Genomic DNA, 144,179 nt, shown 5'->3' with positions numbered 1-144,179 from the left:
ACCACTTACCTTGTTAAAAGCAGGCCTTGCGACTGCTTTTTACAAGCGTAGCTGCTGGAGACTTACCCTCCCGGAGAAACCTGTAAAAAAAACGGAAGTTCCAGGCGCACGTGCTGCCTCTCCGGCGCACGCATTCGACCTCCGAACCCCTTCTTTCAAGGGAATGGAAGTTCCGGTTTCCCGCACCTGCGCAGTGCATGCACGAAACTGGCACTTTCGTTGGGCCTACGCGTGAGTACCCAACGCGTACTCACCCGTGGGGACCCGAAGTTCTGGCCTGGAATCTTCGATCAAATCACTCCTCAACCTTCTAAATTCCAGGGAATACAACCCTAGTTGTGTAATCTCTCCTCGTAACTTAACCCTTGGAGTCTAGGTATCATTCTGGTAAACCTACGCTGCACTCCCTCTAAGGCCAATATATCCTTCCTAGGATGTGGTGCCCAGAACTGCTCACAGTGCTCCAGGTGTGGTCTAACCAGGGTTTTGTACAGCTGCAGCATAACTTCTACCCCCTTGTATTCTAGTCCTCTGGATATAACCCGTCTCCGCTGCCTCTCTGTGACAGCAGAGCTAGAAGGACAAATTCGCCAGAGAGGATCTTCTCGAGATGGGAGCGTGAGTTGGAGTTAGGGGCTAACACACTATGGGAGGGGCGGGGGGGGGGAGAGGGGTGAAATTGCCACAAAACGGGGGACTAGCGAATTGGCATCCAAGCCAATGGAAAGGTGAATCGGGCCGCCGAGTAATAGCGGCTGCCGATTTGCTATCGGTTCGGTTTTTTTTTGCGCGATTGCCCGAGACCGTTTTCTGTCCTAATCCAATTTGCCGCCCTCGGCTCGCCAGTTCTGTTGCAGCGAGAGGCCCGGGACTCAAAATGGCTCTGTCCCCCTCGCCGTTGGAAAGGGCGGTTGGGCAGTCTCCCCCTGCCATGCCCACAGCCCCGCCTACTGTGTCCCCTCCCCCCAATAACAGGCCCATCTAACCCCCACCCCGAACAGAAAGGAGTTTTCTTTGTGACGCGCAGTGAAACCCGTAGCCACGGTACATCTTCTAATTAAAGTGGACCCGACTACACCGTTGCTCTGTAATTGAGGGATGGGATTGGGAAAATCTGCAGTGTGTCTGTTGCCACTTCTATTTAAGGTGCAGTTGGTTGGTGCTCACACTCAACCTCCTTCCTCCTCTGGTTCACAACAACACGTTTCGAGTAAGCTTTCAAGTAAACAACTACAATGGGGAAAAATTCAGTATTGCCCCGTTTGGGGGGCCATTATCGGCTGTGCGCAAAGTTTAGCGCCTGGCGCTAACTATCGCCTCCGACAGCAAACTTGGCTTTTATCGCCCCTGGAGGTGATTGGAGCGCTAAATCAGGCGCTACACACCTCTCTTAAGGTGCAAAGGCCGTGGAGCGAGGCGCTACCTCAGAGCGCTGGCGAAGCAAGGAAGGGCAAATCAAAATGAACCTGCAAAGTGCTGCTCAGTACCCAAAACTCCTTCACACAGCGTTGAATCTCTCCAGAAGTCTCTCGCTCTCTCTCTCTCTCAGAATGCGTGGTGCAAAAACGTCACCGACAAAAAAAGGCAGGAAGCGGTCGCCTTTAAATAGCGCTCCCCCAGTCCCTTCCTGACAGCAAAACACTCCCCTCAACCTGTCGTTGCTAGCGGCAGGCGGTAAGGCAGGGGGCGCCACTCAATATCCGGTCCGGGGCGCTAACGGGGCATTGCGCACTCGACTGATGTCACGATCTGCCAGCGCAGGAGATCGTGGCGGTAGTGTTTAGCGCCGCCGCAATATGTCTAGTTAATTTCGCGAGCGGCGCAAACATCGCCGCACCCGGGCGCTAGTTGCTTTGCGCCCCATTAGCGCCCTCTTAAGGCGCTAACGGGAGGCGCAAACAACTGAACTTTTCCCCCCAAGTGTTAAAATGAATAGCCTGTCTCAAAGGATTTGAGAATAGATACGTCATGTAGTCTTATCTATGGAGTATACGGAACAGACTTTACACAGTAAAAGGTGATCAGTCTAACTGTGTAAAAAGAGTGGCTTTACGGTTTCCATATCTTTCGCGCCCTCCGAATTACTATAGAATCATAGAAATTTACGCCACAGAAGGCGGCCCATTGTGTCTGAGCCGGCCGATAGAGAACTTGACTAGGATAGAGAACTGGTTGGCGGACAGAAAGCAAAGAGTTGGAACAAACGGGTCATTTTCCGAGTGGCAGGCAGTGACTAGTGGGGTACCGCAAGGATCGGTCCTAGGACCCCAGCTGTTCACAATATATATTAATGATCTGGACGAGGGAATTGGATGTAATATCTCCAAATTTGCAGACGACACAAAGCTGGGTGGGAGGGTATGCTGTGAGGAGGATGTCGGGAAACTCCAGTACGATTTGGACAGGTTAGGTGATTGGGCAGAAACATGGCAAATGCACTATAATGTGGATAAATGTGAGATTATCCACTTTGGTGGCAAAAACAGGAAGGCAGATTATTATTTGAATGGCAATAGATTGGGAGAAGGGGAAGTGCAAATAGACCTGGGTGTTCTTGTGCACCAGTTGCTGAAGGTAAGCATGCAGGTGCAGCAGGCGGTTAAGAAGGCAAATGGAATGTTGGCCTTCGTAGCAAGAGGGTTCGAGTACAGGAACAAGGATGTCTTGCTGCAGTTGTACAGGGCCTTGGTGAGACCGCACCTTGAGTATTGTGTGCAGTTTTGGTCGCCTTATCTGAGGAAGGACGTTCTTGCCATGGAAGGAGTGCAGCGAAGATTCACCAGGCTGATACCTGGGATGGCAGGAATGACGTATGAGGAGAGATTGTGTCGATTGGACTTGTACTCACTGGAGTTTAGAAGATTGAGAGGGGATCTCATCGAAGCCTATAAAATTCTGTCAGGCCTGGACAGACTAGATGCTGGAAGGATGTTCCCGATGGTCGGGGAGTCCAGAACCAGGGGTCATAGTCTAAGGATAAGGGGTAGGCCATTTAGGACTGAAATGAGGAGGAATTTCTTCACCCAGAGAGTGGTGAACCTGTGGAATTTTCTGCCACAGAGGGCGGTGGAGGCCAGTTCATTAAATATATTCAAGAAAGAGTTGGATATATTTCTTAAGGCTAAAGGGATCAAGGGATATGGGGAGAAGGCAGGGACAGGGTACTGAATTTGGATGATCAGCCATGATCTCATTAAATGGCGGAGCGGGCTCGAGGGGCCGAATGGCCTACTCCTGCTCCTATCTTCTATGTTTCTATGTTTCTATGAAAAAGTGCTATCCAGCCTAATCCCACTTTCCAGCTCTTGGTCTGTAGCCCTGCAGGTTACGGCACTTCAAGTGCATATCCAAGTTCTTTTAAAATGCGGAGCGGGTTTCTGCCTCGACCACCCTTTCAGGTAGTGAGTTCCAGACCCCCACCACCCTCTGGGTGAAAAAAGTTCTCCTCAACTCCCCTCTAATCCTTCTACCAATTACTTTAAATCTCTGCCCCTTGGTTATTGACCCCTCTGCTAAGGGAAATAGGTCCTTCCGATCCTGTTGAAAACCACGCTCCTTTAGACACCATATTTTGACTACATCAAAGGAAAATATAGATAAGACTGCATGACGTATCAATTCCCAAATCCTTTGAGACAGACAATTCATGTAAACACTTGCAGTTGTTTACTTCAAAGCTACTTCCCCTAAGCAAGACTTGCTGATTGAACAGTTGGTGACACCTTTGAAGAAAAAGCTTAACCAACCGTCGGCTTTCTATACTGCAGCTAATGGATTCTCTACCCAGGTTGCATTACCCGAGAGCTACACTTTATTACTAACACTTATCTCCTTACACAAGCACTTTACATATCAGAAGACAAGCAATGCTTTCTCCTCATGACACTTCAAAGTTATCCAGTTTATATTGGAGAGCCTGTTGCTCCAAGATACAAAGAAGTTTGACTGTTAACCCTTAACTCCACAAGATGTCCAACATACATCTCACCAGGATGTCCAACAATTGGTCAACCCTGTGTAGCAATATATATATATTATATATGGCTGCATATAGTGACTCCACCGGTCCTGGCACAGAATGGAAATGATTGGGTAATTCCCCCACCAGTCACACCTGGAGACCGCACTGCTGCAAGTGACTGGGATTGATTTTATGCACATCATTCTGTAACTATCCACCACTCACTGCTGGAGAAATAATCCTGCTTTTATACAAGAGTTTCGGTCGTGAGTTCTGTTTGCTTTAGGTTGTAGCGACTCTGTTTAAATAGATTCTGTTTGTTGTAAAATAGACTCTGTTTGCTGTTTGATTAGTAAATAGACTCTGTTAGCTGTGACTTCCTGCCGTAAGTACCCCATCCACCACCTTAAACATTCACTCCCTCCACCACTGGCGTACCGTGACTGCAGTGTGTACCATCTACAAGATGCACTGCAGCAACTTGCCAAGGCCTCTTCGACAGCACCTCCCAAATCCGTGACCTCTTCCACCTAGAAGGACAAGGACAGCAGGCGCATGGGAACACCATCACTGCCAAGTTCTCCTCCAAGTCACACACCATCCTGACTTGGAAATATATCGCCGATCCTTCATCGTCGCTGGGTCAAAATCCTGGAACGAACTCCCTAACAGCACTGTGGGAGTACCTTCACCACACGGACTGCAGCAGTTCAAGAAGTCAGCTCACCACCACCTTCTCAAGGGGCAACTAGGGATGGGCAATAAATGCTGGCCTTGCCAGCAACGCCCACATCCCAGGAACGTCCCACCAACTCATTGGCTAACACATTGGTGTCAATACACACTCAGTATTGTTTTTGTATTTACTTAAGAAACTTGGATGAAGGGTGACAGCCATGGCACAAGACAGCACCAGAAGGAGTGGTAAACCACAGAGAGAGGGATGGGAATTGGAGGAGTACATTGAAGAGAAAAATATTGGGAAAAGAAAATATGGGAATATGTTCTGATGATAGCAACACGCAACGTGTTTATACTAAATTCATCCGTTCGTTTTTTTTAAATCGCATGTGTTAACCCAATCGGAAACAGCGGCCGCGAGTTTGTAAATGGAGGCGGGTTGGGTGTGGGTCAGGTGGTTTCCGGGTTCCAGTCCTGCCCCCAACTGCTTCCAGCCTACAGACGTCATTTTCTCTTGATTGACCTTGTTAAGCCCGCCCTGCGGGCTTGCCGGCCAATTAAGAGGAAGCCGGTGTCAGATGACGTCATTTGATGATGCGTCATCTGCCAGTTTTCTTAAAGGGACCACGCACAATTTTTTTTGACAGCTGATTTCTCCGTTTTTGACAGCATTGGGGTGCTGCAAACACTGTACAAAGGTGAGCTCTTGCACCCAGGCTCTCCAGTGACTCCCTCCTTAGGCTAGAACAGATGGCAGCTGCAGATGAGGTTACAGAAGCGATCTGTCGCTGGTGAGAGAGGTTCTCCCAATGAGGTGGGACTAGACAGCCAATTCAAAACTTGTTACCTACAGAAAAGTCTAAATGCATTAAAAATGATTTTCCCAACATTTTCTTACCTCTGAAACTCACCAGTGCACCATTGGATCCTTCACACCACTTCTGCAGCTGTCATCAATCCAGAAGCATTACAGCAGACTCACAACATGCCACACTTACCTGGCGTGGTGTCCAGACATCGGGGAACCCGAGGCAGAAGCGGTAAAATTGAGAAAGAGCCTGTTAACAAATATCAAGTACCTGTTAACAGGCAGGTAAGTGGCTATAATCCTCTTCCCGCCGCTAGGTATCGGGTCCATGAGCAAAATCGGGGACCCGACACTTGGGAAGATTGATTGGAGGTGGGTTGACAGCGGGTTTTCTACTCGCTGTCAATCTTTGCAATTTTGACAGCGGTCCCACCTCCAAACCCACACTCTGAGGACCGGCAAAAGTCCGGCCAGCAAGCCTGTAAAGAAAGAAAGATTTACAATTCTACAATGTCCTTCATGATCTCAGGACATCCCAAAGTGCTTTACAGCCAATGAAGTACTTGCTGAAACGTAGTCACTGTTGTAATGTAGGAAACACTACAACCAATTTGTGCACAGCAAGCTCCCACAAACAGCAATGTGACAATGACCAGATAATCTGTTTTTAGTGATGTTGATTGTGGGTTAAATATTGACCAGGACACCGGGGAGAACTCCCCTGCTCTTTAACCCCAAGAACTTAATTCCGCCCCCCCCCCCCCCCCCAGCACTGAGTGATCAGTTATTTAAGCTTTTAATGAATTTTCATTCAAAATGAACATGAGAAGCTTTTGTCCCTTCCCTGGTCCTCCCCACCCTGGTCCTAAACTATCCCAGTCCCTGTTGATTTTAGATTGGGTCACCTCACATATTTCAAACTGTGAAGTTGTGACACAGGGGAGAACGAAAAACATTTTTTATTTGTGTTCAAAACAGACGTCAAGGTTTAAGCGGGCCCAGCACAGAGTAAGGTCCTTTTCTAACACACCCTCATTTGTTTATTCTGTGGGTGTCAATGAGTATTACACAGGCGACAGGATTGTGATAATTAAACCACAATAAAACAGGTAGAAAACTAATGATGGGATGTGTCACAAGGGTGTGACAAGGGGCCATTTTAACCCTACTCGCTCAGCAGAAACCTAGCGGGCGGGCGGGCGGTTAACAACGCCCCTGGCTCTTACCTGTCCGAAAGCCGCCACGATCGCCACGATCCTACTGAACTCCACAAATAAACACTAAAGCCTGCACATCTGCCGATGCACTTTATTATGGTCATATTTATGCTAATATATATGTACAAATGTATGTATGTTGAAATGTTTAAGTGTCCTAATCCAAATTGTACACTCTCGGGAGCCGCAAGCCTACATTTCGTTGTACTGCACTTGTGCACTAACAATGACAATAAAAGTTGATTTGATTTGATTTGATTTGATTTTAACCCGTTTTCCTGAGCAGGCAGCAAGGACAGACGCCCGGAGCCAACAGGGTCCCTCTTTAAATATACAAATGTAAGAAGTCACACAACACCAGGTTATAGTCCAACAGCTTTATTTGAAATCACAAGCTTTCGGAGTGCTGCTCCTTCGTCAGGTGAAGTGGAGAAATGCATAAAGACACAGCTTATATAGTCAGAGAATAATGTCAGATGTTTACAGGTAATCTTTCCAACTGCCATTTATCACACCTCGGCAGAGAGATAATCACAGCAATCAAAGGTGTGAATGGTGTCCAAACAGGTCAGTCAGGAAAACATTACATCAAAGAATATTTCTAAATATACAGGCTGCGGCCCGATGACATCATTGAGACCCAACTGTAATTTTAACTCAGGCCTGAGCGGGCAATCCAGCTGGGGTTAAAGGCCCAGAAATTCGTGTCGGGGGCTTCCCGCGGGTGCAAGCCCCTGACCTACACTTACCTAGCGCGCCGGCAGTTGAGGCCTGGGCCTGCGTGGATTTCCTGTCTGTGGCCCGGTCCAGCTCCCGGCGCGCTGTGCTTGCGTGACCCAGCGGTGTAGTTAGTGCGATGCGTCCGCTGGGATCACGTGAGCCATGGGCAACCAATCGGTGGAGGGAAAATCCCATTCATGAGATTGACAGAAAGAACTGTCAAACGAATGAAAACTCCGGCCCCCAAAACAGTACTTACCCTTCAAATAAATATTTTTAAAAATCACACTTTTTAAATAAACTGTAAATAACATTAAATAACTATTTTAAACAATAATTTAAATTTTTGAAAAAAATAATTTTATTAAAAAAAGGGCTAAAAATACACTTACGTTACTTTAAAGTATTTAAAAATAATAAACCTGTGGAAAAAAAATTCTAATTTTAATTAATTGACCACTTACTTTTTAAAATGAAGTCCTTACGCCTGGTTTTTTAATGTGTAAAATGTAGAGGCTTCACGCACGGAAAAACCTGTAAAAAAAAAGGAAGTTCAACGTGCACGCGCAGACTCCCGCGCGCACGCGTTCGACCTCTGAACCCCTTCGTTCAGAGGATCGGAAATTCCGGTTTCCCGCGCATGCGTAGTGCATGCAAGAAACCGGCACTTCCACCGGGTCCACGCGTGAGTACGCCGTGCTTACTCACACGTTGGGACCCGAATTTCTGGGCCAAAATCGGGGCCAACTTGGTGGCAGGGAGACTGTCGGTCAGTGTTGCTTCAGATACCATCCTACTCTGGACAAGGGAGCGATCTGATTTTCTCATTCAACTTTTGTTACCCTGCTCCGATATTCTCTCCCGCGTGTGATTACACTGATGTCAGCAACAACAACAATTTGCATTTATATAGCGCCTTTAATGCAGTAAAATGTCTCAAGGCGCTACGCAGGAGCAATTATCAAACAAAATATGACACCAAGCCACACCGAGGCTGTTTCCCCCTGGCTGGAGAGTCTAGAACCAGGGGACACTGTCTCAGGATAAGGGGTCGGCCATTTAGGACTGAGATGAGGAGAAATTTCTTCACTCAGAGGATGGTGAATCTTTGGAATTCTCTACCCCAGAGGGCTGTGGAGGCTCAGTCGTTGAGTATATTCAAGACAGAGATTGATAGATTTTTGGATATTAAAGGAATCAAGAGATATGGGGATAGTGCAGGAAAGTGGAGATGAGGTAGAAGATCAGCCATGATCTTATTGAATGGCGGAGCAGACTCGAGGGGCCGAACGGCTGACTCCTGCTCCTAATTCTTATGTTCTTATAAGGAGACATTAGGACAGGTGACCAAAAGCTTGGTCAAAGAGGTAGGTTTTAAGGAGCGTCTTAAAGGAAGAGAGAGAGGTGGAGAGGCGGAGAGGTTTAGGGAGGGAATTCCAGAGCTTGGGGCTAACCAGCTGAAGGCACGGCCGCCAATGGTGGAGCGATGAAAATCGGGAATGCTCTAGAGGCCAGAATTGGAGGAGCGCAGAGATCTCGGGGGGGTTGTAGGCAATGTTCCCGTTAATTTTCTTTTGAGTGCACAGCCCCTTTAAGGGGCTACGCGGCCCATTCAACACAGCGCACATGCGCGGTTTCTCTCGTTGAGAAGCCGGCTGCGTTGGAGGTCTAGAGAGCTGCGCAGCCGCTTAAAGGGAATATTGGTTGTAGGGCTGGAGGGGGTTACAGAGCTAGGGAGCGGGCGAGGAGGCCATGGAGGAATTTGAACAAAAGGCTGAGAATATTTAAATCGAGGCATTGCCGGACCGGGAGCTAATGTAGGTCAGCGAGCACAGCGGGGGTGATGGGTGAACGGGACTTGGTGCGAGTTAGGACACGGGGCGGCTGAGTTTTGGAATGTCGGGATTCAATGCAGGAGTCGGCCGTACAACTGCAGTCTGAAGCCTCTGAAACACCTTGGCAGCTACCAGTCTGAAATCGGTGCCCTGTAGTCTAACCGAATGAACAGAAACTAGGGCTGTGACCTTGTTCCTCGAATTCTCAAAGCATTGCATTCAGCATCACTGACTGGAATGTGTAACGCGCTGACTCACAACAGGTTTGACAGCTTTCTCAGACATTGTGCGAGACACATTAACATTAAGTCAGATCTGTGCAATGTACACGCAGCTCTATCTTAACATATAATTTTTCTTTTCCCTCATTAAAGTGAGTGATCTATTGCTTCACAACACCTACATAGAATTACATCGCGCATACCGCACAAAAACAGGGCATTCGGCCCAACTGGTCCATGCCGGTGTTTATGCTCCATACCAGCCTCCTCCCACCCCTCTTCATCTCACCCCATCAACATATCCTTCTATTCCTTTCTCCCTCATGTGTTTATCCAGCTTTCCCCTTAAATGTATCTATACTATTCACCTCAACCACTCAACCGCGGAAAAGTGGCAAATGGAATTTAACCCTGAAAAGTGCGAGGTGATGCATTTTGGACGGACAAATAAGGCAAGGGAATACACAATGAGTGGTAGGACCCTAGGAAGTACAGAGGGTCAGAGGGACCTTGGTGTACATGTACATAGATCCCTGAAGGCAGCGGAACAGGTAGATAAGGTGGTTAAAAAGGCATATGGGATACTTGCCTTCATTAGCCGAGGCATAGAATATAAGAGCAGGGAGGTTATGATGGAGCTGTACAAAACGCTGGTGAGGCCACAGCTGGAGTACTGTGTGCAGTTCTGGTCGCCTCACTATAGGAAGGATGTGATTGCTTTGGAGAGGGTGCAGAGAAGATTCACCAGGATGTTACCTGGGATGGAGCGCCTCAGCTATGAAGAGAGGCTGGACAGGCTGGGGTTGTTTTCCTTGGAGCAAAGAAGGCTGAGGGGGGACCTGATTGAGGTGTACAAAATGATGAGGGGCATAGATAGGGTAGATAAAGAGGAACTTTTCCCCTTAGTAGGGGGGTCAATAACAAGGGGGCATAGATTCAGGGTAAGGGGCAGGAGATTTAGAGGGGATTTGAGGAGGAACTTCTTCACCCAGAGGGTGGTTGGAATGTGGAACTCAATGCCTGAAAGGGTGGTAGAGGCAGGAACCCTCACAACATTCAAGAAGCATTTGGATGAGCACTTGAAATGCCATTGCATACAAGGCTATGGACCAAATGCTGGAAAATGGGATTAGACTGGACAGGGATGGATGGGCGGCGCAGACACGATGGGCCGAAGGGCCTCTTTCTGTGCTGTAAAACTCTATGACTCTATGACTCTATGACTCCCTGTGGCAGCGAGTTTCACATTCTCACCACTCTCTGGGTAAAGAAGTTTCTCCTGAATTCCCTGTTGGATTTATCGGTGACTATCTTATATTTATGACCCTCGCTCGCCAGCAATGTTCCCTTTAAGCTGCGTGGCCGCGGAGTGCTCTGGGGGTCCCGCGCAGCCGGTGAGCTGGCTTTTACATTGGAAAAAAAAACGTGCATACGCGGACTTTTGAATGGGCCGCCCGACCCAAGAAAAACCATGGGGGAACATTGCTCGCAAGGGAAGTTGGGTGCAGAGAATCAACATTACAGCATTGCAGCACCATCTCAGACCCCCCACATTCCCTTCAGGTTTAACTCTCTGCTGAGAATTGGTGAGCTCATCCAGTGACATTGCCAGGGAATGGAAAAGGGAAATAGAAAACATGACTTCAAGTGAGATGACAACACTCGGATCAGGAGGCACAGCTGGGAGTGGATAGAAGGGAAATGTAGGGTCAATATTCTTTATCACACAAAGAGCGATCACCAGGTGGAAGGACTTTGCTTAGGGTACCAGGGGTGAAAAGCCAGAAATCAGCTGAAAGCGGCATGCATTGCAGGAGTGTAATAGATTTGTGTACAGGTCCCCCTCTCTGAGGTGAACTCTGTCATCTAAACACCCCAATGTTGGGCAAGGCAATGGCTTCATATTCCCACCAATGCATGGATCAATCAATGTGCCATTGGATTAGAGAATCGTGGCGTGTTCCAGGCCATTCAGCCCATCGAATCAGTGCTGGCTCTCCGAAAGAGCTATCCGCAGTCCTATTCCCCGCCCCTTTCCCCGTATCCTTTTTCGTTTTCTACTATTTATCCACTTCCTTTTCAAAGCCATTCTGGATTCTGCTTCAACCTGTCACTTCATTTTTTTTTTGATGATGATACTGAAATTAAACCCCCTGAGTTACCAGCTTACCAACCAGTGGGAATAATCTTTCCCAATGTGCCTTGTCAAAACCCTTTTAATTTTGAACACCTCTATCAAGCCGCCTCTTAGGAACTTAGGAATTGCTAGACAAAAAAGACCCAAGGTCGATCTAGTTTGCCTTCTGACCTATCGCCTTAGGCTAATAGATTCCTGGGAGCATGTTAGAAACATAGAAACATAGAAACATAGACGATAGGAGCAGGAGTAGGCCATTCGACCCCTCGAGCCTGCTCCGCCATTCAATGTCATCATGGCTGATCATCCAAATTCAGTACCCTGTCCCTGCTTTCTCCCCATACCCCTTGATCCCTTTAGCCTTAAGAAATATATCCAACTCCTTCTTGAATATATTTAATGAATTGGCCTCTACTGCCTTCTGTGGTAGAGAATTCCACAGGTTCACCACTCTCTGGGTGAAGAAATTCCTCCTCATTTCTGTCCTAAATGGCATACCCGTTATCCTTAGACTGTGATCCCTGGTTCTGGACTCCCCGACCATCGGGAACATCCTTCCTGCATCTAGTCTGTCCAGTCCTGTCAGAATTTTATAAGTTTCAATGAGATCCCCTCTCATTCTTCTAAACTCCAGCGAGTACAAGCCCAATCGACCCAATCTCTCCTCATACGTCATTCCTGCCATCCCAGGTATCAGCCTGGTGAATCTTCGCTGAACTCCTTCCATGGCAAGAACATCCTTCCTCAGATAAGGCGACCAAAACTGCACACAATACTCAAGATGTGGTCTCACCAAGGCCCTGTACAACTGCAGCAAGACATCCTTGTTCCTGTACTCAAAGTCTCTCGCTACGAAAGCCAACATACCATTTGCCTTCTTAACCGCCTGCTGCACCTGCATGCTTACCTTCAGCGACTGGTGCACAAGGACACCCAGGTCTCGTTGCACTTCCCCTTCGCCCAATCTATTGCCATTCAGATAATAATCTGCCTTCCTGTTTTTGCCACCAAAGTGGATAACCTCACATTTATCCACGTTATATTGCATCTGCCATGCTTCTGCCCAATCACCCAACCTGTCCAAATCATCCTGGAGTTTCTCGGCATCCTCCTCACAGCACACACGCCCACCCAGCTTTGTGTCGTCTGCAAATTTGGAGATATTACATCTAGTTCCCTCGTCTAGATCATTAATATATATTGTGAATAGCTGGGGTCCAAGGACCGATCCCTGTGGTACCCCACTAGTCACTGCCTGCCACTCGGAAAAAGACACGTTTATTCCAACTCTTTGCTTCCTGTCTGCCAACCAGTTCTCTATCCAAGTCAATACCTTGCCCCCAATCCCATGTGCCTTAACTTTACATGCTAATCTCTTATGTGGGGCCTTATCGAAAGCCTTCTGAAAGTCCAAATACACCACATCCACTGGTTCTCCCTTATCTATTCTACCAGTTACATCCTCAAAAAATTCCAGTAGATTGTTCAAGCACGATTTACCTTTTGTAAATCCATGTTGACTTTGTCCGATCCTGTCATTGTTTTCCAAGTGCTCAGCTATTACATCCTTTATAATGGACTCTAGCATTTTCCCCACTACCGATGTCAGGCTTACCGGTCTGTAATTCCCCGTTTTCTCCCTACCACCTTTTTTGAATAGTGGGGTAACATTAGCTACCCTCCAATCCATGGGTACTGTTCCAGATTCCATCGAATGTTGGAAGATGATCAGCAATGCATCTACTATTTCTAGGGCCATTTCCTTTAGTACCCTAGGATGTAGATTATCAGGCCCTGGGGATTTATCGGCCTTCAGTCCCATCAATTTCCTACCAAGGAGAAACTCACTGGAGGTGAAATTGAGATTGGGCGGTAGAAAACCACGTGGGGTGTAAAACGGGCTGCCAATTCGCTATCACCAGTCTTGCCCTACCGTCCAAGAGCAATTTCACCGCCATTGAGGGGTTTGAATCTGATGGGTCAGCACCGGGAGCACGTCAGGTCTCTTCGATTGGCCTGGGGAGGAGTGAGGGGGGGAGAAGGGAGGGGCGGAGAATCAGCCAGGGCTCCTACTCCAGATTGCCTGTTGCAGAGTGCGTGCCTATTTATTAATGTCATCCGACCCCAGAGATTGTCACTCCTCTCCCGTTTGCACTCCCTGACTGTTACTGTCCTAGTTGTCTGGAGTGTCTAGAACTCGGGGGCATAGTCTCAGGATAAGGGGTAGGCCATTTAAGACTGAGATGAGGAGGAATTTCTTCACTCAGAGGGTTGTGAATCTTTGGAATTCTCTGCCCCAGAGGGCTGTGGATGCTGAATCGTTGAGTAAATTCAAAGGATGAGATCAATAGATTTTTGGACTCTAAGAGAATCAAGGGATTTGGGGATCGGGCGGAAAAGTGGAGTTGAGGTCGATGATCAGCCATGATCTTATTGAATGGCGGAGCAGGCTTGAGGGGCTATAAGGCCTACTCCTGCTCTTATTTCTTATGTTCTTATGTTCTTAATCTAACATAGCTGCCATTCTTTGTCATTCAAACAAGATGAACTAGATTTACCAGACTGATTTGGTTTGGATATGGAGGAGGCGACTGGAAGACTGAAATTGGATTGGCTATGTGTCTCACGAATCAGACTCAAGGGACACAATACCACCTAACTCGCTGAAGGTATACGGTACCATGTGACTCCCACTGAAGGGATACGGTATCATGTGACTCCCACTGAAGGGATACGGTATCATGTGACTCCCACTGAAGGGATACGGTATCATGTGACTCCCACTGAAGGGATACGGTATCATGTGACTCCCACTGAAGTGATACGGTATCATGTGACTCCCACTGAAGGAACGTACTTATCATGTGACTCTCACAGAACAATGGGATACCATGTGACTTTAAATAAACATATAGGCTACCATGTGACACTCAGTAAACAGATGGGATAGCATATGGTGATTTACAGGATACATGTGACTTACACTGAAGAGACACGAGACCACATGACACAGCATCATCTCACCATTTGATAGGAGGAGGTACTGAGCCTTGAATGCGACTATGACACTAAACCGAAAGACAAATATTTAAACAGCTGAAGACCGCTCACTTTATGGCTACTTCACCAAGAAATGTTCTTCTTGGCTCCGCATTATTGTAATCTGTGGAAAGAACGAACCAATTCAGCAATTTCTTTGCAGCGAATATGGGCAGTGAGTGTCAGAAGGCTATTCAGCTGGGGCAGGCATCAGAGCCAAGCCCAGCAAGGGCCATTGGATATCGTTATAATCTGCAGCTGACTGTCCTTCCCTAGCCAATGGGAGTGAATGGGAAGAGGGTTACAAAGTATCACAAAGTAATTACAGCACAGAAATAGGCCATTCAGCCCAACTGATCCATGCCAGTGTTTATGCGCCACACAAGCCTCCTCCCACCCTCCCGCATCTATATATGTTGGGAGTGAATGGAAAAGGGGTGTACTACTGGAATTCTATACATTGGGAGCAAAAGGAAAGGGGTTTGGTCCATTCAAATTATATTCAATGGGATTGAAAGGGAAGAGAGTGGTCTAGTGGAAATCTTTAAGTTGGGATTGAACGGGAAAGGGTTGGTCCATTGGATCTAGGCACAATTCACATGATAACTACAGTGCTTGTGAAGGCAATGGTGCTAGTCCATGATGTGTTTAAATAGTATGTAAAGACCACAATCCGACAGCTATGTAGAAATGTAATTACTTTAAGGGGGAGTCATTTTTATTCAAAGTACCCCACTTTATACTGAAAAAAAAAGACAAAAATCCGGCTTGACTTAAAAAAAAAGTCTTATCTCCAGAGAAGTACATAGAGTTGCATTTCCCACCTTACTAGGCCACTCCATGATCTCACTGATGGGCAAGTCTCCATCCATCCCAGAGCAACTCCTCAAAAAACAGTAGGAACCACAACCTCAAGGTCAAGCTACACAGAACCCTGAGATACCATGACACTGGCCGGATAATCGGACCCACCTTCCCCTTTAATAAGGAATGGACTGAATGTTAGAACTCAACTGGGAAGGAATGAGTTAGACTCTGGGACAACAAATGATGGAGAATATTTAGTATGTGGTTAATACAAAATGGGGTCAGTCTAATCAAAATAAAATTGCATCATCTCAAGGAATATCTTACACTTGCTTTGGAGGTCCACTATATTATTTCACTTTATGTCAGAACAGGAAAGCACATTGACCCAAGGCTGGAGGAGCCCGTCCCTCCATCAAGTGAAAAAACAGCCAACTCATCCTCTTTTAGCAGCTTAAGATGCTTTTATACTAACCATGTTCTTTTGTCCCTGTCCCTGTTCCTGAGCCACCACTGCTCCATTGTGTGCCTTGCATAAGGTGCCTGTCTCTAGTGTAGTGCTGTGTAAAACAGAGACTCGTCAATTGTGAATGGTGGGATTAGCCTCCCACATTCAATCCACTCAGACAGACGGATTTAACCCTGGGAGTGTTTGATGGGACAGTGTAGAGGGAGCTTTACTCTGTATCTAACCCATGCTGTACCTGTCCTGGGAGTCTTTGATGGGACAGTGTAGAGGGAGCTTTACTCTGTATCTAGCCCGTGCTGTACCTGCCCTGGGAGTGTTTGATGGGACAGTGTAGAGGGAGCTTTACTCTGTATCTAACCCGTGCTGTACCTGCCCTGGGAGTGTTTGATGGGGACAGTGTAGAGGGAGCTTTACTCTGTATCTAACCTGTGCTGTACCTGCCCTGGGAGTCTTTGATGGGACAGTGTAGAGGGAGCTTTACTCTGTATCTAACCAGTGCTGTACCTGCCCTGGGAGTGTTTGATGGGACAGTGTAGAGGGAGCTTTACTCTGTATCTAACCCATGCTGTACCTGTCCTGGGAGTGTTTGATGGGACAGTGTAGAGGGAGCTTTACTCTGTATCTAACCCATGCTGTACCTGTCCTGGGAGTCTTTGATGGGACAGTGTAGAGGGAGCTTTACTCTGTATCTAGCCCGTGCTGTACCTGCCCTGGGAGTGTTTGATGGGACAGTGTAGAGGGAGCTTTACTCTGTATCTAACCCGTGCTGTACCTGCCCTGGGAGTGTTTGATGGGGACAGTGTAGAGGGAGCTTTACTCTGTATCTAACCTGTGCTGTACCTGCCCTGGGAGTCTTTGATGGGACAGTGTAGAGGGAGCTTTACTCTGTATCTAACCAGTGCTGTACCTGCCCTGGGAGTGTTTGATGGGACAGTGTAGAGGGAGCTTTACTCTGTATCTAACCCATGCTGTACCTGTCCTGGGAGTCTTTGATGGGACAGTGCAGAGGGAGCTTTACTCTGTATCTAGCCCGTGCTGTACCTGCCCTGGGAGTGTTTGATGGGACAGTGTAGAGGGAGCTTTACTCTGTATCTAACCTGTGCTGTACCTGCCCTGGGAGTGTTTGATGGGGACAGTGTAAAGGGAGCTTTACTCTGTATCTAACCCGTGCTGTACCTGCCCTGGGAGTGTTTGATGGGGACAGTGTAGAGAGAGCTTTACTCTGTATCTAACCCATGCTGTACCTGCCCTGGGAGCGTTTGATGGGACAGTGTAGAGGGAGCTTTACTCTGTATCTAACCCGTGCTGTACCTGCCCTGGGAGTGTTTGATGGGACAGTGTAAAGGGAGCTTTACTCTGTATCTAACCCGTGCTGTACCTGCCCTGGGAGTGTTTGATGGGGACAGTGTAGAGAGAGCTTTACTCTGTATCTAACCCATGCTGTACCTGCCCTGGGAGCGTTTGATGGGACAGTGTAGAGGGAGCTTTACTCTGTATCTAACCCGTGCTGTACCTGCCCTGGGAGTGTTTGATGGGACAGTGTAGAGGGAGCTTTACTCTGTATCTAACCCGTGCTGTACCTGCCCTGGGAGTGTTTGATGGGGACAGTGTAAAGGGAGCTTTACTCTGTATCTAACCCGTGCTGTACCTGCCCTGGGAGTGTTTGATGGGGACAGTGTAGAGGGAGCTTTACTCTGTATCTAACCCGTGCTGTACCTGCCCTGGGAGTGTTTGATGGGAAAGTGTAGAGGGAGCTTTACTCTGTATCTAGCCCGTGCTGTACCTGCCCTGGGAGTGTTTGATGGGACAGTGTAGAGAGAGCTTTACTCTGTATCTAACCCGTGCTGTACCTGCCCTGGGAGTGTTTGATGGGACAGTGTAGAGAGAGCTTTACTCTGTATCTAACCCGTGCTGTACCTGCCCTGGGAGTGTTTGATGGGACAATGTAGAGGGAGCTTTACTCTGTATCTAACCCGTGCTGTACCTGCCCTGGGAGTGTTTGATGGGACAGTGTAGAGGGAGCTTTACTCTGTATCTAGCCCGTGCTGTACCTGCCCTGGGAGTGTTTGATGGGACAGTGTAGAGGGAGCTTTACTCTGTATCTAACCCGTGCTGTACCTGCCCTGGGAGTGTTTGATGGGGACAGTGTAGAGGGAGCTTTACTCTGTATCTAACCTGTGCTGTACCTGCCCTGGGAGTCTTTGATGGGACAGTGTAGAGGGAGCTTTACTCTGTATCTAACCAGTGCTGTACCTGCCCTGGGAGTGTTTGATGGGACAGTGTAGAGGGAGCTTTACTCTGTATCTAACCCATGCTGTACCTGTCCTGGGAGTCTTTGATGGGACAGTGCAGAGGGAGCTTTACTCTGTATCTAGCCCGTGCTGTACCTGCCCTGGGAGTGTTTGATGGGACAGTGTAGAGGGAGCTTTACTCTGTATCTAACCTGTGCTGTACCTGCCCTGGGAGTGTTTGATGGGGACAGTGTAAAGGGAGCTTTACTCTGTATCTAACCCGTGCTGTACCTGCCCTGGGAGTGTTTGATGGGGACAGTGTAGAGAGAGCTTTACTCTGTATCTAACCCATGCTGTACCTGCCCTGGGAGCGTTTGATGGGACAGTGTAGAGGGAGCTTTACTCTGTATCTAACCCGTGCTGTACCTGTCCTGGGAGTGTTTGATGGGACAGTGTAGAGGGAGCTTTACTCTGTATCTAGCCCGTGCTGTACCTGCCCTGGGAGTGTTTGATGGGACAGTGTAGAGAGAGCTTTACTCTGTATCTAACCCGTGCTGTACCTGCCCTGGGGGTGTTTGATGGGACAGTGTAGAGAGAGCTTTACTCTGTATCTAACCCGTGCTGTACCTGCCCTGGGAGTGTTTGATGGGACAGTGTAGAGGGAGCTTTACTCTGTATCTAACCCGTGCTGTACCTGCCCTGGGAGTGTTTGATGGGGACAGTGTAAAGGGAGCTTTACTCTGTATCTAACCCGTGCTGTACCTGCCCTGGGAGTGTTTGATGGGGACAGTGTAGAGGGAGCTTTACTCTGTATCTAACCCGTGCTGTACCTGCCCTGGGAGTGTTTGATGGGAAAGTGTAGAGGGAGCTTTACTCTGTATCTAGCCCGTGCTGTACCTGCCCTGGGAGTGTTTGATGGGACAGTGTAGAGAGAGCTTTACTCTGTATCTAACCCGTGCTGTACCTGCCCTGGGAGTGTTTGATGGGACAGTGTAGAGAGAGCTTTACTCTGTATCTAACCCGTGCTGTACCTGCCCTGGGAGTGTTTGATGGGACAATGTAGAGGGAGCTTTACTCTGTATCTAACCCGTGCTGTACCTGCCCTGGGAGTGTTTGATGGGACAGTGTAGAGGGAGCTTTACTCTGTATCTAGCCCGTGCTGTACCTGCCCTGGGAGTGTTTGATGGGACAGTGTAGAGGGAGCTTTACTCTGTATCTAACCCGTGCTGTACCTGCCCTGGGAGTGTTTGATGGGACAGTGTAGAGGGAGCTTTACTCTGTATCTAACCCATGCTGTACCTGCCCTGGGAGTGTTTGATGGGACAGTGTAGAGGGAGCTTTACTCTGTATCTAACCCGGTGCTGTATCTGCCCTGGGAGTGTTTGATGGGACAATGTAGAGGGAGCTTTACTCTGTATCTAACCCTTGCTGTACCTGCCCTGGGAGTGTTTGATGGGACAGTGTAGAGGGAGCTTTACTCTGTATCTAACCCTGTGCTGTACCTGCCCTGGGAGTGTTTGATGGGACAGTCTAGAGGGAGCTTTACTCTGTATCTAACCCTGTGCTGTACCTGCCCTGGGGGTGTTTGATGGGACAGTCTAGAGGGAACTTTACTCTGTATCTAACCCGTGCTGTACCTGCCCTGAGAGAGATTAATGGGACAGTGTAGAGTAAATTACACATGTGGTTTTGGTATTTCCCATTTTATAATGCGTGGGATCTGTGACTGTATTCTGCAATATATACACCTCTATGTATATTAAGTATATTAGATGAGCATATATTATATCTCAGTGGCTTAGTGTCTCCGGTGTTTTGGTCAATATTTGCCCCTCAATCAACATCACTAAGAAACAGATTATCTGATTATAATCACAGTGCTGTTTGTGGGTGCTTGCTGTACATAAATTGGCCGCCACGTTTCCTACATTACAACAGTGACTACACTTCAAAAAAAAAGTACTTAATTGGCTGTAAGGTGCTTTGGGACATCTGGCGCTATAGAAATGCAAGTCTTTCTTAAAATAAAGGTTTTTATTTGTTCCGGGATGTGGGCGTCGCTGGCAAGGCCAGAATTTACTGCCCATTCCTAGTTGCCCTTGAGAAGGTGGTGGTGAGCCGCCTTCTTGAACCGCTGCAGTCCGTGTGGTGAAGGTGCTCCCACAGTGCTGTTAGGGAGGGAGTTCCAGGATTTTGACCCAACGACGATGAAGAAACAGCGATATATTCCAAGTCAGGATGGTGTGCGACTTATAGAATAGAATCGTAGAATGGTTACAGCACAGAAGGAGGCCATTCGGCCCGTCGAGCCCGTGCCGGCTCTCTGCAAGAGCACTTCAGCTAGTCCCACTCCCCCGCCCTTTCCCCGTAGCCCTGCAAATCTTTTCCTTCAGGGTACTTATCCAATTCCCTTTTGAAAGCCGTGATTGAATCTGCCTCCACCACCCTTTCAGGCAGTGCATTCCAGATCCTAACCACTCACTGTGTAAAAAAGTTTTTCCTCACGTCGCCTTTGGTTCTTCTGCCAATCACCTTAAATCTGTGTCCTCTGGTTCTCGACTCTTCCGCCAATGGGAACAGTTTCTCTCCATCTACTCTGTCCAGACCCCTCATGATTTTGAACACCTCTATCAAGTCTCCTCTTAACCTTCTCTGCTCCAAGGGGAACAACCTCAGCTTCTCCAGTCTATCCACGTAACTGAAGTCCCTCATCCCTGGAATCATTCTCGTAAATCTTTTCTGCGCCCTCTCTAAGGCCTTCACATCCTTCCTAAAGTGCAGTGCCCAGAATTGGACACAGTACTTGGAGAGGAACTTGCAGGTGAAGGTGTTCCCATGCGCCTGCTGTCCTTGTCCATCTAGGAATAAATTCTATGCAATAAAGACTAGTAGTCGTGAAAGGTTATATAGAAATGCAAGTCTTTCTTAAAATTCTAGGCCATAAAGATATTTCTGAGTGTCAGGTGACAATTATTTTGTCCTGGGCCAATATTTATCCCTCAATCAACATCACTAAGAAACAGATGATCTGGTCATTATCACATTGCTGTTCGTGGGAGCTTGCTGTGCGCAAATTGGCTGCCGCGTTTCCTACATTACAGCAGTGACTACACTTCAAAAAGTACTTCATTGGCTGTAAAATGCTTTAGGCTGTCCGGTGCTATATAATGCAAGTCTTTCTTAAAATTCTATGCCATAAAGACGAGTAATCGTGAAAGGGCACTGTAGATATGCAAGTCTTTGTTAAAATTCTAGGCCATAAAGATGTTTCTGAGTATCAGATGAAATGAAAGACTTGCATTTCTATAGCGCCTTTCACGACCACCGGACGTCCCAAAGGACTTTACAGCCAATAAAGTACTTTTTTGAAGTGGAGTCACTGTTGTAATGTGGGAAACGCGGCAGCCAATTTGCGCACAGCAAGCTCCCGCAAACAGCAATGTGATAATGACCAGATAATCTGTTTTTGTTATGTTGATTGAGGGATAAATATTGGCCAGGACACCGGGGAGATCTCCCCTGCTCTTCTTTGTAATAGTGCCGTGGGATCTTTTCCGTCCACCCGAGAGAGTTGGTTTAATGTCTCATCCAAAAGACAGCACCTCCGACAGTGCAGCGCTCCCTCAGCACTGCACTGGGAGCGTCAGCCTAGCTTTATGCGCCCAAGTCCCTGGAGTGGGGACTATGAACCCGCGACCTTCCAGACTCAGAGGCGAGGGTGCGACCCATGGAGCCACTGGCTGACTCACAGGTGACACTTTATTTCCCTGCCAAAACAGCAGAGGGGGCAGTTGAGGCGTAATTGAGTGGGTGTTTGGGGCCCCCTAGTATCGGCGTAGATGCCTGTTTCTGGTGTGAGTGATGTAACAGCCTGGGGGGTGGGGGCTGATATCCTGCTCCCTCTGATGTCGGGGGGCTGATATCCTGCTCCCTCTGATGTCGGGGGCTGATTTCCTGCTCCCTCTGACGTCAGGGGGCTGATATCCTGCTCCCTCTGATGTCGGGGGGCTGATATCCTGCTCCCTCTGGTGTCAGGGGCTGATATCCTGCACCCTCTGACGTCAGGGGCTGATATCCTGCTCCCTCTGATGTCGGGGGACTGATATCCTGCTCCCTCTGATGTCAGGGGCTGATATCCTGCTCCCTCTGATGTCGGGGGACTGATATCCTGCTCCCTCTGATGTCAGGGGCTGATATCCTGCTCCCTCTGATGTCGGGGGGCTGATATCCTGCTCCCTCTGATGTCGGGGGGCTGATATCCTGCTCCCTCTGATGTCGGGGGGCTGATTTCCTGCTCCCTCTGATGTCAGGGGCTGATATCCTGCTCCCTCTGATGTCAGGGGCTGATATCCTGCTCCCTCTGACGTCAGGGGCTGATATCCTGCTCCCTCTGACATCAGGGGGCAGATATCCTGCTCCCTCTGACATCAGGGGGCTGATATCCTGCTCCCTCTGATGTCGGGGGCTGATATCCTGCTCCCTCTGATGTCGGGGGCTGATATCCTGCTCCCTCTGATGTGGGGGGGCTGATATCCTGCTCCCTCTGATGTCAGGGGCAGATATCCTGCTCCCTCTGATGTCGGGGGCTGATATCCTGCTCCCTCTGATGTCGGGGGGCTGATATCCTGCACCCTCTGATGTCGGGGGGCAGATATCCTGCTCCCTCTGATGTCGGGGGGGCTGATATCCTGCTCCCTCTGACATCAGGGTGCAGATATCCTGCTCCCTCTGATGTCGGGGGCTGATATCCTGCTCCCTCTGATGTCGGGGGGCTGATATCCTGCACCCTCTGATGTCGGGGGGCAGATATCCTGCTCCCTCTGATGTCGGGGGGGCTGATATCCTGCTCCCTCTGACATCAGGGTGCAGATATCCTGCTCCCTCTGATGTCGGAAGGCTGATATCCTGCTCCCTCTGATGTCAGGGGCAGATATCCTGCACCCTCTGATGTCAGGGGCAGATATCCTGCATCCTCTGATGTCAGGGGCAGATATCCTGCACCCTCTGACATCAGGGGGCTGATATCCTGCTCCCTCTGACATCAGGGGGCAGATATCCTGCTCCCTCTGACATCAGGGGGCAGATATCCTGCTCCCTCTGATGTCGGGGGCTGATATCCTGCTCCCTCTGATGTCGGAAGGCTGATATCCTGCTCCCTCTGATGTGGGGGGGCTGATATCCTGCTCCCTCTGATGTCGGAAGGCTGATATCCTGCTCCCTCTGATGTGGGGGGGCTGATAGAGACCAAACGCAGACTGGGTGACCGCTTTGCGGAACACCTCCATTCAGTCCGTAAGGAGGACCCCGAGCTTCCGGTCGCCTGTCACTTTAATTCTCCGCCACATTCCCACTCAGAGCTCACCGTCTGCGGCCTCTTGCATTGTTCCACGGAAGCTCACCGTAAACTCGAGGAACAGCACCTCATCTTCCGATTAGGCACTTTACAGCCTTCCGGACTCAATATCGAGTTCAACAATTTCAGATCATAACCTCGGCCCCTATTACATTTTCACTTTTATTTTTTTTTCCACACCTTTGTTTTGGCCCTTCCCCCCTTTTTGTTTCTCTCCCACATGGCAGCTGTCTCTCATTCTGCCAGCGCATTTCACACCTAATCTAGAGCCATCTTTTGTCTCCACTAGTCCTTTCACCATCTCATCTCGTTTTGAATACCTCTTAATGTCTCTTCACTTCTTTTGTTCTCTCCCAGCCCCCATTCTGGCCTTTTAATCTATTTCATTTCCTGTGCTTCTCTAGTCTTGACAAAGGGTTTCGACCTGATACGTTGACTCTATTTTCTCTCCACGGATGTTGCCTGGCCTGCTGAGTTTTTCCCAGCGTTTTCTGCTGTTATTCCTGCCCCCTCTGATGTCGGGGGGGGGGCGCTGATATCCTGCTCCCTCTGATGTCAGGGGCTGATATCCTGCTCCCTCTGACATAGAAACATGGAAGATAGGAGCAGGAGTAGGCCATTCGGCCCCTCGAGCCTGCTCCGCCATTCAATGAGATCATGGCTGATCATCCAAACTCAGTACCCAGTCCCTGCATTCTCCCCTGATGTCGGGGGTTGATATCCTGCACCCTCTGATTTCAGGGGGCTGATATCCTGCTCCCTCTGAGGTTCGGGGGCGAATATGCTGCTGCCTCTGACGTCAGGGGGCTGACAGCATGCTCCCTCTGGCGTCAGGGAGGGGGCTGACGTCATGCTGTCTCTGACGTCAGGGGGCTGATGGAGCTACGGAAGCCGGCCAGACTGAGAGAGAAGGAGCGGACGGCGGGCGGTTTTGAGTTGCGCGTTTCGCTCTCTCCCTTCTCCTGCGGCCATGGCGGCCCACCTGAAGAAGCGGGTGTACGAGGAGTTCACCAAAGTGGTTCAGGTCGGTGCGGCGCGCCCAACTTCCACTTCGGCCTTTTTAATTTATTGATTAATTATCTTTTATTTGAAATTTGCAGCCGGTCTGGGCTCCACCAGCCGCCCCGGTCACCCGGCTGAATGTGGCCGCCCGCCCAGCCACCTCCAGCGGCCTGGCGCAGTCAGGAAAACGGCCTCTTGCTCAGGCTCCAGGCCCCAAAATCCACCCACTTTCAAAACAAGTTATTTTTAATCAAATTAATTAAAAGCTATTTTAATGCAGCAAACAAAAAAAATCTAAAAAGTTATTAAAATAATTAATTAAAAAAAATAACAGCTATTTTAATGTAGAAAATAAAAATAATTTACCAAAAATCTGTAAATACAAATTTCTCAAATTATAATTTAGATTTTAGTTTAAAAAAATCTTTGCAACAGGTTGCCCCGAGTCAAAAACTTTCTCATTGTAGAATCGTAGAAATTTGCGGCACGGAACGAGGCCATTCGGCCCATCGTGTCCGTGCTGGCCGAAAAAGAGCGATCCCAGCCTAATCCCACTTCCCAGCTCTTGGTCCGTAGCCCTGCAGGTTACGGCACTTCAAGTGTATATCCAAGTACTTTTTAAATGTGATGAGGGTTTCTGCCTCGACCACCCTTTCAGGCAGTGAGTTCCAGACCCCCACCACCCTCTGGGTGAGAAAAGTTCTCCTCAACTCCCCTCTAATCCCGCTACCAATTACTTTCAATCTCTGCCCCCTGGTTATTGACCTCTCTGCTAAGGGAAATAGGTCCTTCCTATCCACTCTATCCAGGCCCCTCATAATTTTATACACCTCAATTAAATCTCCCCTCAGCCTCCTCAGTTCCAAAGAAAACAACCCCAGCCGATCCAATCTTTCCTCATAGCTAAAATTCTCCAATCCTGGCAACATCCTCGTAAATCTCCTCTGTACCCTCTCTAGTGCAATCACATTCTTCCTGTAATGTGGTGACCAGAACTGCACGCAGTACTCTAGCTGCAGCCTAACTAGTGTTTTATACAGTTCAAGCATAACCCCCCTGCTCTTATATTCTATGCCTCGGCTAATAAAGGCAAGTATCCCGTATGCCTTCTCTGCTAAGTGAAATAGGTCCTTCCCACCCACTCCCATCTTTTTATAAACATATATATAAAAAAAAGTTTATGGTAGCTCCCGTAAGTGGCAGCCTCTGCTAATTGACTCCGGTGACGAATCCCCTGAATTCGCCGCAGTGACGATTAGGAACAGGAGGAGGCCACTCAGCCCCTTGATTCTGTCCCGCCGTTCAATCCGATCCTGGCTGATCTGTATCTTAACTCCATCGACCTGCCTTAACCCTTACTCAACAAAAATCTTATCAAACTCAGTTTAGAAATTTTCAATTGACCCCCTAGCCTCAACAGTTTTTTGGGGGGAGAGAGTTCCAGATTTCCCCCACCCTTTGTGTGAAGAAGTGCTTCCTGACATCACCCCTGAACAGCCTGGCTCTAATTTTAAGGTCCTGCCCCCCTTGTTCTGGACTCCCCCCACCAGAGGAAATAGTTTCTCTCTCTCTACCCTGTCGAATCCTTTAATCATCTTAAACACCTCGATTAGATCACCCCTCAATCTTCTAAACTCGAGGGAACACAAGCCCAGTCTGTGCAACCTGTCCTCGTAATTTAACCCTTTTAGCCCCTGTATCAGTCTGGTGAATCGGCGCTGCTCCCTCTCCGAGGCCGATATATCCTTCCTGAGGTGCGGGGCCCGGAACTGAGCACAGTGACTCCCGCTGGGGTCTGACTAGAGTTTTATATAATTAACAAATCCCGTGAATTCTCCCCAGTGACAAATCTTGTGAATTTGTTGATCGAGTACTGTGATTTTGGATAGATAGACCCGTAGGCAAGGAAAGTGCTGGTATCATTACTCTAGTCTCTGGTTCAGTCTATGGCACTTTTCCCTCTGAGTCAGAACGGTGTGGGCTCAAGCTCCACTGAGATTTGTTCTGATAACCTAGGCTGACACTCCCAGTGCAGTACCGAGGGAGCGCTGCACTGTCGGAGGTGCCGCCTTTCAGATGAGACGTTAAACCGAGGCCCCGTCTGCCTTTTCAGGTGGACGTAAAAGATCTCACGGCCACTATTCGAAGAAGAGTTCTCCTAGTTAGTAGCGCGCTCGCCTCTGAATCAGAAGGCCGTGAGTTTGAGTCCCACTATAGCCTTGACCAGTGAAATCTAAGTGGACTCCTCAGTGCAGTATATTGTCTTATTTGCGTTGTTTGCGTAGGGGGTACACGAGTTCAAATCCCACCACGGCAGCTGGGCAATTTAAATTCAGTTAATTAAATAAATCTCGAATAAAAAAACTACCGGTTGTGATGCCATCACTTGCTAGGCCAAGATTTGATGGTGAATCTATATGAAATTTAGTACAACTTTCAAATAGATTTTTGGACTCTAGGGGAATCGAGGGATGTGGGGACCAGGCGGGAAAGCGGAGGAGTCGAGTTTGAAGATCAGCCATGATCTTATTGAATGGCGGAGCAGGCTCGAGGGGCCGAATGGCCGACTCCTGCTCCTAGTTCTTATGTTCTCATGTACCACAGTTGGAGTACATCATGCGGTTTTGGGCTATAGGAAGGACGTTGAGGCAATAGAGAGGGTACAGCGTAGATTCACCAGGATGAGAGTATACAAATACGAAGAAATTCTTGAAAAATGAGGACTATTTTTCGGGCGAACAGAGGAGATAATTGGACAATTTGATCGGGGTGTTTAAAATCACCAAGGGATGGGACAGAATGGATAGAACGGGCACCACAGCATAGCGATTATATTACTGGCCTACAAATCCAGAGGGCTGGACTAATGATCGCGGAGCCATGAATTCAAATCCCACCTAGCTAGGGAATTTAAATTCAATTAAATAAATGTAGAATAAAAAGCTAGTCTCAATAATGAAACTACCGGATTGTCGGAAAAACCCACCTGGTTCACTAGGGAAGGAAATCTGCCGCCCTTTCCCGGTCTGGCCTATACGTGACTCCAGACCCACAGCAATGTGGTTGACTCGTAACCGCTCTCTGAAATGGCCTCAGCGAGACACTCAGTTGTAACAAGCCGCTACGAAAAAGACCCTCACCACACGGACCACAGCGGTTCAAGAAGGCGGCTCGCCACCGCCTTCTCGAGGGCAATTAGGGATGGGCAATAAATGCTGGCCTTGCCAGCGACGCCCACATAAGAACATAAGAAATAGGAGCAGGAGTCGGCCATTCGGCCCCTCGAGCCTGCTCCGCCATTCAATAAGATCATGGCTGATCTGATCTTGGCCTCAACTCCACTTCCCTGCCCGTTCCCCGTAACCCTCGACTCCCTTATCATTCAAAAATCTGCCCATCTCCACCTTAAATATATTCACTGACTCCGCCTCCACAGCTCTCTGGGGAAGAGAATTCCAAAGATTCACGACCCTCTGAGAGAAGAAATTCCTCCTCATCTCCGTCTTAAATGGGCGACCCCTTATTCTGAAACTATGCCCCCTAGTTCTAGATTCCCCCACGAGGGGAAACATCCTCTCTGCATTTACCCTGTCAAGCCCCCTCAGAATCTTATATGTTTCAATAAGATCACCTCTCATTCTTCTAAACTCCAATGAGTATAGGCCCAACCTGCTCAACCTTTCCTCATAAGACAACCCCTTCATCTCTGGAATCAACCCCGTGAACCTTCTCTGAACTGCCTCCAATGCAAGTATATCCTTCCTTAAATAAGGGGACCAAAACTGTACGCAGTACTCCAGGTGTGGTCTCACCAGCGCCCTGTACAATACACACATCCCGTGAATTAATTTTTTTTTAAATGGGTACTTGTAGAAGCATGTAATTCTTGCAAAGTTTCCTCGAGGGTATTTTTAACTTTTTAATGCCCGTTACACGCCTCTCCCGATTATCGTTTCCAGGTCAATGGAAATTTTAACAGACTTATTAACCCGTTTGCTTTTATCGGTTAACAAACAAACAAGTTAAAATGAGTTCACGGAGGCAGTTCAGAGCTTCTCACAAATAACACCGAGTGCAGATTCATTCCCTAATGTTTAATAATTAATTCGGGACCTCCACTGATCAACGTTAAAGGCCAAACACCTGTCTTAGCGCTGGTTGTTGTTATTTACACATCAGTAAATCTCCCCTCTACCTGCCCACAGTAAGTCAGAGGTTGTTCTTGCTTGATGAAGACAGTAACATTACACCGTGTAGAACATAACGTGCGACTCTCCTGCTAAAGTGCAGATCAAATGGGTGCTTAGGCCAGTTACAGATCCGGCTACAGATCAGAACCCTGGCTTTGTAGTGCGTCAAGTTAAGAAGCTGCAGACATTGTGGCTCTGGTATTTAATGTGATACTCTATAAACTTGAGCACATCCAAAACTCTGCTGCCCGTATCCTAACTCGCACCTAGTCCCGTTCGCCCATCACCTCTGTGCTCGCTGACCTACGCTGGCTCCTGGTCTGGCAAAGCCTCGATTTTAAAATTCTCATCCTCGTATTCAAATCCCTCCATGTCCTCGCCCCCTCCTTATCTCTGTAATCTCCTCCAGCCCTACAACCCTCCAAGATCTCTGCCCTCCTCCAATTCTGGCCTCTTGCACATCCCTGATTTTAATAGTTCCACCATTGGCAGCTGTGCCTTCACCTGCCTGGGCCCTAAGATCTGGAATTCATCCCGATGGATTCTGCACCCAAAACTGTGTTAGCTGTGACTTAGTGGCTGGCGCTCTCTCACTTCTGAGTCAGAATTGTGGGTTCAAGTCCCACTCCAGAGACTTGAGCACAAAACTCTAGGCTGACACTCCAATGCAGTGCTGAGGGAGTGCCGCACTGTCGGAGGGGCAGTACTGAGGGAGCGCTGCACTGTCGGAGGGGCAGTACTGAGGGAGCGCCGCACTGTCGGAGGGGCAGTACTGAGGGAGTGCTGCACTGTCGGAGGGGCAGTACTGAGGGAGCGCCGCACTGTCGGACGGGCAGTACTGAGGGAGTGCCGCACTGTCGGAGGGGCAGTACTGAGGGAGTGCTGCACTGTCGGAGGGGCAGTACTGAGGGAGTGCTGCACTGTCAGAGGGGCAGCACTGAGGGAGCGCCGCACTGTCGGAGGGGCAGTACTGAGGGAGCGCCGCACTGTTGGAGGGGCAGTACTGAGGGAGCGCCGCACTGTCGGAGGGGCAGTACTGAGGGAGTGCTGCACTGTCGGAGGGGCCTTCCTTCGGATGAGACGTTAAACTGAGGGTCCCGCCTGCTCTCAGGTTGATGTAAAAGATCCTAAAAACAGATTATCTGGTCATTCTCACTGTTTGTGGAAGCTTGCTGTGCTCAAATTGGCTGCTGCGTTTCCTACATTACAACAGTGACTACACTTCAAAAAGTACTTCATTGGCTGTAAAACGCTTTGGAACATCTGGTGGTCATGAAAAGCGCTATAGAAACATAGAAGATAGGAGCAGGAGTAGGCCATTCGGCCCCTCGCGCCTGCTCCGCCATTCAATGCGATCATGGCTGATCATCCAATTTCAGTACCCGGTCCCTGCTTTCTCCCCATACCCCTTGATCCCTTTAGCCTTAAGAAATATATCTAACTCCTTCTTGAATATATTTAATGAATTGGCCTCTACTGCCTTCTGTGGTAGAGAATTCCACAGGTTCACCACTCTCTGGGTGAAGAAATTCCTCCTCATCTCTGTCCTAAATGGCTTATCCTTAGACTGTGACCCCTGGTTCTGGACTCCCCGACCATCGGGAACATCCTTCCTGCATCTAGTCTGTCCAGACCTGACAGAATTTTATAAGTTTCAATGAGATCCCCTCTCATTCTTCTAAACTCCAGCGAGTATAAGCCCAATCGACCCAATCTCTCCTCATACGCCATTCCTGCCATCCCAGGTATCAGCCTGGTGAATCTTCGCTGAACTCCTTCCATGGCAAGAACATCCTTCCTCAGATAAGGTGACCAAAACTGCACACAATACTCAAGATGTGGTCTCACCAAGGCACTGTACAACTGCAGCAAGACATCCTTGTTCCTGTACTCAAACCCTCTCGCTACGAAGGCCAACATACCATTTGCCTTCTTAACCGCCTGCTGCACCTGCATGCTTACCTTCAGCGACTGGTGCACAAGGACACCCAGGTCTCGTTGCACTTCCCTTTCTCCTAATCTATTGCCATTTAGATAATAATCTGCCTTCCTGTTTTTGACACCAAAGTGGATAACCTCACATTTATCCACGTTATATTGCATCTGCCATGCTTCTGCCCAATCACCCAACCTGTCCAAATCATCCTAGAGTTTCTCAGCATCCTCCTCACAGCACACACGCCCACCCAGCTTTGTGTCGTCTGCAAACTTGGAGATATTACATCTAGTTCCCTCATCTAGATCATTAATATATATTGTGAATAGCTGGGGTCCTAGCACCGATCCCTGCGGTACCCCACTAGTCACTGCCTGCCACTCGGAAAAAGACCCGTTTATTCCAACTCTTTGCTTTCTGTCTGCCAGCCAGTTCTCTATCCAAGTCAGTACCTTACCCCCAATCCCATGTGCTTTAACTTTACACGCTAACCTCTTATGCAGGTCTTTTTTAACACAGTTTCCGACAGGGAATTTCATGTCCTAATATACTTCGGAGCAGCATTTTTTTTCTCCTAACCTCTCCTTTCATTCTTTAGCTGCTGCTCAGTGTTTGCGGCTTCTTGCACAGTATTTACAGCACAGAAACAGGCCATTCGGCCCAACTGCTCCGTGCCAGTGTTTATGCTCCACACGAGCCTCCTCCCTCCCACCCCTCTTCATCTCACCCCATCAGCATACCCTTCTATTCCTTTCTCCCTCATGTGTTTATCCAGCCTCCCCTTAAATGCATCTCTGCTATTCGCCTCAACCACTCCCTGTGGCAGCGAGTTCCACATTCTCACCACTCTCTGGGTAAAGAAGTTTCTCCTGAATTCCCCATTGGATTTATTAGTGACTGTCTTATATTGACGGCCCCTAGTTCTGGCCTCCCCCAGCAAGTGGAAACATCTTCTCTACATAATAGCTTAACAATCATTAAATAAATTTAAAACTTAGCGATAACAATTGTGTTTACAAGTGTTTAAGATAATTGGCAAAAGAACCAGAGGGGAGATGAGGAAAATATTTTTTTTACGCAGCGAGTTGTTGTGATCTGGAACGCGCTGCCTGAAAGGGCAGTGGAAGCAGATTCAATAGTAACTTTCAAAAAGGGAATTGCATAAAAACTTGAAGGGAAAAAATTTGTAGGGCTGTGGGGAAAGAGTGAGGGGGAGTGGGACTAATTGGAGAGCTGTTTCAAAGAGCCGGCACAGGCACAATGGGCCGAATGGCCTCCTCCTGTGCTGTATCATTCTATGAAGCAGCTGGATTGGTTGGGCTCCTTCCGTTCGGCCATTTTATAGTTTGCTGAATTGATTCTCTTTATTTATTTTTTTCCTCTCACTCCAAACGTAGCAACTGCCGCACGAAGAGCTTCCGGCGAAGAAACTCCGGCTGACGAAGCCCAGCAAATCGGCAGCTCTCCACATTGACCTGTGCAAATCCACAAGCCCCACGAAGCCCTGCAGTACCTGCTGCAGTTCGCAAAGAAGCCCGTGGAGGCAGAGAGCGTGGAGGGAGTCGTTCGCATCCTCCTGGATCACTACTATAAGGTACGGGCCCCCACCACTTTACACCGCCCGGGCAACTGTCTGTAACCAGGCAATTGGATCCTAACTCGCACCAAGTCCCGTTCACCCATCACACCGCCCCCCCCCCCCCCCCCCCCCCCCCCCCCCCCCCCCCCCCCCCAGTGCTCGCTGACCTGCATTGGTTTCTGGTCCGGCAACGCCTCGACTTTAAAATTCTCATCCTTGTTTTCAAATCCCTCCATGGCCTCCTCGCCCCCTCCATGGCCTTGCCCCCTCCCTATCTCTGTAACCCCCTCCAGCCCACAACCTTCCGAACAATCTCCTTCTTTGGCTTGGCGCCGTCAGTTTTTGTCCGCTTGCTTCCTCCAAATGGCATAGATTCATTCTGGGCTACGGTTCCTTGGGCACTCCAGAGACTTGAGCACCCAGTATTCCCAGCGCCGGTATTGAGGGAGTGCTGCACTGTCGGAGGTGCCGTCTTTCGGATGAGACGTTAAACCGAGACCCTGTCTGCCCTCTCGGGTGGACGTAAAAGATCCCACGGCACTATTTCGAAGAAGAGCAGGGAGTTCTCCCCGGTGTCCTGGGGTCAATATTTATCCCTCAATCAACATCACTAAAACAGATTATCTGGTCATTATCACATTGCTGTTTGTGGAGCTTGCTGTGCGCAAATTGGCTGCTGCGCTTGCTACATTACAACAGTGACTGCAGAGCCCGTCGGGACGTCAAGAGGCTGTGAAAGACGCTGTATAAATTCCTATTCCTGGGTCTCTGGTACCTTAGTTGAGCAGATATTATTCATGCGTAGACCTGGCCTTCCAGTGTTGCTGAGCTGGTCGATCTCTGAGCTTATTGTCTGAGCCCAGTGAAGTGGGTCTTTCCTGGGTTACAGGATGAAGAATGGAAACACTGGTTCCTGTTTCCCCTCCCTTACACAAAGGGGAGCTGAAGACAGCTGTAGCACCCCAGTACAGTTGAGGTTACCCCAATTAACACCGATCGAAACTCGGACCTTCACCATCTCGGTAGCAGTGCATTTCCCCACAGGACCTCGAGGGTACCTTGGAAGTCATTACCAATCCTTTGGCTTTGTTAAACCTTTCTAAAATTCTCATCCTCCTTTTCAAATCCCTCCACGGCCTCATCCTCATCTCTGTAACCTCTTTCAGCCTCCGAGAACTCTGGTCTCGTACACATCCCCCCACTCTCTTCGCCCCACATTGGCGGCTGTGCCTTCAACCGTCTAGGCCTTAAGCTCTGGAATCCCTTCCCTAAACCTCTCCACCTCTCTCTCCTTTAAGACTCTCCTTAAAACCTACGTCTTTGATCAAGACTTTTAGTCGCCCCTCCTAATATCTCCTTAATGCGAGGAGCATTCGGAACAAGGTGGATGAATTAGCTGCGCAAATAGAGGTAAACGAATATGATTTGATTGGGATTACAGAAACATGGCTCTAGGGTGGCCAAGGCTGGGAACTCAACATCCAGGGGTATTCAATATTTAGGAAAGATAGGCAAAAAAGAAAGGGAGGTGGGGTAGCATTGCTGGTTAAAGAGGGGATTAACACAATTGAAAGGAAGGATATTAACTCTGATGATGTGGAATCTGTATGGGTAGAACTGAGAAATATCAAGGGGCAGAAAACGTTAGTGGGAGTGGTATATAGACCTCCAAACAGTAATACGGAGGTTGGGGATGGCATTAAAAGGGAAATTAGAGAAGCATGCAGTAAGGGAACAGCAGTCATCATGGGTGACTTTAATTTACATATAGATTGGGCTAACCAAATTAGTAAAAATACTGTGGAGGAGAAATTCCTAGAATGTTTATGGGATGGTTTTCTGGAACAATATGTCGAGGAACCAACCAGAGATCAGGCCATCTTAGACTGGGTATGTAATGAGAGAGGATTAATTAGCAATCTTGTTGTACGAGGCCCCTTGGGTCAGAGCGATCATAATATGATAGAATTCTTCATTAGGATGGAGAGTGAAGTAGTTGACTCGGAGACTAGGGTCCTGAATTTAAATAAAGGAAACTACGATGGTATGAGGCGCGAATTGGTGTCACTCAAAGGGTTGACGGTGGATAGGCAATGGCAAACATTCAAAGACAGCATGGATGAACTACAGAAGTTGTTCATCCCAGTTTGGGATAAGAATAAAACAAAAAGGGTGACTCAACCGTGGCTAACAAGGGAAATTAGGGATAGCATAAGATCCAAGGAGAGGGCATATAAATTGGCCAGAAAAAGCGGTAATCCTGAGGATTGGGAGCAGTTTAGGATTCAACAAAGGAGGACAAAGGGATTAATTAAGAAGGGAAAATAGAATATGAAAGTAAGCTTGCAGGAACATAAAAACTGACTAAGAGCTTTTATAGATATGTGTGAAGAGAAAAAGATTAGTGAAATCAAGTGTCGGTCCCTTGCAGTCAGAAGCAGGGGAAATTATAATGGGGAACAAAGAAATGGCAGACCAATTAAATGCATATTTTGGTTCTGTCTTCACAAAGGAGGACACAAATAACCTTCCAGAGATGTTGGAGAACATAGGGTCTGATGAGGGAGGAACTGAAAGAAATCAGTATTTGTAGGGAAATGGTGTTAGGGAAATTGACGGGATTGAAGGCCGATAAATCCCCAGGGCCTGATAATCTACATCCTAGGGTACTTAAGGAGGTGGCCCTAGAAATAGTAGATGCATTGCTGATCATCTTCCAAAATTCGCTGGAATCTGCAACTGTACCCATGGATTGGAGGGTAGCTAATGTTACCCCACTATTCAAAAAGGGTGGTAGAGAGAAAGCGGGGAATTACAGACCGGTAAGCCTGACATCGGTAGTGGGGAAAATGCTAGAGTCCATTATAAAGGATGTAATAGCTGAGCACTTGGAAAACAGTGACAGGATCGGACAAAGTCAACATGGATTTACAAAAGGTAAATCGTGCTTGACTAATCTACTGGAATTTTTTGAGGATGTAACTGGGAAAATAGATAAGGGAGAACCAGTAGATGTGGTGTATTTGGACTTTCAAAAGGCTTTCGATAAGGTCCCACATAAGAGGTTAGCGTGTAAAGTTAAGGCACATGGGATTGGGGGCAAGGTATTGACTTGGATAGAGAACTGGTTGGCGGACAGAAAGCAGAGAGTAGGAATTAATGGGTCTTTTTCCGAGTGGCAGGCAGTGACTAGTGGGGTACCGCAGGGATCGGTCCTTGGACCCCAGCTATTCACAATATACATTAATGATCTAGATAAGGGAACTAGATGTAATATCTCCAAGTTTGCAGACGACACAAAGCTGGGTGGGCGTGTGTGCTGCGAGGAGGATACCGAGAAACTCCAGGATGATTTGGACATGTTGGGTGATTGGGCAAAAGCATGGCAGATGCAATATAACGTGGATAAATGCGAGGTTATCCACTTTGGTGTCAAAAACAGAAAGGCAGACTATTATTTGAATGGCAATGGATTGGGAGAAGGGGAAGTGCAACGAGACCTGGGTGTCCTTGTGCACCAGTCGCTGAAGGTAAGCATGCAGGTGCAGCAGGCGGTGAAGAAGGCAAATGGTATGTTGGCCTTCATAGCGAAAGGGTTTGAATACAGGAGCAAGGATGTCCTGCTGCAGTTGTACAGGGCCTTGGTGAGACCACACCTTGAGTACTGTGTGCAGTTTTGGTCGCCTTATCTGAGGAAGGATGTTCTTGCCATGGAAGGAGTTCAGCGAAGATTCACAAGGCTGATCCCTGGAATGGCAGGAATGACGTATGAGGAGATATTGTGTCGATTGGGCTTATACTCGCTGGAGTTTCGAAGAATGAGAGGGGATCTCATCGAAACTTATAAAATTCTGACAGGTCTGGACAAACTAAATGCAGGTAGAATGTTCCCGATGGTCGGAGAGTCCAGAACCAGGGGTCATAGTCTAAGGATAAGGGATAAGCCATTTAGGACAGAGATGAGGAAGAATTTCTTCACCCAGAGAGTGGTGAACCTGTGGAAATCTCTACCACAGAAGGTGGTTGAGGCCAAGTCTTTAAATATATTCAAGAAGGAGTTAGATATATTTCTTAGAGCTAAAGGTATCAAGGGATATGGGGAGAAGGCAGGTACGGGGTACTGAGTTTGGATGATCAGCCATGATCTCATCGAATGGCGGAGCAGGCTCGAGGGGCCGAATGGCCTACTCCTGCTCCTATCTTCTATGTTTCTATGTTTTTTGTCTTGGTGTCGATTTTTGTCAGATAATGCTCCCGTGAAGCGCCTTGGCACGTTTTACTATGTTAAAGGCGTTGTATAAATGCAGGTTGCTGTTCTTTGGTTAAGGGCAGAATTGGGAGCGTGGATGTGCCTTGGCTGACATCTGTATTTCCATTACAGGAGAACGAGAGCTCGGTCAGGCTGAAGATCGCTGCTTTGATTGGGCTGCTGTCGAAAACTTCAGGCTTTGTCGCTGATTGCATCGTAGACGATGTCATCGTCACCCTTAACAATGAAAGTAAGTCTCGAAAGCAGAATATTAGCAGAGACTGGAAATACACTTCCTTGGGTACGGTAGTTTAGTGGTCAGGTTGCTGGACTACTGACTCAGAGAACGTGAGTTTTGATCACACCACGACCGTTTGAGGATTTGAATTCAGAATAAATAATCTGGAAATAAAAGAAAAGCTGGTTATATCAGTGACCACGAAACTGTCGGATTATCTTAAAAACCCAACTGGTTCACTAATGTGTTGGCTGAGGGATAAATTATTGGCCAGGACACCAAGGAAAGCTCCCTGCTCTTCTATGGTGGCCGTGGAATCTCTTACATCCACCTGAGAGAGCAGACGGGGCCTTGGTTTACCGTCTCATCCGAAAGACGGCGCCTCCAACAGTGCGGCACTCCCTCAGTACTGCACTGGGAGCGCCAGAAACATAGAAAAATAGGAACAGGAGTAGGCCATTCGGCCCTTCGAACCTGCTCCACCATTCAATATGATCATGGCTGATCCTCTATCTCAATACCATATTCCCCCTCTCTCCCCATACCCCTTGATGCCTTTTGTGTCTAGAAATCTATGTACAGGAAAGTTTGTGCTATCCGGCACCGACGGGACCGAGCTGTTGCCGTCCCATCAAAACTGCCGGAAAACCAGCGCTAATGTTGAAACATACGGAGATTTTGAGCTCCGTATCTGGCAACAAACCCTGTGCTTCTAAACAGTCGGCCGTACCTTGCAAGTGTCTCTGTAGCTTAGCAACAGCTTCAGCGAGACCTTGCAGAGCCTGACTGGTGGGGAAAAAAAGCAACGAAAAGGAAAAAAAACTAACGAAACGGCTCCTGATTTTTGCCGGTGGCTCGAGCATTCTGGACAGTTAACCTCCGGATAAACCAAAGTTTCCTGTATCTCCTTCTTAAATATATTCAGTGACTTGGCCTCCACAGCCTTCTGTGGTAGAGAATTCCACAGGTTCACCACCCTCTGAGTGAAGAAATTTCTCCATAGCTCAGTCCTAAATGTCCTACCCCGTATCCTGAGACTGTGACCCCTTGTTCTAGACCCCCCCAGCCAGGGGAAACATCCTCCCTGCATCCAGTCTGTCTAGCCCTGTCAGAATTTTTTATGTTTCAATGAGTTCCCCTCTCATTCTTCTAAACTCTAGTGAATACAGGCTTAGTCGACCCAATCTCTCCTTATACAACAGTCCTGCCATCCCAGGAATCAGCCTGGTGAACCTTCGCTGCACTCCCTCTATGGCAAGTACAGGAAACTCTTTTTTATCCGGGACCGGCATGGTGCCGGTTTATCAAAAAGTCCGGATTACAGAGAGGTATAGTAAAAAGTACGAAAGCCCCGTACACAGCACCAGATCCAGGCTTCCCTGTTGCTTAGCAACAGGTGCAGGAACCCCGGCCACAAGATCCAGGCATCCCTGTTGCTTAGCAACAGGTGCAGGAACCCCGGTTACACGGCCACAGATCCAGGAACGGCCACTAATATGAAGTAAAACTTACCTGAACCTACTCCTGAATTTTGCCGGTTAACAGAGGTTTCCGGTTATTTAGGTGCTGGTAAATCGAGAGTTTCCTGTATAGCCTTTCTTAGGTAAGGAGACCAAAACTGCACAGTACTCCAGGTGTGGTCTCACCAAGGCCCTGTATAACTGTAGTAAGACATCCTTGCTCCTGTACTCAAATCCTCTTGCAATGACGGCCAGCATACCATTTGCCTTCCCAACAGCTTGCTGCACCTGCATGTTTGCTTTCAGTGACTGGTGTACAAGGACAGTCAGCCTGGATTTCATAGAAACTAGGAGCAGGAGTAGGCCATTCGGCCCCTCGAACCTGCTCCGCCATTCAATGCGATCATGGCTGATCATCCAAATTCAGTACCCTGTCCCTGCTTTCTCCCCATACCCCTTGATCCCTTTAGCCTTAATAGAAACATAGAAAAAAATAGTGTCATAGGATCTTTTAAGCCCACTAGAGAGAACAGATGGGGCCTCGGTTTAACGTCGCATCCGAAAGACTGCACCTCTGACAATGCAACACTCCCTCAGCACTGCACTGGAGTGTCAGTCTAGATTTTTGTGCTCAAACCTCAAGTGGGACTTGAACCCACAACTTTCTGACTCCGAGGCAAGAGTGCTACTAACTGAGCCACAGCTAAAGATAAAAATATTCTTCCATCTGTGAATTATCCTTATGGGACAGGAAAGAAGAATCGTAGAACAGTACAGCACAGAAGGAGGCCATTCGGCCCATCGAGTCTGCGCCGGCTCTTTCGAAGAGCAATCCAGTCAGTCCCACTCCCCCGCTCTTTCCCCATATCCCTGCAATCTTTTCTCCTTCAAGTATTTATGCAGTTCCCTTTTGAAGGCTACTATTGAATCTGTATCCATCACCCTATCAGGCAGCGCCTTCCAAATCCTAACCACTCGTTGCGTAAACAAAAGTTTTCCCTCATGTCGCCTCTGGTTCTTTTGCCAAACACGTTAAATCTGTGCCCTCTGGTTAGCGACCCGTCTGAAGTTAATTTTACAATTACTTTTACATGAAAAACATGGATCATTAGATAAGAATTAGGAGCAGGAGTCGGCCATACGGCCCTTCGAACCTGCTCCGCCATTCAATAAGATCACGGCTGATATTCGACCTCAACTCCACTTTCGCGCCCGATCCCCATATCCCTTGGTTCCCTTAGTATCCGAAACTCTTATCACACACACACACACACAGAAACCCCACAGTGCAGATAGAGGCCATTTCGGCCCATCGAGCCTGCACCGACACATGTCCCACCCGATCCCCGTAACCCCACGTATTTAATCCCCCTAACACTAAGGGTCAATTTATCATAGCCAATCAACCTAACCCGCACATCTTTGGACTGTGGGAGGAAACCGGAGCACCCGGAGGAAACCCACGCAAACACGGGGAGAATGTGCAAACTCCACACAGACAGTTACCCGAGGCCGGATTCGAACCCGGGTCCCTGGCGCTGTGAGGCAACAGTGCTAACCACTATGCCACCGTGCTCATCGCTCTCAGCTTTGAATATACTCAACGACTGAGCCTCCACAGCCCTCCGGGGTGGAGAATTCAAAAGGTTCAGGGAGGAAACTTGAGCCCGCCGGAACTTGGTAATCTAGTGCCATATTGTCAGCCTTTCAGATGAGGCGTTAAACTGAGCCTCTGCCAGCCTGTTCAGGTGAATATTGAAGGTCGCCTGACGCTGTTAGAAGGAGAGCAAGGGGCTGTCCCAGTGTCCGGACCAACATTCCTTCCTTAAACAAGGCCAGCAAAAAAAAATACAAGTCATTCGCCTCACTACTGTTTGTGGGGTGTTACTGGCGCCGAATGGGACCAACATTTGGCTTTGACTTGGGGCATATATCGGTCTTTCCTTCATGGTCACTGAGTCAAAAATCCTGGAACTCCTTCCCTAACATTACTGTGGGAGCACCTTCACCACACGGACTGCAGCGGGTCAACCACCACCTTCTCAAGGGCAATTAGGGATGGGCAATAAATGCCAGCGACTCCCACATCCGTGAATGGATTAAAAGAATAATTTGTTGTTCTGGGAAGCATTTTGAGGTACTTCAGCAATATGATAAGACACTATATAAACACATCACGGAAGACCTCTCCTGGTCCCTCAATACCTCCTCTCTGGTGAAGAAGGCCCAGCAGCGCCTATATTTCCTAAGGAGGCTGAAGGGATGTAACCTGTCACAGCTGATCCTCTCTAACTTTTACCGCTGCACAATAGAGAGCATCCTGACGAACTGTATCACAGTATGGTATGGCAGCTGTAGCTCCTATGACCGGAAAGCCCTGCAGCGGGTAGTCAAAACTGCCCAACGCATTACCGGCACCCGGCTACCGACCATAGAGCACATATACCAGAAACGCTGTTTACGGAGGTCACGGTCCATCATCAAAGACCCTACCCACCCCAGCCACAGTCTGTTCGCCCTCCTGCCATCTGGGAGACGCTACAGATGCATTCGCACCCGTACGACCAGATTTAGGAACAGCTTCTTTCCCAGGGCTGTCATCCTACTGAACTCCACAAATAAACTCTAAAACCTGCACATCTGCCAATGCACTTTATTATGGTTATGTTTATGTTAATGTATTACAAGCCAAATGAATGTTGAATGTTTAAATGTCTTAATCTAAATGTACACTCTCGGGAGCCGCAAGCCTACATTTCGTTGTACTGCACTTGTGCACTAACAATGACAAAGTTGATTATGATTATGATTTTTGCCACTTTTATGTCAAAACCAGGGAGAAAAACACTAATGTCCGTGTGTGGGGGGGAAAAAATTGCAGCATCTCAAATTTCCTTTGAAAATGTAAGACTAGTTTGCCCATGTTTTGGGGCATTTGTTGTGAAATGTGCCGTGTTGTTGCAGAGTCTCACCATGTCCTCGCACAGTTACTGGACACCATTTTAGTGATCGGCATTCAGCTCCAGGACAACCTGCCTCTCGGTTTCCGTTTGGTTGAGATTGGATGTAAGGTAGGAAATGGTTACTTAAGTTATCTTTGGTTCCCGGGTTATTGGCAAGAGAAAGCAGGGCAGCAAATGGTTTCCGGTGGACTAGCTATAGAAATATATTCGGAACAGGAAAAGCCCATCCCTCTTATTCAGATCAAACCCATCAATCCCCATCCCTTTTAGCTAGATTAAACCAACTAAACCAATCCTTTTTAGCCAGATTAAGTCCACCAAATTGATCATAAGAATTAGGAGCAGGAGTCGGCCATTCGGCCCCTCGAGCCTGCTCCGCCATTCAATAAGATCATGGCTGATCTTCGACCTCAACTCCACTTTCCCGCCCGATCTCCATATCACTTCATTCCCCTAGAGTCCAAAAATCTATCGATCTCAGCCTTGAATATACTCAACGATTCAGCATCCACAGCCCTCTGGGGTAGAGAATTCCAAAGATTCACCACCCTCTGAGTGAAGAAATTCCTCCTCATCTCAGTCCTAAATGGCCGACCCCTTATCCTGAGACTGTGACCCCTAGTTCTAGACTCTCCAGCCAGGGGGAAACAACCTCTCAGTATCTACCCTGTCAATCCCCCTCAGAATCTTAATATGTTTCCATGAGATCACCTCTCATTCTTCTAAACTCCAGAGAGTATCGGCCCAATCTACACAATCTCTCCTCATAGGACAGCCCGCTCATCCCAGGAATCAATCTAGTGAACCTTCGCTGCACCGCCTCCAAGGCCAAGTATATTCTTCCTCAGATAAGGAGACCATTTTAGCCAGATTAAACCCACTAAACCTATCCCTTTTAGCCGGATCAATTGGCCTCCTTTTCTGCTGTATCATTCTATGATTTTTTTTTTGTCTTTTGGTCTCCTTACCTAAGGAAAGATGCACTTCCCTTAAAGGAGGTGTGTGCAACGAAGGTTCACCAGATTGATTCCTGGGATGAGAGGGCTGTCCTATGAGGAGAGTTTGAGTAGAATGGGCCGATACTCTCTGGAGTTTAGAAGAATGAGAGGTGATCTCATTGAAACATAAAATTCTTAAGGGGATTGTCAGGGTAGATGCTGAGAGGTTGTTTCCCCTGGCTGGAGAGTCTAGAACTAGGGGGCATAGTCTCAGGATAAGGGGTCGGCCATTTAGGACTGAGATGAGGAGGAATTTCTTCACTCAGAGGGTGGTGAATCTTTAGAATTCTCTGCCCCAGAGGGCTGTGGAGGCTCAGTCATTGAGTATATTCAAGGCTGAGATCGATAGATTTTTGGGCACTAAGGGAATCAGGGGATAGTGCAGGAAAGTGGGGTTAGAATCGTAGAATGGTTACAGCACAGAAGGAGGCCATTCGGCCCGTCGAGCCCGTGCTGGCTCTCTGCAAGAGCACTTCAGTTAGTCCCACTCCCCCGCCCTTTCCCCGTAGCCCTGCAGATTTTTTTCCTTCAGGTACTTATCCAATTCCCTTTTGAAAGCCGTGATTGAATCTGCCTCCACCACCCTTTCAGGCAGTGCATTCCAGATCCTAACCACTCGCTGCGTAAAAAAGTTTTTCCTCATGTCGCCTTTGGTTCTTCTGCCAATCACCTTAAATCTGTGTCCTCTGGTTCTTGACCCTTCCGCCAATGGGAACAGTTTCTCTCTATCTACTCTGTCCAGACCCCTCATGATTTTGAACACCTCTATCAAATCTCATCTCAACCTTCTCTGTTCCAAGGAGAACAGCCCCAGCTTCTCCAGTCTATCCACGTAACTGAAGTCCCTCATGCCTGGAACCATTCTTGTAAATCTTTTCTGCACCCTCTCTAAGGCCTTCACATGCATCTTAAAGTAAACACAATACTCCAGTTGAGGCTGAACCAGTGTTTTATAAAGGCTCACCATAACTTCCTTGCTTTTGTACTCTATGCCTCTATTTATGAAGCCCAGGATCCCGTGTGCTTTTTTTAACCACTTTCTCAACCTGCCCTGCCGCCATCAACGATTTGTGCACATATACCCCCAGGTCTCTCTGTTAATGCACCCCCATTAGGATTGTACCCTTTAGTTTATATTGCCTCGTCTCATTCTTCCTACCAAAATGTTTCATCTGCCACGTGTCCGCCCATTTCACCAGCCTGTCTATGATACAATAAAGAGTTGATGTAACATGTTGAATGACTGACTCGGCTCAAGGGGCCTACTCCTGCTCCTATTTCTTACGTTCTTAGGACATGACCACTAGTTGGAAGAAGAGATGGGGAGTTTTCCCCCCCAACCCCCGGTGTCCTGGCCAATATTTATCCCTCAACCAACACCTAAAACAGATGATCTGGTCACTATCACATTGCTGTCTGTGGGAGCTTGCTGTGCGCAAATTGACTGCCGTGTTTCCTACATTACAACAGTGACTACACTTCCAAATGTACTTCATTGGCTGTAAAGTGTTTTGGGACGTCCTGAGGTGGTGAAAGGCGCTATAGAAATGCATGTTCTTTCTTTTCTGTCTATGCATTCCGTGTAACTGCAGTGTTGTTTGTTTGCGATATTCAGCACCTAGTGGACACCTCGCACGTGGTGAGGAATAAATGCTTGCAGCTGATCGGGTGCCTGGGGTCCCTGGATAAGCCGGCGGCAAAGGAGCTGGAAAACCTAGCTGCCAAAGACGTGCAGAAGATCATCAGCGACTCCTTCACCGACCAGGACCCTCGTGTCCGAACGGCGGCGATGAAAGCCATGGTAAGCTTGGATCGCCGTGTGGCCTGCGGGTAATCGAGTCAGGCAGAGCTGGAAGGTCTGGAGCTCAATTAAGAACATAAGAAACAGGAGCAGGAGTCGGCCAATCGGCCCCTCGAGCCTGTCCCGCCATTCAATAAGATCATGGCTGAACCAATCTTGGCCTCAACTCCACTTTCCCGCTCTCTCCCCACACCCCTTGACTCCCCTGAAGCTCAAATGTCTGTCAATCTCCGCCTTGAATATATTCAGTGATTCCGCCTCCATCACTCCCTGGGGTTGAGAATTCCAAAGATTCACGACCCTCAGAGAAGAAATTCCTCCTCCTCTCCGTCTTAAATTGGTGACCCCTTATTCTGAAACTATGCCCCCTAGTTCTAGATACCCCCACTAGGGGAAACATCCTCTCAGCATCCACCCTGTCAATCGCCCTCAGAATCTCATATGTTTCAATGAGATCACCTCTCATTCTTCTAAATGCCAATGAGCATCGGCCCATTCTACACAATCTCTCCTCATAGGACAACCCTCTCATCCCAGGGATCAATCCAGTGAACCTTCGTCACACCGCCTCTAAGGCAAGTATATCCTTCCTCAGATAAATAAACAGCTCTTTGTCCAAGTGGCAGGCAGTGACTAGTGGGGTACCGCAGGGATCGGTGCTAGGACCCCAGCTATTCACAATATATACAGTATTAATGATCTAGACGAGGGAACTAGATGTAATATCTCCAAGTTTGCAGATAACACAAAGCTGGGTGGGCGTGTGTGCTGTGAGGAGGATGCCAAGAAACTCCAGTATGATTTGGACAGGTTGGGTGATTGGGCAGAAGCATGGCAGATGCAATATAACGTGGATAAATGCGAACCTTGTGAACCCGCCCCCCCCCCCCCCCGCAATTTGTGCTGATTTGCCTGATCAACTAAGTACCTTTATTGTGTCAGCCGTGGCTCGAAGCTTTGACCGCGCTCGATCAGCTCCGATGGACGGGTCACATTGTCCGCATGCCCGATACGAGACTCCCGAAACAAGTGCTCTACTAGGAGCTCCGGCACGCCAAGAGAGCCTCAGGTGGGCAGAGGAAACGCTTCAAGGACACCCTCAAAGCCTCCTTGAAAAAGTGCGACATCCCCACCGACACCTGGGAATCCCTGGCCCAAGACTGCACAAAGTGGAGGAGAAGCATCTGGGAAGGCGCCGAACACCTCGAGTCTCTTCGCCGGGAGCAAGCGGAAGCCAAGCGCAAGGAGCGCACATCAACCCAAGCACCCCACCCACCCGCCCCTTCAACCACCGTCCACCCCGCCTTTGACAGAGACTATGGGCAGGATTTTCATTGGGCCGTGGAGGCGGGATTGGAGGCGTGTGGAGGGTTAAAATATCGAAATCGGGGGGCACGAACCCAACCCGCCTCCATGCCATTCAAAGGAGGCGGGTACCCGACCCGCACTGGGACCTGCCTCCCCGAGGCGGGAAGGGGATTAGTGCCAATTAACAGGTAGTTAACAGGCAGTTTTTAGCCTAATCTCTATTTTCATTGGTGAAATGTGAGATTCCCGACGGCTCCAAACCACGCCAAGTTAGCGAGACGGGCCGTCGGGATGGAGGGCTTGGAGGGGTCGAGATGTCCGGTGTTCAGGTGAGTGATGGATGCATGAGTGCAGAGGTAAGTGTGTTTGGTGTGTGTAAAGTATTTAAAGAAGTTTTACTTACATGTACTTACCTTTACAGCCTCCCTTCCTTCAGGTCTCGGGAGTCCCTCATCTCACCGGCACAGAAAGCAGAATGGCACAGAAAGCAGAATGGCCGCGAGCTGTCAAAAGTTCCAGCATTCAGCTTTCTGTTCCGGAGAGATCTCTAAATCATCCTGAGAGGAAGGAATTAACTTGGAGTACAGATTGTCAGTGTTTGACAGCTTCAAACAGCTGTCGAACACTGATATTTCATCTGTCAAAAGGTCTTGACAGATGAAATATCAATCTGTGACGTCACCTGTTGCCGGGTGGCCCTTAATTGGCCTGCTGAGCCCGCTGGGCGGGCTCAACAAGGTCAATCAAGTCAAAATCACGTGGGTTGGCTAGAACTCGATGGAGGCGGGACTACAACCCTGAAAGTTGTAGCCCCGCCTCCTCAATGAAAATCCAGCCCTATAGGTCCCGCATTGGACTCATCAGTCACCTGCGAACTCATTTTTAATGTGGAAGCAATTCATCTGAGAGACTGCCTAAGAAGAGTGGGTCGCACTCTCACCTCTGAGTCAGAAGATTGTGGGTTCAAGTCCCACTCCAGAGACTTGAGCACAAAATATAGGCTGACAGTCCAGAGGAAGTCCTGCACTGTCGGAGGTGCCGTCTTTCGGATGAGACGATAAACCGAGGCCCCATCTGCCCTCTCAGGTGGACGTAAAAGATCCAATGGCCACTATTTCGAAGAGGAGCAGGGGAGTTATCCCCGGTGTCCTGGCCAGTATTTATCCCAATTTTTGTGTTCAAGCCTCTAATGGGACTTGAACCCACAATCTTCTGACTCAGGCGGGAGTGCTACCCACTAAGCCACGGCTGACACAGTTGCAAGTCCCTCCATGGTGGAATTGCCCGAGGACACTCGCTGCCTAGACCAGTCACATGACCAACGCGCGTTTGGTCGAGATAGCAGAGGCTAGCCGCTATTTTCAGGAGTGGAGGGGGAGAAAAGATAAGACAGGTGAGGAGAAAAGATAAGACCGGTGAGGAGAAAAGTTTCCTATATATACCTGTCTTTAAGTTCTCTAAACACCCATGTAGCAGGAGGGTAAATTCCACGGTTCATTGCTCAACAGTGCGCAATGTCGTGTGGTTATCACCCAGCATGGTTGAGTCTCCCACAGTCCAGAAAATGGACTGACTTGCAGTTATACTTGGTTTTTGGCACCAGACTTTTGCTGTGTTGCGATACCAAACGACAACAACAGCAGCTTGCATTTATACAGCGCCTTTAACGTAGTAAAACAGGAGCGATTATCAAACAAAATTTGACATCGAGTCGCATAAGGAGATATTAGGACAGGTGACCAAAAGCTTGGCCAAAGAGGGAGGTTTTAAGGAGCGTCTTAAAGGAGGAGAGAGAGGCGGAGAGGTTTAGGGAGGGAATTCCAGAGCTTGGGGCCCCGGCAGCTGAAGACACGGCCGCCAATGGTGGAGCGATTAAAATGGGGGAATGTGCAAGAGGCCAGAATTAGAGACCGCGACATAAGTCATTGAACTCCAAAAGTGTGTGAAGTGCTTTCAGACGATTTATCTACATGCAACAGAAAACGCTGGAAAAACTCAGCAGGCCAGGCAGCATCCGTGGAGAGAGAAATAGAGTCAACGTTTCGGGTCGAAGACCTTTCGTCAGAACTGGAAAAAAGAAGGAAATGGAAAGCAAGGGGAATGTAGGGTCGACTGAGAGGGAGGAACTGAAAGAAATCAGTATTTGTAGGGAAATGGTGTTAGGGAAATTGACGGGATTGAAGGCCGATAAATCCCCAGGGCCTGATAATCTACATCCTAGGGTACTTAAGGAAGTGGCCCCAGAAATAGTAGATGCATTGCTGGTCATCTTCCAACATTCGATGGAATCTGGAACAGTACCCATGGATTGGCGGGTAGCTAATGTTACCCCACTATTCAAAAAAGGTGGTAGAGAGAAAACGGGAATTATAGACCGATAAGCTTGACATCGGTAGTGGGGAAAATGCTAGAGTCCATTATAAAGGATGTAATAGCAGAGCACGTGGATAACAGTGACAGGATCGGACAAAGTCAACATGGATTTACAAAAGGTAAATCGTGCTTGACTAATCTACTGGAATTTTTTGAGGATGTAACTGGTAAAATAGATAAGGAAGAACCAGTGGATGTGGTGTATTTGGACTTTCAGAAAGCTTTCGATAAGGTCCCGCATAAGCGATTAGCGTGTAAAGTTAAGGCACGTGGGATTGGGGGCAAGGTATTGACTTGGATAGAGAACTGGTTGGCAGACAGAAAGCAAAGAGTTGGAATAAATGGCTCTTTTTCCGAGTGGCAGACAGTGACTAGTGGGGTACCGCAGGGATCGGTCCTTGGACCCCAGCTATTCACAATATATATTAATGATCTAGACAAGGGAACTAGATGTAATATCTACAAATTTGCAGACAACACAAAGCTGGGTGGGCGTGTGTGCTGTGAGGAGGATGCCGAGAAACTCCAGGATGATTTGGACAGGTTGGGTGATTGGGCAGAAGCATGGCAGATGCAATATAACGTGGATAAATGCGAGGTTATCCACTTTGGTGTCAAAAACAGGAAGGCACATTATTATCTGAATGGCAATAGATTGGGAGAAGGGGAAGTGCAACGAGACCTGGGTGTCCTTGAGCACCAGTCGCTGAAGGTAAGCATGCAGGTGCAGCAGGCGGTTAAGAAGGCTAATGGTATGTTGGCCTTCGTAGCGAGAGGGTTCGAATACAGGTACAAGGATGTCTTGCTGCAGTTGTACAGGGCCTTGGTGAGACCACATCTTGAGTATTGTGTGCAGTTTTGGTCGCCTTATCTGAGGAAGGATGTTCTTGCCATGGAGGAGTGCAGCGAAGATTCACCAGGCTGATACCTGGGATGGCAGGAATGACGTATGAGGAGAGATTGGGTCAATTGGGCTTATACTCGCTGGAGTTTAGAAGAATGAGAGGGGATCTCATTGAAACTTATAAAATTCTAACAGGACTAGACAGACTAGATGCAGGAAGGATGTTCCCGATGGCCAGGGAGTCCAGAACCAAGGGTCACAGTCTAAGGATAAGGGGTAAGCCATTTAGGACAGGGATGAGGAGGAATTTCTTCACCCAGAGAGTGGTGAACCTGTGGAATTCTCTACCACAGAAGGCAGTTGAGGCCAATTCATTAAATATATTCAAGAAGGAGTTAGATATATTTCTTAAGGCTAAGGGGATCAAGGGATATCGGGAGAAGGCAGGGACAGGGCACTGAATTTGGATGATCAGCCATGATCGCATTGAATGGCGGAGCAGGCTCGAGGGGCCGAATGGCCTCCTCCTGCTCCTATCTTCTATGTTGATATGTTTCTATGTTTAGGGGCTGGGAAAAGGGGGAGGGGATGAAAGAACAAAAGGGAAGGTCAGTGATGGGATAGAAAGCAGGAGAGATTGAGAGACATTGAGAGATATTCAAGGCGAGAGGAGGTGGTAATGGGACAGGTTAAGGAACAAAGGATGGCTCTAGATGGGGTGTGAATTGCGCTGGCAGAGTGAAGGACCACTGCCATGTGGGAGGGAAGAAAAAAAGGCCAAACAAAAAGTGTGGATAAAAAAAATAATATATATATATGTGATAAGGGCCGAGGTTATGATCTGAAATTGTTGAACTCGATGTTGAGTCCAGAGGGCTGTAGAGCGCCTAATCAGAAGATGAGGTGCTGTTCCTCGAGCTTACGCTGAGCTTCCGTGGAACAGTGTAAGAGGACGGTGAGGTCCGAGTGGGAGTGAAGCGGTGAATTAAAGTGACAGGCCACCGGGAGCTCGGGGTCACCCCTTACGGACTGAACGGAGGTGTTCCGCAAAGCCGTCACCCAATCGGCGTTTGGTCTCCCCAATGTAGAGGAGACCGCTGCAGTATTTTGCTATTGTATCTAGATGCAAGTTCGTTTTATTCGATGTGTCTTTTATTGCACTGTAGCAAAACTCCACTGTGGCCCTTAAATCTGCCTCTTGATCAGCACACTTTTCCCTAGTTTGTTTGCCCAGAAGTTGTTTGCTCTCAGTAACCAAACACTGTGCATTTAAATTCAGTAGCGCGTAAGCAGGAGTGCACGATGGTGACACAGTCCACAGCAACACAACAAAAAACTAATCATTGGCACTGTACCAGTCGTGGCTTTGAGAACCGGGGCTGTTTTAACTGCTTATTAGAAATTGATAGTTGTGGGTTCAAGTCCCACTCCAGAAACTTGAGCACAAAAATCCAGGCTGACACTCCCAGTACAGTACTGAGGGAGTGCCGCACTGTCGGAGGGGCAGTACTGAGGAAGTGCTGAACTGTCAAAGGGGCAGTACTGAGGGAGCGCTGCACTGTCGGAGGGGCAGTACTAAGGGAGCGCCGCACTGTCGGAGGGTCAGTACTGAGGGAGCGCCGCACTGTCGGAGGGGCAGTACTGAGGGAGCGCTGCATTGTCGGAAGGTCAGTACTGAGGGAGCGCCGCACTGTCCGGGACACAGTATAGCGGGAGCGCTGCACTGTTGGAGGGGCAGTACTGATGGAGTGTTGCACCATCGTAGGGGCAGGACTGAGGGAGCGCCGCACTGTCGGAGGGGCAGTACTGAGGGAGTGCTGCACTGTTGGAGGGGCAGTACTGAGGGAGTGCCGCACTGTCGAAGGGGCAGTACTGAGGGAGTGCCGCACTGTCGGAGGGGCAGTACTGAGGGAGTGCCGCACTGTCAGAGGTGTAGTACTGAGGGAGCGCCGCACTGTTGGAGGGGCAGTACTGAGGGAGCGCCGCACTGTCGGAGGTGCCGTTGATAGAACGGATTCTTTTACCCTCAGTCTGGTTCAGCAATCACTGAGTCGAATACAACCGGAGAGTTCAAACGATTTATTATCCGCGGAGTCTTACTCTGATATATCGGCACCGACTCCTGCAAGAGTCTGACGAATCCAACAGAGTAAGCAATTTTCCACACAGCGTGCTACATTATTGTACCTGCATTGAGAAAGCATTAACACATCGTACATTCTGCACCAATCCTGAGCTGTGCACGTATACTTTTAATTTGATTTCCTGGCCTGGCAGTTCGAGCTGGGCAAGCCACATTTTACTGAATGGGTTACAGCTAAGTAAACATCACGGTAATGTGTTTGCGATCATGGTAATGCGTTTACGACCACCTATTGTCTGTATAACTTCTGCACGCCGCCCTACATTGTTCCTCATCAGCAAGGTGTAACATCGTGGGCGTCAGCCACATTAGCAGCTAAAGATCAGGTTAGCCTTTTTTTTACTTCTTTGCTGCCTTTACAGTTTCTAGTTTCTTTTTCATTGACCTTGGTATTCTCATTCCCTCCTTTTATCATTCTATGATAACCAACCGTTATTCGGTTACGTCTATCCTATTTAGTCGATCAAATTCTTCATTATCATCGTACTTTACTTCCTTCATTGCACATTCATTGGTCTGTCTTACTATTAACATCTTCGGGCCACCTATTTTCTCCAAAGCTAGCTGCATTCTTCCTAACACACATTTCATGATTGCTAGTCCAACAAAAATACAGACGATTGCAACTACTAGGTACATAGCCATATTTATCAACCAGTCATACCATCCTCCAAATCCCCAGTTTCCCCAGTTACTTGCTCCCTTCATATCATCCATTTGTTCCCTTATCTTTGTGATAAAGCGGGTGATGTTCTCTGTCTGGTCTCAGACTCCCATAAGGCATTTACCTTTTTACCTTCTAACCTAAAATAGTCGAAGCTGCTCATAGGGGGCAGCCCATTTCTCGTCCTTTCCTGATTGAACTTCAGATAACGACTTTGTCCTTTGGTATCAGTAGTTCTACTGCATGGCCCTGCAGTAACAGACTTGGTCACCTGGCGTCGACAGACATAATCAAATTTACACTCGGTCCAATAGCATGGCAATGTTCCTCTGTGTTCGTTTCTCAGCACTAGCGAGCGGTGGGGCTGTCTAATAAGCCCAATGTAGGTGTCCAAGTTGATCACGTTCCATTTCCCGAACCCGCCTGGGTTATCATCATTGCACCGAAGCACGTCTCCTTGGCATAGATGGTGTACCCGCTTAGGTTGGTTCCGCCGGCATTTTCTCCTTCTGGGCTGTTGAGTTATTCCAGGAGTGAGCAGGACACTGATGGAGAAGATCCACAGTGGCGTCTGCATGGCTGGTCGGCGCAGCACGTCTGTTTAAGGAGAGATTTCTTGGAAGCAAGAGAGGTTAGCATTCTTTAAGTTTTAGGCATAGCATTACTGACAATTTTACAGTGGTGGAGGTGAACCCAAGCACTCTTTCCCTCTACTTTGGCAGCAGTTGGGGTGGTGAGTAGGACTTGATAGGGTCCTTCCCAACGAGGTTCCAATCCTTTTCGCATCCAATTCTTGATCAATACATACGCTCTGGGCTCGATTTTGGACGGACTGACTATAGGGGGGAGGTCGACGTAGGCAGCGCGTACCCGGGAGTGCAGACTTCTCAATGCCCTGGTTAACGACAAAATATAGTTAGTCATTTCTGCTGTCATGTGGTGAAAGTGGACAGTCTTTGGGACTTCCTGGTTCCACGGGGTTTTGAGAGGTCTGCCATATATGATTTCAGTGGGGCTTAACCTTGCTGCACCAGCCGGGGTAGTACGTATTTGGAACAAGGCCACGGGGAGTAATTTGAGCCAGGTAGTTCCCGTCTCGGCCTGTAATTTGGCAAGTTTATTTTTCAAGGTCTGATTAGCCCGTTCGACCAGTCTGGCGGCCTGTGGCCTGTAGGCACAATGTAGCTGCTGTTGGATGCCCATTTGAGTGCAGAATTCCTTGGTTACCTGACCCACGAAGTGAGGGCCGTTGTCTGAACTTAATCGGTTTGGAATTCCGTACCTGGGAATAATTTCTCTCATTAAAATTTTTACAACAGTGGAGGCTTTGTTATCCGTAGTCGGGTAGGCCTCAATCCACTTACTAAATACATCAACAATAACCAGTACATATTTATAACACTGACACCTTTCTAACTCAATGTAGTCCATCTGGAGGGTCTCAAAAGGACCCGTGGGTAACGGCGCCTTACCCATTTCACAAGGTATGCCTTTTCCCGGGTTATGCTGCTGACAAATGAGGCAGCGATTGCTAATAGCTTGAGCCAGAGCTTGTAATCTAGGATGCCACCATGTAGCTAATAACGTGTCACTAGTTGCTCTGGCACCACAATGAGTTGCAAAGTGTATACATTCAATAACCCATAATGCTAGCTCATCTGACATACAAGTTTGCTCGGCAGGGGTGACCCATAGTTTAGACACACAATCATATGTACAACCGAGCTGTTTCCGCAGTCCCTTATCACGGTCAGGAGCGTCCTCCTGTAACTTAATGACGTCTTGGATGGTTGGCATTGGCTTTTCCGAGGGAGACTTGCTTTTATTTGAGCTTTTAGTCTGGCTCATCATTCTAGGCACAACCACTCGTCGTTCCTGGGACGCTTCCCTAGCTTCCTGGTCAGCGCATCTATTCCCTATATCTACTGGGGTTTGTCCTGCTGTGTGTGCGGAGCACTTTATCACGGAGATCTGTTTTGGTAGCATGAGGGCTTGTAGTAAGTCAGATACTAATTTCTGATGGGATATCTGTGTTCCTGCAGAGGTTAGGAACCCTCTGTTTTTCCATAATTGTCCGAAATCATGAACCACTCCGAAGGCATATCTCGAGTCTGTATAAACGTTAACCTTTAAGTCCTTCCCTAAGATACAAGCTCGTATTAATGCGAACAGTTCTGCTTGTTGGGCGGAATACGGAAACTCAAAGGCGGCAGACTCCAAAGTGTTACTGTCCTGATCTACGATTGCATATCCAGAAAGTCTTTTCCCAAGGGGACTGACGGACGCACTTCCATCCACATACATGGTTGTGTCAGGACTCTGCATTGGGGCATCAGATAGATCATCCCTGACGGAGGTATCCTCCTTGATTAAAAATAGACAATCATGTCCTGGGTCTGTTTGTTCGAGGGGTGGTTCTGTGAGAAAACATGCTGGGTTGATAGTAGTACAATGCTTAAATTGCAGTTTAGGATTATTCAGCAGGTATATCGCGTACTTATTTTGTCGGGCCATGGTGAGGTGCTGAGTTTGTAATTGGCCTAATAGTGCAGTTACCGAGTGCGAACTGTATACTGTAATATCTTGTTGCAAAGTTAGATTGGCAGCCGATTGTAGGCTATTATAAATGGCGGTCAGAATCTGGGTGCATACGGGATGCCCTAGCGCTACCGGATCTAACTTCGAGGAGTAGTAAGCCACCGGCCTATGCTTGTCCCCATGCTTTTGAGTTAGGACAGCAGTCGAACAATCAGTGAGGATAGTGCAGTATAGCTGGAAGGGCCTGTCATACAGGGGTCTCCCCAGCGCTGGTGCTTGTGACAATGCTCCCTTTAGGTTTTCAAACGCTCTCAAGGCGACAGGATCTAGTTGAAACTCGCCCTCCATACTGGTGTATGGTGTTAGTCGTTTGGTTTCTAGAGCGATGTTGGGTATCCATTGTCTACAGTAGTTTACCATCCCCATCCATTGTCTCACTTGTTTTGCACTACGGGGTACGGGGAACTGACAGATTGGCTCAATCCTGCTTCTCTCTAGACTCCGCTCGGTTGCTGAGAGCATGAAGCCGAGGAACTTAACTTTCTGTTGAGCCACTAGTACCTTTGATTGAGAGACTACGTACCCTAATGAGAATAGGTGATTAAGCAACTGGGCGGTGTCTTCCCGGTTACTTTGTTCGTCAGTGCTAGCTATTAGCAAATCGTCCACGTATTGGACCAGAGCGGAACCATGTTTTAAGGTCAAAGTCTGCAACTGTCCTTGTAGGCACCTAGAGAATAATGTTGGAGAGTTTACAAAACCTTGCGGCAGTCGGGTCCACGTATACTGTTGTCCATTATAAGTAAAGGCAAAGAGGTACTGGCTTGCCGGTTCCAGTGGCAAGGCGAAGAAGGCGTGTTGGAGATCGACTACTGCAAAGATTTTCGCTTGTGCAGGGACCTGGGCCAGAATGTGAGCTGGATTAGGTACTAGTGCATGAAGCGGTTGTACAATAGCATTGATAGATCGTAAGTCCTGTACTAATCTGTACTGGTTTGGCTTTCCTGATTTTGGAACTGCAAGTATGGGCGTGTTGCACGGGGACTGGCATTTAATCAGGATTCCTTGTGCCAGTAGTCCCGTGATCAGTTTATCAATGCTAGGTATCGCTTGTTGTTTCAGCGGATACTGTCGTATGGAGGGTAGTACAACATTTTCCTGTAGGGCGATTTGGATGGGAGTTATTTTAACGCATCCTACCTGTGTGGGGTCTTCTGCCCACACTTGCGGATTGACGTATTCCGGTACCTCATTCCCAACGTGGTGGTGCAACTGTGTCAAGGCTGCCTTTGGTTCTTGGTAGAACAGGATAGTTCGACCGCCTGACAGGGCCTGCTCCTGCCGGTCACCTGGGTTAGCTTGTTCAACTGCCTGTTTTACCATGGGTCCCAGATCTTTCGCACGGTAGGGGGAGTTCACTTCCCGGGTGATGTGTGGGGCTACAGTTAGGGGTTGCTTCCACAATTCCGAGGGAACCTCAACATATTCTGCTTTCCCCTCCGATCCCGTAACTATGGCTCGGAGAACAACATCCCACTCGGTTCCTCCATAAACTTGGTAAAAATTCTCCAACTCCTTATCTTTTCCACTTCGATCATAAGCTAGGGTTACATGAGATGGGGGTTCATCCTTTAAGTCCAGAGTCCACCATTGTGGGGTGATGGAGACGTAACATTGTCTTTTAGGGGCCCATGGTTTTACAGTTATTCCTTCGTTCCCACACTCAAGTCTTAATTGAAATGCACATAACAGGTCTCTGGCCATGAGATTGCAATCCAGCCCATTTGTGATCACGAATTGGTGTTTTACGGACTCATTTCGAAATGCTACTTCAACTGGTTCTGATATCGGGTACTGGCACACTTGTCCTTGGAATCCGGACAGGCTTTGTGTCTCCCCGGATTTAGGGAGATTGAGCTCCGATCGGACGGATGACATAGCTGCTCTGGTGTCTACCAGAAACGTATGCCAGTTCCCTCCAATCAGTAGTGATAGAACGGGCTCCTTGTCCGACTGGAACCCGTTCACCACGAGGTTGGCTAGTCAGTACTGGGGAAACGGATTATTCTGGGAGAAGTCTGTATATCTTCCTCGTCCCCGGTTTCCCTGCCAACCTCCCCGTTGTCCTTGCATGTGGCCCCCTCTTCCTTGTCTTCGGGAGGGACATTCCCTGCTCCAGTGGCCTTGCTGACCACAGTTAAAACAGGCATCTGACCCTGCTTGCCTCCCTCCTCTTTATCGCCGAAATTTTGTCTCGGGGGAGCGTAGGGTGGGCCATAATTAGGGACGGTCGGTCCATTGGGATGGCTGATATCTCTGTACCCTTGTCTATCAACCCACCCTGGGACGCAGTACTGGGGCTCCGTCTGATATCCTATCACATCTTGGGTGGGCTTTGGCTCTTCCTTTTTCATCACATACTCAGTCTTGACTTTGACCTGGGGCTGACTCTCCTGACTCTTACTCTCTTTCCAATAATATTTCACTGCCCTGGCCATCTGGCTGGGACTATTCTCTGACCAGTCCATATGTTAGTCTTAATTGCTTCAGACACCGAGGTTGGTAGACAATTTATCAGAATAGCACAGTATTGCGGCGAGTTTGCTCCGTTCTGGTAATTAGCATCTCCTGACTGACTCCGATATACCTCAGAGAATCTCTCTAGGAATTCCTCTGCTCCCTCGCCCTTTCGTGGTTTAGTATCCAACACCTTGGATATATCAATGGGTTTCTGCAGGGTGGTGGTTAAAGCAGTGAGTATGGCACGTTCACGAGCAGCACCCTGTGCGTTTTGAGCCTCTAATGCGGCATGGTCCGCAAAGCCTAGGTTAACCAAAAACCGTGCATGTTCGGCGGGATTCAAGATCTGCTGTACTAACGCCCATAAGTCTCTTGATTCAGCATTATAGACGAGTATAGTAGTCCGGAGGAATTCTACAAACAAGGTGGGGGATTTCTTCCTATCTGGCATCCCGGTTAAGATAGCCATTATCTCGTTAGGTTTCCAGAGGTAGAAGATACCTATGGTCCGGGGGTTATCGGCGGCCACTGGATTATTCGCGTTAAAGGCAGGGTTAGGCATTTGTCTCACCGGCAACTGCCGGGGTGTCGGTTTATGTCTGGCGGGTCTCTCGGTATCGGATTCTGATTCCAAGGATGACAAGTCATCTCCTGAATCTCCACTGTCAATGTCACTATGGTCCCGGCACTCTAAAAAGGACCTTAAAGCCTTGAGGGTACTCTGGCTCTGACTCTCTAGTCTCTGACTTTGAATCATCTGCCTTTGATTTCTCCGTTTTCGTGACCTTGATGGACTGGGTTGGGGTGGGGAGGGTGGCGTCGGGGGCTGATTATTCTTAGTCCTGAGTCGGGTGTAAAAAGCAACAGGGTCAGTATACTGGGGACCCGGTTGTTGGTCTCCCATCTGGACTGGCGGGGGTTTATTCATTTGAACCGTGACTGACGGCGGCGGGGAAACGGCACTGGCAGATACTTGAGGTGTCGGCGCGGGGGTTTGTACAGTTGGTACGGGTGCCACCGGGGGATAAATGTTAACGTACGGGGGGGGGAGCACGGGGAACAACATGAGCCCTGTGATTCCATTCTTCCAAATCATCATCACCATCTCCCTCTGTCAAGGCAAGGCCAACCATTGGATTACGTAATCCACTCTTATCAGCCTTTCCAGACTCGCCCATGGTCTTTTCAGACTCCTGTTTCGAGCGTTTCTCATGAGCACATTCCTTTCTCAATACCTCTACTGGTTTGACTACCCCTCTTTCGGTAAGTCCTATTCCTAATTTTAAGGCATTATCCTGCCAACTTGCTAACAAGGAAGTTTCTTTCAGTTCCTGGCAGTACTGTCTCCATAGGGCAATTAGTTCTTTGGCTGTGGTACCCCTGTTACTTCTCCAAATTAGTTCTTGAGCCTTTTTAGCGGCATCTAGGTTCTTAGTTCCTCCTAGTGGCCATTGATCACTTCCTAATTTCTTATTTAATCCTCCCGACAACTGTCTAAGTTGCTTTGCTTTGTCAGGATGTTGTTCACAAAGGGCCTGTAAGGCGCTACCCGATTCAGTCGTGGTATCTAAACAATTGCCCATCTTACTCCCCTTGTGAACTTTACACAGTCGCATTTTAAACTTGTTCAGAGCCTAGGCGGGCCAAGTGATATACAAGGTCGACGCTTTACCTGACACAAGTGCTTATTTCTAAGTTTACACAGTTCCTAGTTATTCCCTCAGTACGTATACTGACCCTCAGTGATATCCGATCACTGACCTAATCACCTATCTCTTCCAGTATTCGCCAGACTGACCTGGATCTCAGCGGGACACCACACGGGAGTTAGCGATTGGCCGACTCGTCGTCAGACTGGTGGAATCGGAGGAAAACCGAGGTAGTACAAGAAACTACTTACATCGGGGGCCCATTTCCTCCCTCCACGTCCGAGACGATTCAGCTCTTAATTCGTAAACTCTCGGTGACTGTCCGTTGAGATCCCACTTCTGACACCAAATGATAGAACGGATTCTTTTACCCTCAGTCTGGTTCAGCAATCACTGAGTCGAATACAACCGAAGAGTTCAAACGATTTATTATCCGCAGAGTCTTACTCTGATATATCGGCACCGACTCCTGCAAGAGTCTGACGAATCCAACAGAGTAAGCAATTTTTCATACAGCGTGCTACATTATTATACCTGCATTGAGAAAGCATTAACACATCGTACATTCTGCACCAATCCTGAGCTGTGCACGTATACTTTTAATTTAATTTCCTGGCCTGGCAGTTCGAGCTGGGCAAGCCACATTTTACTGAATGGGTTACAGCTAAGTAAACATCACGGTAATGTGTTTGCGATCATGGTAATGCGTTTACGATCACCTATTGTCTGTATAACTTCTGCACGCTGCCCTACATTGTTCCTCATCAGCAAGGTGTAACATCGTGGGCGTCAGCCACATTAGCAGCTAAAGATCAGGTTAGCCTTTTTTTACTTCTTTGCTGCCTTTACAGTTTCTAGTTTCTTTTTCATTGACCTTGGTATTCTCACCGTCTTCCAGATGAGACCTTAAACTGAGGCCCTCTCAGGGACTGTCTGCTCTCTCAGGTGGACGTAAAAGATCCCATGCCACTATTTCGAAAAAGAGCAGGGGAGTTCTCCCCGGTGTCCTGGGGTCAATATTTAACCCTCAACCAAAATCACAAAAAAAAAGATTATCTGGTCATTATCACATTGCTGTTTGTGGGAGCTTGCTGTGCGTAAATTGTCTGCCGCGTTTCCTACATTAAAACAGTGACTACACTCCAAAAAATACTTCATTGGCTGTAAAGCGCTGTGGGACGTCCCGAGGTCATGAAGGGCCTTGTATATTAATGCAAGTTGAAATTCATCAGGCTGCGTGGGAGGGAAGTCTGTGATAAAAACGTTCGTCTGGATGGCCGCTTGTCAGTCTTGATTCTCTTCTGTTCTTTATCGCGCAGGCCATAATGTAATAGTTACAGTGCATCCGTGACCTGTTTGTCAGGCTGTTCTGCTGAGAATTTGTGTGTTTCTTGTGCTTTGTCCTAGTTGCAGCTACACGAACGGGGAATGAAGTTGCAGCAGACCATCTACTGTCAGGTAAAGACTGCAAAAAAAAGCCTCGGAGTAGGTGGGGAGGAGATTTACCAGAATGGTACCGGGGATGAGGGGACTCCAGTGATGTGGAGAGACTGGAGAAGCTGAGATTGTTCTTAGAGCAGAGAAGGTTATGGGGAGATTTAATCGAGGTGTTCAAAATATGAAGGGTTTTGATAGAGTAAATAAGGAGAAACTGTTTCCAGTGGCAGGAGGGTCGGTAACCAGAGGACACAGATTTAAGGTGATTGGCAAATGAACCAGAGGGAGCGATGAGGAGATTTTTTTTTACGCAGCGAGTTGTTGTGATCTGGAATGCGCTGCCTGAAAGGGCGGTGGAAGCAGATTCAATAGTAACTTTCAGAAGGTAATTGCATATATACGTAAAAGAAATTTTTGCAGGGCTATAGAGAGAGAGAGAGCAGGGGGAGTGGGACTAATTCAATAGCTGGCACAGGCACGATGGGCTGAATGGCCTTCGTCTGTACTGTATGAATCCAAATACTGGAACAAAACAATTACATTTGTCGTGTAGTGTGGGATGCAAACGTACAGAAAGAAGGGCGAAAGAAAAAGGCCCCCGCCCCTTCTACGTAACCTCGTGCACCACCCTTCCCGTAACCACGCATGGTCGTGCGCGCACTGGGACTGAGCCGCCAGACTTCTGGCTCTTATAGGTCAACAGCCTGCGAACCCAAACCTTTCCAACTTGAGCCATCCAGGGAATCAGTGAGGATAGCCGATCGCTCGGATCTCAGCCACGGATGCGGTAGGGGGTCTGGAGTTGGCCTCAGTACTGTTTGGCAGGGTGGGGGGAGGGAAATCAACCGGGTTTCCCGCTTTTGATCCCTATTCAGGGAACCCCCTCCCCCCCGCCACTGGAAAGCACGTGTGCACGGACACTGGCCGATGACAGGATGGGAGTTGGCTCTGAACCCCACCCACCAGCCCCGGCTGTCGTGGTCAAGTGTCCTGCTGACGGAGACTCTTTCAGCTCGCACCCCTCGGGCGAGGCACCGAAAGATCGCCAGTGCCCGGGGAACCCTCTGTCCGTGTTTGTAGGGTGGGACAGGTTCTAATTTAAAATTCTCATCCTTGTTTTCAAATCCCTCTGTGGCTTCGCACCACCCCCCCCTCCCCCCTTCTTTGTAACCTCCTCCAGCCCCACAACTCTCCGAGATCTCTGGGCTCCTCCACGTCTGGCCTCTTGCACATCCCCGATTTTCTTCGCTCCACCATTGGCGGCCATGCCTTCAGCTACCGAGGCCCTGAGCTCTGGAATTCCCTCCCTAAACCTCTCCACCTCTCTCTTCTCAGTTGGGTCGAACGGCCTGTTTCTGTGCTGTACATTGTATATCATTCTCCTTAAGGACGCTCTTTAAAACCTACCTTTTTGTCCTAATATTTCCTAATTGAGTAGAATGGGCCGATACTCTCTGGAGTTTAGAAGCATGAGGGGTGATCTCCTTGAAACGTACAAAATTCTTACAGGGCTTGACAGGGTAGATGCTAAGAGGATATTTCCCCTGGCTGGGGATTCTAGAACCAGGGGTCACAGTCTCAGGATAAGGGGTCGGCCATTTAGGACTGAGATGAGGAGAAATTTCTTCACTCAGAGGGTTGTGAATGTTTGGAATTCTGTACTTCAGAGGGCTGTGGAGGCTCAGTCATTGAGTATATTCAAGACTGAGATCGATAGATTTTTGGACTCTTGGGGAATCGGGATATGGGGATCGGGCGGGAAAGTGGAGTTGAGGTCGAAGATCAGCCGTGATCTTATTGAATGGCGGAGCAGGCTCGAGGGGCCGTGTGGCCGACTCCTGCTCCTAATTCTTACGTTCTCCTCCTTTGGCTCGGTGTCAATTTCTGCCTGATTTTATCCCCCAACCCTCGGTGAAGCGCCTTGAGATGCTCATCAATGCAAGTTGTTGTTGTACGTAAATGCCGCTAACCATTTTTGTTTCTTTTATCTGGTTCCCCTTTCCAAAGGCTTGCAAGGCGCTGTCGGACGACTATGAGCAAGTGCGATCTGTGGCCGTGCAGCTCGCCTGGGTCCTCAGCCAGCTGTACGCTGACAGGTGAGCGACGCTGTGTTGGGCGGATTTGGATGACTACGGTGGATTTAGACTCCGCTCTTGCGCTGAAGTCCCAGCCTGACGCTCCTCAAACTGATTTGGGGGTCTGTAGACAATGGCCGTACTCTACCTCAAGTAAATTACTAACTACTTTCTGCCAAAGTGAGAATAATTCAACTTCGACAGGGCGGGAGGGAGGGGGCGGGGTAGTGGATCGGTCCCCTGTTATAAACGCCTTTGCATTGACCCTGCGACGATGAAGGAACAGCCTATTTACAAAGTTTGAGCCTGGAAGCAGAGGTCTGCGGTTTTTGAATGTGGTTCGCAAACACATAACCCCCCCCACTATGAAATACGTATCATCCATAATTCAACAGTCTGTGACCATGAGTTGTGGGTTTATTTCCTTTTTTATTCATTCTAAGGATGGGGGCATCGCTGGCAAGGCCGGCATTTATTGCCCATCCCTAGTTGCCCTTGAAAAAGTTTTGATACAACTGAGTGGCTTGCTGGGCCACTTCACAGCGCCGTTAAGAGTCAACCACAGGTGGTGGTGAGTCGCCTTCTTGAACCGCTGCAGTCCATGTGGTGAAGGTACTCCCACAGTGCTGTTAGGGAGGGAGTTCCAGGATTTTGTCCCAGCGACGATGAAGGAACGGCGATATACTTCCAAGTCAGGATGGTGTGTGACTTGGAGGGAAACTTGGAGGTGGTGGTGTTCCCATGCGCCTGCTGCCCTTGTCCTTCGAGGCGGTAGAGGTCGCGGGTTTGGAAGGTGCTGTCGAAGAAGCCTTGGCGAGTTGCTGCAGTGCATCTTGTAGATGGTCCACACTGCAGCCAAGGTGCGCCGGTGGTGGAGGGAGTGAATGTTTAAGGTGGTGGACGGGGTGCCAATCAAGCGGGCTGCTTTGTCCTGGATGGTGTCGAGCTTCTTGAGTGTTGTTGGAGCTGCACTCATCCAGGCAAGTGGAGAGTATTCCATCACACTCCTTGTGACTTGTAGATGGTGGAAAGGCTTTGGGGAGTCAGGAGGTGAGACACTCGCCGCAGAATACCCAGCCTCTGACCTGCTCTTGTAGCCACAGTATTTATGTGGCTGGTCCAGTTAAGTTTCTTGCCGTGAGGTTAACTTGCCGGTGTCTTTTACTTCATAGAATCATACGGCACAGAAGGAGGCTATTCGGCCCATAGTATCTGTGCCGGCAAAGTGTGTGGATTAAAGGGGAGGTCAAAGCTTTCAGAGGACTGAATGGGTCAGTACGCACTGTCCATATTCTCATGTCACTGTCTCCATTTCTTTAGTATAGTCCCTATTCCGTCATCCAACGAGGAAATTCGCCTGGTCGACGATGCTTTTGGGAAGGTTTGTCACATGGTGAATGACGGATCCTGGTTGGTGAGAGTACAAGCAGCCAAACTGTTGGTAGGTTTCATCTCCATGTCCATTCAGTAGTGCTAAGCAATAACTAAATCATTACGTTGAAGACGGCGCCCTGTCCTGCACTCAGTCTTACTTCCTTGTCGTAACTCTTGTCTTTGATAAGCAGGGCATCTGCCATGGCATAGTTGGTAGCTCTCTCTTGCCTCTGAAACAGATGGCCGTAGGTTTAAGTCCAACTCCAGAGACTTGAGCACAAAAATCCAGGTTGACACTCCCAGTGCAGTACTGAGGGAACGCCGCACTGTCGGAGGGGCAGTACTGAGGGAGCGCCGCACTGTCGGAGGGGCAGTACTGAGGGAGCGCCGCACTGTCGGAGGGGCAGTACTGAGGGAGCGCCGCACTGTCGGAGGGGCAGTACAGGAAACTCTTTTTTATCCGGCACCGACGTGGCGCCGGTTCATCAAAAATTCCGGATAACCGGGAGCTATAGTAAAAGATACGGAGAGCTGAGAGCTCCGTATAAAGCAACAAACCCTGTTGCTTAGCAACAGGTGCAGAACAATGGCCACAAGTTCCAAGCATCTCTGTAGCTTAGCAACAGCTGCAGCCACACCCTTGCACAGCAACAGATCGAGGAAGGCAAGTACAATATGAAGTAAAACTTACCTGAACCTACTCCTGAATTTTGCCGGTTAACCGAGATTTCCGGTTATTTAGGTGCCGGTAAATCGAGAGTTTCCTGTACTGAGGGAGCACGGCACTGTCGGAGGGGCAGTACTGAGGGAGCGCTGCACTGTTTATTCTTTGAAGTTCTCTGCTGATGTAAGCTAATTGTCTTTATTGATACCTCTGTTGAATGCTTTCTATCAGTTCAACTATTGCATGCATAATTATGTCTCTATCTTTAGGTGTTCCAAAAACTATCATAAAAACAATATGACAGCAATGGTTTCTGTTTGATGCCATTCTTATCAAAGACTTTCCATTCAATTCTTAATATTGGCTTAACTGGTTTTTAGCAGACGTTGAGTCTCCTTACTGCTCCAAGTTCAATACAAACACAATGTAATTGCTTGGTGTATCTATTGAAGTCATATCTTCAAAGTGTTCTTGTTGGTATCATATTTACTATGTATATATTAAAGACACTTTGACTGAGTGTTTACTTGTTTTCTAGCTATCTCAATTGGTTGCATATTTAATCTTACGTTTCCTGTCTTCCAAATTTAACATAAAAACTATTTGACCAGCAGGTGTTTCTTTTACTTGATGTCATCTTTTCAAAGGCACATGCCTCTTTTAATGTTTGTGTTTCTGTTCACCATGTTGGTTCTTAACACTTAAAACTGGGCATTTTCATTGTGTTGGTTGCAAACCCCAGACCCTCTGGGAATCGCCAAACTGCCATTTCAATAGGGTCATTGTTTTAGTATATTTAACTAATTCCCATTTCAAAGCTTGTTTGGTTTTTACAACTTTGTTATCAAACCATCCCATCTCAGAAGCCTGTTTTCTGTTTGCAACCTGTGTCTCCAAGGTTTTTTAGATTTTTAAACTCAGTTTCTCATGTATTAATAATGTCAGAAATCATAGGATGGTGTATTTTTCCTTCACATTCTCACAACCTACCTCTTTGACCCTGTCTTCAGCCATCTGCTGGGTACCCGTTTGTGATGCACTTTGTTAAAGATGTTCACTGCCCGCTTTGTTAGGCACCAGCCGTGGCTCAGTGGGCAGCACTCTCACCTCTAAAGTCAGAAGGTCGTGGGTTCAAGTCCTACTCCAGGGACTTGAGCACATTGGCCCAGAAATTCGTGTCAGGGGCTTCCCGCGGGCGCAAGCCCCCGACCTACACTTACCTAGCGCGCCGGCAGTTGAGGCCTGGGCCTGCGTGGATTTCCTGTCTGTGGCCCGGTCCAGCTCCCGGCGCACTGTGCTTGCGTGACCCAGCGGCGTACTTAGTGCGATGCGTCGGCTGGGATCACGTGAGCACTGGGCAACCAATCGGAGGAGGGAAAACTCCGGGCGCCCAAAACAGTACTTAGCCTTAAAATAAATTTGAAAAAAATCACACTATTTAAATCAACTATAAATAACATTAAATAACTATTTTAAACAATAATTTAAATTTTTGAAAAAAATAATTTTATAAAAAAATCGGGGCTAAAAATACACTTACCTTACTGTAAAGTATTTAAAAATAATAAACCTGTGGAAAAAATGTTCTAATTTTAATTAATTGACCACTTACCTTTTAAAATGAAGTCCTACCGTCTGGTTTTTTAATGTGTAAAATGTAGAGGCCTTCACACACGGGCAAACCTGTAAAAAAAGAGGAAGTTCAACGCGCACGCACAAACTCCTGCGCGCACGCGTTCGACCTCTGAACCCCTTGGTTCAGAGGATCGGAAATGCCGGTTTCCCGCGCATGCGTAGTGCATGCAAGAAACCGGCACTTCCATCCGTCCGTACTCACGCATTGGGACCCGAATTTCTGGGCCATAATCTAGGCTGACTCTCCCTAGTGCTGAGGGAGCGCCGCACTGTCGGAGGTGCCGTCTTTCGGATGAGACATTAAACCGAGGACCCGTCTGCTCTCTCAGGTGGACATAAAAGACCCCATGGACACTATTTCGAAGAAGACCAGGGGAGTTCTCCCCGGTGTCCTGGGGCCAAAATTTATCCCTCAATCAACATCACTAAAAAACAGATTATCTGGTCATTATCACATTGCTGTTTGTGGGAGCTTGCTGTGCGAAAATTGGCTGCCGCGTTTCCTACATTACAACAGTGACTACACTTCAAAGAGCACTTCTTGGCTATAAAGCGCTTTGGGACGTCTGGTGGTCGTGAAAGGCGCGATAGAAACGCAAGTCTGTCTTTTCTTGAGAAGCTATATAAATGCCTCTTATTGTTGGTTTGTCTCTCAGTTACATTGACAATTAACATTGCTCATCACCTTCTTGTATTTCAGGGCTCCATGCACCAAGTCAGCGTACAGTTTTTGGAGCAGACCCTTGATAAGAAATTGATGTCAGATCTGAAGGTGCGTTATGCTTTAGTTAAATAACATCCCTGCTATTAGTATATCGCTTAATTTACCTGTTATTACTGGTAAAATTCTCATCCTTGTTTTCAAATCCCTCCGTGGCCTCGCCCCTCCCTATCTCTGTAACCTCCTCCAGCCCTACAGGCCTTCCTGATCTCTGCGTTCTTCCAATTCTGGCCGCTTGAGCAATCCCCAATTTTAATCACTCGTCCATTAGCGGCCGTGCCTTCAGCTGCCTGGGCCCTAAGCTCTGGAATTCCCTCCCTAAACCTCTCCGCCTCGCTCGCCTCCTTTAAGTCGCTCCTTAAAACCTACCTCTTTGACCAAGCTTTTGGTCACCTGTCCTAATATCTCCTTTGACGGTGTCAAATTTTGTCTTAACGCTTCTGTCAAGCACCGTGGGACGTTTTACTACGTTAAAGGTGCTGTTTAAGTGCAAGTTGTCATTGCATTGTCTTTTGTCTGAGATGTTAAACTTGGGCACATATTAAAGATCCCATGGACTGGTCAACATTCATCCCTCAGGCGCTGTCATCAAGAATAGTTTATGTGGTCATTCATTCATTTGCTCTTTGTGGGTCCTTGCTGCGCCTACAAAAACGACAGCGATTACACTTCATCGTCGCTGGGTCACAATCCTGGAACTCCCTCCCTAACACGCACTGTGGGAGCTCCTTCACCACACGGACGGCAGCGGTTCAAGAAGGCGGCTCACCACCACCTTCTCAAGGGGCGATTAGGGATGGGCAATAAATGCTGGCCTTGCCAGCGACGCCCACATCCCACGAATGAATAAATGAAAGAAAGGCACTTCAAACAAAATCTATTGGCTGTGAAGCAATTTGGGGAACGCGCTGAGGAGGTGAAAGGAGCTATTTAAATGCACGTTGGTCAGTCTTTTTTTCTTTGTAAGCCTCTGAGATTCTAAGCTTCGGTTTTCTGATTCTTCCCCCCCCCCCCCCCCCGCCTTCCACGTGCAGAGAAAGCGCAGCGCCCACGAGCGAGCCAAGGAGCTGTACACGTCGGGCGAGTTTTCCAGCGGCAGGAAGTGGGGAGACGACGCACCCAAGGAGGCGGTGGACACCTACACCGTCAACCTCATCAACTCGGGGGCCTGCGGCGCCTTCGTTCACGGGCTGGAGGACGAGATGTACGGTAAGCAGAGGTCAGCGGAGCCGACCTCCACGCGCATAGTGAAATGGGCGTGTCGCGGGCCGTGTTGAAATCGTTGCGCCGCGCCTTGGGACGTTTTCCCACGTTAAAGGCGCTATATCGGTGGAAGTTACCATTGCAGTGCCATCTTTTGGCTGAGATGTTAAACTGGGGTGGATGTAAACGACCTCGTGACCTGGTCAACATTTATCCCTCAGGCAATATCACCAAGAATAGCTTATGTGGTCATTCATTCATTTGCTGTTTGCAGGTCCTTGCTGTGCCCACAAAATCAACAGCGATTACACTTCAAACGAAATCCATTGGCTGTAAAGCGATTTGGGACGTCCTGAGAATGTTACTGGCTGCAAAATTTCGGAAACAATGAAATCATCATCTGACTGGCATTGTTTCAGGCCTGTTAAAGGAATGCTTTAGCGGGTGGAAGTTACGCTACAGTTGTAGAAAGCTCTGTTCAGACCGCATCTGGAGTAACTGCATATCGCCAAACGTAAGATCTTCCATGGGCAGTGTTTTAGAACACAATTGTTCAGTATGATTTGGGCAGAAGCATGGCAGATGCAGTATAACGTGGATAAATGCGAGGTTATCCACTTTGGTGTCAAAAACAGGAAGACAGATTATTATCTGAACGGCAATAGATTGGGAGAAGGGGAAGTGCAACGAGACCTGGGTGTCCTTGTGCACCAGTCGCTGAAGGTAAGCACGCAGGTGCAGCAGGCGGTTAAGAAGGCAAATGGTATGTTGGCCTTCGTAGCGAGAGGGTTTGAGTACAGGAGCAAGGATGTCTTGCTGCAGTTGTACAGGGCCTTGGTGAGACCACACCTTGAGTATTGTGTGCAGTTTTGGTCGCCTTATCTGAGGAAGGATGTTCTTGCCATGGAGGGAGTGCAGCGAAGATTCACCAGGCTGATACCTGGGATGGCAGGAATGACGTATGAGGAGAGATTGGGTCGATTGGGCTTATACTCGCTGGAGTTTAGAAGAATGAGAGGGGATCTCATTGAAACTTATAAAATTCTGACAGGACTAGACAGACTAGATGCAGGAAGGATGTTCCCGATGGTCGGGGAGTCCAGAACCAGGGGTCACAGTCGAAGGATAAGGGGTAAGCCATTTAGGACAGAGATGAGGAGGAATTTCTTCACCCAGAGAGTGGTGAACCCGTGGAATTCTCTACCACAGAAGGCAGTAGAGGCCAATTCATTAAATATATTCAAGAAGGAGTTAGATATATTTCTTAAGGCTAAAGGGATCAAGGGATATGGGGAGAAAGCAGGGACAGGGTACTGAATTTGGATGATCAGCCATGATCTCACTGAATGACGGAGCAGGCTCGAGGGGCCGAATGGCCTACTCCTGCTCCTATCTTCTATGTTCCTTTTTTTTTCTTGCATTTAAAAATTTGTTCTTGATGTATTTAAGAGTGGTAACCTGGCGCGGTTTTATTACTACAGCTGAAATTGGGTTTATCACAAAAAATAAGCATTCTTAACAAGATCCACCACCTGTGAGTAAGGGAAGGAAATCTGCTGCCCTTACCCGGTCTGGCCTATAGGTGACTCCAGACCCACAGGGCTGGATTTTACTTACCTAGACGAGTTGGGGGCGGGACTGCTGCCTTCCGGGTTCTAGTCCCGCCCCCAGCGACGTCTTGACGAACTGATGCTATTTTGCCCTGATTGGCCTTGTTAAGCCCGCCCTGCGGGCTTGCCGGCCCTTTAAGGGAAAGCCGGCGTCAGTTGATGACGCTTCATCTGCCGGTTTTCTGAAAGGCATATGCACCACACTTGTTTGACAGATGATTTGACAGTGGTTCACAGCATTGAGGTGCTGTCAAACACTGACAATCACTGTCCAAAACTGAGCGAGCCCTTGCACCCAGGCTCTCCAATTACTCTCTCCTTAGAATAAAACAGATGGCAGCTGCAGCTGAGATTGCAGAAGCCACCTGTCACATCTCCCAATGAGATGAGGCGACACAAACACTTCACAGCTTGTCACCTGTGGAAACATCTAAACACATTAAACATTACTTTCATAACATTTCCTTGCCTCTGATACTAACCATTGTCACTTTGCAGCCTTCACACCAATTCTGCAGCTTTTATCCAAACACCAACATATCAACAGACCCACAGCACGCCTCACTTACCCTAGCGGGGTTCCCCGACGTCGGGAATCCCGCAACAGAAGGCTCAAAATTTGAAAAAGCCTCTTAACTGCCTGTTAACTACCTGTTAACAGGCAGTTAAGTGGTTATAATCCTTTTCCCGCCGCTAGGAGTCAAGTCTCTGTGCAAATCAGGTACCTGACTCCCGGGACGATTGGTTGGAGGTGGGTTGGGAGCGGGTTCGGGACCCGCTCCCATTTTTTTGGGGATTTTTCCCAGCAGTCCCGCCTCCAAACCTGCCTCCTCAGGGCTGGTAAAATCCAGCCCACAGACTGCCCTCTGAAATGGGCTGGCAAGCCACTCGGTTATATTCAAGAAGGCGCCTCACCACCACCTTCTCGAAGGCAATTAGCGATGACCAATAAATGCTGGCCTTGACTCCCACATCCCTGAGAATAAATTAAAAAAAAAAATGATTTTAATTAACTGAAAATTATTTTAAAGAACTATACAGAACCATTTACTCATTTCATTAATGTACAGTGGTCAGTTTCTTAGTAAATTAAATATATTTTAAAATATTTAAATGGTGTAAATGGGAGTCCAGAACCAGGGGTCACAGTCTAAGGATAAGGGGTAAGCCATTTAGGACAGAGATGAGGAGGAATTTCTTCACCCAGAAAGTGGTGAACCTGTGGAATTCTCTACCACAGAAGGCAGTAGAGGCCAATTCACTAAATATATTCAAGAAGGAGTTAGATATATTTCTTAAGGCTAAAGGGATCAAGGGATATGGGGAGAAAGCAGGGACAGGGTACTGAATTTGGATGATCAGCCATGATCTCATTGAATGGCGGAGCAGGCTCGAGGGGCCGAATGGCCGACTCCTGCTCCTATCTTCTATGTTTCTATGTAAAATGGTCTAAAAGCCTATTCATGACCTTGGGCCTAAAAAAAAAACCAGCATAATTTTAAGAGCTTCCTCGAAGGCCCGCAAACGAACGCACTTAGCGGGAAATCGTCTTGGCGATTAATTCGATCCGGGGGGCGGGGCCAGTATCGTGGACGGGGCCGACTTCCACCGCAATGTTTTTTTTAAACCAGCGCAAAAGATCGTGGAAACGCGATTCGCGCTGGATGTAAATTGCGCTTAAAATTCCTCGATTCTTTCGTGCTGGTTTGGCCGATTCCGGGCGAATCGCGCTGAAATAACCAACGCAACCGAGCGGGAACTCCGTCGCAGTGTGTCTATATCTTACTGCTTTCAAATCAAACTTTTTTTTTTCCCATGATATCTTTCCCTTCAAAAGGCAAGGTCTCATTCCCTGGCCAGGTGGGCAGTCAGGCAGCCCGATCACATTCCCCTGTTACGTCAGAAAGGGGATTAAGAAAGAACTTGCATTTCTATAGCGCCTTTCACAACCTCAGGACGATCCAATCCCCTTTACAGCCAATGAAGTACTTTTTGAAGTGTAGTCACTGTTGTATGTAGGAAACGTGGCAGCCAAGTTGCGCACAGCAAGCTCCCACAGACAGCAATGTGATAATGACCAGATAATCTGTTTTAGTGATGTTGGTTGAGGGATAAATATTGGCCCCAGGACACCGGGCATAACTCCCCCACTCTTCTTCAAAATAGTGCCATGGGACCTTTTACAACCACTTGAGAGAACAGACGGGGTCTCATCTGAAAGATGGCAACTCCGACAGTGCAGCACTCCCTCAGTACTGCCCCTCTGACAGTGCGGCGCTCCCTCAGTACTGCCCCTCCGACAGTGCGGCGCTCCCTCAGTACTGCCCCTCCGACAGTGCAGCGCTCCCTCAGTACTGCCCCTCCGACAGTGCGGCGCTCCCTCAGTACTGCCCCTCCGACAGTGCGGCGCTCTCTCAGTACTGCCCCTCCGACAGTGCGGCGCTCTCTCAGTACTGCCCCTCCGACAGTGCGGCGCTCCCTCAGTACTACCCCTCCGACAGTGCGGAGCTCCCTCAGTACTGCCCCTCCGACAGTGCGGCGCTCCCTCCCTCAGTACTGCCCCTCCGACAGTGCGGCGCTCCCTCAGTACTGCCCTTCCGACAGTGCGGCGCTCCCTCAGTACTGACCCTCCGACAGTGCGGCGCTCCCTCAGTACTGCCCTTCCGACAGTGCGGCGCTCCCTCAGTACTGACCCTCCGACAGTGCGGCACTCCCTCAGTACTGCCCCTCCGACAGTGCGGAGCTCCCTCAGTACTGCCCCTCCGACAGTGCGGAGCTCCCTCAGTACTGCACTGGGAGTGTCAGCCTAGATTATGGGCTCAAGTCTCTGGAGTGGGACGTGGACCCACGACCTTCTGCCTCAGGCGAGTGTGGTACCCACTGAGCCACGGCTGACACCTATAGCAGGTTTTGCCTTGGTTGCAGAACCTTGATGTAATGTTCTCTGGAACGCTTCCAATTTCCCTGACAATTTTAAGGGTTTTTCTTTTCCTCTTTGAATCTCAGAGGTCCGTAATGCAGCCGTAGAATCGCTCTGTATGTTGGCTCAGGCCTCGGCATCTTTCGCTGAAAAGTGCCTGGATTTTCTGGTGGACATGTTCAACGACGAAATCGAGGAGGTGAGGCTGGGGTCGATACACGCTCTGCGCAAAATCTCCTGCCACATCCGACTGCGAGAGGATCAGCTGGACACCGTGCTGGCAGTGCTGGAGGTGACCCCTTGTTCATTTTTTGATTCTGTCCCTTGTGCCCCCTTGCACGACACAGTACAGGAAACTCTTTATTTTCCGACACCAACCGGACCGGCGTGGTGCCGGTTTATAAGAACATAAGATCATAAGAAATAGGAGCAGGAGTAGGCCAATCGGCCCCTCGAGCCTGCTCCGCCATTCAATAAGATCATGGCTGATCTGATCCTAACCGCCAATCCACTATCACAGAACCATCTCCTGAATCTAACAGAATTAGACACACGAAACAGGAGCAGGATCAGGCTACACGGCCCCTGGGCCCGCTCCGCTACCCACAGGGCCATGACCGATCCGCACCTAAACTCATGTCCAAATTCCTGCCCGCTCCCCGTAACCCTTAATTCCCTTTTCTTCTAGGAAACTGTCTATTTCTGTTTTAAATTTATGTAATGATGTAGCTTCGACAGCTTTTTGGGGCAGCATATTCCATGGACCTACCACCCTCTGAGTGAAGTAGTTCCTCCTCATCTCAGTTTTGAAAGAGCAGCCCCTTATTCTAAGACTATGCCCCCTAGTTCTAGTTTCACCCATCATCTGGAACATCCTCCCCGCATCCACCTGATCCAACCCCTTTACAATCTTATATGTTTCAATAAGATCGCCTCTCATTCTTCTGAACTCCAATGAGTAGAGTCCCAATCTACTCAACCTCTCCTCATATGTCCATCCCTCATCCCCGGGATTAACCGAGTGAACCTTCTTTGTACTGACTCGAGAGCAAGTATGTCTTTTCTTAAGTATGGACACCAAAACTGTATGCAGTATTCCAGGTGCGGTCTCACCAATACCTTGTACAACTGAAGCAATACCTCCCTATTTTTATATTCTATCCCCCTAGCAATGAAAGCCAACATTCCATTGGCCTTCTTAATCACTTGCTGCACCTGCATACTAACCTTTTGAGTTTCGTGCACCAGGACCCCCAGATCCCTTTGTACTTCAGTACTTTCCAGTTTCTTGCCATTAAGATAATAACTTGCTCTACGATTTTTCCTGCCAAAGTGCATAACCTCACACTTTCCAGTATTGTATTCCATCTGCCAAGTCTCTGCCCACTTACTTAGCCTGTCTATGTCCCCTTGCAGGTTTTTTATGTCCTCCTCTCTCACTACTTTCCCTCCCATCTTAGTATCATCTGCAAACTTTGATATGTTACACTCGGTCCCCTCCTCCAAATCGTTAATATAGATTGTAAAGAGTTGGGGACCCAGCACTGACCCCTGCAGAACACCACTGGTTACTGATTGCCAGTCTGAGAATGAACCATTTATCCCAACTCTCTGCCTTCTGTTACATAGCCAATCCTCTATCCATGCCAGAATATTACCCCCAATCCCGTGATTTTTTATCTTAAGCAATAATCTTTTGTGTGGCACCTTGTCAAATGCCTTTTGGAAGTCTAAATACACTATGTCCACTGGTTCACCTTTATCCACCCTGTATGTTACTTCCTCAAAGAACTCCAGCAAATTTGTCAAACATGACTTCCCCTTCATAAAACCATGCTGACTTTGTCTTATTAAATTATGATTATCCAAATGTCCTGTTACTGTCTCCTTAATAATGGACTCCAAAATTTTACCTACCACAGATGTTAGGCTAACCGGTCTATAGTTTCCAGCCTTCTGTCTACTGCCCTTTTTAAATAAGGGTGTTACATTAGCAGTTTTCCAGTCTGCTGGGACCTTTGCTGAGTCCAGGGAGTTTTGGAAGATTATTACCAATGCATCCACAATCCCTACCGCCACTTCCCTCAAGACCCTTGGATGTAAGCCATCAGGTCCAGGCGATTTATCCGCCTTGAGTCCCATTATTTTACCGAGTACCACTTCGTTAGTGATTTTGATCGTGTTTATCTCCTCCCCCTCTATAGCCCCCTGCTTGTCCAGTGTTGGGATATTCTTGGTGTCCTCTACTGTAAAGACTGATACAAAATATTCATTCAGTGTTTTTGCCATCTCCATATTTCCCACCATTAATTTCCCGGTCTCATCCTCTAAGGGACCAACATTTACTTTAGCCACCCTTTTTCTTTTTATATAACTATAAAAACTCTTACTATCTGTTTTTATGTTTTTTGCTAATTTACTTTCATAATCTATCTTCCCTTTCCTAATCAATCTTTTTGTTATTTTTTGCTGTCTTTTAAAGTTTTCCCAATCCTCTATCCTCCCACTAGATTTGGCTACCTTATATGCCCTTGTTTTTAGTCGAATACTATCAAAAAGTCCGGATTACAGAGAGGTATAGTTAAAAGGTACGAGAGCTCCGTACACAGCAACAAATCCAGGCTTCCCTGTTGCTTAGCAACATGTGCAGGAACTCCGGCCGCAGACCAAGCGTCCCTGTTGCTTAGCAACAAGTGCATGAACCCCAGTTACACAGCCACAGATCCAGGAACTGCCACTAATATGAAGTAAAACTTACCTGAACCTACTCCTGAATTTTGCCGGTTAACAGAGATTTCCGGTTATTTAGGTGTTGGTTAATAACAACGACAGTTTGCATGTATATAGCACCTTTAACATCCCAAGGCGCATAGTAAGATACAGCACAGAAGGAGGCCATTCGTGCCTGTGTCGGCTCTTTGAAAGAGCGATCCAATTAGACCTACCCCGCTTTGCTCTTTCCCCAAAGGCCTGTAAGTGTTTTCCCTTCCAGTATATAATGAATTTCCTTTTGAAAGTTCCTATTGAATCTGCTCCCACCGCCCTTTCAGGCAGCGCGTTCCAGATCACAACAACTCGCTGCGTAAAATAAATGTTGCCCAATGTCACCTCTGGTTCTTTTGCCAATTATCTTAACTCTGTGTCCTCTGGTTACTGACCCTCTTGCCAGTGGAAACAGTTTCTCCTTATTTACTCTACCAACACCCTTCCTATTTTGAACACCTCTATTAAATCTCCCCTTAACCTTCTCTGCTCCAAGAACAAAGAAAAAAAGACTTGGAATTTATACAGCGTCTTTCATGACCTCAGGGCGTCCCAAAGCGCTTCACAGCCAATGAGGTACTTTTGAAGTGGAGTCACTGTTGTAATGTAGGAAACGCGGCAGCCAATTGGCGCACAGCAAGCTCCCACAAACAGCAATGTGATAATGACCAGATCATCTGTTTTAGTGATGTTGATTGAGGGATAAATATTGGCCCCAGGACACCGGGGAGAACTCCCCCTGCTCTTCTTCAATTAGTGCTGAGCGATCTTTTAGGTTCAGTTGAGAGAGCTGACGGGGCCTCGGTTTAACGTCTCATCTGAAAGACGGCACCTCCGACAGTGCAGCACTCCCTCAGCACTGGAGTGTCAGCCTGGGTTTTTTGTGCTCAAGCCTCTGGAGTTGGACTATGAACCCACAACCTTCTGACTCGGAGGCGAGAGAGTGCCACCCAGTGAGACACAGCTGACGGGGCTGTGTTTTGTAAATGTCCCAACTCAGTGGTTGGATGATTAACCTGCACGTAGGCCTCTCCCAAATTGACTCTGTAACCAGCAGCTGCAAAGTTGCCGAAGACAGCCTCGACACTCCCAGGTTATTGGGAACTCCCCCTCCCTTCCCATTTTATTCCCTACTCTCCTGAAGGCACTGACTCTTGCTGGAAGGCATCATCAGCCTCTGCTGCCAAACCCACGTGGCCATTCTCCATGCCCGAGCCTGGATTGCCAAGCATCTGGAGACATTTCGTTATGTCAAAGGCACAATACATCAGTGGGAGTTGTTGCACTATTTCCCCGACTTGAATCGCTCCACCATTGGCGGCCGTGCCTTCAGCTGCCTGGGCCCTAAGCTCTGGAATTCCCTCCCTAAACCTCTCCACCTCTCCTCCTTACATGGCTCAATGTCAAATTTTGTTTGATAACGTTCCTGTGAAGCGCCTTGGGATGTTGTACTGCTTTATAGGCGCTAGGTAAATGCAGGTTGTTGTTGAAGTTGAATTTTATAAATCTGGTGGTTTCGAGGGCTGTGCCCGAGAATGACCGTGAAAGCTGCTGGGTTGTCATTTAATTTTTTTTAAAGGCTCAACTTGTTCAGTCATGTCCTTCAGGGAATGAAACTTGCTATCTCTACCCAATCTGACCTACATGTGACTCCAGTCCCTCACTACCTGGTTGACTAATACCAGGGCTAAAAGGGTTAAATTACGAGGGCAGGTTACATAGATTCTCTTGAGTTAAAAAAGATTAAGGGGTGAACTGATTGAGGTGTTTAAGATGATTAAAGGATTCGATAGGGTAGAGAGAGAAACTATTTCCTCTGGTGGGGGGAGTCCAGAACAAGGGGGCAGAACCTTAAAATTAGAGCCAAGCTGTTCAGGGGTGATGTCAGGAAGCACTTCTTCACACAAAGGGTGGGGGAAATCTGGAACTCTCTTCCCCCAAATAGCTGTTGAGGCTGGGGATCAATTGAAAATTTCAATACTGAGGTTGATAGATTTTTAAGGGTTACGGAACCAAGGCGGGTATATGGAGTTCGGTCACAGATCAGTCATTGAATGGCGGAACAGGCTCGAGGGGTTGACTGGCCTCATCCTGTTCCTATGACTCTTAATGCCCTTGGCAAGTAGGGCTGGGTAAATAATAAATGTAGTTGACCAATAATCCAAGTAGAATTTTTCTTTAAAATGGGATGCAATACAAGAAACACTTTGGTATCCGGCACCGACGGGACCGGCGTGTTGCTGGTTGATCAAAAATTCCGGATGACAGAGAGGGTTATCTACCGAGGCTATTTTTAACAAAGAAAAATAAAAAAATTAAGAAACGTGCAGTATACAGTAATTGGGTACTCACCTACAGAATGTTGTGTTAAATGGATGGTGGAAGATGCTTGATTAAGTACAGTGCTGCCAGTTGAGGGTAATGCAATGCAGCGTGGGAGACACACAGTACCCCTGTAAAATGGCGGATCAGAAGAGACTACCAGCAGCGCGGGAGAGCCAGACTCCTGTTATTGAGGTGTTCCCGAATTCCGACAGCACCAAGAAGCCAAGTTGTGGCAGTTTGGAGAACTACCCCCACTGACTAACTCAGCCACCGCGGGGGACTCGGACTCGGCAACATTGCCGGTTATTGAGGTGTTGTTTTCGGAGTGAGAATTTTGCCGGTTAATAGAGAATTCCGGATATTTAGGTGCCGTTTAAACGAGAGTTTCCTGTACCTAGGAATAGCACAGCAATTGTACTGCACCTAAAAGGAGAAATGTGAAACAATTCCGCAGTGCCGGTGTTTTGGTGTTCAGTTACCCTTTCATTTTACAGGACTCTTCACGTGACATCCGGGAAGCCTTGCACGAGCTGCTGTGTTACACGAACGTGTCCACGAAGGACGGTATTCACCTGGCTCTGGTGGAGCTTCTGAAGAACCTGGCAAAGTATCCGACCGATCGGAACTCCATCTGGAAGTGAGTCTTCTTCTGCGGTTTAACGTACTGCGAAACCGTTTCTCGTGATTCCCTGAGACAGGAGGGTTCCTGTTAGAAGAATGAGAATCTTATTGAAACGTCTAAGATTCTGAGGGGGCTCCACAGGGTAGATGCAGAGAGGATGTTTCCCCTCATGGGGGAATCTAGAACTAGGGGGCATAGTTTCAGAATAAGGGGACACCCTTTTAAATCGGAAATGAGGAGGAATTTCTTCTCTCAGAGGGTCGTGAATCTGTGGAATTCTCTTCCCCAGAGAGCTGTGGAGGCTGGGTCATTGAATATATTTAAGGTGGAGATAGACAGATTTTTGAATGGTAAGGGAGTCAAGGGTGATGGGGAGCGGACAGGGAAGTGAAGCTGAGGTCAAGATCAGATCAGCCATGGTCTTATTGAATGGCGGAGCAGGCTCGAGGGGCCAAATGACCTACTCCTGCTCCTACGACTTCTGTTCTTGTGTTTTAATACCGCAGTTTTCACTGAGAGAATTTTAAAATCGAGGTGTAGCCGGACCGGGAGCAGCGGTAAGCTGCCTACCGCTCCTCCATCTCGAGCCATCCTACTTGCTGCTTGCTAGGGTGTTGGCTTGCAGGGTTACCTGGAACCCAGTGGAAGAGTCCTGGCACCCCCCACCGCCCCCCCCACCCCCCCCAAAGTGACAGGTCCGCCCTCCCCCCGGTCCCAATAAGAAGCCAGGACGACTGGCCCTCGATTATCTGTCGTGCCCCCCCCTTGCATACTGTAATCCGAGAGCAGGCTCAGGATTTCAGAGTCTGCCGCAGTGAATCAACTTCGCTCTGCTCTCCCACCCCCGGGCGTATCATCTTGGAACAATCTCCACTTCAAAGAGACCCCACCTACCTTCTCCCTCACCCACACCCCTCCAAGAAGGGTAGTCACTGACCCCTGACATAGCTCACCGGGCAGGGCCTGATGTGCTCAGGATCCATTGGAAGTAACACTACCTGAAAGGACGGTGGAAGCAGATTCAATAGTAACCTTCAAAAGAGAATTGGATCTCGACATGAAAGGTATATATCTGATCAATACAGACCAGCCGCGATCTAACTGAATGGCAGAACAGGCTTGAGGGGCTGAATGGCCTCCTGTTCGTAAAAGGAAACATTTGCAGAGTTATGGGGAAAGAGCCGGGGGAGTGGGACTACAGGAAACTCTTTCGTATCCGGCACCGATGGGACCGGATGGAGCCGGGGGAGTGGGACTACAGGAAACTCTTTCGTATCCGGCACCGATGGGACTGGATGGTGCCGGCTGATTAAAAATTCCAGATGACGGAGCGGGTTATCTACCGAGGCTATATTTAACAAACAAAAATAAAAAAATCAAGAAATGTGCAGTATAATTGGGTATTCACCTGCAGAGACTTCCGACAGCGCCAAGAAGCCGAGTAGTGGCAGTTTGGAGAACTACCCCCCACTGACTAACTCGGCCACCACGGGAGACTCGGACTCGGCAACATTTCCGGTTATTGAGTTGTTATTTTCGGAGTATGAATTTCGCCAATTATTAGAGAATTCCGGATATTTAGATGCCGTTTAAACGAGAGTTTCCTGTAATTGGATATATCTACCAAAGAACCGGCACAGGCACGATGGCCGAATGGCCTCCTCCTGTGTTGTATGGTTCGATGTTTACGACGTATATCAGTACAGGAAACTTTCGATTTACCGGCACCTAAATAACCGGAAATGTCGGTTAACCGGCAAAATTCAGGAGTCGGTTTTATTACTTGCACAGCAACAAATGGAGGAAGGCAAGGGTGTGGCTGCAGCTGTTGCTAAGCTACAGAGACGCTTGCAACTTGTGGCCATTGTTCTGCACTAACAGGGTTTGTTGCTTTACTATAGCGTTCGGTTATCCGGAATTTTTGATGAACCGGCACCACGTCGGTCCCGTCCGTGCCGGATAAAAAAAAGTTTCCTGTAGTATTTGATAGATCTACTCTCAAGTTTTGATGGAAACCTTCGATGAATTTGAGTGACTTTTTCTTCTCCTCCTAGATGTCTCAAGTACCTCGGAAGCAGGCATCCTACCCTGGTGTTGCCGCTGGTCCCAGAGTTGCTCAGCACACACCCGTACTTTGACACGCCAGAGCCAGACATGGACGACCCGGCTTGTATCCGTTTTAATCTCGATTACAAATGAAAGCCTTTCTTCCTCTCTTAATGCTCGGGTTAACGTTACAAAAGTTCTCCTCGGTGTCCTGGCCAATATTTGTCCCTCAGCCAACATCACTTTTTAAAAAAAAACAGATTATCTGGTCATTATTACATTGCTGTTTGTGGGATCTTGCTGTACGCAAATTGGTGGCCGCGTTTCCTGCATTACAACAGTGACTACACTTCTAAAGTACTTCATTGGCTGTAAACGGAAGTGGTGGAAGCGGAGACACTCGATGTTTTCAAGGGGAGACTGGATGGGCACTTGAGGGAAATAAACTTGCAGGGCTACGGGGATAGAGCGGGGGAATGGGACTGACCGGATTGCTCTACAGAGAGCCGGCACGGACTCGAAGGGCCGAATGGCCTCCTTCTGTGCCGTTATGACTATAAAGCGCTTTGTGACATCCCGAAGTTGTGAAAGGAGTTATAGAAATGCAAGTCTTTTCTTTGCTTCTCATTGTTTGTGGCAAAAGCCACTCTACAGTCCAACTTGCAGCTGTACTCACCCCCTCCCTGTTTCCAGCGGTAGTCCTTCTGAGTCATCCCGCAGAAGCCAGACACTTGCAATTGTTACCATAACCATAAGCCATTGAAGGCCACATAAAGCGCTTAGTTTCAGCTGTGGCTCAGTGGGTGGCACTCTCGCCTCTGAGTCAGGAGGTTGTGGGATCAACTCCAACTCCAGAGACTTGAGCACAAAAATCTAGGCTGACACTCCCAGGGCAGTACTGAGGGAGTGCCGCACTGTCGGAGGGGCAGTACTGAGGGAGCGCCGCAGTACTGAGGGAGCGCCGCACTGGCGGAGGGGCTGTACTGAGGGAGTGCCGCACTGTCGGAGGGGCGGTACTGAGGGAGTGCCGCACTGTCGGAGGGGCGGTACTGAGGGAGTGCCGCACTGTCGGAGGGGCAGTACTGAGGGAGCGCCGCACTGTCGGAGGGGCAGTACTGAGGGAGCGCTGCACTGTCGGAGGGGCAGTACTGAGGGAGCACTGCACTGTTGGAGGGGCAGTACTGAGGGAGCGCCGCACTGTCGGAGCGGCAGTACTGAGGGAGCGCTGCACTGTCGGAGGGGCAGTACTGAGGGAGCGCCACACTGTCGGAGGGGCAATATTCAGGGAGCGCCGCACTGTCGGAGGGGCAGTACTGAGGGAGCGCCGCACTGTCGGAGGGTCAGTCCTGAGGGAGCGCTGCACTGTCGGAGGGGCAGTACTGAGGGAGTGCTGCACTGTCGGAGGGGCAGTACTGAAGGAGCGCTGCAGAGTCGGAGGGTCAGTTCTGAGGGAGCGCTGCACTGTCGGAGGGGCAGTACTGAGGGAGTGCTGCACTGTCGGAGGGGCAGTACTGAGGGAGTGCTGCACTGTTGGAGGTGCCGTATTTCGGGTTAGACATTAAACCGAGACCCCGTTTGCCCCCTCACGTGGACATAAAAGATCCCATGGGCACTATTTTGAAGAAGAGCAGGGGAGTTCTCCCCGGTATCCTGGAGCCAATATTTATTCCTCAATCAACATCACTAAAACAGATTATCTGATCATTATCACATTGCTGTTTGTGGGAGCTTGCTGTGCGCAAAATGCCTGCTGCGTTTCCTACATTACGACAGTGACTGCACTTCAAAAAGTACTTCATTGGCTGTAAAGCGCTTTGGGACATCCTGAGGTTGTGAAAGGCGCTGTATAAATGCGAGTCTTTTTTTCTTTTTCAACGTCAAGTTATCACTCCTCCCTCCCCCAACTCCCCAAAACCTTCTGAAGCAGAATATCCAGCAAACTTCCGCCCTCCCCCCTCCATTGGCCCACTATCTCGGATCTCCAGCTCTCCTTCTCCCCACAATGAGGCCCCAGATCCCCCTCCAAGCGGAGAAGGTTCTCAACAACTTCCCCGCCCCCCCGCCAATCACTGACCATGTTCTGAAGCAACCCCAGCCCCCCAGAGCGGAGTGTAAGGCACCCAGTTCTCTGCATTTAAATAGGCTGCTCCTGACCTGGGAGTGCTTGATTTTAGCATTGGGTGCTAAAAATGAGAAGTGTTTCATTTTCTGGCACTAACTTTTCCCACCTAAAAATCTATTGTAGAAAAATCTTTCAAGGTGAAAATGATACTCTCTTATTATACAATGTATGAATGAGTATTTGTACAGGACAGGGGGTTATTGTCCCTATTGTACACAGTTAAAGGAGGTCATCCTGTCTTTCTTAACTCCAACTTGTACCAGATATTGCTGTGCTGGTCCTGGTGTTCAACGCTGCCAAGACCTGCCCCACTATGTCCGCACTCTTCTCGGATCACACTTTCCGCCACTACGCCTACCTCCGCGACAGCCTCTCTCACCTGGTGCCAGCGTTACAGGTAAGTGAGACCTGCAGCAGTCGCAAAGGTCTTTTTCACTGCAGGTTGTGGAGCACAACAGAAGACCTGGGGTCCTCTGTACACCTGTGCGCTACAATCGCGGGGGACGGGGTGGGCCTCCTGGCTTTTGGAATTAGGTCACAGATCTCACTGAATGGCGGAACCGGCTCCAGGGGCTAAATGGCCTCCTCCTGTTCCTGTGTACCATTCCACCATTGGCAGCCGTGCCTTCAGCTGCCCGAGGCCCCAAGCTCTGGAATTCCCCCCCTAAACCCCTCCGCCTCTCCTCCTTTAAGACGCTCCTTAAAACCTCCTCCTTTGACCAGTCTGTGGCTCGGTGTCAAATTTTGTCTGATAAACGCTCCTGTGAAGTGTCTTGGGATGTTTTACGACGTTAAAGGCGCTATGTAAATACAAGTTGTTGTAAATTCTATGACCTTATTGGCAGCGGTACAAATAAAACAAAACTCAATTGTCTTCGGCTGTTTTATATCTAGTCTGCTTGTTTTAACACAATTCCCTGCAGTCAAATCTATTTATATCATTTATGAGCCTGTTTGATGTCGCCAGTACCCTGACTGCAATAACGTTTAGCTTTACACACACACACACGCCCAAGGCATTTCATTCCTTGCCCTGGTGTGGCAGTTGTGCTACGAACTCCGCAAATACCATTCGAGTTAATCCTTCGATTCAGTCACACATGCCTATCTCTCTCCGGTTTATTTCTAACCTCTTTATGTATGTTATATTTGCCTCGCCTCACTCGCCTCTGTTTGCATTCTTATTTCTGACCCCCATTTCTCTTCTCTGCCTCCATAATCTCATAAACCTGCTGAATGCCATAAATACAGCACTTCATTGCGGTGAGATACTGGCTCCTGCAGGTCACGTGGGCAAGAATTGTCTGCAAAGAGATTTGCTTAATGCTTTTGTTGCCTCCAGACTCGACTATTCCAACGCTCGCCTGGCCGGCCTCCCATCCTCCGTAAATTTCAGCTCATCCAAAACTCTGCTGCCCGTGTCCTAACTCGCACCCGTCACCCTTGTGCTTTCTGACCTACCAGTCCAGCAACGCTTCAAATTTAAGTTCTAATCTTTGTGCTCAAGTCCCTCCACGGCCTCTCCCCTTCCCTATCTCTGTAACCTCCTCCAGCCCTACAACCCTCTGAGATCTCTGCACTCCTTCAATTCTGGCCTCTTGCGCATCCCCGAGCATCTGGAGACATTTCGTTATGTCAAAGGCACAATATATCAGTGTGAGTTGTTGCACTATTTCCCCGATTTCCTTTGGCCCACCAATGGCGGCCGTGCCTTCAGCCGCCTGGGCCCTAATTCTGGAATTCCCTTCCTAAACCTCAACACCTCTCTCTCCTCCTTTAAGACGCTCCTTAAAACCTACCTCGTTGACCAAGTCACCTGTCCCAATATCTCCTTATGTGGCTCGGTGTTAAAGTTTATCTGGTAACGCTCCTGTGAAGCACTTTGGGACATTTTACTAGAGTCATAACGTATCAGAAGGAGGCCATTCGGCCCATCGAGTCTATTCCAGCTCTCTGCAGAGCAATCCAGTCAGTCCCATTCCCCCGCTCTATCCCCGTAGCCCTGCAAGTTTATTTCCCTCAAGTGCCTATCCAGTCTCCCCTCGAAAACATTGAGTGTCTCCGCTTCCACCACTTCTGTCGGCAGCGAGTTCCAGGTCCTCACCACTCGCTGCGTAAAAAAGTATTTCCTCACATCCCCCCTGTATCTCTTGCCCAAAACCTTAAATCTGTGTCCCCTAGTCCTTGTACCATCAACTAGTGGGAACAGCCTTTCCCCGTCCAGCCTATCCAAACCCGTCATAATCTTGTACACCTCTATCAAATCACCCCTCAACCTCCTTTGCTCTAATGAAAACAAATCCAGCCTCTCCAACCTGTCCTTGTAGCTAAGATCCCCCATCCCCGGAACCATTCTGGTAAATCTCCTCTGCACCCTCTCACGTTAAAGGCGCTATATAAATATACGTTGTTAATACTTGAGGAGAACGTCTCTGAGTAACAGGGATAGACTAAGCGTCAATGAGGCATGGAGCACCTGTGCTGAATTTCCTTGGCTGCATCCATTGGTCGTGCACGATGGAGAAATGTCAGGAGGCCATTGACATGGGGGGGGTCCATCACATCCACACCTAAGCCATGCCCCCACATGCACATCAAAAGCGGTGTGCTGGCTTCAGATGGGAGCGGGAACCTGGGCTGATTTTCGCTCTTCCTAACTTGGGTACACTGAGAACAATTGTACCATCCCTAGAACCCTTTTTGAAGAAGAGCAGGGGAGTTCTCCCCGGTGTCCTGGCCCAATATTTATCCCTCAATCACTAAAACAAAAGCAAAATACCGTACCGCGGAGGCTGGAAATCTGAAATAAAAACGGAAAATGCTGGAAACGCTCAGCCGGTCAGGCAGCGTCCGTGGAGAGAGAAAACGGTTCTGACGAAAGCTCATTGTCCTGAACTGTTAACTCTTGTTTCTCTCTCCAGTTAGATATATTTCTTAAGACTAAAGGGATCAAGGGATATGGGGAGAAAGCAGGGACGGGGTGACATGAATCTTGCCATTCATGTGGAATGACTTATGAAATAATACTGGGCGGCCTGCTGGTGGCGCTGTCCAGGGAGAGTATAAATACTCAGGCATGGGCCTAGCTTGCTCAGGACATTCTTTAACAGGAACTAGTGAAGGACACAACTAGATCTTCATGTTGAAAAACAGTTGATTAAAGCTTTGTTTAACACTTAGACCAAGTGCCTAGTAGTTTTCTTACGTCACAGGGTACTGAATTTGGATGATCAGCCATGATCTCATTAAATGGCGGAACAGGCTCGAGGGGCCGAATGGCCTACTCCTGCTCCTATCTTCTATGTTCCTATGTGCGCAATTGGCTGCCGCATTTCCTACATCACAACAGTGACCACGCTTCAAAAGTACTTCATTAGCTATGAAGCGCTTTGAGATGTCCTGAGGTTGTGAAAGGCGCTATAGAAATGCAAGTTCTCTTCTCTCTACACCCGCCCTGCTAACTGAGCAGGGACTGGAGACTGAAACCCGCAACCCCCGCTCGCCCCCCCCCCCCCCGATCTGTACACACACTGGTCCGGTGTGCCAGCTGGGTGGATCTTTTGCCATGTGCGCTGCGAGGTCGGGTTCGCGCGTGCATATATGCCGTCGGCACGTGGCGGGTGCTCCGTTTTCTCGACGCTTGACTTGCGGAAAACTGCGCCCCACCTAACCAGTGTTCCCTCGCGGCCGTGCGTTGTCTGTGAGGTCCCACACTGGCCGCTCACCGGCTGTTGCATTGTAAAAACCACGCACGTGCAAAATTTGAATGGGCGATTTAAAGGGACCGCGCCCAAAAATAAAAAATTCGAGTGTACAATGCTCCTTAACCCTAAGTCTGAAAAGTGCCTAAGCACTGAGAGTTTTTTTTTTCCCCAGTTGCCCGGGAGGAAGATGGTGTCTGTCTCAGATTCCACCAACCTTGCATTGAATGAAGACTCGTCCTGGCAGTTCGTGCAGCAAAGCCTTGACCGAGTTCAGAGTATTCAACATCTCGACACGCAAGGATCTCAAGATCTCCTGAAGTTAACGATTCGGTACGAATTTGCAGTGATGCAGTTGCTTGATGATTTTTTTTTTTTCCTGCCATCTAGTCAGATGGTGTTGGTGTATAACCACACGGGAATATGATGTCGCGGCGATAACGGAGACCTGGCTCAAAAAGAGGGCAGGATTGGGTTTTAAATATTCCTGGATATAAGGTGTTCAGGAAAGATGGGGAAGGATAGAAAGGAGGTGGGGTGGGCGTATTGGTCAAGGAGACTGTTACAGTGCTGGAGAGAGAGATAGAGAGGCTGTCCTGGAGGGGTCAAGGACAGGATCTATTTGGTTAGAGTTAAGAAACAATAGAGGTGCCATTACACTACCAGGTGTATTCTATAGACCACCAACTAGTGGGAAAGAGAGGAGCAAATTTGCAGGGAGGTACAAGAACTATGGATTAGTAATAATGGGGGACTTCAGTTATCCTAATATAGACTGGGATAATAATAGTGTAAAGGGCAGAGAGGGGGAAGAATTTCTGAAGTGTGTTCAGGAGAATTTTCTTGATCTGTATGTTTCCGGCCTGATGAGGAAAGAGACATTGCTGGATCTGGTTCTGGGGAATGAGGTGGAGCAAGTGTCAGTAGGGGAACATTTAGGGAACAGTGATCGTAGGATCATAAGGTTTAGATTAGTTATGGAAAAGGACAGGGAGCAATCTAGAGTAAAAATACTTAATTGGAGGAAGGAAAATTTCAGTGGGCTGAGAACTGATCTGGCCCGGGTAAATTGGAATGAAAGATTGGCGGGCAAAACTGTAATCGAACAATGGGCTGCCTTTAAAGAGGAGATGGTTCAAGTACAGTCGAGGTACATTCCCAGGAGGGGGATAGGTAGGGCAACTAAAGTCAGGGCTCCCTGGATGAGTAAAGAGATAGAGAGTAAGATGAAGCAGAAAAAGGGCGCGTATGACAGATGTCAGGGTGAGAATCAGGCTGAATATAGACAGTTCAGAGGAGAAATGAAAAAGAAAATAAGAGGGACAAAGAGAGAGTATGAGAATAGATTGGCAGCTAACAAAAGGGAATCCAAAAGTCTTCTGTAGGCATATAAATAATAAACGGGTAGTAAGAGGAGGGGTGGGGCCAATTAGGGACCAAGAAGGAGACCTACGCATGGAGGCAGAGGGCATGGCTGAGGTACTAAATGAGTACTTTGCATCTGTCTTCACCAAGGAAGAGGATGCTGCCAAAGTCATAGTGAAAGAGGAGGGACTGGATGAGATAAAAATTGATAAAGAGGAGGTACTAGAAAGGCTGTCTGAACTTAAAGTTGATAAGTCACCAGGATCGGATGGGATGCATCCTAGGATCGCGGAGGTACTGGCCATAATCTTCCAATCCTCCTTAGATACAGGGTGGTGCCAGAGGACTGGAGAATTGCAAATGTTACACCCTTGTTCAAAAAAGGGTGCAAGGATAAACCCAGCAACTACAGGCCAGTCAGTTTAACCTCGGTAGTGGGGAAGCTTTTGGAAACGGTAATCAGGGACAAAGTTAACAGTCACTTGGACAAGTGTGGATTAATTAAGGAAAGCCAGCACGGATTTGTTAAAAGGCAAATCGTGTTTAACTAACTTGATCGAGTTTTTTGATGAGGTAACAGAGAGGGTTGATGAGGGAAATGCGGTTGACGTGGTGTATATGGACTTCCAAAAGGCATTTGATAAATTGCCACATAATAGGCTTGCCAGCAGAGTTGAAGCCCATGGAATGAAAGGGACAGTGGCAGCATGGATACGGAATTAGCTAAGTGACAGGAAACAGAGAGTAATGGTGAATGGTTGTTTTTCGGACTGGAGGAAGGTATACAGTGGTGTTCCCCAGCGGTCGATACTAGGACCACTGCTTTTCTTGATATATATTAATGACTTGGACTTTGGAGTATAGGGCACAATTTCAAAATCTGCAGATGACACAAAACTTGGAGGTATAGTGAACAGTGAGGAGGATAGTGATAGACTTCAGGAAGACATAGACAGACTGATGAAATGGGCGGACACGTGGCAGATGAAATTTAACACAGAAAAGTGCGAAGTGATACATTTTGGTAGAAAGAAGGAGGAGAGGCAATATAAACTAAAGGGTACAATTCTAAAGTGGGTGCATGAACAGAGAGGCCTGGGGGTGTATGTGCATAAATCATTGAAGGTGGCAGGGCAGGTTGAGAAAGCAGTTAAAAAAGTTTACAGGATCCCGGGCTTCATAAATAGAGGCATAGAGTACAAAAGCAAGGAAGTTATGAAGAACCTTCATAAAACACTGGTTCAGCCTCAACTGGAGTATTGTGTCCAATTCTGGGCACCGCACTTTAGGAAGGATGTGAAGGCTTTAGAGAGGGTGCAGAAAAGATTTACGAGAATGGTTCCAGGGATGAGGGACTTCAGTTACGTGGATAGACTGGAGAAGCTGGGGTTGTTCTCCTTGGAGCAGAGAAGATTGAGAGGAGATCTGATAGAGGTGTTCAAAATCATGAGGGGTCTGGACAGAGTAGATAGAGAGAAACTGTTCCCATTGGCGGAAGGGTCAAGAACCAGAGGACACAGATTTAAGGTGATTGGCAGAAGAACCAAAGGCGACATGAGGAAAAACTTTTTTACGCAGCGAGTGGTTAGGATCTGGAATGCACTGCCTGAAAGGGCGGTGGAGGCAGATTCAATCGTGGCTTTCCAAAGAGAATTGGATAAATACTTGAAAAGGAAAAATTTGCAGGGCTGTGGGGAAAGAGCAGGGGGGAGTGGGACTAATTGGACAGCTAGTTCAAAGAGCCGGCACAGGCACGATGGGCCGAATGGCCTCCTGTGCTATATCATTCTATGAAGCAGCTGGACTGGTTGGGCTCCTTATGTTAGGTCATTTTATAGTTTGCTGAATTGATTCTCTTTATTTATTTTTACTTACTCCGCCTGAGGAGGCTGAGAGGAGATTGATTAGAGGTGTTTAAAATCATGAAGAGTTTAGATCAACTAAATAAAGAGAAACTGTTTCCAGTGGCTGAAGGGTCGATAACCAGAGGCCACAGATTTAAGGTGATTGGCAAAAGAACCAAAGGCGACATGAGGAAAATCCTTTTTACGCAGCGAGTGGTTAGGATCTGGAATGCGCTGCCTGACAGGGTGGTGGACAGTGTTCCCTGTAAGGTGTGTGGCTGCGCACCGCTCCAGGGAACCCACGCAGGCTGCTTGCCGGCATTTCAATGTAAAAAACATGCATGCGCGGTATTTTGAACATAACATAAGAAATAGGAGCAGGAGTCGGCCATTCGGCCCTTCGAGCCTGCTCCGCCATTCAATGAGATCATGGCTGATCTTCTGCCTCAACTCCATCACCGGCCCTATCGCCATATCCCTTGATGCCCTTACTAGTCAGAAATCTATCGACTTCTGTTTTGAATATACCCAATGACCGAGCCTCCACAGCCCTCTGGGGTAGAGAATTCCAAAGATTCACCACCCTCTGAAGAAATTTCTTCTCATCTCAGTCCTGAATGGCCTAGCCTTTATCCTGAGGCTGTGGCCCCTGGTTCTAGACTCCCCAGCCAAGGGAAACACTCTCCCAGCATCCACCCTATCAAGCCCTGTAATAATTTTGTATGCTTCAATGAGATCCCCTCTCATTCTTCTGAATTCAAGAGAATACAGGCCTAGTTTACTCAAACTCTTCTCATACGAGTCCCGCCATCCCAGGAACCAGTCTGGTGAACCTTCGTTGCACTCCCTCTATGGCAAGTATATCCTTCCTTAGGTAAGGAGACCAAAATTGTACACAGTACTCCAGGTGTGGTCTCACCAAGGCCCGATATAATTGGAGTAAGATTTCTTTACTCCTGTACTCAAATCCTCTTGTACGGCCCGCGTAACCCCTTAAAGGGACCGCGCAGGGGCAAAATAATTTACCAGGCACATAGGGTGGTGGAGGCAGATTCAATAGTAGCCTTCAAAAGGGAATTGGATAAATACTTGAAGGAGAAAAAATTGCAGGGATGTGGAGAAAGAGACTAACTGGATTCCTCTTGGAAGGAGCCGGCACAGACTCGATGGGCCGAATGGCCTCCTTCTGTGCTGTACTATTCTCTGGTTCTATGATACAGTGTTTGGCAAAGGGTTGAAGTGCCGAATTTATCGATTCAGTTGAGAGTGTGCTCGTGCCTGACTTGTTTTCTTTTGATGGCTTCCTTCTCGAAACAGTGACCTGCAGCGACTGGGAGAGCTACAGCCAGAGCTGGCGGGGATAGCGGAGTTTTCCGCCATATACTTGCAGTGCCAGCTCCTCCTTATGAAGGTAGGAAAAATAGAAAAGCAGAGTATTTTTTTTAAACGGTGAGAGACTGGGAAATGTTGGCATTCAGAGGGAGGAGGGTCACCGAACATTAACATGCAGGTACAGCGAGCAATTAGGAAAACAAATGGTGTGTTAGCCTTTATTGCAACAGGATTGGAGTGCAAGAGTAACAAAGTCTTGCTGCAATTATGTAGATTTTATGGGAATGGGGCGGAAAAATGTTGAGGTGGAATGAGCGGGATGGTCGAGTTGCAATAAAGCAGCGTTTCAGCACTGCGCGCACAGGAGTGGCCGTGAGATAAGAATTAGGAGCAGGAGGAGGCCATTCAGCACCTTGAGCCTGTTCCGCCGTTCAATCAGATCATGGCTGATCTTTATCTTAAAAAGTAACGCAATGTCAGGACTTGAGATTCTAACCCTCGCCTCCAGGGGAGACTGCGAGCTGCACACTGCGCCTGAAACCGTTCGGCTGTCCTAACTCCAGGCATTTCCAAGGAAGCATGTTACTTTTCAGCTTCAACTATTCGGATCGTTCGTAATCTGTTAAGAGTTTTAATTATAACTCGTTCTCCTTCTCATAATTCTCATAACAGAATGGATGGGAGTGGGCAAAAGTTCACTCTTGTACTCACTCAAGTGTAGAAGATTAAGGGGTGATCTCATCGAGGTGTTTAAGACGATCAAAGGATTCGATAGGGTAGAGAGAGAGAAACTATTTCCTCTGGCGGGGGGAGTCCAGAACAAAGGGGCAGGACCTTAAAATTAGAGCCAGGCCGTTCAGGGGTGATGTCAGGAAGCACTTCTTCACACAAAGGGGGGTGGAAATCTGGAACTCTCTCCCCCAAAAAGCTGTTGAGGTTGGGGGTCAATTGGAAATTTCAAAACTGAGATGGATTTGTTAGGCAAGAGTATTGAGGGTTACCAAGGCGGGTAGATGGAGTTAAGATACAGATCAGCCATGATCTCATTGAATGGCGGGACAGGCTCGAGGGGCTGAATGGCCTCCTCCTGTTCCTAATGTTGACTCCAGGGACCACCAGGAGTGGGGCCATAGCAGAGTCAGAAGGCAGACAGTTTCATCTCCACCTCCGAGATGGTCCCAAAGATTCGGGGGTGACTTTAATTACGGGGGTTCTCCCCAATCGGCCGTTGTAACTTTGACAGGAGATCGACAGTATAGCGGGAGGAGCCCCTGAGAAATTCCCCCCCCCCCCTCCCAAAAAAAAGCTGTTGAGGCTGTGGGGTCAATTGAAAATTTCAAAACTGAGATTGATAGATTTTTTGTTGGGTAAGGGTAACAGAACTATGGTGGGTGAATGGAGTTAAGATACAGATCAGCCATAGAAACATAGAAGATAGGAGCAGGAGTAGGCCATTCGGCCCCTTGAGCCTGCTCCGCCATTTAATGAGATCATGGCTGATCATCCAAACTCAGTACCCTGTCCCTGCCTTCTCCCCATACCCCTTGATCCCTTTAGCCTTAAGAAATATATCCAACTCCTTCTTGAATATATTTAATGAACTGACCTCCACTGCCTTGTGTGGTAGAGAATTCCACAGGTTCGCCACTCTGGGTAAATGGAGAGAAACTGCAAAGTGCTACAGTACAAAGGGATCTGGGGGTCCTGGTGCATGAAACACAAAAAGTTAGTATGCAGGAGCAGCAGGTGATCAGGAAGGCCAATGGAATCTTGGCTTTTATTGCGAGGGGGATGGAGTATAAAAACAGGGAAGTCTTGCTGCAGTTATACAGGGTACTGGTGAGGCCACACCTGGAATACTGCGTGCAGTTTTGGTTTCCATATTTAAGAAAAGATATACTTGCTCTCGAGGCGGTTCTGAGAAGGTTCACTCGGTTGATTCTGAAGATGAGAGGGTTGATGTATGAGGAAAGGTTGAGTAGGTTGGGCCTCTACTCATTGGAGTTCAGAAGAATGAGAGGCGATCTTATCGAAACATATAAGATTGTGAGGGGGCTTGATCGGGTGGATGCGGTGAGGATGTTTCCACTGATGGGTGAGACTAGAACTAGGGGGCATAATCTTAGAATAAGGGGCTGCCCTTTCAAAACTGAGATGAGGAGAAACTTCTTCACTCAGAGGGTAGTAAATCTATGGAATTTGCTACCCCAGAGAGCTGTGGAAGCTGCAACATAAAAATAAATTTAAAACGGAGATAGACATTTTCCTAGCAGATAAGGGAATTAGGGGTTACGGGGAGAGGGCAGGGAAGTGGACGTGAGTCTTGATTTGGATCAGCTATGACCCTATTGAATGGCGGAGCAGGCCCGAGGGGCCGTATGGCCTACTCCTGCTCCTACTTCTTATGTTCTTATTATGTTCATTTCTGTCCTAAATGGCTTACCCCTTATCCTTAGACTGTGACCCCTGGTTCTGGACTCCCCGACCATCGGGAACATCCTTTCTGCATCTAGTCTGTCCAGTCCTGTCAGAATTTTATAAGTTTCAATGAGATCACCTCTCATTCTTCTAAACTCCAGCGAGTACAAGCCCAATCAACCCTATCTCTCCTCATACGTCATTCCTGCCATCCCAGGTATCAGCCTGGTGAATCTTTGCTGAACTCCTTCCATGGCAAGAACATCCTTCCTCAGATAAGGTGACCAAAACTGCACACAATACTCAAGGTGTGGTCTCACCAAGGCCCTGTACAACTGCAGCAAGACATCCTTGTTCCTGTACTCAAACCCTCTCGCTACGAAGGCCAACATACCATTTGCCTTCTTAACCGCCATGATCTAGTAGAATGGTGGAACAGGCTCGAAGGGCTGAATGGCCTCCTGTTCCTATATTCCACTCTGGTGGAGTAGCGGGTGATATCTGAGGTTGTCATCACAGCCCAGTGTTGGTGTTGAGTGTCAGCCGTGGCTCAGTGGGCAGCACTCTCGCCTCTGAATCAGGAGGTTGTGGGTTCAGGTCCCACTCCAGAGACTTGAGCACCAAAATCTAGGCTGACATTGTAGTGCAGTGCTGAGGGAGCGCTGCACTGTCGGAGGTGCCGTCTTTCGGATGAGATGTTAAACAGAGGCCCCGTCTGCTCTCTCAGGTGGATGTAAAAGATCCCACGCCACTATTTTGAAGAAGAGCAGGGGGGAGTTCTCCCCAGTGTCCTGGCCAATATTTATCCCTCAACCAACGTCACTGAAAAACAGATTATCTGGTCATTATCACATTGCTGTTTGTGGGAGCTTGCTGTGTGAGAATTGTCCGCCGCGTTTCCCACATTACAACAGTGACGACACTTCAAAAAAGTACTTCATTGGCTGTAAAGCGCTTTGGGACGTCCTGAGGTCGTGAGAGGCGCTGTATGAATCCCAAGTCTTTTTTTTTGAGCAGAGAGAGCTTTACTCTGCATTTAATCCATGCTGCTTGGGACTTGGTGCTGTCGGGAGTCGCTGAGGCCCAGTGCGATATCCGCTGCCACCCTGTCTGAGATCGGATAACGCCAGCAGAGACCAAGGGCCAACAGTAACCAACCCCGTCCGTCGGAAAACTGACTGGATCAGGTGCAGCGCTGGTTTCACTTCCCCGCCCGACTTGAGAGCAACCGAGAGGAATAATCAGCCGTGGTGTTGAACCGGCGTTCTGCCCGATCCCGTGAGATCCCCGCCCGTCGGGTTAGGTTGAAATTGCTCCCCACGGAATCAGACCCGGACCTCTCCTGGCGTGTGTCCCTCCGTACTTATTTAAGGAGGGATATACTTGCATTGGAGGCAGTTCAGAGAAGGTTCACGAGGTTGATTCCTGAGATGAAGGGGTTGACTTATGAAGAAAGGTTGAGCAGGTTGGGCCTATACTCATTGGAGTTTAGAAGACACTGAGGGGGCTTGACAGGGTAGATGCAGAGAGGGTGTTTCCCCTCGTGGGGGAATCTAGAACTAGGGGGCATAGTTTCAGAATAAAGGGTCGCCCATTTAAAACTGAGATGAGGAATTTCTTCTCTCAGAGGGTCGTAAATCTTTGTAATTCTCTGCCCCAGAGAGCGGTGGAGGCTGGGTCATTAAATATATTTAAGATGGAGATAGATTTTTGAACAGTAAGGGAGTGAAGGGTTATGGGGAGCGGGCAGGGATATGGAGCTGAGCCCAAGATCAGATCAGCCGTGATCTTATTGAATGGCGGGGCAGGCTCGAGGGGCCTATTCCTGCTCCTATTTCTTATGTCCTTATGTACCTCACGCTCAATCTCTGAGCCATGGGCAGGGGGATCTTTATTCTTCAGGAACATTGTGAGCAGAGTTGAAGAGTATGTGTCGCTGATATAGCTGGTGTCGAAATACGTGTGCAGCCAATATGCTGTGGTATTTCTCGCTAAAGTAGACTCTGAAAGGAAATGTTATTTTCCCTCGCAGTCCCTTCAAGAGAAGCTGTGGAACGCGTCGGCCCCGCTATATCTCAAGCAGAACGCCATGGCAGCTGCTGCAGCTAAACAAGTAAGAGACGTCCTGTGTGTCCCTGCCCCCTTTGCTTGCTCCTTGCCGTCCCACACGGGTGTCAGCCGGGGCTCAGTGGGTAGCACTCTCGCTTCTGAGTCAGGAGATTGTGGGTTCAAGTCCCACTCCAGAGACTTGAGCACATAAAGCTAGGCTGACACTCCCAGTGCAATACTGAGGGAGCGCCGCACTGTCGGAGGGGCAGTACTGAGGGAGTGCTGCACTGTCGGAGGGGCAGTACTAAGGGAGCGCTGCACTGTCGGAGGAGCAGTACTGAGGGAGCGCTGCACTGTCGGAGGGGCAGTACTGAGGGAGCGCTGCACTGTTGGAGGGGCAGTACTGAGGGAGCGCCACACTGTCGGACGGGCAGTACTGAGGGAGCGCCGCACTGTCGGAGGGGCAGTACTGAGGGAGCGCCGCACTGTCGGAGGTGCCGTCTTTCGGATGAGACGTTAAACCGAGGCCCCCGTCTGCTCTCTCAGGTGGACGTAAAAGATCCCACGGATGGGACTATTTGAGAAAGAGCAGGGGAGTTTTTCCCTGATGTCCTGGCCCAATATTTATCCCTCAACCAACATCACTAAAACAGATGATCTGGTCATTATCACATTGCTGTTTGTGGGAGCTTGCTGTGCGTAAATTGTCTGCCGCGTTTCCTACATCACAACAGTGACTACACTTCAGAAAGTACTTCATTGGCTGAAAGCACTTTGGGCCGTCCGGTGGTCGTGAAAGGCGCTGTCTAAACGCAAGTCAAGTTTTTCTTTTACAAAGAAATACATAGACGGAAACGGGCCATTCAACTCCGCCAGCCTCCCCCTCTTTGAACAAAATTGCGCGCAGAAACCCTGAGATCGTGGTCACGTTCAGCGTGCGCCGTCAAACCCACCGCAAAAACTGCCTCAACATTTACGTGCGGCAGAGAAAATAAAACCAGAGATCAAAGTAATCCCTGGATAGATATGGATCGATCGGCTTGCTACAGTTTTTATCATTCTAGATGTAAAGAGCTAGAACAATGGAAATTTATAGTTTTGGATGAAGCTTTATCAACAACAGAACCACCCCCCCCCCCTCCTCCCCCTTGCAGTTAGTAATTAGAATCATGCAGGGGTATATTCTCTGACCAGCTCTGCTCCTATCATGCAGTGCACTTGGTGCACATTTTAAGACATGGGAATTCAGGAGAAACTTCTTTACCCAGAGAGCGGTGAGAATGTGGAACTCGCTACCACAGGGAGTGGTTGAGGCGGATAGCATCGATGCATTTAAGGGGAAGCTGGATAAACACACGAGGGAGAAAGGAACAGAAGGATGTGGTACTTGTACTTCTTGCAATCTAGTATACTGTATTCGCCGCTCATGACGTGGTCTCCTCTACATTGGGGAGACTAAACGCAGATTGGGCGACCGCTTTGCGGAACACCTCCGTTCAGTCCGTAAGGGGGACCCCGAGCTTCCGGTCGCCTGTCACTTTAATTCACCGCCCCACTCCCACTCTGACCTCTCTGTCCTCGGCCTCTTACAGTGTTCCAATGAAGCTCAGCGTAAGCTCGAGGAACAGCACCTCATCTTTTGATTCGGCACTTTACAGCCTTCCGGACTCAACATCGAGTTCAACAATTTCAGATCATAACCTCGGCCCCTATCATTTTTTTTTCTCTCTCTCCCACATGGCAGCTGTTGATCATTCTGCCATTGCCATTTACACTTCATCTAGAGCCATCTTTTATTTCTCAACTTGTCCCATTACCATCTCCTTCTGCCTCGCACCATCATCCCTTTTGTCTCCTAATCTCTCCTGCCTTCCACCCTATCACAGACCTTCCCTTTTGTTCTTTCCTCCCCTCCCCCCTTTCCCTGCCCCTGCACTTGCTTAAAACCTGTTCCATCTCCAGCTTTTTCCAGTTCTGACGAAGGGTCTTCGACCTGAAACGTTGATTCTGTTTCTCTCTCCACAGATACTGCCTGACCGGCTGAGTATTTCTAGCATTTTCTGTTTTTATTTCCGATTTCCAGCATCCACAGTATTTTGCTTTTGTAGAAGGACATGGGGATGGGGGTGAGATGAAATGGGGTGGGAGGAGGCTGGTGTGGAGCAGAAACACCGGCGCGGACCAGTTGGGCCGAACGGCCTGTTTCTGTGCTGTAACTACTTTGTAAAAGTTTCACAGCAAAAAAGTTTTTAAAGAGTTTTCTCTTAGAGGCAATGGCGGCTGCATTTTTTGTCCCCGTACCTCTTAAACAAGCCCAATCAGAAAAGAATACCCAGACACTTTTAGTTTTATTTGTTAAAATACCCTTCTTGCCAAAACATGTCCATTGGGGCCTATGAGCTTGGATCGTTGCAGCAGGTGTGTATTTTGCTAAATGCGCCGCTTCTTTAGTTGATCACTAGAGGGAGCAGCGGACTATCTGGAACCGAGCTCCTGCTGCAACCTGATTGATCTCCTGATAGCTTTATTGCCCCACCAGCCCACTGCTGCTGATCACCGACACTGTCGTCCTTCCTTTAAGTAGGTGACAGCTGTGCGACGCATGCTCTCTGTTTATCAGAGTGACAAAGGACCGCCGCACCAAGTCCCCCTCACCCGTCACCCCCTGTGCTCGCTGACCTATAGTGGCTCCCACTCTGGTAACACCTTGATTTTAAAATTCACATCCTAGTGTTCAAATCCCTCGCCCCTCCCTATATCTGTAACCTCCTCCAGCCCCACAACCCTCGAGATAATAAGAACTTAAGAAATAGGAGCAGGAGTAGGCCATACGGCCCCTCGGGCCTGCTCCGCCATTCAATAGGATCATGGCTGATCCAAATCTAGACTCACGTCTACTTCCCTGCCCCCCCGTAACCCCTAATTCCCTTATCTGCTAGGAAACTATCTCCATTTTAAATCTATTTAATGTTGCAGCTTCCACAGCTCTCTGGGGTAGCAAATTCCATAGATTTACTACCCACTGAGTGAAGAAGTTTCTCCTCATCTCAGTTTTGAAAGGGCAGCCCCTTATTCTAAGACTATGCCCCCTAGTTCTAGTCTCACCCATCAGTGGAAACATCCTCCCCGCATCCACCCAATCAAGCCCCCTCACAATCTTATATGTTTCAATAAGATACCTCTCATTCTTCTGAACTCCAATGAGTAGAGGCCCAACCTACTCAACCTTTCCTCATAAGTCAACCCCCTCATTTCCGGAATCAACCGAGTGAACCTTCTCTGAACCGCCTCGAGAGCAAGTATATCTTTTCTTAAATATGGAAACCAAAACTGCACGCAGTATTCCAGGTGTGGCCTCACCAATACCCTGTATAACTGCAGCAAGACTTCCCTGTTTTTATACTCCATCCCCCTTGCAATAAAAGCCAAGATTCCATTGGCCTTCCTGATCTCTGCGCTCTGCCAATTCTGGCCTCTTGCGCATCCCCAATTTCCATCGCTCCACCATTGGCGGTCGTGCCTTCAGCTGCCTAGGCCCCGAGCTCTGGAATTCCCTCCCTAAACCTCTCCGCCTCTCTACCTCTCCTCCTTTAAGACACTCCTTACTCGGTCTGACCTATATGTGACTCCTGTCCCTCACCAAAGTAGTTGGCTCTTAACTGCCCTCTGAAGTGGCCCAGCAAACCACTCAATTTTATCAAAAGTGTACAAGAAGGCGGCTCATCAGCGGAAACTAGTGATGGGAAATAAATGACGACCTTGCCAGCGACACCCACATCCCAAGAATACATTTTCAGAAGTCTAGTCTTCAAAATTACATCGAATTTACAGCACAGAAACAGGCCATTCGGCCCAATCAGTGTTTATGCTCCACACCAGCCTCCTCCCACCCTGCTTCATCTCACCCTTTCACCATATCCTTCTATTCCTTTCTCCCTCGTGTGTTTATCCAGCTTCCCCTTAAATGCATCAACGCTATTCGCCTCAACCACTCCCTGTGGTAGCGAGTTCCACATTCTCACCACTCGCTGGGTAAAGAAGTTTCTCCTGAATTCCCGATTGGATTTATTAGTGACTCTCTTATATTGATGGCCCCGAGTTCTGGTCTCCCTCACAAGTGGAAACATCTTCTCTACGTCTACCCTATCAAACCCTTTCATAATTTTAAAGACCTCTATCAGGTTGCCGCTCAGTCTTCTCTTTTCTAGAGAAAAGAGCCCCAGCCTGTTCAATCTGTCCTGATAGGTAGAACCGCGCAGTTCTGGTATCATCCTTGTACACGTGAATCCCTTTTTGCCGTAAGTTTTACGACCTTCTCTCTCTCTCTCTCTCTCTCTCTCTCTCTATTCCTGCAGATCCTGGAGAACACGTACAGGCTGGAGTTTCTGTACAGCGGCCTGGAGAGCAGTCACGTGGCGATCATCCACCACATGCGGCTTCAGGCTAAAGCGCTCCAGCTCATCCTGACCGCGCGCACCATCAGAGGGTGAGGGGGCGGTCTGCCGACTGGGGGGCTTCGAAACACGTTAACGGCGCCTGGCGAACAGCCTCCCTTTATAGAGCGGTTAGAATGTGGAACTCGCTGCCACGTGGACTGGTTGAGGCGAATAGCAGAGATAAGTGTTGCACAGTATTTAGAGCACAGAAACAGGCCATTCGGCCCAACTGGACCGTGCCAGTATTTATGCTCCACACGAGCCTCCTCCCACCCCTCTTCATCTCACCCCATCTGCAGAGGGAGAAAGGAATGAAAGGATGGGGTTAGAGGAAGTAGAGTCGGAGGAGGCTACTCCTTTCTCCCTCATGTGCTTATCTAGTTTCCACTTAAATGCATCGATGCTATTCCCCCTCAGCTACTCCCTGTGGTAGTGAGTTCCACATTCTCACCACTCTCTGGGTAAAGATGTTTCTCCTGAATTCCCGCAAAGTTAAAGCACATGGGATTGGGGGCAAGGTACTGACTTGGATAGAAAACTGGTTGGCAGACATGAAGCAAAGAGTTGGAATAAATGGGTCTTTTTCCGAGTGGAAGGCAGTGACTAGTGGGGTACCGCAGGGATCGGTGCTAGGACCCCAGCTATTCACAATATATATTAATGATCTAGACGAGGGAACTAGATGTAATATCTCCAAGTTTGTAGACGACACAAAGCTGGGTGGGCGTGTGTGCTGTGAGGAGGAGGGCAGCACGGTGGCATAGTGGTTAGCACTGTTGCCTCACAGCGCCAGAGACCCGGGTTCAAATCCGGCCTCGGGCGACTGTCTGTGTGGAGTTTGCACATTCTCCCCGTGTTTGCGTGGGTTTTCTCCGGGTGCTCCGGTTTCCTCCCACAGTCCAAAGATGTGCGGGTTAGGTTGATTGGCTATGATAAATTGACCCTTAGTGTTAGGGGGATTAAATACGTGGGGTTACAGGGATAGGGTGGGGTGTAGGGGTTACGGGGATCGGGTGGGATATGTGTCAGTGCAGGCTCGATGGGCCGAAATGGCCTCTATCTGCACTGTGGGGTTTCTGTGATTCTGTGATGCCGAGAAACTCCAGTACCATTTGGACAGGTTGGGCGATTGGAGATGCATGACAGATGCAGTATAATGTGGATAAATGCGAGGTTATCCACTTTGGTGGCAAAAACAGGAAGGCAGATTATTATCTGAACGGCAATAGATTGGGAAAAGGGGAAGTGCAACGAGACCTGGGTGTCCTTGTGCACCAGTTGCTGAAGGTAAGCATGCAGGTGCAGCAGGCGGTTAAGAAGGCAAATGGTATGTTGGTCTTCGTAGCGAGAGGGTTCGAGTACAGGAGCAAGGATGTCTTGCTGCAGCTGTACAGGGCCTTGGTGAGACCACACCTTGAGTATTGTGTGCAGTTTTGGTCGCCTTATCTGAGGAAGGATGTTCTTGCCATGGAGGGAGTGCAGCGAAGATTCGCCAGACTGATACCTGGGATGGCAGGAATGACGTATGAAGAGAGATTAGGTCGATTGGGCTTATACTTGCTGGAGTTTAGAAGAATGAGAGGGGATCTCATTGAAACTTATAAAATTCTAACAGGACTAGACAGACTAGATGCAGGAAGGCTGTTCCCGATGGCGGGGGAGTCCAGAACCAGGGGTCACAGTCGGAATTTCTTCACCCAGAGAGTGGTGAACCTGTGGAATTCTCTACCACAGAAGGCAGTTGAGGCCTATTCATTAAATATATTCAAGAAGGAGTTAGATATATTTCTTAAGGCTAAAGGGATCAAGGGGTATGGGGAGAAAGCAGGGACAGGGTACTGAATTTGGATGATCAGCCATGATCGCATTGAATGGCGGAGCAGGCTCGAGGGGCCGAATGGCCTACTCCTGCTCCTATCTTCTGTGTTTCTATGGATTTATTAGTGACTGTCTTATATTGATGGCCCCTAGTTTTGGTTTCCCCCACAAGTGGAAACACCTTCTCTACGTCTACCCTATCAAACCCTTTCATAATCTTAAAGACCTCTATCAGGTCACCTCTCGGCCTTCTCGTTTCCAGCTGCCATGTTTTGCCGACACAACCTCGGTTACTGCACTTCAAGCTATCTCGCTCCTCAGAAACATCTCTCGGTCTTTGATCATAGAATGATACAGCACAGAAGGAGGCCGTTTGGCTCTTTGTGTCTGTACCATCTCTTTGATAGAGTTATCTAATTTGTCCCACTCCCCTCCTCCTTTCCCATCACCCCCGTGCTCACTGACCTACATTGGCTCCTGGTTCGACAGCTCCCCCAGTTTAATATTCTCGTCATTGTGTTCAAATCTCTCCACGGCCTCGCCCCTCCAATTAGTCACAATTCCCTGCCCTTTTCCCATAGTCCTGCAAATGTTTCTCCTTCGACTATTTATCCAATTCCCCTTTGAAAGTTATTATTGAATCTGCTTCCACCACATTTTCACACACTGCCTTCCAGATCACAACAACTCACTGCGTAAGCAGAGTCAGCATGGTTTTATGAAAGGAAAATCGTGTTTGACAAATTTACTAGATTTCTTTGAGGATGTAACAAGCAGGGTGGATAAAGGGGAACCAGTAGATGTAGTGTATTTGGATTTGCAGAAGGCATTCGATGAGGTGCCACATAAAAGGTTACTGCATAAGACAAGAGCTCACAGGGTTGGGGGTAATATATTAGCATGGATAGAGAATTGGCTGACTAACAGAAAACAGAAGAGTCAGGATAAATGGGTAATTTTCAGGTTGGCAAACTAACTAGTGGGGTGCCACAGGGATCAGTGCTGGGGCCTCAACTATTTACAATCTATATTAATGACTTGGATGAAGGGACCGTGTGTACTGTTGCCAAATTTGCTGATGATACAAAGATAGGTGGGTTAGCAAGGTGTGAGGAGGACACAGAGTCTGCAAAGGGATATAGAGAGGTTAAGTGAGTGGGCAGAAATTTAGCAGGTGGAGTATAATGTGGGAAAATGTGAGGTTATCCACTTTGGTAGGAAGAATAAAAAAGCAAAATATTATTTAAATGGAGAGAGATTACAGAATGCTGCGGTACAGAGGGATCTGGGGGTCCTAGTACATGAAACACAAAAAGTTAGCATGCAGGTACAGCAAGTAATTAGGAAGGCAAATGGAATATTGGCCTTTATTGCAAAGGGGGATGGAGTATAGAAGTAGGGAGGTCTTGCTAGAAACATAGAAGCTAGGAGCAGGAGTAGGCCATTCGGCCCCTCGAGCCTGCTCCGCCATTTAATGAGATCATGGCTGATCATCCAAATTCAGTACCCGGTCCCTGCTTTCTCCCCATATCCCTTGATCCCTTTAGCCTTAAAAAATATATCCAACTCCTTCTTGAATATATTTAATGAACTGGCCTCCACTGCCTTCTGTGATAGAGAATTCCACAGGTTCACCACTCTCTGGGTGAAGAAATTCCTCCTCATTTCTGTCCTAAATGGCCTACCCTTTATCCTTAGACTGTGTCCCCTGGTTCTGGACTCCCCCGACCATCGGGAACATCCTTCCTGCATCTAGTCCGTCCAGTCCTGTCAGAATTTTATAAGTTTCAATGAGATCCCCTCTCATTCTTCTAAACTCCAGCGAGTACAAGCCCAATCGACCCAATCTCTCCTCATACGTCATTCCTGCCATCCCAGGTATCTACATGGTATGCTACAACTGTACAGGGCGTTGGTGAGACCACACCTGGAGTACTGTGTACAGTTTTGGTCTCCTTATTTAAGGAGGGATATACTTGCATTGGAGGCAGTTCAGAGAAGGTTCACGAGGTTGATTCCGGAGATGAAGGGGTTGTCTTATGAGGAAAGGTTGAGCAGGTTGGGCCTATACTCATTGGAGTTTAGAAGAATGAGAGGTGATCTTATTGAAACATATAAGATTCTGAGGGGGCTCGACAGGGTAGATGCTGAGAGGATGTTTCCCCTTGCGGGGGTATCTAGAACTAGGGGGCATAGTTTCAGAATAAAGGGTCGGCCATTTAAAACGGAGATGAGGAGGAATTTCTTCTCTCAGAGGGTCGTGAATCTTTGGAATTCTCTTCCCCAGAGAGCTGTGGAGGCGGAGTCATTGAATATATTCAAGGCGGAGATAGACAGATTTTTGAAAAAAAAGGGGGAATCAAGGGTTATGGGGAGCGGGCGGGAAAGTGGAGTTGAGGCCAAGATCAGATCAGCCATGATCTTATTGAATGGCGGAGCAGGCTCGAGGGGCCGAATGGCCGACTCCTGCTCCTAGTTGTTATGTTAAAGAAAAATCTCCTCATCTCCCCTCTGGTTCTTTTGCCAGTTATCTTAAATCTGTGTCCTCTGGTTACCGACTCTCCCGCCAGTGAAACAGTTTCGCCCTACTTACTCTAACAAAACCCTTCCTGATTTTGAACATCTATTTTAAATCTCCCCTTAACCTTCGTTGCTCCAAATACAAAAAATGTCTTTGTTAAATCCCACTTCTTACTGTTTGTCCTGTTCTTTCTAGGATGGAAACCCTGATAAACATGTGCGAGAAGTTTCTGCAGGAGATCGAGGCCTTTCCCAGGTAAACAGTTCCTCAGTTTGAGAACTTGAGTTCATTCAGTTTATATAAAAAAACATGTGGAAATAAATAGCAGTAAAAGTGACCGTGAATCTGTCGGATTATCGTAAAAACAAAACACTGGCTCACTGATGTCCTTTAGGGAAGGAAACCTGCCGTCCTTACCCGGTCTGGACCTATTTTCTTCTTCCTTCTTAGGCAGTCCCTCAGAACCAAGGATGACTTGCTTCCACATTAAAAATGAGTTCTCCGGTGACTGATGAGTCCAATGCGGGACCTACAGTCTCTGTCACAGGTGGGGCAGACGGTGGTTGAAGGGGTGGGTGGGTGGGGTGCTTGGGTTGACGTGCGCTCCTTGCGCTTGGCTTTTGCTTGCTCCCGGCGAAGAGACTTGAGGTGTTCGGCGCCTTCCCAGATGCTTCTCCTCCACTTTGTGCAGTCTTGGGCCAGGGATTCCCAGGTGTCAGTGGGGATGTTGCACTTTTTCAAGGAGGCTTTGAGTGCAGCCTTCGGTCGCCTGAGGAAGAGAGTGTTTGAAGACCAGGACCTCAAACCCGGCACTAAGCTCATGGTCTACAGAGCAGCAGTGATACCTGCCCTCCTGTATGCCTCAGAAACATGGACCATGTACAGCAGGCACCAAGGAAGCACTGGAGAGGTACCACCAACACTGCCTCCGCAAGATCCTGCAAATCCATTGGCAGGATAGGTGGGCCTATATGTGACTCCAATCGCACACCAACGCGGTTGACTCCTAGCCACCCTCAGAAGTATGTCTAGCGATCCACTCGGTCGTATCAAACCCGCCATCAGTGGTTCACGATCCTGTGACTTCTTATGACCCCCTGTGCTCGCTGACCTACATTGGCTCCCAGTCCGGCAACACCTCGATTTTAAAATTATCGTCCTTGTTTTCAAATCCCTCCATGGCCTCGCCCTTACCTATCTCTGTAACCTCCTCCCAACACCACAACCCTCGTGGGGAAATCTAGAACATGGGGGCACAGTCTCAGAATAAAGGGTCGCCCTTTTAGAACTGAGATGAGGAGGAATTTCTTCTCCCAGAGGGTTGTAAATCTGTGGAATTCTCTGCCCCAGAGAGCTGTGGAGGCTGGGTCATTAAATACATTTAAGGTGGAGATAGACAGATTTTTACAAGATAAGGGAGGGAAGGGTTATGGGGAGCGGGCTGGGAAGTGGCTTTGAGCCCAGGATCAGCCATGATCTTATTGAATGGCGGAGCAGGCTCAAGGGGCCAAGTGGCCTATTCCTGCTCCTATTTCTTATGTTCTTATGAGATCTCTGCGCTCCTCTAATTCTGCCCGCTTGCGCATCCCTGATATTATTCGCTCCACCACTGGCGGCCGTGCCTTCAGCTGCCTGGGCCCTAAGCTCTGGAATTCCCTCCCTAAACCTCTCTGCTCCTCTAAGACGCTTGTTAAAACCTACCTCTTTGACCAAGCTTTTGGTCACCTGCCCTAATATCTCCTTAACGTTGCTCGATGTCAAATCTTGTCTGATTACGCTCCTGTGAAGCAGCTTGGGACGTTTTGCTACATTAAAGATGCTACATAAATGCAAGTTATTGTTGTACTTGAACTCGGTGATGCGCTATCAATTACTCATAAAAGACTGAGAGTTAAGAGAGTAACTAAAGGCTTTTATTAACAAAAGAATGAAGGTCTGCCTCGAGTGGTCGACCGGTCCAGAATACAAAGGGCTGGGGAGCAGTCACCTTTATACTAGGACTTGTGGGAGGAGTCAGCCGAGGCATGTCCAGGCATGTACACAGTGGAATACAAACAGTGGTTTACCACACTCGGGGACTCCAATTCATCTTTCCCTTTGTGGTATCTAGGGTTTTGTGCTTTTTGCACTCAATTTGATAGAGTTCGGGTTTTCAGAAGCACTCGCACTCTCGTCGGCCCCCTCGTGTCACGCCGGTTTTCTCAGCGTTGCATCTTAATCGTTTTTTTTTTCTTCCCCCCCCCCCCCCCCCCCCACCCCCTCTGTTCCCAGGTGCTTTGCGTCGGAACTCCAGTACTTACAGGAGAGCTTTGTTGAGAAGCTGCTGGAAATTATGCCCCGGCTCGTGGCCTGCAAGCCAGCGGAGATGGTGAAGATCCTGCAGACTACGCTACGGCACAGCAGCTTCCTCCTCCTGAAACTCCCAGAGCAGGTTGGCTTTCAGTCCAGAGCTTTATACAGTTGTGTCGACAGTACTGGGGAGGTGGGGTTGCTTTAATGCGCTACGAAGCAAGGAAGTTATGATGAACCTGTATAAAACACTGGTTCGGCCTCAACTGGAATATCGTGTTCAATTCTGGGCACCGCGCCCTAGGAAGGATGTGAAGGCCTTAGAGAGGGTGCAGAAAAGATTTGCGAGAATGGTTCCAGGCATGAGGGACTTCAGTTACGTGGATAGACTGGAGAAGCTGGGGTTGTTCTCTTTACAGCAGAGACGGTTGAGGGGAGATTTGATAGAGGTGTTCAAAATCATGAGGGGTCTAGACAGAGTAGATAGAGAGAAACTGTTTCCATTGGCGGAATGGTCGAGAACCAGAGGACTCAGATTGAAGGTGATTGGCAGAAGAACCAAAGGCGACATGAGGAAAAACGTTTACGCAGCGAGTGGTTAGGATCTGGAATGCACTGCCTGAGAGGGTGGTGGAGGCAGATTCAATCGCGGCTTTCAAAAGGGAATTGGATAAGTACCTGAAGGAAAAAAATTTGCAGGGCTACAGGGAAAGGGCGGGGGAGTGGGACTAGCTGAAGTGCTCTTGCAGAGAGCCAGCACGGGCTCGACGGGCCGAATGGCCTCCTTCTGTGCTGTAACCATTCTATGATTCTATGAACAAAAAAATGGATATAAGAGGCACTGGAGAAGATGCAACAAAAATTTGCAAGGAGATGTTGCAAAAAGGATTTACAATTTTCTTGGAAAATAAGAATTTAAACGGGGTAGAGGAATCTCAGAGTACAAATACACAAATCACTAAAAATAGCAATTAAAATAAGGCCATAAAAAAACAAGCCAGGCACTAGGGTTTATTTCTGGAGGGATAGAATTGAAAATTAGGGAAGTTATGCTAAACTTGTATCGAACCTTGGTTAGACCACACTTGGAATACTGTGAACTGTTCTGGTCACCATATTATAAAAAGGATATAGAGGCACTGGAGAGGGTGCAGAGAAGATTTACAAGGAGGATACCAGAACTACGAGGTCATACCTAGCAGGAAAGGATGAAGAGGCTGGGTCTCTTTTCTCTTGAAAAGAGAAAGCTGAGGGGTGACCTAATTAAAATTATGAAAGGTTTTGATCAAGTAGACACACAGAGTGTTTCCACTTGTGGGGGAAGAGCAAAACTAGAGGCCATCACCAAGATATCAAATGGGGAATTCAGGAGAAACTTCTTTACCCAGAGAGTGGTGAGAATGTGGATCCTGCTGTGCAAAATCTCCCGCTTGTACGTGTTCTTCAGAAAGTGCAGGAAAACAGAGAGCGAGCGAAAGCAGGTCATGCAACGTACGGCCGAATGCGATTCATTTATACAAGAACTGAGAGGTTTCACCATCAGGAAAGACTCAACTGGCTGGGACTCTTTTCTCTAAAAAAGAGAAAGCTGAGGGGTGACCTGATAGAGGTCTCCAGGGGCCTCGGTTTAACGTCTCATCCGAAAGACGGCATCTGCGACAGTGCCATGCAGTATATTAATCTAACCTTCATTGACTGGCTGAGTGCGATTTCAAAATCAGCAAGTGTCACGTTGGTTCGCCTGGTCAGAAGGTGATGGTGATGAGGACGCCACACCAGGAGAAAGAAAAGAAAGATCTGCATTTCTGTAGCGCCGTTCACGACCACCGGACGTCTCAAAGCGCTTTACAGCCAATGAAGTACTTTTTGAAGTGTAGTCACTGTTGTAATGTGGGAAACGCTGGAGCCAATTTGCGCACAGCAAGCTCCCATAAACAGCAATGTGATAACGACCAGATAATCTGTTTTTAGTGATGTTGATTGAGGGATAAATATTGGCCCCAGGACACCAGGGATAACTCCCCCTGCTCTTCTTCGAAATAGTGCCATGGGATCTTTTACATCCACCTGAGCGAGCAGACGGGGCCTCCGTTTAACGTCTCATCCGAAAGACGGCACCTCCGACAGTGCAGCACTCCCTCGGCACTGCCCCTCCGACAGTGCGGCGCTCCCTCAGTACTGCCCCTCCGACAGTGCAGCTCTCCCTCGGCACTGCCCCTCCGACAGTGCGGCGCTCCCTCAGTACTGCCCCTCCGACAGTGCAGCTCTCCCTCAATACTGCCCCTCCGACAGTGCAGCGCTCCCTCAGTACTGCCCTTCCGACAGTGCAGCTCTCCCTCAGCACTGCCCCTCCGACAGTGCGGCGCTCCCTCAGTACTGCCCTTCCGACAGTGCGGCACTCCCTCAGTACTGCCCCTCCGACAGTGCGGCGCTCCCTCAGTACTGCACCTCCGACAGTGAGGCGCTCCCTCAGTACTGCCCCTCTGACAGTGCGGCGCTCCCTCAGTACTGCCACTCCGACAGTGCGGCGCTCCCTCAGTACTGCCCCTCCGACAGTGCGGCGCTCCCTCAGTACTGCCCCTCCGACAGTGCGGCACTCCCTCAGTACTGCCCCTCCGACAGTGCGGCGCTCCCTCAGTACTGCACCTCCGACAGTGAGGCGCTCCCTCAGTACTGCCCCTCTGACAGTGCGGCGCTCCCTCAGTACTGCCCCTCCGACAGTGCGGCGCTCCCTCAGTACTGCCCCTCTGACAGTGCGGCGCTCCCTCAGTACTGCCCCTCTGACAGTGCGGCGCTCCCTCAGTACTGCCCCTCCGACAGTGCAGTGCTCCCTCAGTACTGCACTGGGAGTGTCAGCCTAGGTTTTTGTGCTCAAGTCTCTGGAGTGGGACTTGAAACCACAGCCTTCTGACTCAGAGGTGAGGATGCTGCCCACTGAGCCACAGCTGACACATAAGAGGGTAGCAAAGGCCGACACTCCCGTGCAGTACTGACGGCATGCTGCCTTGTCTTGCGGGTGAGAATGGTTCCCATCTGGCTGTTCAGAGAGATGCTAAAATTGTAGTTGGGCGACCTTTGAGCTGGTATTTTTTTTTATTTGTGCACATGATGTGGGTGTAACTGGCAAGCCCAGCATTTATTGCCCATCCCTAATTGCCTTTGAGTGTCTTGCTAGGCCATTTCCGAGGGCAGTTAAGAGTCAACCACATTGCTGGGGGTCTGGAGTCACATATAGGCCAGACCGGGTAAGGACGGTAGATTTCCTTCCCCGAAGGACATTAGTGAACCAGATGGGTTTTAAGACAATCCGGTAGTTTCATGTTCACCATTACTGACACGAGCTTTGTATTCCTGATTTATTTAATTAACTGAATTTAAACTCCGTGGTGGGATTTGAACTCTAGCCTCTGGGTTATTAGTCCAGTAACGTTACCACTATGCTACCGTTCCCATAGCAGGAGATCAGACGAGGCAGGAAGGACTTCTGCTTCCAGAAGCGGACTAATTGTTTTGTTTGGTAGGTGCACAGGGCCTCTGCAACCATCATCGAGCCAACAGGAGAGTCTGACAACCCTCTGAGGTTCACGTCCGGCCTGGTGGTGGCCCTGGACATCGATGCCACCTTGGAGCACGTGCAGGATCCCCAGAACGCCGTTAAGGTGCAGGTAGGTCATCGCAATCAGTGGGACAACCAGGTCAATCACTGACAGGAGGTCATTTCAAAATCCACACATTTACGTAATCACCCAAAGTTAATATAAGAACAGGAGGAGGCCATTCAGCCCCTCAAGCCTGTTCCACCGTTCAATTAGATCACGCGCCTTTCACAACCTCAGGACGCCCTAAAGTGCTTTAGAGCTAATGAAATACTTTTTGAAGTGTAGTCACTGTTGTAATGTAGGAAACGCGGCAGCCAATTCGCGCACAGCAAGCTCCCACAAACAGCAATGTGATAATGACCAAATCATTGTTTTTAGTGATGTAGATTGAGGGATAAATATTGGCCCCAGGACACCGGGGAGAACTCCCCCTGCTCTTCTTTGAAATAGTGCCGTGGGATATTTTACGGCCACCCGAGAGAGCAGACGGGGCCTCGGTTTAACATCTCATCTGAAAGACGGCACCTCCGACAGTGCGGCGCTCCCTCAGTACTGCCCCTCCGACAGTGCGGCGCTCCCTCAGTACTGCCCCTCCGACAGTGCAGCGCTCCCTCAGTACTGCCCCTCCGACAGTGCGGCGCTCCCTCAGTACTGCCCCTCCGACAGTGCAGCACTCCCTCAGTACTGTGCTGGAGTGTCAGCCTGGATTTTTGTGCTCAAGTCTCGAGTGGGACTGGAACCCATGACCTTCTGACTCAGAGGCGAGAGAGAGCTGCCCAGTGAGGCCCAGCTGCCACGTGTATGGAGCAAAAAGCAAAGCAGGAAAACTGTGGCCACTTGAAGTGGGTGGCTGTGTAACTGAAATTGTCTCTGGTCTCCTGCAGGTCATGTATCCAGATGGGCAGGCCCATACAATCCATCCCAAGCCGGCTGATTTTCGAAATCCTGGGCCTGGAAGACACCGGTTGATTACTCAAGTCTATCTCTCCCACTCGGCCTGGACAGGTAACCGGTTTAACACTGAGGTATCGACAGCAACAACAGCTTGCAGTAACGTAGCGCCTTTAACGCCTCTCGGGGCGGTTCACAGACAATCAGACAGAGAGAGAGAGGCACTGGAGAAATTGCAAAGAAAGGATGATCCCAGAACTGTGCGGTTATACCCATCAGGACAGACTGCACAGGCTGGGGCTCTTTTACTCTGGAAAAGAGAAGGATGAGGAGTGACCTGATCGAGGTCTTTAAAATTCTGAAAGGGTTTGATAGGGTAGAGGTAGAGAAGATGTTTCCACTTGCGGGCGAGACCAGAACTAGGGGCCATCAATATAAGATAGTCACTAATAAATCCAACAGGGAATTCAGGAGAAACTTCTTTACCCAGAGAGCGGTGAGAATGCGGAACTCGCTACCACAGGGAGTGGTTGAGGCGAATAGTATAGATGCTTTTAATGGGAAGCTGGATAAACACATGAGGGAGAAAGGAATAGAAGGATATGTTGGTGGGGTGAGATGAAGAGGGGTGGGAGGAGGCTCGTGTGGAGCATAAATACCAGCACGGGCCAGTTGGGCCGAATGGCCTGTTTCTGTGCTGTAAATACGATGTAAAATAAAATGGATGCCGAGCCAGAGAGGGAATATGAGGAGGGGGTGACCAGAAATTTGATCAAAAAGGTGGTTTTTAAGGAGTGTCTGAAAGGAGGAGAGGGAGGTGGACAGTTGGATGGGTTTAGGGAGAAAATTCCTGTGCACAGTTTCGGTCTCCTTATCGAAGGAAGGATATACTTGCCTATGAGGAGAGATTGAGTAGACTGGGCCTATACTGTCTGGAGCTTAGAAGAGTTTAGATCTCATTAAAACATACAAGATTCTGAGGGGCATTGACAGGGTGATGTGCCTCAATGAATCCGAGACTCAACGTTAACGGAGCAAAGCAAGGCTTTTATTAACTCAGAAAGTAATACACAGTGGAGAAGTGTCTCTCATCCAGAGATCTGCTGTACTGCCTGTGAGACACGCTGGGGCCTGCTTAAGTAGGGGCCAGGTATGGGCGGAGCCCTACACACAATACAATACAGGTAAGGAAATGAAACTGAAACTAAACTCCCCTGCTTGTCACAGTCACAGGCACAATCAAACACAGAGAATACAGAGTGCCTGATGAATGGCATATTTCATCACATTCACCCCTTCTACAGATTTAGTCTGTTCGGGGGTTTGATAGTCCTCTGTGACGACGTGGCTGTTGTGGTGCCGCGGGTGTCGGCTGGGTGTCCCCGGTGGCCTCCTGGGTCTCTGCCGGTGGCGCTGCCAGGGTTGTTGAAGGGGTAGTTGGTGGGGGCACCGTTGGTCGATGTTCTTCCGGGGGTGATGAAAGGATAGTGGGTGGGTAAGAGTTGCTGTGATCGTTGTTGCTGTTGTTGTCGTGGTTGTTGTCGTTACTGGCTGGGGCGACGTCTTTTATGGACACGGTGTCCTCCCTTCCGTCGGCGTGCCGGACATACGCGTATTGGGGGTTGGCGTGGAGTAGGTGCACTGACTCCACGAGAGGGTCCGTCTTGTGGCCCCTCACATGCCTTCGTACAAATACCGGACCTGGGGTGGAGAGCCATGACGGCATGGATACGCCTGAGGTGGATTTCCGGGGAAAGACAAACATTCGTTCATGAGGCGTGGCATTAGTGGCAGTACACAATAGCGACCGTATCGAATGGAGCACATCTGGGAGGACTTCCTGCCAGCGGGAGATAGGGAGGCCCTTGGTCCTTAGAGCTAGAGTGACTGTTTTCCATACTGTCCCGTTCTCTCGCTCCACCTGGCCGTTACCCTGGGGGTTGTAGCTGGTGGTACGGCTCGTGGCGATCCCCCTGGATAGCATGTACTGGCGTAGCTCTTCACTCATGAAGGACGCCCCCCTATCCGTATGGATGTAGCTCGGCATACCGAACAGGCTGTTGAGGCATTTAATGACCGTGGCGCTGGTCATGTCTGGGCAGGGGAAGGCGAATGGGAAACGGGAGTATTTGTCCACAATGTTCAGGAAGTAAACATTGCGGTCGACTGACGGGAGGGTGCCCTTGAAATCTAAGCTGAGCCGCTCAAAGGGCCGTGTAGCTTTGATTAAGTGGGCTCTATCTGGGCGGTAGAACCGAGGCTTGCACTCAGCGCAAGTGCGGCAGTTCCTGGTCAGAGACCGAACTTCCTCAATCGAGTAGGGTAAGTTGCGGGACTTTATGAAGTGGAACAGCCGTGTGACCCCTGGGTGGCAGAGGTCGTTGTGGAGGGTCTGTAGCCGATCCCCGGTGGCGCTGGCACACATCCCTCGTGAGAGGGCGTCGGGGGATTCGTTAAGGGCCCCTGGCCGGTAAATGATGTCATACTCGAAGGTGGAGAGCTCGATCCGCCACCTGAGAATCTTATCATTTTTAATCTTCCCCTTCTGTTTATTATTAAACATAAACGCTACCGACCGCTGGTCGGTAAGTAGGGTGAAGCATTTGCCGGCTAGGTAGTGGCGCCAGTGGCGCACTGCCTCCACGATGGCTTGGGCCTCCTTTTCCACGGAGGAGTGTCTGATCTCGGGCCCTTGGAGGGTCCTCGAGAAGAAAGCTACGGGCCGCCCCGCCTGGTTGAGGGTGGCCGCCAAGGCAAAGTCAGACGCATCACTTTCCACTTGAAAGGGAGTGTTCTCGTCCACTGCCTGTAGCGTGGCCCGTTCAATATCCCGCTTAATGCTTTTGAAGGCGGCGTGGGCCTCAGCAGAGAGCGGAAAAGAGGATGCTTTCAAGAGGGGGCGGGCTTTGCCGGAGTAGTTGGGGACCCATTGGGCATAATAAGAAAATAACCCCAGGCACTTTTTCAGGGCTTTGGGAGTGTTGGGCAGGGGCAGCTCCCGTAGGGGGCGCAATCGGTCGGGGTCTGGTCCGATTTCCCCATTCTCCACCACGCTGCCTAGTATGCAGAGGCGCGTGGTGTTGAAAACGCACTTGTCCTCGTTGTAAGTGAGGTTGAGTTTTTGTGCGGTTTTCAGGAACCTCTCAAGGTTCGAGTCGTGATCCTGCTGGTTGTGACCGCAGATGGTGACGTTGTCGAGGTAGGGGAAGGTTGCCTGCAAGTGGTGGTCATCGACCATGCGGTCCATCTCCCTCTGGAAGACCGAGACCCCATTCGTCACCCCAAAGGGGACTCTGAGGAATTGGTAGAGGCGTCCGTTCGCCTCGAAGGCAGTGTACGGGCGGTCCTCTGGTCTGATAGGGAGCTGGTGGTACGCTGACTTGAGGTCGATGGTGGAGAACACCCGGTATTGGGCAATTTGGTTCACCATTTCTGATATGCGGGGTAGCGGGTAGGCGTCTAGTTGGGTGTACATGTTGATCGTTTGGCTATAGTCGATCACCATCCGTTTCTTCTCGCTACCCCTCACCACCACCACTTGGGCGCGCCACGGGCTGTTGCTGCGTTCAATAACGCGCTACCTCAGCAGCCTGTCCACCTCAGTCGCGATAAACTGCCTGTCCTCCCAGCTGTACCTCCTGCTTTTGGTCGCTATTGGCCGGCAGTTGGGAGTAAGGTTCGCGAATAGCGAAGGCGGCTTTACCTTCAGGGTAGCCAGACCGCACACTGTGAGGGGCGGCTGGGACCCACCGTAATTGAGCGTGATGCTTTGGTGGTGGCACTGGAAATCCAGGCCCAAGATCACGCTCGCACATAGACTCTTCATGATTAGTAATTTAAAATTATCGTATACAGTTCCGTTAACGGACAATTGTACCGCTCAGTAACCCATAATGGTCGATGTCTGGGTTTTATCAGCCATAGAGATGGTGCCCCGAGCAGGGACCACCGTTAGAGAGAGTTGTTGTGCTAGTTCAGGGTGGATAAAACTCTTCGTGCTTCCACTGTCAATTAAACATTTAACCCCGCACCCGTTTACCTCGATGTCCACCATTGATTTGGATAGCGGGTGCGGTCCCGTCTGGTCCACTGTGACCGATGCCACTGTAGGGCCCTGATCGAGACAAGATGGCGTCCACGCTGTCTGCTCACAAGATGGCGGACCCCACGAGGTCGGGCAAGATGGCGTCCAAGATGGCCGCTCCCACGGCGCACACGCGGCGGTGGCGGGTTTTCCAGCGGGGTTCCCTCTGCACACCTTCCCGAAGTGCCCCTTCTTACCGCACTTAAAGCAGGTGGTGCCTTTCGCCGGGCACAGGTTTCTGGTGTGCTTCGGCTGCCCGCAGAAGTAGCAGTTGGGGCCCCGACGCGTCGCGGCTGTCGTAGGGCTTCTGGGGGGAGAGCGGGGCCCCGACGGTGTAGGGCTGCCGGGCGGGGAAGATGCCTTCCAAGATGGCGGCGCCCTTGGTGCACACGTGGGCGGCGCAGGCTGAAGAGTAGGCGTCCGAGTTTCTCTGGGCCACATCCAGGGATCGCGCTGTGTCCACAGCCTGTTTCAGGTCCAATCCCGTTTTTTCCAGTAGTCTCTGCCGGATGTAAGTGGAGCTGAGGCCTGTGATAAAGGCATCACGAACAAGCTTGTCAGTGTACACTGCGGCTTTTACACCTTGGCACTTGCAGTCTTTGCCAAGCGTTTTCAGGGTGACTAGGAACTCATCCAGCGATTCCCCAGGTCGCTGTGTGCGAGTAGCGAGCAGATGCCTAGCGTACACCTCGTTCGTAGGCTGCTGGTAATGCGCCTTTAGGATGTCGCAGGCGGCCGGGTACGTGTCGGGGTCTTGGATGAGGGGGTAAACCCGGTGGCTTACCCAATTCCGCAGGATTCCGAGTTTCATACTTTCAGCGTCCGTAGCGTCTGTGATGGCTGCGGAATTGTCCAGGAAGAATTCCATACACTTAAACCAGTGTCCGAATCGTGCCGATGCGTCCGAAGCATGCGGGTCCAAATCCAAACGTTCGGGTTTCAAGAGTTGATCCATTGCGTTGAAAATTGAGTTAATAAAATTGATGTGCCTCAATGAATCCGAGACTCAACGTTAACGGAGCAAAGCAAGGCTGTTATTAACTCAGAAAGTAATACACAGTGGAGAAGTGTCTCTCATCCAGAGATCTGCTGTACTGCCTGTGAGACACGCTGGGGCCTGCTTAAGTAGGGGCCAGGTATGGGCGGAGCCCTACACACAATACAATACAGGTAAGGAAATGAAACTGAAACTAAACTCCCCTGCTTGTCACAGTCACAGGCACAATCAAACACAGAGAATACAGAGTGCCTGATGAATGGCATATTTCATCACACGGTAGATGCTGAGAAGCTGTTTCCCCTGCTGGAGAGTCTAGAACTAGGGGGCATAGTCTCAGGATAAGGGGTCGGCCATTTAAGACTGAGATGAAGAGAAATTTCTTCACTCAGAGGGCGGTGAATCTTTGGAATTCTCTGCCCCAGAGGGCTGTGAATGCTGAATCGTTGAGTATATTCAAGGCTGAGATCGATAGATTGTTGGACTCTAGGGGAATCGAGGGATATGGGGATCGGGCGGGAAAGTGGAGTTGAGGTCGAAGATCAGCCATGATCTCATTGAATGGCGGAGCAGGCTCGAGGGGCCGAATGGCCGACTCCTGCTCCTAATTCTTATGTTCCAGATGGTGGGGTCTAAACCCTGAAGGATCGGCTGCCAGTGGTGGGGCGAGAGGAGGTTGATGCACAGGAGGCCAGTTATAAGAATGGAAATTTCTGGAGTTGGGGTTGCTGTGAACACATTAAAATAGGAGGAGATTTGAAGACCTTTAGAACTCCACTTTCTTCTCTTTTGCTGATTTTTCTCCCCATCTTTCCTGAAGGCGCTGAAACCCTTGCTGAGCTTCGGTTCCACCCACTGCTGAGGTACAACTCAAACCAAGGGGTCTAATTATTCCTGCACCTCCCTGAAAACCGCCTGGATTATGGTGCTCAAGTCTCTGGAGTGGGACCTGAACCCACAACCTTCTGACTCAGAGGCGAGAGCGAGCGCTACCCACTGAGCCACGGCCGACACAGTAGTGTGTGGGGGCGCGTGTACATTTTAATGCCAATAACAACAGCAACCAGCATTTATACAGCGCCGTTAACGTAGTAAAACGTCCCGAAGTGCTTCACAGGAACGATTATCAGACAAAATTTGACACCGAGCCACGTAAGGAGATATTAGGGCAGGTGACCGAAAACTTGGTCAAAGAGGTAGGTTTTAAGGAGCGTCTTAAAGGAGGAAAGAGAGGTAGAGAGCAATGGTCTGGAGGCCCCCCACCCCGCAGGCCGCTCACTGGCTTTTACTTGGAAGAAACAGCGCATGACCAAAAATTTTGAATGGGTCGCGCAGCCAGTTAAAGGGACTGCGCACAAAACAAAAATTAGAAGGAGCATTGGTGGAGAGGTTTTGGCACTCATTTTTATTCCCTCCCCTCTCTCTCTTCCACAGAACCTTGTCAGGTGGAGGTGCGGTTGCTGTTGGCCTACAGTTCCAGTAGGAGCAGGACGTCCGGCTTGTGTGCGGTCTCCAGACCAGCCTGGGGCGATAGCATGGATGGATTGCTGCAGGCAGATAATGTCATCGAGGGCACCATCAACCTCAGCAAGCCGGTCAAGGTCTACCTGATGCCCAAACCAGCCAGGCGGTGAGGGCCAGCGGTTCTGCCAAGGGGGGAGGGGGGGGAGAGAGAAGAGGACTCACCGAGCTGGAGAAGGGGGTTGAAATAAGAGATGTTCGCAGAACATGATCCAGTAGGAGCAGCAGGAGCTTCAAGGCTCGTTCAGAACTAAAACATTGGGGAGTGCAGAAGTTATAAACCACGAGACCGACCCCAGGCGTCGCTGGTGAACCCCGAGAAGTCCGTAACGTCTAACCGTTAACGGGAACGTCAAAACCAACCAATGTCGACAGACCCCCCCCCCCCCCCCCCCCCCAGAGAGTTCCTGTACTGCATTTCAAATCTTTTTTAAGCTCCGCGCCGTCCCAGGTCCTGAGCTATGTTTTTGTAAAGGTCGGACACTGACCGTTAATGAGGAACTCTGTGGATTTTTGGAAACCCGTGTTTTTTGGAACAATTGACTTTTTTTTCTTATTGAAAGTTTGACATAAACGTTTTGAGATTCTGAAAATGTTCAGGTGATTTGGGGGGTTGCGTAGCTCCCTCGTAACGCGCAGCAGCGCGGTGCCCCCGATGGCGCTTGAGGTTCGATTCCGAGCTCGCTGCACCCCACACTAAAGCCGTGACACCTCCACCACCCCCACTTTGATGCGCCGTGTAGAAAAACCGCAGGCTGGGGGAACTGACCCCAGTTAGTTTCTGGCCAAGCCGACCAGGAAGGTCGCAGGTCGGTGCTGCATAAGCTGGTCTGGGCCAGCTTGTGGGCTGGGGTGCTACAGTGCTGTCAGAACTCCTAGGCCACGGAGGGAAGCGGGGGCGGGGGGGGAGGAAATCGAGCCAGTGTTCCTGCTCCTGGTCGCTATCCGGCGACCCCACCCTGCTAGAAACTGCAGGCGTGAGGACAGGATTGAGTTTGGCCGTGTTACCTCCCACCTGGAATAGCCTTGGTGAGAGTGGTCACTCGGGGCGAAGCATCAGGAGGCTAGCGAGCGTTCGCGGAATCACACCCCAGCGCGAATCAGTGCCTTAACTTTAAATAGAGTCCAGAATTAGGGGGCAGGAACCCTCTACTGTCGCTACAGCTCAGTTTTAATTACGGGAGCCGAATGCACCCACTGCCTAACGCGCCAGCCCTGTGTGCGCTCCACCCTTGTACAGGAAACTTTCTTTTATCCGGCATGGATGGGACCGACGTGGTGCCGGTTCATCAAAAATTCCGGGTAACCGAACGCTATAGTAAAAGATACGGAGCTGAGAGCTCCGTATAAAGCAACAAACCCTGTTGCTTAGCAACAGGTTCAAAACAATGGCCACAAGTTGCAAGCGTCTCTGTAGCTTAGCAACAGCTGCAGCCACACCGTTGCACAGCAACACATGGAGGAAGGCAAGTAATAAAAGTTACCTGAACCCACTCCTGAATTCTGCCGGTTAACCGACATTTCCGGTTATTTAGGGGCCGGTTAATCGAAAGTTTCCTGTATATTGAGTAATGCAGAGTGGGAGGGTATTTGTAATTAGTGGTATTGAGAGGCCACTGGCGCCAGTGGCTTTGTCTTGCTCCTTCACTGTATCAGTGCCCAGTAACACACTCCAGTCTGTGTATTGCCCATTATAGAAGTGCGGGCTTGCACCTTATGTTTTAAAGCTTCAGTTGCTGGTCTGAATTGCGTTATGAAACCGTTGAGTTGTGTTGCAGTCCAGAAGGCAGATCAGAGAGAGGCATCTTGACAGAACCAGAACGCGGTTCGAAGTTGGTTTAAATAATCGTCGGCATAGTTGGGTGCCACTTTTACATCTCATTGAACAAAATAAATCGGAAAAGGTTTTCACAGAAAGAGAAACTTTGCTTTTACAGACCCTCAGAGCTTGGGGCGGTGAGTGGGCGGGCACAAGGGCGGCACAAATAGGGCAGGTGGCCCTAAATTTGGGGCGGGGCCAAGTTCCTCTGTCTCCACCCCTTTTTCCGGAGTGAGTATTGACGCCGCTCTGTCAGCCAATGAGTTGGAGACGGGGCGGAGCAAACAGAGTCTCCGAACTCACGGCCGAAACTGCAGCAAAGTCTCCCGACAACAGCAGGTTTATTTCTCCAGCAAACAGAGTCTATTTACCCAGATTCTCTACGAACTACAGCAAATGGAACTCGTGACCGAAACTGCAGCAAAGTCTCCCGACAACAGCAGGGTGATTTCCCAGCAAACAGAGTCTATTTACCCAGATTCTCTACGAACTACAGCAAATGGAACTCGTGACCGAAACTGCAGCAAAGTCTCCCGACAACAGCAGGGTGATTTCCCAGCAACATGCAGTGAGTGGAGGATAGTTACTTAATACAAATGATGTGCATAAAATCAATCCCAGTCACTGACAGCAGTGCGAGCTCCAGGCGGGATTGACGGGGAAATTACCCGATCATTTCATAAAATCATAGAGTGATACAGCACAGAACGAGGCCATTCGGCCCATTGTGCCTGTGCCGGCTCGTTGGTAGAGCTATCCAATTAATCCCACTCCCCCCTGCTCTTTCCCCATAGCCCGTTCGTCGGAATGTGTCTGTACCCGAACCATCTCTTTGAAGGCCTCCCATTGTTCAATTGCTGTCTTGCCGACCAATTTCTGACTCCAATCCACCTTGGCCAGAACCCTTTTCAATTCACTGAAGTTAGCCCTCCTCCAGTTAAGTATTTTTAAGGTTTGATCATACCTCGTCCTCTCCCATAACTATTCCAAATCGATGACATTCTGGCCAGGATTTGTGGAGTCGCTATATCCAACCATTTTTTAATGTCGCAAAATCCTGCCTGAAGCAGAGGGGTGGGCACTATGAACGGCCAGGACACTGGGGAGAACTCCCCTGCTCTTCTTCAAAATAGTGCCATTAGGATCTTTTATGTCCACCTGAGAGAGCAGACGGGGCCTCAGTTTAACGTCTCATCCGAAAGACGGCATCTCCGACAGTGCGGCGCTCCCTCAGTAGTGCCCCTCCGACAGTGCAGCACTCCCTCGGTACTGCCCCGCCGACAGTGCAGCACTCCCTCAGTACTGCCCCTCCGACAGTGCAGCACTCCCTCAGTACTGCCCCTCCGACAGTGCAGCACTCCCTCAGTACTGCCCCTCCGACAGTGCAGCTCTACCTCAGTACTGCCCCTCCGACAGTGCGGCGCTCCCTCAGTACTGCCCCTCCGACAGTGCGGCGCTCCCTCGGTACTGCCCCTCCGACAGTGCAGCGCTCCCTCGGTACTGCCCCTCCGACAGTGCAGCACTCCCTCAGTACTGCCCCTCCGACAGTGCAGCGCTCCCTCAGTACTGCCCCTCCGACAGTGCAGCGCTCCCTCGGTACTGCCCCTCCGACAGTGCAGCACTCCCTCAGTACTGCCCCTCCGACAGTGCAGCTCTACCTCAGTACTGCCCCTCCGACAGTGTGGCCCTCCCTCAGTACTGCCCCTCCGACAGTGCAGCGCTCCCTCGGTACTGCCCCTCCGACAGTGCAGCGCTCCCTCGGTACTGCCCCTCTGACAGTGCAGCACTCCCTCAGTACTGCCCCTCCGACAGTGCAGCTCTACCTCAGTACTGCCCCTCCGACAGTGTGGCCCTCCCTCAGTACTGCCCCTCCGGCAGTGCGGCGCTCCCTCAGTACTGCCCCTCCGACAGTGCGGCGCTCCCTCAGTACTGCCCCTCTGACAGTGTGGCCCTCCCTCAGTACTGCCCCTCCGACAGTGCGGCGCTCCCTCAGTACTGCCCCTCCGACAGTGCGGCGCTCCCTCAGTACTGCACTGGGAGTGCCAGCCTAGATTTTTGTGCTCGTCTCTGGATTGGGACTTGAACTCAAGACCTTCTGACTCAGGCGGGAATGTGGGTGTTAAGCACCCAGTGTCAACAGAGCCACTTGCAGAGTAAAGATCCCTGTATTCTGCTGAAACAATGGGTGTGAAATCAGCCTTTAGCTGAAAACGGTCGATAGCTAATCAGAGGAATACATGGGAACAGGAGGAGGCCATTCAGCCCCTCGAGCCTGTTCCGCCATTCAATGAAATCACGGCTGATCTGTGACCTAACTCTATATTCCCGCCTTTGGCCCATTTCCCTTAATAACCTCGGTTAACAAAAATCTATCAATCTCTGATTTAAAATTAACAATTGATCTAGCATCAATTGCCGTTTGCGGAAGAGAGTTCCAAACTTCTACCACCCTTTGTGTGTAGAAGTGTTTCCTAATTTCACTCCTGAAAGGTCTGGCTCTAATTTTTAGACGCTGCTCCCTAGTCCTAGACTCCCCAACCAGCGGAAATAGTTTCTCTCGATCGACCCTATCTGTTCCCCTTAATATCTTGAAAACTTCGATCAGATCACTCCTTAACCTTCTAAATTCCAGGGAATACAACCTTAGTTTGTGTAATCTCTCCTCGTAACTTAACCCTTGAAGTCCGGGTATCATTCTGGTAAACCTACGCTGCACTCCCTCCAAGGCCAATCTATCCTTCCTAAGGTGTGGTGCCCAGAACTGCTCCCAGTGCTCCAGGTGTGGTCTAACCAGGGCTTTGTACAGTTGCAGCATAACTTCTACCCCCTTGTATTCTAGTCCTCTGGATATAAAGGCCAGCATTCCAATAGTCTTTTTAATTATTTTCTGTTCCTGTCCATGACATTTTAATGATCTGTGTACCTGGACCCCTGAGTCTCTTCGGACCTCCACTGTTTCTAGCTTTTCACCATTTAAAAAATACCCTGTTCTATTTAGGTCCAAAGATCTTTGGAAAAGAAAACCGAGTTGGATGTACAACAGGCTGCTGATTAGTTATCGCTCGTGGGGAAGTGTGAGGGCATCCACTTTGGACCTAAGAAAGGTCGACGAGATTATTCTCTAAATGGTGAGAAGCTCGGAACTGTCGATGAGCAGAGAGACTTGGGAGTCCAAGTACAGGAATCACTAAAGCTAGCGGACAGGGACAAAAAATAATTAAAAAGGCTAGTGGAATGTTGGCTATTATCTCAGTGGGGCTGGAAATTATATAAAGCTCTGGTCAGACCCCGTCTGGAGTCACTGTTCAGTTCCGGGCCCCGCACCTCAGGAAGGATATATCGGCCTCGGAGGGGGAGCAGCGCAGGTTCACCAGAACGATACCGGGGCTAAAAGGGTTAAATTACGAGGACAGGTTGCGCAGACTGGGCTTGTATTCCCTCGAGTTTAGAAGATTAAGGGTGAACTAATCGAGGTGTTTAAGTTATAAAATAAATAAAAACAGGAAATGCAGCAAACACACAGCAGGGCAGGCAACAACTGCGGAGGGAGAAACAGAGTTAACGTTTCAGGTCGAGGACCTTCCATCAGAGTTCTGGCGAAAGCTCATCGACCTGAAACGTTAACTCTGTTTCTCTCTGACCTGCTGAGTGTCTCCGGCATTTTGTGTTTTTATTTCAGATTTCCAGCATCCACAGTGTTTTGTTTGTGTGAGGTGTTTAAGTTGATTAATGGATTCGATGGGGTAGATAAGAACATATAATACAAATAAGAAACTATTTCCTCTGGTGGGGGGAGTCCAGAATAAAGGCAATAACCTTAAAATTAGAGCCAGGCCGTTCAGGGGTGATGTCAGGAAGCACTTCTTCACACAAAGGGTGGTGGAAATCTGGAACTCTCTCCCCCAGAAAAGCTGTTGAGGCTGAGAGGGTTCAATTGAAAATTTCAATACTGACATTGGTAGATTTTTGTTGGGTAAGGGTATCGAGGGATACGGAAGCAAGGTGGACAGATGGAGGTGAGATACAGATCTTGCTGGTGAAGGATTTTGGAGTTTTCAATGCCAGTTTTAAGGAAACTGAAGGTGGCATAGTGGTTAGCACTGTTGCCTCACAGCGCCAGGGACCCGGGTTCGAATCCGGCCTCGGATGACTGTCTGTGTGGAGTTTGCACATTCTCCCCGTGTTTGCGTGGGTTTCCTCCGGGTGCTCCGGTTTCCTCCCACAGTCCAAAGATGTGCGGGTTAGGTTGATTGGCTATGATAAATTGACCCTTAGTGTTAGGGGGATTAAATACATGGGGTTACGGGGATAGGGTGGGATATGTGTTGGTGTAGGGGTTACGGGGATCGGGTGGGATATGTGTCGGTGCAGGCTCGATGGGCCGAAATGGCCTCTATCTGCACTGTGGGGTTTCTGGTTTCTGGAAGGATTGGCAGGAAATCTGAATCGATTACCTGCTAAAGGAGCTGAGTTTGGTTAAAAGTTTCTGTTAAACTGACACTTCACGGAAGGTTGGCCAAATGCCAAAGGGTATTATTCAAACTGTCTGGACGGGCTACGGATAAGGAGGCCATGAGAAACTGGGAAACCGCCATAAACACCAGGTGCTGTTTTCATATCAACAGTCTGTGCAACAATGGGAAAATGACAGAGGAAAGCATGTTTTTACATGAGAATTAAAAAAAAATGTCTTTGTTTTCAAATCCCTCCATGGCCTCCTCGCCCCCTCCCTATCTCTGTAACCTCCTCCAGCCCTACAACCCTCCGAGATCTCTGCGCTCCTCCAATTCTGGCCTTTTGCACATCGCAGATTTTAATCGCTCCACCATTGGCGGCCGTGCCTTCAGCTGCCTGGGCCCCGAGCTCTGGAATTCCCTCCCTGAACCTCTCCACCGCTCTCTCCTCCTTTAAGACGCTCCTTTAAACCTCCCTTTTTGACCAAGCTTTTGGTCACCTGTCCTAATATCTCCTTATGTGGCTCGGTGTCAAACTTTGTTTGATAATCACTCCCGTGAAGCGCCTTGGGACGTTTTACTACGTTAAAGGCGCCGTATAAATACAAGTTGTTGTTGTTGAGAATGGTATAAGAGCGCCCATTCTAAAGTGGAAGATGAAACGAGATCTCGGAGACAAACCAGGAGAACATCATGCAGGATGTCGATGGAGAATCCCGAAGCAGAAGAATTGGCCATTCTGAGCTTGGAGTTGCATCGCTGACCTTAAGGTTGCAGAACTCTCGATCTGTAAAGCTTCTTGTATTTTTAATGTTAATAAAACCAATTGTAAGAAAAGTTTAAAGCCTTGGTTTATCTTAACCCTAAAGAGATGAAACAAAAACCCTACACGGAGAAGGGATCCCAGCAAACCCAGTTCAGGCCGTGTTTAATTAGAAAAGAGATTATCTACTCCGGAAGATCACAAAAGTATTAAAGATATAAAGGGATGAATTTCACTCCAGGGCAGGTTCTTTGGCAGAGGAAAGATGGGGTGAGATCTTCACCTGTTTCCCCAACCCCCACCGTGACCCCCCCACCCCCAACCCATTCTCCTGGGTCAGGGCTTATTGATTATTCAAGGTGGGCTCCCTGATCCCAGCTACACAGAGCGAGCTTCCCGAACCCGCTGGGAAAGTGCGGGACACCCACTGCAGCGTCATGAAGAGGAGTGGGTGCGACTAAAGGGGGAAGACATGCCTCAAAGTCTTCAGAATATTTTTCGAAAACGGCTCCGGACTAGACCAAGATCATCAAGCAATGGTGGGGGGGATTTCTCGGGGGCTCCTCCCACTATAACGTTGTCGATCTTCTGTCAAAGTTACGACGGCCGATTGGGGAGAACCCTCGTAATTAAAGTCACCCCCGAATCTTTGAGACCATCTCGGAGGTGGAGATGAAACTGTCTGCCTTCTGACTCTGCTATGGCCCCACTCCTGGTGGTCCCTGGAGTCAACATTAGGAACAGGAGGAGGCCATTCAGCCCCTCGAGCCTGTCCCGCCATTCAATGAGATCATGGCTGATCTGTATCTTAACTCCATCTACCCGCCTCGGTTCCGTAACCCGTAACACCCTTACCCAACAAAAATCTATCAACCGCAGTTTATGAAATTTCCAATTGACCCTCCAGCCTCAACAGCTTTTTGGGGGAGAGAGTTCCAGATTTCCCCCACCCTTTGTGTGAATAAGTGCTTCCTGACATCACCCCTGAACGGCCTGGCTCTAATTTTAAGGTTCTGCCCCCTTGTTCTGGACTCCCCCCACCAGAGGAAATAGTCTCTCTGTATCTACCCCATCAAATCCCTTTATCAGTTTAAACACCTCGATCAGATCACCCTCAACCTCCTAAACGCAAACCTAGTTTATTCAACCTGTCCTCGTAATTTAACCCTTTCAGCCCCGGTATCAGTCTGGTGAATCGGCGCTGCTCCCCCTCCGAGGCCGATATATCCTTCCTGAGGTGCGGGGCCCGGAACTGAACACAGTGACTCCCGCTGGGGTCTGACCAGAGCTTCATGAGCAATATGACGACCTTATGGTAAAGCCAATGCCTATTATGGTAGTGAGCCACATAGACCTGTAGGTATTGAGTTCCCAGGCAGCTGAACCAACAGTGGAGCGATTAAAATCGGGGATGCTCAAGAGACCAGAATTGGAGAAACGGAGATCTCGGAGGGTTGTGGGGCTGGAGGAGGTTACAGAGATAGGGAGGGGGCGAGGAGGCCATGGAGGGATTTGAACACGAGGATGAGAATTTTAAAATCGAGGTGTTGGTGGACCAGGAGCCAATGGAGGTCAGCGAGCACAGGGGGTGATGGGTGAACGGGACTGGGTGCGAGTTAGGACACGGGGCAGTGAGCACGGGGAGATGGGTGAACGGGACTGGGTGTGAGTTAGGACACGGGGCAGTGAGCACAGGGGGTGGTGGGTGAACGGGACTGGGTGCGAGTTAGGACACGGGGCAGTGAGCACAGGGGGTGATGGGTGAACGGGACTGGGTGAGAGTTAGGACACAGGGCAGTGAGCACAGGGGGTGATGGGTGAACGGGACTGGGTGTGAGTTAGGACACGGGGCAGTGAGCACAGGGGGTGATGGGTGAACGGGACTGGGTGTGAGTTAGGACACGGGGCAGTGAGCACAGGGGGTGATGGGTGAACGGGACTGGGTGCGAGTTAGGACACGGGGCAGTGAGCACAGGGGGTGATGGGTGAACGGGACTTGGTGCGAGTTAGGACACGGGGCAGTGAGCACAGGGGGTGATGGGTGAACGGGACTGGGTGTGAGTTAGGACACGGGGCAGTGAGCACAGGGGGTGATGGGTGAACGGGACTTGGTGCGAGTTAGGACACGGGGCAGTGAGCACAGGGGGTGATGGGTGAACGGGACTGGGTGTGAGTTAGGACACGGGGCAGTGAGCACAGGGGGTGATGGGTGAACGGAACTGGGTGTGAGTTACGACACGGGGCAGTGAGCACGGGGTGATGGGTGAACGGGACTCGGTGCGAGTTAGGACACAGGGCAGTGAGCACGGGGTGATGGGTGAACGGGACTGGGTGTGAGTTAGGACACGGGGCAGTGAGCACGGGGTGATGGGTGAACGGGACTCGGTGTGAGTTAGGACACAGGGCAGTGAGCACAGGGGGTGATGGGTGAACGGGACTGGGTGTGAGTTAGGACACGGGGCAGTGAGCACAGGGGGTGATGGGTGAACGGGACTGGGTGTGAGTTAGGACACGGGGCAGTGAGCACAGGGAGTGATGGGTGAACGGGACTGGGTGCGAGTTAGGACACGGGGCAGTGAGCACAGGGAGTGATGGGTGAACGGGACTGGGTGTGAGTTAGGACACTGGGCAGTGAGCACAGGGGGTGATGGGTGAACGGGACTGGGTGCGAGTTAGGACACGGGGCAGTGAGCACAGAGGGTGATGGGTGAATGGGACTTGGTGCGAGTTAGGACACGGGGCAGTGAGCACAGGGGGTGATGGGTGAACGGGACTGGGTGTGAGTTAGGACACGGGGCAGTGAGCACAGGGGGTGATGGGTGAACGGGACTGGGTGTGAGTTAGGACACGGGGCAGTGAGCACAGGGGGTGATGGGTGAACGGGACTGGGTGTGAGTTAGGACACGGGGCAGTGAGCACAGGGGGTGATGGGTGAACGGGACTGGGTGTGAGTTAGGACACGGGGCAGTGAGCACAGGGGGTGATGGGTGAACGGGACTGGGTGTGAGTTAGGACACGGGGCAGTGAGCACAGGGGGTGATGGGTGAACGGGACTGGGTGTGAGTTAGGACACTCGGCAGTGAGCACAGGGGGTGATGGGTGAACGGGACTGGGTGTGAGTTAGGACACTGGGCAGTGAGCACAGGGGGTGATGGGTGAACGGGACTGGGTGCGAGTTAGGACACGGGGCAGTGAGCACAGAGGGTGATGGGTGAATGGGACTTGGTGCGAGTTAGGACACGGGGCAGTGAGCACAGGGGGTGATGGGTGAACGGGACTTGGTGCGAGTTAGGACACGGGGCAGTGAGCACAGTGGGTGATGGGTGAACGGGACTGGGTGTGAGTTTGGACACGGGGCAGTGAGCACAGAGGGTGATGGGTGAACAGGACTCGGTGCGAGTTAGGACACGGGGCAGCGAGCACAGGGGGTGATGGGTGAACAGGACTGGGTGTGAGTTAAGACACGGGGCAGTGAGCACAGGGGGTGATGGGTGAACGGGACTGGGTGTACGGGACTGGGTGTGAGTTAGGACACGGGGCAGTGAGCACAGGGGGTGATGGGTGAACAGGACTCGGTGCGAGTTAGGACACGGGGCAGCGAGCACAGGGGGTGATGGGTGAACAGGACTGGGTGTGAGTTAAGACACGGGGCAGTGAGCACAGGGGGTGATGGGTGAACGGGACTGGGTGCGAGTTAGGACACGGGGCAGTGAGCACAGGGGGTGATGGGTGAACGGGACTCGGTGCGAGTTAGGACACGGGGCAGTGAGCACAGTGGGTGATGGGTGAACAGGACTCGGTGCGAGTTAGGACACGGGGCAGTGAGCACAGAGGGTGATGGGTGAACAGGACTCGGTGCGAGTTAGGACACGGGGCAGTGAGCACAGAGGGTGATGGGTGAACAGGACTGGGTGCGAGTTAGGACACGGGGCAGTGAGCACAGTGGGTGATGGGTGAACGGGACTGGGTGTGAGTTTGGACACGGGGCAGTGAGCACAGAGGGTGATGGGTGAACAGGACTCGGTGCGAGTTAGGACACGGGGCAGCGAGCACAGGGGGTGATGGGTGAACAGGACTGGGTGTGAGTTAAGACACGGGGCAGTGAGCACAGGGGGTGATGGGTGAACGGGACTGGGTGTGAGTTAGGACACGGGGCAGTGAGCACAGGGGGTGATGGGTGAACGGGACTTGGTGCGAGTTAGGACACGGGGCAGTGAGCACAGGGGGTGATGGGTGAATGGGACTTGGTGCGAGTTAGGACACGGGGCAGTGAGCACAGGGGGTGATGGGTGAACGGGACTGGATGCGAGTTAGGACACGGGGCAGTGAGCACAGGGGGTGATGGGCGAACGGGACTGGGTGCGAGTTAGGACACGGGGGCAATAGGAGGGTTATAATTAGTGCTTGGGCCGTCGGAAAAGCAGCCAGGATTGGCACTCCTTACTGCTGCCTGCTGATGTTTGTGGTCATTTGACCGAGGGTGGGATAGAGCTGATTCAATGAGAAAAGTGAACAACTTCACTCTTCTGGCTGCTTATCGGGATTAGGCCGCTGACTCTGGGATTGGGTTGGCAATAAAATGGTTTTATTGCCCTTGGTTGCCTTAATTAATCAGTCCCTTTCGCCTGTGTTTGCACAAGGCTCGTGCTGTTTATGGCCATCACTGACTGTAGGAAGGCAACTCTTGTCTTAAAGCAGTGTGGAAGAATGCCCAGTGGTCTCTGATGTGCCATCAATAACTCAAAGACAAGAAGTTAAAGGATTCAACTGAAGGCTTTTAATCACTAAGAACATTGCACGTCATTCCACATCGGATTCGTCTGGCAGAATGACTGATACAGCTCTTGAGCCCTTTATATGACAAAAGACAGGGGCGGTGCCAATACACACAATAGGGGAAAAGGGTGCAGTACACACAATACAATGCAGGTAAAACACAGGGGCTGATGAAGGCATATATTTCATCACATTCACCCCTTCTACAGATTTAGTCTGTCCAGGGGTGTGATAGTCCTTCCTGAACGTCGCAACAGTACCTCGGGTTCCGACCGGGAGTCCGTGGTGCCCTCCTGGGCATACCCATGTGCTGGGGGTGTTGCAGGTACTTCTGGGGGTGGTGAGGATACCTCTGGGGATGGTGGAGGTTCTTCTGGGGGTGGTGAGGATGGGTCGTCGTCGCTTCCTGCTGAGGCGAGGTCCTTTATGGACACGGTGTCCTCACGCCCGTCGGCGTGCTTGACGTACGCGTACTGTGGGTTTGCGTGGAGTAGGTGTACTGCCTCCACGAGGGGATCCATTTTGTGGCCCCTCACATGCTTCCGTAATAGGACTGTCCCTGGGGTGGAGAGCCACGAAGGTAGGGACACTCCAGAGGTTGATTTGCGGGGAAAAACAAACATCTTCTCGTGAGGAGTGGCGTTAGTAGCAGTACACAGTAGCGACCTTATCGAGTGGAGTACGTCTGGGAGGACCTCTTGCCAGCGGGAGGTAGGGAGGCCTTTAGACCTTAGTGCTAAGGTGACCGCCTTCCACACCGTCGCGTTCTCCCTCTCCACTTGCCCATTACCCCGGGGGTTATAACTAGTGGTCCGACTCGTGGCTATCCCCTTCGACAGCAGGTATTGGCGCAGTTCGTCGCTCATGAACGACGGCCCCGTCGGTGTGGATGTAGTTCGGCATGCCAAACATGCAAAACAGGCTGCCGAGGCACTTGATGACCGTGGCACTGGTCATGTCTGGGCAGGGGTAGGCGAATGGGAAGCGGGAGTACTCGTCCACAATGTTGAGAAAGTACACATTGCGGTCGGTGGAGGGGAGTGGTCCCTTGAAATCTAAGCTCAAGCGCTCGAATGGCCGTGTAGCTTTGATCAGGTGGGCTCGGTCGGGCCTGAAAAAACGGGGCTTGCATTCCGCACAGGTGCGGCAGTCCCTGGTCATAGACCGGACCTCCTCGATGGAATAGGGCAGGTTACGGGATTTTATAAAGTGAAATAGCCGGGTGACCCCCGGGTGGCAGAGGCCATTGTGGAGGCCCTGTAGCCTGTCCGCTGGCACACATCCCTCGTGATAGGGCGTCGGGGGATTCGTTGAGGGCCCCCGGCCTATATATTATGTCGTACTCAAACGTGGAGAGTTCGATCCGCCACCTGAGAATTTTGTCGTTCTTGATCTTCCCCCTCTGTTTGTTGTTAAACATGAAGGCTACCGACCGCTGGTCGGTAAGCAGGGTGAAGCGTTTGCCGGCTAGGTAGTGCCTCCAGTGCCACACTGCCTCCACTATGGCCTGGGCCTCCTTCTCTACCGAGGAGTGCCTGATCTCGGGCCCTTGGAGGGTTCTTGAGAAAAAGGCTACGGGCCGCCCATCCTGGTTGAGGGTGGCTGCTAAAGCGAAGTCGGATGCATCGCTTTCGACCTGGAAAGGGATGTTTTCGTCCACTGCCTGCAGCACGGCCTTCTCAATGTCGTGTTTAATGCTGTTGAAGGCAGCGTGGGCCTCGGCCGTGAGCGGGAAGGACGTTGATTTCAGGAGGGGACGGGCCTTGTCGGAATAATTGGGGACCCATTGGGCGTAATAGGAGAAAAACCCCAGGCACCTTTTCAGGGCCTTGGGAGTGTTTGGTAGGGGTAGCTCCCATAGGGGGCGCAATCGGTCGGGGTCCGGACCGATTTCCCCGTTTTCCACCACGCAGCCCAGGATACAGAGGCGCGTGGTGCTAAAGGCACACTTATCCTCGTTGTAGGTGAGATTGAGTCTGAGGGCGGTTTTCAGAAATCTCGCGAGGTTCGAGTCGTGGTCTTGCTGGTCGTGGCCGCGCTGGTCGTGGCCGCAGATGGTGACGTTGTCTAGGTATGGATAGGTGGCTGTTAACTGGTTCTCATCGACCATGCGGTCCATCTCCCGCTGGAAGACCGAGACCCCATTCGTTACCCCAAAGGGGACTCTGAGGAAGTGGTAGAGGCGTCCGTTCGCCTCGAAGGCGGTGTATGGACGGTCCTCCGGCCTAATGGGGAGCTGGTGGTATGCCGATTTTAGGTCGATGGTGGAAAACACCCGGTATTGCGCGATTTGGTTAACCATATCCGCTATGCGGGGCAGAGGGTAGGCGTCTAGCTGGGTGTATAGATTAACCGTCTGGCTATAATCTATCACCATCCGCTTCTTTTCGCTACCCTTAACTACTACTACCTGGGCGCGCCACGGGCTGGTACTGCATTCGATGATACCCTCCCGCTTGAGTCTTTCTACTTCCGACGCAATGAACCGTCTGTCCTCCCAGCTGTACCGCCTACTCTTGGTCGCTATGGGTCGACAGTTGGGTGCGAGGTTGGCGAACAGAGAGGGCGGCTTGACCTTCAGGGTAGCCAGACCTCACACTGTGAGGGGCGGCTGGGACCCACCGTAGGTAAGCGTGATACTTTGGTGGTGGCACTGGAAGTCCAGACCCAAGATCACGCTCACACAGAGATCTGGCATTATCAACAGTTTAAAATCTCTGTAATCAGTGCCTTTTACCGACAACATAACCGCGCAGAAACCTGTCATTTTTGAGGTATGAGTCTTATCAGCCATGGCAATTTTGCCCTGTGTAGGGACTATCGTTAGTGAAAGTCGTTTTACCAGGCTAGGATGACTAAAGCTTTCGGTGCTCCCGCAGTCAATCAAGCATTTAACCTTGTTCCCGTTTACCTCTATGTCCATCATCGATCTAGACAACGGATGCGGCCTGGATTGATCCACTGTGATTGAGGCCACCAGTGGGTCCTGGGGGTCCGTGTAGTCGGGACAAGATGGTGGACTCCATGAGGGTGGACTCCATGAGGGTGGACAAGATGGCGTCCAAGATGGCCGCCCCCACGGCGCGCACGCGGCGGTGGCGGAGTTGGAGGCGGGGTTCCCTCTGCAGACTTTACTGAAGTGTCCTTTCTTCCCGCATTTAAAACAGGTGGTGCCCTTCGCTGGGCACAGATGCCTGGAGTGTTTGTCCTGGCCGCAGAAGTAGCATTTCGGGCCCCGATGCATCGCGGCAGTAGTGGGGCTCCTGGGTGGAGGCTGGGGCTCCGACGGTGCTGGGCTGGCCTGAGACCTGGGAGGTGAAGATGGCTTCCAAGATGACGGCCCCCACGGCGCGCACGAGGCGGAGTGGGCTGCGTGGCCTGAGGAACAGGATTCAGAGTTCCTCTGGGCCATATCCAGCGATCGCGCTATGCCCATAGCCTGTTTTAAGTCCAGTCCCTCCTTTTCAAACAGTTTCTGCCGAATGTAATTTGAACTGAGGCCCGCAATAAAGGAGTCTCGGATCAGCTCCTCCGTGTACACGGTAGCAGACACAGCCTTACAGTTACAGTCTCTGCCCAGTACTTTTAGGCTTAGCATGAAGTCCTCTAGTGACTCACCATGCCGCTGCGTGCGAGTAGTCAGAAGATGCCTGGCGTACACCTCGTTTATTGGCCGCACGTAGTGGGCCTTCAGAATGGTGCAGGCATCCCCGTAGCTGGTGGCATCTCGGATGAGAGGGGAGACCCGATGACTCACCCAGTTTCGCAGGATTCCCAGTTTCACGTCTCCGGTGGCGGTCGCGGCTGCTATGGCGGTGGCTGAGCTTTCGATGAAAAATTCGAAGCATTGGAACCAGTGTCCGAACTGCGTGGCTGCGTCTGAGGCATGGGGGTCCAGATCCAAGCGCTCTGGTTTCAGGACTCGATCCATCTTGGTGTTTTAGTGATTAAAATTGATGTACCATCAATAACTCAAAGACAAGAGGTTAAAGGATTCAACTGAAGGCTTTTAATCACTAAGAACATTGCATGTCATTCCACATCGGATTCGTCTGGCAGAATGACTCATACAGCTCTTGAGCCCTTTATATGACAAAAGACAGGGGTGGTGCCAATACACACAATAGGGGAAAAGGGGGCGGTACACACAATACAATGCAGGTAAAACACAGGGGCTGATGAAGGCATATATTTCATCACAGTCTGGTAAATAAAGTAAATTATCTCTTCTTCAAGGCTAGGAAGCCCCAGGAATGGTATAATGTTAAAGGGTGTCCAAGGACAGAGAGACCTGGGGCTGTTTGTGCTCAAATCTTTGAAGGTGGCAGGACAGGTTAACAAAGCTGTTAATAAAGTATATGTTAATAAAGCCGCTGGTTGGGGAGTCTAGGACTAGGGAGCAGCGTCTAAAAATTAGAGCCAGACCTTTCAGGAGTGAAATTAGGAAACACTTCTCCACACAAAGGGTGGTGGAAGTTTGGAACTCTCTTCCGCAAATGGCAATTGATGCTGGGTCAATTGTTAATTTTAAATCGGAGATTGATAGATTTTTGTTAACCGAAGGTATTAAGGGATATGGGCCAAAGGCGGGAATATGGAGTTAGATCACAAATCAACCATGATCTCATTGAATGGCAGAACAGGCTCGAGGGGCTGAATGGTCTCCTCCTGTTCCTATGTTCTTATGTTCCTAGATCCTGGGCTTTATAAATAGAGGCACAGTAGAAAAGCCAGGAAGTGATGCTAACCCTTTACAAATCACTGGTTCGGCCCCAGCTGGAGTATTGTGACCAATTCTGGGCACCGCACTTTAGGAAGGATGTGAAGGCTTTGGAGAGGGTGCGGAGGAGATTTACCAGAATGGTTCCAGAGATGAGGGACTTCAGTTACGTAGAGAGACTGGAGAAGCTGGGATTGTTCTCTTTGGAGCAGAGAAGGCTAAGCGGAGGTTTGATAGAGGTGTTCAAAATCATGAAGGGCTCTGATAGCGTAAATAAAGAGAAACTCTTTCCAATGGCTGAAGGGTCGGTAACCAGAGGACACAGATTTAAGGGGATTGGCAAAAGAACCAGAGGAGACAGGAGGAAAACTTTTATACGCAACGAGTGGTTGGGATTTGGAATGCGCTGCCTGATAGGGCGGTGGACACAGATTCAATAGTAGCCTTCAAAAGGGAATTGGATAAATACTTAAAGGAGAAAAAATAGCAGGGATATGGGGAACGAGCGGGGGAGGGGGACTGACGGGATTGCTCTTCGAAAGAGCCGGCGCAGACTCGATGGGCCGAATGGCCTCCTTCTGTGCTGTACTAGTCTCTGATTCTCCGATTTGATTCCCGCTCTGTGTTGAGTTGGCTAATCCCAGACAGGGCAACAATCGAGGCCTCAGTGGGGTGGATATGGGACCTAATTGGACACATTTTACGCCGGTAAACCGGGGTGTGGCGGGACCCAAATTTCCAACCAATCAGAGAGGGTGCACGGTTGGACCCGGTGCCTGAGCCGAGTTTGAACCTGCATGAACTGAAGGCATCGCCTGCCCACACAGGAACACACCTCGGGCAGGAAACATAGCTGCAGACGACAAGACGACTCCTGTATCTTGCCCAGCAGTGAGCAAAGTGTTGGATCAACATTTTAAGGTTATGCGCCCCTTGTTCTGGACTCCCCCGCCACCAGAGGAAATAGTTCCACTCTACCTACCCTATCAAATCCTTCTGACCAGTTCTGATGAAGGGTCTTCGACCTGAAACGTTGACTATTTCTCTCTCCACGGATGCTGCCTGGCCTGCTGAGTGTTTCCAGCGTTTTCTGTTATTTCTATCAAATCCTTTAATCATCTTAAACACCTCGATGAGCTCACCCCTTAATCTTCTATACTCGAGGGAATACAAGCCCAGTCTGTGCAACCTGTCCTCGCAATTTAACCCTTTTAGCCCCGGTATCATTCTGGTGAATCTGCGCTGCTCCCTCTCCGAGGCCGATATATCCTTCCTGAGGTGCGGGGCCCGGAACTGAACCCAGTGACTCCAGGTGGGGTCTGACCAGAGCTCGGTACAACTGAAGCATCACTGTCTCCCCTGTGTATTCCAGCCTCCTCGAGGTAAAGACCAACATTCCATTAGCATTTTTAATTATTTAACTATTCCACAAGCTGCTGTGCGATATCTGTTCGAGTGCATGCGTGACATGTGGCGGCTGGTCCTCCATTTCCAGTTTTTAATCTATAAAAAAGATTTGGCAGCAACTCTACACCGAGCAGAACTTAATTCGTATCTCATGGGGCGACAACAGGGACTTCTTCAGATTCACCATTCAACTTGGTTTGGTTAGTTCTTGGGGGAGCTGCGATAGTGGCTGAATTCAAGGACTTCAAAAATAGGGCGTGATCTATCCCACATGAATAATCTTCGGCTCCAGGGTCTCACCCCCCTCCCTATCTCTGAAACCTCCTCCAGCCCTACAACCCTCCGAGATCTCTGCGCTCCTCCAATTCTGGCCTCTTGTGCATCCCTGATTTTCATCGCTCCACCATTGGCGGCCGTGTCTTCAGCTGCCGAGGCCCTAAGCTCTGGAATTCCCTCCCTAAACCTCGCTACCTCTCTCTTCTTTAAGATGCTCCTTAAAACCTCCCCCTTTGACCAAGCGTTTGGTCACCTGCCCTAATATCTCATCATGTGGCTTGGTGTTGTTTGCAAGTTGTTTTGTGTTCAAGCTTCCGCACAGCTGAATTTAATGCCATTAAATAAAACCGTGGGGGTATTAACCATATCACATCCACTGACAACGTCATAGGAACAGGAGGAGGCCACTTAGCCCCTGCAGCCTGTTGCACTATACGGTGAGATCATGGCTCACGGAGTGGGACATAAGTCTTAAGGAGCTGATTTTTTAAATTCAGTCGCAGGATGTGGGCGATGCTGGCAAGGCCAGCATTTATCGCCCATCCTCATGCTGCTCTCACGGTCACAGTATCTGTACCGGTCACGCTGTCTTAGTGTCAGCCGTGGCTCAGTGGGCAGCACCTTCACCTCTGAGTCAAAAGGTCATGGGTTCAAGTCCCACTCCAGACACTTGAGCACAAAAATCTAGGCTGACACTCCCAGTGCCGTACTGAGGGAGCGCCGCACTGTCGGAGGGGCAGTACTGAGGGAGCGCCGCACTGTCGGAGGGGCAGGACTGAGGGAGCGCCGCACTGTCGGAGGGGCAGGACTGAGGGAGCGCCGCACTGTCGGCGGGGCAGGACTGAGGGAGCGCCGCACTGTCGGAGGGGCAGGACTGAGGGAGCGCTGCACTGTCGAAGGGGCAGGACTGAGGGAGCGCTGCACTGTCGGAGGGGCAGGACTGAGGGAGCGCCGCACTGTCGGAGGGGCAGGACTGAGGGAGCGCCGCACTGTCGGAGAGTCAGTACTGAGGGAGTGAGATGTTAAACCGAGGCCCCGTCTGCCCTCTCAGTAAAAGATCCCCTGGTGTTATTTTGATGAAGGGCAGGGGAGATCAAGAAGCATTTGGATGAGCACTTGAAATGCCATTGCATACAAGGCTATGGACCAAATGCTGGAAAATGGGATTAGACTGGACAGGGATGGATGGGCGGCGCAGACACGATGGGCCGAAGGGCCTCTTTCTGTGCTGTAAAACTCTATGACTCCTGGGGCCAATATTTATCCCTCAATCAACATCACAAAAACAGATTATCAGGTCATTATCACATTGCTGTTTGTGGGAGCTTGCTGTGCGCAAATTGGCTACTGCGTTTCCCACATTACAACAGTGACTACACTCCAAAAAAATACTTCATTGGCTGTAAAGCGCTTTGGGACGTCCGGTGGTCCTGGAAGGCGCTATAGAAATACAAGTCTTTCTTTTCATGGTCTCTGTACTGGTCAACCAAAAGTGAGTAGCTACATTAAATGGGGTGTTGTGGTCACAACATCCGGGAGCTCCGAGGAATGGAGCCACTGATTGTTCTATTGTGTGATCGCAGAGTTAGGAATATTAGAGGAAGAATTCCAGAACGATACTCAGTGACCGTAATATTGGTGATTTCCAGCCTGGCCAGTGTGCCCAGGATTCCGCTCTACGCTGCTGATGGGTAAGGCAGCACTGGCAGGTCAGAAGATCACCCCGTATGTGTGTGTTTGGCAGCAACTGGGGAAAATCAGGTTTGAAAAAGAAAATCAAAATTTTCCATTAATGCTTTGTGTAGAATTATTTTATTTTATTGAATCTGTACATTGTCGTTAAGATATAAATCATTACCAAAAAACCAGAATAGTCGGCACTAACAATTTCACAAATAAAATCGGCATCGCTGTCCTCAACACCTTTCGATAATGCCCCTGAAATACTCGCGTACAAACTCTTATGTGATAATCCATTTAAAATAAATAGGATTAACGCCTCTTAGGATAGCTGAGCGAGGAATTAAAAAGGAGTCGGTTAAGTGCTCGTACCCTAGTGTAATTTCAGGACTAGCATTTCCCATCCTCATTAAGAGTGAACCCGTCCCCCAAGGCTGCTCTCCACTCTGCTGTGGAATTATTAGCTCCTACCTGACCTACATTGGCTCCCCATCCAGCAACGCCGCGATTTTAAAATTCTCATCCTCGTTTTCAGAAACCTCCATGGCCTCCTCGCCCCCCTCCCTTTCTCTGTAACCTCCTCCAGCCCTACAACCCTCCGAGATCTCCGCGCTCCTCCAATTCTTGAGCATCCCCGATTTCCATCGCTCCACCATTGGCGGCCGTGCCTTCAGCTGCCTGGGGCCCTAAGCTCTGGAATTCCCTCCCTAAACCTCTCCGCCCCTCTCTCCTCCTTTAAGACGCTCCTTAAAACCTCCCTCTTTGACCAAGCTTTTGGTCATCTGTCCTAATTTCCCCTTATGTGGCTCGGTGTCAAATTTTGTTTGATAATCGCTGCTGTGAAGCACCTTGGGACATTTTATTACGTTAAAGGCGCTATATAAATACTTGTTGTTGTTGTGTGCTTCTCACAGTTCAAAAGGACACACCATTGCACTCCCCTGAAATACCAGTGACAACACTGCTGGGGTGCAAAAGAAATAGGAATGGTGGATAAACTGAAGTTTCCCTTTCCGACGGCGAGACCTTTATAAGTTGTGAGTCACCAGGCTCCCTGTCACTCTTGAGGTTTTTCTCATTTCTATATTTAAATAAACAAACAAACAGAAGATGCCACAGCAACCACCTCACGCCCTCCACCAACACAGTAACTCAGCTCCTGAATTATCCAAGAATTTCCCTTCCAAAGCAAACATTACAAAAGTGAAATCTTGGTCACTTAGCAGCAAACACAATGGCAGTACCACAAGGAATGGTTACAAAGGATTACACAGGATATACGGCACAGAAACAGGCCATTTGGCCCAACCAGTCCATGCCAGCGTTTATGCTCCACTCGAGTCTCCTCCCGTCTTTCCTCATCTAAATCTATCAGAGTAGCCCTCTGTTCCCTTCTCAGAGGAACAGGAGGAGGCCATTCAGCCCCTCGAGCCTGTTACAGAGGAACAGGAGGAGGCCATTCAGCCCCTTGAGCCTGTTCCGCCATTCAATTCGATCACGGCTGATCTGTATCTTAACGCCATCTATCTGCCCTTGGTTCCATAACCTTTAATACCCTTACCCAACAAAAATCTATCAACTTCAGTTTTGAAATTTTCAATTGACCCCCATTCCATGGAAGCCTTTTTGGGGGAGAGAGTTCCAGATTTCCACCACCCTTTGTGTGAAGAAGTGCTTCCTGACATCACCCCTGAACAGCCAGGCTCTAATTTTAAGGTTATGCCCTCTTATTCTGGACGAATTTATACACCTTTTGTTTTACTGAGGGAGCGCCGCACTGTCGGAGGGGCAGTACTGAGGGAGCGCCGCACTGTCGGAGGGGCAGTACTGAGGGAGCGCCGCACTGTCGGACGGGGCAGTACTGAGGGAGCGCCGCACTGTCGGAGGGGCAGTACTGAGGGAGCGCCGCACTGTCGGAGTGGCAGTACTGAGGGAGCGCCGCACTGTCGGAGGGGCAGTACTGAGGGAGCGCCGCACTGTTGGAGGGGCAGTACTGAGGGAGCGCCGCACTGTCGGAGGTGCCGTCTTTCAGATGAGACGTTAAACCGAGGCCCTGTCTGCTCTCTCAGGTGGACATAAAAGATCCCACAGACACTATTTCGAATGAAGAGCAGGGGAGTTCTCCCCGGTGTCCTGGGACCAATATTTATCCCTCAACCAACATCACAAACAGATTATCAGGTCATTATCACATTGCTGTTTGTGCGAGCTTGCTGTGCGCAAATTGGCTGCTGCGTTTCCCACCTTACAACAGTGACTACACTTCAAAAAGTACTTAATTGGCTGTAATGCGCTTTGGGACATCCGGTGGTCGTGAAAGGCGCTATAGAAATGCAAGTCTTTCTTTTTCAGTGTAGACTGAGAGACTTTCATGTTGTCGAGGTAGGTTTTCCTTTCTGCCCGAAGCTTTTGATTCGCCGCGATCCGCTCTAGTACTTCACCCTTGTGTCCCCGTCGCTCAAGGTGCTGCTGTCAAATACAGCAGACACCGGAAGGGCAGAATCTACAATCCAATTGTCTGTGTTGGGTGGCTTTTTTTTGCCCACAGTTGGAGGACCTGCCATGGAATCGTCAGACACCCAACACGGTGTTCTGCCAAAGTCCTGGTTAACGGCACTGAATTCTCTTCCCTCTTTCCCGCAGGAAGCTTTTTCCTTTTTTTTTTTATTTCTTGTCCCAGAGCACTCTGCAATCCTTCCTTTTTTTAAATTTATTGTGGCACCGTTCCTCTAATCTCCGCACACGTTACAGCTGCACCAGCGAACAAGCTCTTCCCGTGGAGTGCCACCTCAGTCCAGCTTCTGGGAACGTTGCTGTGTACCCTTGGGGAGGCAATGAGCCAGCAGAGGCAGGGTGGAGGACAGGAGAATGATCAGCTTCCCGTGCACCAGCAGCAACGCGGTTTGGTGAACGGATGCCCACATCCGATAGAAGGGTCCGTGGAAGGGGTCGGAGATGGCCGGGCAGAGCATGCTGTTCAAATTCACGGTGGTCATCTAGAGAAACGGCATTTAAAAATAAGATTCCTCGATCAGCGTGAATGATGCATTTTGGAAGGAAGAACGCGGAGAAGCAACATACAGGAAACTCTCGATTTACCGGCACCTAAATAACCGGAAATCTCTGTTAACCGGCAAAATTCAGGAGTAGGTTCAGGTAAGTTTTACTTCATATTAGTGGCAGTTCCTGGATCTGTGGCTGTGTAACTGGGGCTTCTACGCTTGTTGCTAAGCAACAGGGACGCTTGGTCTGTGGCCGGAGTTCCTGCACATGTTGCTAAGCAACAGGGAAGCCTGGATTTGTTGCTGTGTACGGAGCTCTCGTAACCTTTTAAACTATACCTCTCTGTAATCCGGACTTTTTGATAAACCGGCACCACGCCGGTCCCATCGGTGCCGGATACCAAAGAGTTTCCTGTAAATTAATGGCACAATTTTAAAGGGGGTGCAGGGCATAAGAACATAGGAAATCGGAGCAGGAATAATCCACTCGGCCCCTCGAGCCTGCTCCGCCATTCAATAAGATCATGGCTGATCTTGGACTCAAAGCCACTTCCCTGCCCGCTCCCCATAACCCTTCACTCCCTTATCTTGCAAAAATCTGTCTTATCTCCACCTTCAATGTATTTAATGACCCAGCCTCCACGGCTCTCTGGGGCAGAGAATTCCACAGATTTACAACCCTCGGAGAAGAAATTCCTCCTCATCTCAGTTCTAAAAGGGCGACCCTTTATTCTGAAATTCAAGCTTCCTAGTTCTAGATTTCCCCACGAGGGGAAATATCCTCTCTGCATCTACCTTGTCGAGCCCCCTCAGAATCATATATGTTTCAATAAGATCACCTGTCATTCTTCACAGAGAGACTCGGGGGTGTACGTACACAAGTCTTTGAAGGTGGCAGGGCAGGAACAGAGAGAAATAAAAACAGAAAATGCTCGAAACACTCAGCAGGTCAGCAGCATCTGTGGAGAGAGAAACAGAGTTAACGTTTCAGGTCGATGACCCTTCGTCAGAACAGGTCATCGAGCTGAAACATTAACTCTGTTTCTCTCTCCACGGATGCTGCCTGCCTTGCTGAGTATTTCCAGCATTTTCTGTTTTTATTTCAGGTTTCCAGCATCCGCAGTATTTTGCTTCAGGAACAGAGAGACCTGGGGATGTACATACACAAATCTTTGAAGTTGGTAGGACAAGTTGAGAAGAATGTTAAAAAAAAGCAAATAGGACCCTTGGATTTATAAATAGAGGCAAAGATTACAAAAAGCCAGGAAGTGATGCTAAACCTTTATAAAACACTGGTTAGATCCCAGCTGGAGTATTGTGTTCAATTCTGGGCACCGCACTTTAGGAAGGATGTTGAGGCCTTGGAGAGGGCGCAGAGGAGATTTACTAGAATGGTGCCAGGGATGAGGGACTTCAGTGATGTGGAGAGACTGGAGAAGCTGGGATTGTTCTCCTTAGAGCAGAGAAGGTTAAGGGGAGATTTAATAGAGGCGTTCAAAATGATGAGGGGTTTTGATAGATAGGGAGAAACTGTTTCCCGTGGCAGGAGGGTCGGTAACCAGAGGACACAGATTTAAGATAATCGGCAAAAGAACCAGAGGGGGAGACGACAAGAATTCTTTTAATGCAGCGAGTTGTTGTGATCTGGAATGCGCTGCCTGAAAGGGCGGTGGAAGCAGATTCAATAACTTTCAAAAGGGAATTGGATAAATACTTGAAAAGGATAAATTTGCAGGGCTCTGGGGAAAGAGCAGGGGGAGTGGGACTAATTGGAGAGCTCTTTCAAAGAGCCGGCACAGGAATGATGGGCTGAATGGCCTCCTCCTGTGCTGTGAGATTATAATTTTTAAATGGGGGGCACTTTTATTTAGAACATATGAAGTCTTAAAAAGAGGAAAAGGTCACTTGGCAAAGTCCTTCCCTTTATATTCTAACAACCCGCCGACTCATTCGATCCTCTCACTCTTCCCAGAAACAAATCTACATGTCTGTTGAACCCATTTCATAGAATCATAGAATCACAGAAAGTTACAGCACGGAAGGAGGCCATTTCGGCCCATCGTGTCCACGCCGGCCAACAAAGAGCTCTCCAGCCTAATCCCACTTCCCAGCTCTTGGTCCGTAGCCCTGCAGGTTAGAGCATCCCAAGTGCACATCCAAGTACTTTTTAAATGTGATGAGGGTTTCTGCCTCTACCACCCTTTCAGGCAGTGAGTTCCAGACCCCCACAACCCTCTGGGTGAAGACATTTCCCCTCAAATCCCCTCTAAACCTTCCACCAATTACTTTAAATCTGTGCCCCCTGGTTGTTGACCCCTCTGCTAAGGGAAATAGGTCCTTTCTATCCACTTTATCTAGGCCCCTCATAATTTTATACACGTCAATAAGGTCTCCCCTCAGCCTCCTCTGTTCCAAGGAAAACAGACCCAGCCTATCCAGTCTTTCCTCATAGCTAAGATTCTCTACTCCTGGCAACATCCTTATAAATCTCCTCTGTACCCTCTCTAGTGCAATCACATCTTTCCTGTAATGTGGTGACCAGAACTGCACGCAGTGCTCTAGCTGAGGCCTAACTAGTGTTTTATACAGTTGAAGCATAATCCCCCCCCCCCCCCCCCCCCCCGCTCTTGTATTCTATGCCACGGCTAATAAAGGCAAGCATTCCGTATGCCTTCTCAACCACCTTATCTACTTGGCCTGCTACCTTCAGGGATCTGTGGACATGCTCTCCAAGGTCCCTTTGTTCCTCTACACTACTCAGTGTCCTACCATAGAAACATAGAAGATAGTAGCAGGAGTAGGCCATTCGGCCCCTCGAGCCTGCTCCGCCATTTAATGAGATCATGGCTGATCATCCAAATTCAGTACCCTGTCCCTGCTTGCTCCCCATATCCCTTGATCCCTTTAGCCTTAAGAAATATATCTAACTCCTTCTTGAATATATTTAATGAATTGGCCTCAACTGCCTTCTGTGGTAGAGAATTCCACAGGTTCACCACTCTCTGGGTGAAGAAATTCCTCCTCATCTCAGTCTTCAATGGCTTACCCCTTATCTTTAGACTGTGACCCCTGGTTCGGGACTCCCCAGTCATCGAGAACATCCTTCTTGCATTTAATGTGTGTTCCCTTTCCTCGTTGGCCCTCCCCAAATGCATTACCTCACACTTCTCCGGGTTGAATTCCATTTGCCACTGTTCTGCCCACCTGACCAATTTATTGATATCTTCCTGCAGTCTACAACTTCCTTCTTCAGTATCAACCACACAGCCGATTTTAGTATCATCTGTAAACTTCTTAATCATACCCCCTATATTCAAGTCTAGAACATTGATATATACCACAAAAAGCAAGGGACCTAGTACTGAGCTCTGCGGAACCCCACTGGAAACAGCCTTCCAGTCACAAAAACACCCATCAACCATTACCCTCTGCTTCCTGTCTCCGAGCCAGTTTTGAATCCAACTCGACACTTTGCCCTGGATCCCGTGGGCTTTTAACTTCGTGACCAGTCTGCCATGTGGAACCTTATCAAAAGCCTTGCTAAAGTCCATATACACTACATCAAACGCACTACCCTCATCTACCCTCCTTGTTACCTCCTCAAAAAATTCAATCAAGTTTGTCAGACACGACCTTCCCTTAACAAATCCGTGCTGACCATCCTTGATTAATCCGTGTCTTTTTAAATGAAGATTTATCCTGTCCTTCAGAATTCTTTCCAATAATTTTCCCACCACCGAGGTTAGGCTGACTGGCCTGTAATTACTCGGTCTATCCTTTTCTCCCTTTTTAAACACGGGTACCACATTAGCAGTCCTCCAGTCCTCCGGCACCACACCTGAAGCCAGAGAGGATTGAAAAATGATGGTCAGGGCTTCTGCTATTTCCTCTTTTGCTTCGCTTAACAGCCTGGGATACATTTCATCCGGGCCTGGGGATTTATCCACTTTTAAAGCTGCTAAACCCCTCAATACTTCCTCTCTCACTATGTTTATTTCATCTAATATTTCACACTCCTCCCCTCTGATAGCAATGTCTGCTTCGCCCCTCTCCTTTGTGAAAACAGACGCAAGTATTCATTAAGAACCCTACCGACATCTCCCGCCTCCACACACAGATTACCCTCATGATCTCCAATAGGCCCTACCCTTTCTTTAGTTATCCTCTTACTCTTAATATATTTATAAAACATCTTTGGGTTTTCCTTGATTTTACTTGCCAAGAATTTTTCATGCTCTCTTTGCTTTCCTAATATCCTTTTTAATTGCACCCCTGCACTTTCTGTACTCCTCTAAAGATTCTGGAGTATTTAGCCCTCGGTATCTGACATACGCCTCCCTTTTTTTCTTTATCCTACCCTGCATGTCTCTAGACATCCAGGGAGCTCTAGATTTGTTAATCCACCCTTTTTCTTTAAGGGCACATATTTGGTTTGAACCCTCCGAATCTCCTCCTTGAATGCCTCCCACTGCTCTGACACTGATTTACCTTCAAGTAGCTGTTTCCAGTCCACTATGGCTAAATCCCCTCTGAGCTTAGCAAAATTTGCTTTTCCCCAATTTAGAATTTTTATTCCTGGTCTATCCTTGTCCTTTTCCATAACTACCTTAAATCTAACAGAATTATGGTCACTAGCACCAAAACGCTCCCCCACTGATACGTCCTCTACCTGCCCAGCTTCATTCCCTAAAACTAAGTCCAGAACCGCCCCCTCCCTTGTTGGGCTTGCTACATACTGGCTAAAAAAGTTCTCTTGGATGCATTTTAGGAATTCTGCACCCTCTATGCCCTTCACACTAATTTTATCCCAGTTAATATTGGGGTAGTTGAAATCCCCTACTATTACTGCCCTATAGTTTTTGCACTTCTCAGAAATTTGTCTAGATATTTGTTCTTCTATCTCCCTCTCACTGTTTGGGGGTCTGTAGTACACGCCCAGCAGTGTGATCGCCCCTTTTTTGTTTTT

General features: G+C 49.2%; 2 protein-coding genes across 3 annotated transcripts in view; one reads left to right on the top strand and one right to left on the bottom strand.

The window, feature by feature from the left end:
* The first annotated feature begins 32,081 nt into the window (after positions 1-32,081).
* ints4 (integrator complex subunit 4) lies at positions 32,082-116,909 on the top strand. Of its 2 annotated transcripts, XM_085999746.1 has the most exons (22): positions 32,082-32,201; positions 36,568-36,685; positions 41,098-41,204; positions 43,710-43,895; positions 59,342-59,392; positions 61,379-61,467; positions 62,767-62,887; positions 65,820-65,891; positions 66,875-67,049; positions 71,660-71,865; positions 77,156-77,298; positions 79,338-79,453; positions 81,715-81,848; positions 85,328-85,485; positions 89,679-89,772; positions 94,144-94,224; positions 98,516-98,646; positions 103,131-103,190; positions 105,207-105,366; positions 108,746-108,889; positions 109,708-109,828; positions 116,230-116,909. In XM_085999746.1, the coding sequence occupies exons 4-22, from the start codon at positions 43,884-43,886 to the stop codon at positions 116,427-116,429; spliced, it is 2,268 nt and encodes a 755-aa protein (XP_085855872.1). In that variant the 5' UTR covers positions 32,082-32,201; positions 36,568-36,685; positions 41,098-41,204; positions 43,710-43,883; the 3' UTR covers positions 116,430-116,909. The 2 variants fall into 2 exon arrangements, with proteins under 2 accessions (XP_085855872.1, XP_085855870.1); XM_085999744.1 differs by lacking the exon at positions 32,082-32,201.
* A 19,415-nt stretch (positions 116,910-136,324) lies between these two features.
* LOC147112144 (transmembrane protein 164-like) overlaps positions 136,325-144,179 on the bottom strand; it is a 52,688-nt gene continuing 44,833 nt past the window's right edge. The window contains exon 6 of the mRNA XM_085999743.1: positions 136,325-139,207. Within this exon, the coding sequence (XP_085855869.1) occupies positions 139,001-139,207 (207 nt within the window). The 3' untranslated portion in view covers positions 136,325-139,000. The remainder of the gene's footprint in view (positions 139,208-144,179) is intronic.

The sequence above is a fragment of the Somniosus microcephalus genome, chromosome 10 (genome assembly GCF_052327205.1).
Source record: "Somniosus microcephalus isolate GS21.2 chromosome 10, FLI_Smic_1.0, whole genome shotgun sequence".
In the NCBI taxonomy this organism is placed as follows: Eukaryota; Metazoa; Chordata; class Chondrichthyes; order Squaliformes; family Somniosidae; genus Somniosus; species Somniosus microcephalus.
The sequence above is the reverse complement of the archived record's forward strand: the minus strand, read 5'-3'. Positions and strand labels throughout refer to the sequence as shown.

Bases quoted from the DNA above. Each gene is read 5' to 3' on its own strand.
- ints4 (XM_085999746.1), top strand. The intron at 89,773-94,143 runs GTAGGAAAAATA...TTTCCCTCGCAG, and splicing joins GCCAGCTCCTCCTTATGAAG to TCCCTTCAAGAGAAGCTGTG. The intron at 94,225-98,515 runs GTAAGAGACGTC...CTATTCCTGCAG, and splicing joins CAGCTGCTGCAGCTAAACAA to ATCCTGGAGAACACGTACAG.